Raw genomic sequence first — 125,398 nt, forward strand, 5'->3', positions numbered from 1 at the left:
CTGACTCCACGGAAGTGTTGACAGCATCACCGTGCGTGGGTCACTCAACATGGACAAAAGCAGGGTTATTCTTGTGGCGGTGGTAATTCCACATATTCACACAGCTTCCTCCAGGCTGGAGGGCTGTCAGAACTGTTCTGGGAGCTGGGAGAGGGATTTTGCCAGCCATAGGTGGGTGGCAGACACTTACTCAGCTCTGCACTGCACTGCCCTGCCCTGCCTGCCTTGCTGTTGTCTCCTCCTTTGCCCAGGGTAGGCTTTTCTTCCTGCACTTTTCCAGCGTGGTGAGAGGGGAGAAGCCACGGAAGGAGCCCCTCAGAAGGCTGGCAGTGCTCGGAGCTGTACAGGCACCCCTCCCCTCCCCGCAACGGCTGCCCGCTCGCTCCCGGCTCCCCCACAATGGCTGCCCGCTCTCTCCCTGCTCCCCTCAACGGCTCTCCCCCAACAGCTGCCCGTCCTCTCCGCACCCCCACAATGGCTGCCCGCTCTCTCCCTGCTCCCCTCAACGGCTGACTGCTCTCTCCCTGCTCCTCTCAACGGCTGCCCCCCGTAACGGATGCCGTTCTCTCCCTGCTCCTCTCAACGGCTCTCCCCCAACGGCTGCCCGCTCTCTCCCTGCCCCCCCCAACGGCTGCCCCCCGTAACGGCTGCCCGCTCTCTCCCTGCCCCCCCAACGGCTGCCCCCCGTAACGGCTGCCCGCTCTCCTCCTGTCCTCCTCCCCCAAGAAATGCCCCTCCGACGGCTGCCCGCTCTCTCCCTGCCCCCCCAACAGCTCCCCCTCAACGGCTGCCCCCCAACGGCTGCCCCCTCTCTCTCTGCCCCCCTCCCCCAACAACTGCCCCCCCAACGGCTGCCCGCCCCAATGACTCCCCCCCAATGGCTGCCCCCCCAACGGCTGCCCCCCGTAACGGCTGCCCGCTCTCCCCCTGTCCTCCTCCCCCAAGAAATGCCCCTCCGACGGCTGCCCGCTCTCTCCCTGCCCCCCCAACAGCTCCCCCTCAACGGCTGCCCCCCAACGGCTGCCCCCTCTCTCTCTGCCCCCCTCCCCCAACAACTGCCCCCCCCAACGGCTGCCCGCCCCAATGACTCCCCCCCAATGGCTACCCCCCCAACGGCTGCCGCTCTCTCCCTGCCTGCCCCCCCACGCCTGCCCGCTCTCTCCCTGCCCCCCCAACGGCTCCCCCCCAACGGCTGCCCGCTCTCTCCCTGCCCCCCCCGGCTGCCCGCTCCCTGCCTGGCTCCCGCCCCGCTCCGCCCCGCCCCGCCCGCGCGGCCGTTGCGCTCGCGGAGCGTCAGCGGGAATTTCCAGTCAGGAAGTGCGGCGGGCCCGGGGACAGGGGCGGGCGGGCGGCCGCGGGGGCGGAGGCTTCGCAGGCGGCGGCCGCGCAGGCCGGTGCCGCTCGGCTGCCCTCGCCAGCGGGCCCGCGGAGGGGCGGGCGCGGGGGAAAGTCCGCACGGAGCCAGGGCGCGGGCGGCGCCGGCGGCGTCACGCCGGTTACATGGCGCGGCGCTGAGGGACGCGCGGCCGGGCCCCGCGAGCGGCAGGCGACGACGACGACGACGACGAGGACGAGGCGCCGCCAGCCCTGCCCTGCCCTGCCCTGCGCAGCCCCGGGTGAGCCCCGGCAGCCCCTGGCCCGCCGCCCGCTGCCCCCTTTCTCTTTCCCGCCCTTCCCCGGCGCCCGTTTGCCCCTTCCGCCGGCGCTTCCTCGTTCCTGCGCGGAGCCGCTGCGGGGTGACTCCGGGGCGGCCCGACCGGGCGGCGGGCGTCTATCTCGGCCCGGGCCCTCCGCCGGTCCCCGCCGCCGCCTTAACTCGAGCGAGGGAAGGGGAAGCGCGGGGGAGCGGCAGCGGCGGCCGGTGCCGCGGCCCGGGAAGGGGCGGGGGGGGGGGGGGCTGTGGGCCGCGCCGGGGCGGCCCCGGCGGGCACGATGCGGGCGCGGTGCGGGGCACGGCGGCACGGACGGCCTCTTCCCGCCGGTGCGGGGCTTCTGAGGAGGGCGGCCGCCGCCTTGCTCGCCCTCCTGTTGCGGCTTTGCGAGTTGCCCTCTGTGCCGGCGTGCGCGCCGCGCCGCGGCTCTGCTGCTTGGTGACCCTTCAAGCACGGCTCCCGCGGGCTTTCCTGCCGGCATGTGTTACAAGGGACCTGCTAGCCCGCAAGAGGTGTCTGCCAAGTACTGCCAAATAAGCTCGGAAAGTTGGAAAGCTGCTGCTGACCGTGTGGTGGGCGCTTGTTGTCAAAGGCTGTGCTGCTTGCTGCGTGTTCGGCTTCCAGGGTGGCGTTTGTGCTTAGCCCCAGAAACGGTTTGGAGCATCTGTGGTTGTGCAGTTGTTTGCTTGTACAGTCGTTGTCGAGCCTTCAGGGGAAAAAGGTGATCGCGTAGTTTTGCTAGTGGCGTCCCGATCATGGGTGGGGACTGCAGTAGGTTTGCGAGTGGAGGGAATGTCACAAATAATACAAATAAATGCTGCTTTCGGAAGAGGTAACTGGCGAATTTTGTAAAGGCGATGGTACTAGTCAGTAATGAAACTGAAATATTCTCACAATGATGCAGAAGCATGATCTGATTGTTTTTGTTGTATGAGGTCTTAAAAACAAGAAGATTGAATCGTTCATCATCGCCATTATTTTTACCTATTGGTAAAAATTTTGCTTCGATGCTAACTTCAGTTAAGAAGCTCTATTGACTTATTTTATGTGAACATAAAATAGTGTTATTTCTGAACTTCAGTATGGATGAGCTACATGTTATTTGGCTGCTATTCTAATACAGTATATTGGTATGTACTTCAATTCAAACAAGTGAAAATATGAGTGTCTGTAAGTGTTTGCAGGATTAAGGCTTCATAGGCTAGAGTTCATCACGACTTCTGTGCTGCATTTCGGCTTCCTGTTTAAAATGCTCTAGTCTTTGCTAAAGGGTAACATTTGAAAAGTAATACGTATTTTAAAAAATGTTTTTAAAGTTCATAACATTAGGCATGTTTAGTTCCATGCTTCAAAGTCCTCCTTTCATTTATTCTTCTTAACAGAGAAACTTAAGTCAATATTAAGTGTATGTATTCTCTGCTGTATCATCTTATACCCTACGTCACCTTATACTTTACTGGGTGTAAGGTGCTATACCACCTTAAGCAGCCTTACACCACCGCTGTCAAGCTCACGCAACACGGATGAAAACGTAGGTCTTTGTTTTATTGATGTTCCAGAGCTCTTGAAATAATATGCTAGTCAGAATATATTTCTGGTTTAGAGACACATTTTTATTACTTCAAGAGAGAATGCAGCTGCCCGTTTTATGAAAGCGTTAGAATGACGTCTTAGTTATCTGCAGTGTTTTGTAATCTACACAAGAGAACTGCAGTTTAGCTGAGAAAATGAAAGAGGAAAAGTCGGTCTCTAATTATACAGAGGCAGATTTTCAGCTTCTCTAAACATTCCTGGCTCAGTAATTTAAGTGACATTTATGCTGAAATTTTGTTGTCAGGATCTGCCACAGAGGGTATACCTGGAGGTTTCAAGGAAACTCAGTGCTGAGATACGTGCAAGAATTATTAAATAATTTAAACTGAAATACGAAGTAGCAGATGAAAAAAACAAAGCCTTTTTCTTTCCATCCTTTGTCCCCCTTTTCAATAAAGAACTGTCCAATTAACGGTAGAGTTACACAAAATCAAACTGGTTTCTCTTGTGAGTAGCGAATACATTTTGGACAGAGTTAAGATTATGAAACTGAGAATGGCTTTGTTTCATTTGTGTCAAGTTGTATGTTTTTAAAAAATAATATTGTAGCAGATAAACCTAATACCTGGTAGAGACATGTAGTAAAATCGGCATCTAGATTTTTTTTTTTTAATCAGAAAAGTTTCCTGAAAAAAAAAATTGTGCGGGGGGAGAGAGAAATCCCTTGTTCTCATCTTACTAGGGGGTGAGAGGGTGGAAAGCAGAGAGCAATGTTTCATTTATATGTAAGTTTTAAAATTTCCTACTTTGTTTATTGAAAATCAACAATTATTTTAATTGTTTCTCGATGTTGCTATGAACTTAATTAAAAAAAATTAATTTACTTTTTTTATTTAGGTGTCATTATGTGATTTTGTAATGTTCAGTAACGGATACCTGCAACCAAATATTGACCTGCATTTGATAATTAATATCTGAATTTTCATGAAAAGCGAAGTTCCTGCTTTCCAGCATTGCCTTTTCCCAACACCTCCCCGAGCAACTGTCACATAAATACGTGCAAGGTCCAAAAATAAGCGCAGTTAGGAAATTTGTGTTATCCTGCTCATCACCGCTGATGACCCTAGAAGCACAGGGACCAAGTGCAAAGGCCCTTGAGTCCTCGCTGTGAAGAGTGCTCTGTACTGCCTGCAATATTTAAGATTCTTTGTGTCCAGACTCCTTTTGTAGTTACATGCACACACACTAAATGTAGTGTAAAGTTGCAAAGACGCAGTGAAAAACAATGTATTTTTTACTGACTTACAGTAGCTTTCTGCGGTAGCTGTTGCTCAGAAAAGGCTGCAGTCTTTAGTGATTCTGCTTAATTGTTCTATGTTTTCATAGATCACTTCAAAATTTGCTCACTGGAATGTTCCCACCTTTTGGTGCTCTAAATGTTTGCCAACTCCAGATTCAGAAGTATTTGTCTTAAGACAGAAAATTGTATTTATTTCCCTAAGCAACTAAAGAAAAATCTAGATTTAACTTCTTTGGAATTTTTTTCAACATATTGGTAGTTTTTCTTTGGTTCTCAGTGACAAAAATAACATAGGTATGAAACAAGAAGAGAAAATGTTCTGGGTTAGATAATAGGATGAATTCTGGCCTTGGTCACTGTCAGGTCTGACCCAGGTATCTTAGAAGTAAGTGGAAGTTATAATTTTACATCCATTAAATTAGCTGTGTAGCTTTTTAAGAAGTTCTACATTGATAACATCATAATTACAGTTGTCATTAATTGTGCCCTTAGGTCAGCCAAGCACTTGAGTCTGCATCTTGTTTTGGGCACAGAAATAATTCAGTGGGTCGTCTTCAGTGTTTTAATTTAAACGTATGCTCGTATATCGTGCAGAAGCGATGTTGACAGTTTCAGAGGTAAGGCCTTAAAAAATGTTTCAAGTGATTCTAGTCTCAAAGTAAAATCCTTTGTTTAGGGCTTAGGTGGAGCTGACAGACCATGTGTTGGCAGGAAGTTTCTATTGCTTCTACTTAACATTTTTTTCCTCTTTCAGCTTTCATGTTCTTGTGAAAAGCAGTGCCAATTTTTTTTTTCATTTAAAACACAGAATTAGCTAAGCTAAAATACCTGTGTATTTCATTCAGTCTTCAAAGCAAACCGTACTGGTATCAACAGATCAGGAACAAAGTAGGTCTGAGGCTTTTTTTTGGATCATATTTCTGTCTGCTAGCAGACTTAGGGACGATTTTTAACACACACAAATGAAATGAAAACAAAGCAAGCAGATATTTTCTAGTCTCAGTGTTAGTCTAAATGGTTTATTATATAATAGGTTACTGTAGAAAATTATGACCGAGGGAATTTTGCTATTTCTCTGTAAAACACAATCAAATTAAACCTTAGCAACCTGTGACCTGCTTTGCACCTTTAGATTTAAACCCTAAGTAAAGTAGGATTGAAAACCTTCGAAGTTAGTGCTCTCGGGTATACTGTAATGGTCTTTTGTGCCCTTTTACCTGTACGGGCCTACTAGCTGATGGTACTTATTTGTCTTTTTGTCTCACGTTACATATTCAGTGGCTGTTTGCAAGCAAAAGGCTACTGAGACTTTGTGGTTGCAGTGGTAACAGCGCCGGTGTGCTCTGAGCCCGCTCTGGGAGCTGTCGTCCTTTAAACGGGGGGCTGTCTCTTCGGTAACACGCCAGAACCTGCGCCGTGCAGCAAACCTTACCTGAGCTGCACCGCCCTGAACCAAAATCTTGCGTTTGTTTGTCTGTTAGCTCCTTAGAAACGTCCTTTCTCCAAAAGAAGGAAAAGGTTTGGTGTTTCATGCTCTTGTGTCATTTTATTTACCGCTTATGAAATGGCACGTGTGCGCTTTTTAAGTTAGAATTTGACTTTGGTGACCTACCTTATATAAACTAGAACTATTTCTAAGGAACATCCAGTGACTCTCTTTAATCTGTACAAAGAAGTAAAAGCGTTTTAAAGTGATACTCATTCCAGTTCAAGTAACATTACCACCCCATACGGCTACAATACATTGCAGTTTTTGACTTGTTTTGCTGGGTCGAACCTCAGTATTCTCACACGTGCTTAGCATTTTATGTATATTGGAGTATGTGTTTGTCACACTTGAGTACTGTTTATTCCTTTTGTTTAAGTTGCCTTCAACATGTTTTGACAAAAACATTCTTATATTATTCTAGCAATAACCTGGAAAAACAGTTTATGTGTTTAGGGCAACTTAGAATATCGTCTTGTCATGTTGCGTCACTATTTTGGCACTTAAAGAAGGAATAAAACACTTATACAAAAATTCCCTTCGTAAAGATACTCAACAAAACAACCACTCATGTAATATAGTTACTATTTGCCAAATAAATTTCCTCATGCTAGAGATTTTTAGTTAAATATAGTAGTTATCTGGTATTATAAATCTAGTTCTAGATCTCCTTCAAGAATTCTGCACCCAACAGTTTTGATTGAAAGCATCTAACTCTTGAAATATTTAATATTTCCGGCTAATTTCATTTTCCTATGTAGGTAACTTTTTTTTTTTTTTTTTACCATTTTTATAGAGTCTGCGACTGTTGTCCAATAATGCATGTTTGACTGAAAATATTTTAAAATTTTAACCTCAACTGTTTTTTACCTCTGAAAATACACAGCCATGTAACATTTAAAGGCGAATCTTAAATCTCGGGTCAGTTTCTATAATGAGTTAACATCCATTCAGAAAGACAGCTGAACTGGCTCCTTGTCAACCTATGCGAGTTGGCAATCACTTCTCATAGTTTTTATACTGCTTTTCCTTTGCTGTTTAATAGGAGGTTCATACTAAAAAAGTATACATGATATTTCTTTAATTTTTTGGTTCTGTTTACTCTTTGTTTCAGAAAACCGTATTTGTCTATCAACTCTTATATCATCTCCTGGTTTGAAGAATCCAGGGGATTGCTGTCTGTAGCATATTTATAAAATACACATATATTTAATATATATATAATATATATATTTTTCAAAGAAAAGTATGTATGTGTGTGTGCATGCATACATATAGCTTGCATTTTCCCAGTTTTTACAGGCTGTTCCTCAGGACACTATTCATCCCAACGAGAAATGTTTGGCCCAGTCTTAACCTTTGCTGAGGGACTTCAAAACCTGTATAATTTCTTAGAATTGATCCAAACAAAATGAATAGTTGAGAACAATGTAAGTAAAATGACCGTTGATAAAACCTTCTAAGTATTAAGATTTTGCTTGATTAGTATTTGGCGAGGAGGTGTCTCTTCTCCCGCCCCTCTCCCCCCAGTGCTGTTGTCTTTTCTGTAGCAGATCTGTCGGTGGCAAGGGAGAGGAGTGCGAGGTGCTGGTAGCTAACAGCTATTACAGCTTCGTTGCGGAGACCTGCTTTAAGCAGGTTTGGACAGTAAGTGTTCAAAATACCAGCAACTGTTTGGAGTTCTGCCTGTACGTAGTCCTGCTGTCGCAACACTGCTTTTAACAAGCATGGGATTTATTTTTCTCAAGAAAAAAAATCTTTTATTCAGCCTTAAAATGTAAAGTGATTAGAAGGCCATGCACAGCTTAATTTATAAAAATAAGGCTTATCTGCATAACTGTTGTAGGTTCATGACCCAACTCGTGTGTCCTCTCTGGTGCTTTGAAAGACCTAAGGCTGTGTGTCTATGGGTACCTACGGTAGAAAATGGGTATCTAAGGTAGAAAATAGCAGCTCTCAAACTTTTTTTCCTTTGGCCTCTCTAAGAATATATTTTGCTTCTCAGCCTCTTGCACTGGAGCTATGCTCCTATGGGTTGTATCTTGGGAAAAAGTGCTGCGTTACAGAGGAATTACTGGAAACAAAGCGGTGGATGAAGTTGCGGAGAGGTGACCAGAGCTAAGGCACAGGCCGGGTATTGAAGGGGGTGGGCAGCGGTCCTGACTAAAGGCACTGCAGTGATGAGTTGAGAGTGAGAGTCTTGGGTCAGCATCTCTGTCCTTCTGTCGGAGCAGCCTGCGCTTTCCTCTAATGAAAAATCGTCTCACCGTGCCTCTTGCCCTGCTTCCAGCCCTGACCCAGCAACTTGCAGTGGCTCCTTGCCTGTGCGCTATTGCAGAATACGTTCCCTGCTGCCCCGTTTGGGAAATGCTGGTCTAAAGCAATTGTGCCTACACACACACAGATTACATTTTGCAAAGGAGAAGAAAGTGAGGCTCAAGGATGGTAGTTATCATTAAAAGAAGTAAATAGAGAATGTGGTAAACAAGGAAAAGATACCAGGTAACATATTCTGTAGGGATTATACAGTAAAAGTTACTGTTTCTACCTCAAGATTTCATGGCTGCTAGGGGATTTCAGAGAACTTCATGCCTATCATAAAAACAGCTCTCTGCAAACAGATAGTTTGTCATGTTTCATAGTCGTGATGTAGCATAATTCTGATATAAAATGTAAAACAGATTTATTTACCTTTCTTTCCTATTGCTCTCTATTTTTATTAAGCAAAATAAACTGGCTAAGAGCATAATCACAAAAAATTTCATATTTTCCATTTTTTCAATGTCCAGTAAAAGAAATTTTTTTTTAACAAGTAAATTCCCAGGAAGGCTCAAGGTACAGCAAAAACAAAACAAAACAAAAAAACCCACTACTGTATGCTAGAAAACTTGCAGGAAGTCTGTGCTTTCAAAATATCAAGTCAGTTGAAGTGTAGTAGTTGTGTTTCTCTTGTCTTGAGGCCTCATTTGCTTTCTGAATCCCAGGCTTGAAAGGTGAGAAGAGGTTGATATTTTACATAAAATGTCTTATAAAATCAGAGATGTCCTTCAATACAGAAATTCCTTTAAACCAACAGAGTAATTCCAGTCCAGGAGTATAATAATCTTTATTACTCAGAGGTCATCATCCATTAACATACATGTCTTTGGTCTACCTTTTATAGAGTATGCATTAGTTCTGTACAGTCCTGTTAATCCACTCTTGTGTTATAACCCAAATCTTACTGCATAAAATATTAATCTGTCCTGAACTCAATGCTTATATTGAACTAGTTAAAAAATAATGGACAAGTTTAGGAAGGATGGGTTGATACTTTTATTTTAAAACATAGCAGCAGGTAGATACCCTAATGCTGGTGGTCTCCGTTTATTTTCTGAGGATGTCGTTAGGGTATCATGTTGCATTAGTTTACATGCTTTGATTTTGTGTAGCTGGAGAGAGAGATGAGTGGCTGATAATTTTTGCCAGGCATCGCCCTCTTTATGATGAGGCAGATCTTTGTGTGGTAGAGAAGTTGGTGACACTGTTTGTCCTTCATCTCTGAAAGCGGCATACTACTTTACGCTCATATTCAAAGAACATAGATTAAAAGTAGATACCTGCTTGCCATGTCATTCTTTGAAAGTCTGGGGAAGGAAGAGTATGTCATTTTTTTTTTTTGGTTTGTTTTCTTCTGGTCCTATTTGAAGTGTTAGCTTCATCTCTAAGTGCACTTTAAAACATGAATAGGTAGATCTGGAGGACTGAAGCACAGTTATTTCTGCAACTATTTGAGGTAATATTCAAATTATTTCATTTCCTGGTTGGGGGGATGAGAGGTCCTACTAGTTTGTTAGTATATACTGTTCAGGAAGTTTAGATCTCTTTTTTAAAAGGCATGCAGCTGCTGGGTGAGAAGGTGTCTGTAAACGTTTTCTGAAATAGCTGGAATATTAGTATCTGAGTCAGACCTCAAAGTTTGATTTCTCCCGGATGAAGAAATTTGCATCAGGTTCTGCTAGTCCATAGAAAGGTGATAAGGAAAAGTCCCATTCCTTGTGGTATGTATAGCATTGGATACTGGTATCAAAGTGGAAAATAGCTTGCCACCTTCTGAGAATTCAAGCTGGAAAGCTGAAGAGGACCACTGGAGGGAAGGAACGGGCCTCCGAGAAATCGGGAGCTAACAAAAGTTGTTTAGAGAAGGCTATCTTACTTTGTGTCAAAAGGCAGTTAGATATAGTGGATGTTGGAAAGCAGTAGAGAAGAGGTCTGAAATCAAATTATTGAGGTAGGCAGAAAAGAGAATTCGTGTTCCTGAGTAAGAGCATTCCTACATGAAGTATGACATGGCCATTTTAAACGCCTGATCCATTTGTAGCTTTTACGTCAGAAGACTTAAAAAGCAGTATTCAGGATACAATAAGTGAACCTGTGTACTTGTAGTTGTGGGTAACTTTGCCAGATATTATTCGGTTATTAATGAAGAGCAGTGATGCAAAATAACTGCCATTGTGTGCCCTTGCCCTTGGTTGGTTGGTTAGGTTGGTGCAATCCTGCCATCCTCCGTCTATGTAGAAGTAACTACATGTATCTGTTGATTTGATTAATTGACTTGGACTTCTGTTCTGTCTTGCTTTAGCGTAACTCTGAAATTAACACCAAATTAATTTGCAAAATGTTGTCTTTTTTTTTTTTTTTTTAACCTTTTCCACAAAGGTGACTGACCTGCTGTGGGCACAAAGGAATAGTGTGCACACATGGACGGGCGGAGAGACACACGCACACACACACACAAGTGCACACACAGTCCCTCAGAAGGCATAGCCATACTGTTCTGGACAGATTTAGCTGGATTTTAGGGTTTTCCATAGTGCTAGAAGCTTAATGGTATTACTTTGCTTACCCTTGAATTTTCATAATAAAGAATACTGAGTTGAAAGGTTTAGTTTCCTGTCCTCCAAAATCCGAAGGAGTTCAGGGGATCTCCAGGGTGTAGACTGTCGTGGTTGTTTCTGGTCTGTAGGTGTAGGGGTGTTTTTTTCACTGTAGATGCAAGTTTGCCATAGAGTGTCTGGGGATTGGAGACTATGTGGAAACCAGGCGCATATGGTAGCAGAAACTTCCACAAAACAATTTTAATCTCAATCATCTTCAAATGAGGAATACACGTTTTTGATCTGCCTTCTTTAAGTTGCACACAGCAGCAAAGGGAGCTTGGAGAAAAACTTTCGGTGACCCAAAATACAGCTGTGTAGCTTTCTTCGTAAGGGGAGACTGAACAAAGCTACTCTTAGTAGATGTTAATCTTACCACTTAATGCGTGTACGGAAAATGCTTAGAAATTCAAGCAATAAGGGCAGAGGATGACTAAAGGTGAATATAGTTAGTGTTAGGCTGTCTCTAGTGGTACGCCGTTTTTCTACAAGTATCTTTTTTTTTTTTCCATCATGTTATTGTCACTTTCTGAATTTGCCCCATTTTTTTTTTTAAGAAGCAGCAGCTTAGGGATGTGTTAACTAAATAAATCCTAAGCAAATAAATTCTATTTTGGAGGTAGCGTTCCTGGAACATTTTTGTCATTTGTTTTGCTTTGAAAGAGGAGAAAACATATATTGAAACTGAGAGTGTTTTCAGTCATTTTGAAGGGACATTTCAAACCGCTGGGTTAATTTTTGCCTAGGCCCTGAAAAGGCAGCCAAGTGTCTGTTTACATACGCAAAGCCATATGTTTGCACATTTAAATCATCATGTGCTTCTAATACAGTGGCTTAGCATTCATGTAAGAGAGAGTCTCTCTAGCGTTTCCCCCGACCATTGCTTGGCTGTTGTTGAACGTGAAGGAGATCAAGTAAGAGACACCGTACTTTTGGTGCCAGAGAGAGTGTGTTTAATACCTGGTTACGAACTCATTAGTACACACCTACTGCCACTGCTCAACACGTAGCAAGCTATTTTGCTGCTTCAGTGTAACTCCCTTCTTTAACGACTGCTGCTTTGCTCTTACGATGTTCTCATTCATAGCATCAGCCAAAAAAAGAGAAATGACAATTTTGGTGAGGTGAATTTGAGGGACTGATTCAGATGAGCATAGGTTATATTTTTGTATGGATTTTAATTTTTAATATCAAAGTCCTTTAAATGAACGGTCTTCAGAAATAGTCTCTGCTTTTTTTGAAGTCACATATCACAAAATTGTAAACGTGACCAGGAAACGTAGAAGGTGCGAAAACTGCTTCCCCCTCAGAGTTCTGCTGAAGTAAGAGTAATGCAGTTTGATAAACTACAGTAGGGCAAGGATGATAGAGTATGCTGTTAAATTTATCCTACTGGGCTTACAGAAAAAGTTGCGAGATGCTTGGTTCAAAACTTTTGCAAAGAAATATGGATTTAGCAAACTGGCAAGTGGGCAGATGCTGCTGATCTTACACTGTTCCTCAGAACCTTTCTTCTCCGAACAAGTGCAATTACCATGTTATCTAGGTATTTTAGCTATTTTGAAAAGTAATTTTGCTTGTGACTCATGAAATAGTAAGTGATTAAAGATAAGAGATCACAAAACAAGACCTTTAGGACCAGTTTTTATTCTGTTTGTGCAAAAGAAATCTGGCATCTGCACTCGCAGCTAGCTAATTAGTGTGCGTCAGTAGGATGGGTACGTCCTGACAGTTCCTAAAAAATGTTGAGGTATTCAGATTGTTTTCCATAATATCTGTACCTTTAACTGGGAAGTGTTAAGCACAAAATAAAGTGCTGGTTTTTAGTGATTTCAATGGCTGGATAGTTGGGGGGGCTATATGCTTTTTATGGAACAGAAATGTCAAACAAAAGCATGTCAGTGAACTGTGTTGCATGCTGTAGGTTTTGTTATAAATGCTTTATATGTTGGCTTTTTTCATAAAGATTGATAATAATAGCAAATCATTAATGAAACTAATGCTTTGGAGAATGCGCTTGTGAGGTAATGTGGTTGACTGGTACTTTTTTCATTGCTAAATTCCTGAGGTATTAGGTGATGAAGTACAGCTCAGATGACTGCGCCTACTTGTTATGTCCACTGTTCATTTTTGGCTGAGACCTTACATCCAGTTATTAGATATTTGCTCAAATATTGCAATTAAAAATTTCCTAGTAAATATTTCTCTCTAAAATTGAATTATAAACGGGGGAGTATGTTTATTTTCTAAGTTAAGAAATAATTTTATCTTCATGGGCCGCTTTTCCTGGAAGGCAGATGTGTGTTAAGTGTCTCCTATTTCACTGTTTTAAATTTTCTTTCTTTTTCTACTTGTGTGGGAAGGCTGGCCATATGCCATCTTTGGAATTTGTTAACAAGCTGAGTTGAGCTTCTGTTAGAGTGAAGTACCTGAGTATTGCAATTTTCTTTTTGATATTTGCCTTTCTAATTCCTGTAGAGGGTTTGCAGTGACTCAGTTTTTCTTTACTGGTTTACTGATGGCTTGCCACTGTCTTTTGCATTAGGCAGTAGGTTTTCATAATTCACTTTTCTTTTGCTGGAAAACATGGTTCATGTTCACTGTGGTGGAAAATAAAAGCCAGTGATATGTTTCTACTGTATTAGTTATTACCCTTATTTAGAGTGTCTGCCTGTGTGTAGACACATGAATCTCTTAAAATAGGGACTATGGTTATTTTTAGATATTTCCTTGAAAAACTTTTTTTAATAAGAGCAGCATAAATGAAGTTCTAATCCTTTTAACAATGTCTAAATGAAAAGAAATAACATGCATCTTTTATAACAGACCTAGTAAATTCCTAAGATAATTTTCATGTTCCACTACTGGTTTGTCATTATGACCCTGGGAAAAATAAGCCAGGATAAAATTTCCTAGCACATGAAGACCGGTGATGGAGGGTTATGGATGTTATACATTAATAATAATCATCGTCAACATTAAAGATTTGTGCATGCCAAACACTTGTGGACCTCTGGAAGTAAAGATGTCCAAAGTTATTCAGTGTTTGCCTCCTTTTTATTTAAAGAAAAAAATATTGGATGTTTTTCTTGTTTTTTTTTATCTCACATTCAATAGTACTTCTCAAGACTGCTGCTGGAGTTAATTCTTGGATGCTTTGAAGTCTTTTTACTGTATAAAAATGAACAATCCTACTTTTGCTAAACTAAGGTAGTGGTTTTGCCTAAACTGCAAGGACAGAATATTCAGGGCAAAGACAGAAACAAGTTAATTCCTGATTTTAATAAAGTTGCAATAAATTTTGACTCCAGGACTTTGGCTTGGATTTTGAGTTGCATGGGAGCAGACAATGGAAAATCCTAGGCTTAGCTTATCTTGTCCTATTCCTTGCAAATCCTGAGGAATTTTAGGAGCGTTTCAGAAGTCATTAATATTACAAGTAATGTAAGATGGATCACAGATGGGGTTTTTGGCTCTAATGTTTTGCTGTTTTCTGTATTGCTGGGCATTGAAAAAAATAACAGTTCTGATCATGCTTTTGTGTTTCAGGACTTAAAATGGCAGGAGAAGATTCCTATATTATGGGAGTGTCTGATCCCCAAGTAAGTGGACTTGTATATTTTCAATATCCCTGTGTTCTGTCCTAGCTCTCTGTGTTGGGTTCTTCCCATATGTATTGCCATGTCTTTTCCTAGGTTTAACAACATGAAAATATAAAAGCATGCTAGCACTGCTGTTGATAAACCATTAAAACAGAGATGACTTGGTGCATCAGACCCCTTGAGATCTGGTTCATCCACCTCTAAAATAGATATAAAATGTTTACCTACTGTGCTGGGGTGGTTGGAGTCTCCATATTTGCAGAGAGCTTTGAAATTCCCCACTGAAAGATGCTTTATGAATTGATTTGTATATCTAGTAATAAGAGTTAACTCTCTTTCAATATAGATGTTTGCAATGGATCAGTTCATGGGAATGAATGCAATATTTAATAACACAAGTTACATCACTTCAGACTTACCACTACGAACAGGTAGGAGCTGTTGCTATTTGATTGTGGTACTGTTCCTGCCATTTCTTCCAGTTTGTTTTTTGTGCAGGAATTCTTTTCAGAGGCTTGTTTATTTACACTAGTGTATTTCTTAATACTATATCCCAAAGTTGTCAACCAGACTTAATTTGGATTGACTTTTTATTATACCCTTTGAACACCTCTTCCTTCCCAACAATTTCAGAAGCTTGTTTACACTATTATATTTCATAATACTTATCCCAAAGTTGTCAGCCAGACTTAATTTGGATTGACTTTTTATTACACCCTTTAAACATCTCTTCCTTCCCCTCATAACAGTTTCAACAGTGAGACAAATCCAGTTGTCTTTTGGCTCGTACATAAAATGAAAGTTCCCATCAGTTAAATCATTTGAGTGATCAAGCAGCTTTGAGTGACCTGTTTTTATAATTTATTTTGTGGTTTTTTTCTAAATTTGCATCCTCAGCAACCTCTGGTGTTTGTATTGCTGGTTTGCAGTGTGCAACATGTACTTCTACTTTTCTCTCAAACAGTGTTTCATTTGTTGTAAAAATTCTTAAGGTGCTTGTTTTTCTCTAATAAAATGTAAGGTATATTCAGCTTCCTGTATCATTTGCATCTGTTTTTCCTTCTCAGTGACTTCTCTATTTCCTGTAAGATGGCAGTCTGATATTAGAAGTACCTGTCAATTTTCTGAATAATAACACTTGTTTGAAAGCTCAGAGTTAGATTTTGCCACTAAGCACTGAAAATAAGCAAATAGTATTCTGCAAAGATCTAATACTCGGTTCTTCCCAGTATAGTGCCAGGATGGGAATGTGGAAGAGAAGAGCATTATATCTTAGCCAATATTAGCTGCTTGGTCAACCTTGGACTGGTTTTGCTTATTGAATTTCTTTGTAAGTAGTACTTTTTGTTTGAAATTAGGTGGTCCTGAAGCTTTTCTCTTTTTTTTTTTTTATTACTATCTCCAGTACAGATATTAGTATTTTTCAACATGACAACAGGTCAGGTATCAGGAAGTAGCTGGTGTCTTCTGTATTGCGGATTACTTTCCTTTGTTGAAAATGCAAAATCACTTTTGTTTGAGATACGTGGAACACTTGACAGCAGTGTAAGGTGTGAAGGGTAAAATGGAATAAGCAGTTAGCCTTTTGCTTCACTTCATAGGTAAAATTCCGCCCTAACATAGTAATAAATGCTGGTTTTAAAAAAGAAGGGGGTGGGGGTTGTTTACTGTTCCACTGTTAAACTGTACTTCATTTTTCTTGACTCAGTAGTAATGAGGAAGGATCAGGAAGCACATATGGCACAGATAATTTTGTTTCAAGAGAAGTTTTTATTCTGATGAGCGAAGCTCTTGACAAATACTGACTAGCGTCCAACAAATGAATGTTGCAATCATTTGTTTGCAGTGTGTTTTTATTAATGCAGATCAAATTGCATACCCAGTTTTTTTCACTGTAGCCCCAGAGTTTCTAAATATGGTTGTAGGAACTCTGATATCCCCCATAATGATATCCTTTTTACACATACCATCCTCTTGTCAGACTCATTCCATACAAATTATTCAGATATACAAAGCTTATTTTCAGATATATGTCCTGTCTCAACTAGAAAACAGCTGTTTTTAAAACCATGTGAGGAATCAAGAATTCACTGAGATCTGGAATCGCAGAAGACTACTATAGTACTCTGGGCTAAGTCTAGCTATGCCCTTAACTTGCAAAATTGCATAGAAATTGCCTTTCTTTTTTCTTTTTTTTTTTTCTCCTCATGGCAGTGCTCTTGTCCACTACCGCAGTGTAAGTGCTGAGTTTCCTGTGTACAAAATTGGATTTAATAAAGGAGGGTGGATTTGAGGTTATCACAAACAAAAACTTATGACTAAGTTTCAGAAAAGGTTGATCACTTCAGTGCCATCCAATTTTGCTATAATGATTTTGTTTCTTGAGTAATATCACTGTAATACTCAGTTCCTGCCCTGCTTCAAACGGTGGTGTGTCATTATGGTGGACTAGCTCTTTAGTTATAAGGTAATCTAACAATTTGAAGCAGGAGTTATATTTTGGTTGTTTTCAAGCAGGAAATAATTACTTCTTTTTATACAACAAGACCGCTTATAAATTTCGTATGGGACTTTCCAAAAGCACCCCCAGTGAGGTATGGAAAAGGTGGAATAAGTATTCTTGAAAGGACTTTTCTCTAGTACACTTGGCAGATTTAAACCTGAAGAACCAAAGAGACTGATTGTTGCTCGTGATTTGGTGTCGTGTCTACATCTTTCAGTCTCTACCTTCATAAATGCACGCTGTCTGATTTACTGCATTGGCAGGCAGGTTTAATATATAACGGTGAATTGCAGTATCATGCCAGTGTAGCTGAATCAACAAATAGCTGGGGAATTTGGGGACTTTTCGGTGATAGATGTTCTGCTCTTACGTTAATATTTACAGTAATAGCAGAAAACCTCTGAGGTGACAGGACAAGGACTTTCTCTGTGTGGTTGTCGGTGCTGAAGTGTCTTTGCTCACTTCTTTCTCCGTCTCAATTATGTCAGTTTTGAGTAAAAACTATGGTTAGTGCTTCATTATTTTGGCTCTAAAGCTGTTGCAGTTACTTGGTTCAAGTTCTACATTTACATTTAAATTTAGAAAAAGAAGTAATCTCTGTGTGCCTTTGGTGACAAAAGGATATATTTATAGCAAGTGCCATAACAGTACAAACTGCAGGACTGAGCTACGTGTTTAAAACACCACCCACCGCAAGGGCAGCGTGGCACGAAGTCAGACTGCTCTTTGGCTCATTGGGAAGTACGCTTAGTCAGGTACTAATCCTTGATGAAGATGGAGGGAGCACTATTCATAGCACTTATTTAGGGGATGTAAAAACAGGACCACATCAGTATGTCCGCTGTTTAGTGGAGGGACAAAGTGATGCCTTAATTTGCAGAGGAAAAGGGCAGAGCTCTGAGCGAAGGGTTCTATAATTTTGGATGTTTTTTATTTCCTCCTTACTCTACAAGATCATCGACAACCATACATCATACAGCAGTCTGTGTGCAGGTTAGAGATGGCTTTGGGAACATATCTGTGAAAACTGGTTAATTATTCTGATTTTGAGGGGTTCTGCTCTAACTGTAGCTGTTGGCATGGATTCAGTTTTATTTTATTGGGGTTTTTTTTATGGTAGGCAGACTAAGCCTGTGAAGTTGAAGCAGGGCCATCAGCAGCTGACCAGTATTGCCAGGAGGCTGCTGAAATTACAGTTTTCTGGTGATTCCTAACCTCTGCTGTGTCCTTAACCTCTTCTGCCCAGCTCTCTGCAATGGCTGCTGTTAAGAAATGGGAAAGGCAAGAAGGAGAAGGGGTGGTAAGAAGGCACTTTTTTAAACTTGATCTTACTTTTTAGAGAGAAAGATATTCTTAAGCAAGGAAGTCTGACCATTGCCAGAAATGAGATAGCTGTTTATTTTCCATGGCCCTAATCCTTTGAGGTGTGGGAAGACGTGTGTACGGCTTTTGTTCATTTTTTCTAGATCTGCTGCGCTTGGATTTTGAAGAGTGAGCTGGAGGAGGAGAGGGTTGAGCAAAGCCTGTGCGCTGCTTGCTTTAAAAGTCATGCTTTAAACACCGCAGAGTTGAGATGCAAGAGAGTGTTCCTGCGAGGGTGGAGCCCTGGAGGGGAGGATGTGCAAATGCTACGGTAGGCTTTAGGAAGGGTAGGACTCCGGATCTAGAACCTGAGCTTTTTAGTGGCAAGGTACCACTGCCAGGACGGATGCGAGAGGGTTGCCAGCGGGTCTCGTAATCAAGACCTAGGGGCTGTGAGCGGTTTCATCTGAGTCCACAGAGCAAAACAGCACGTTGAATTTCAGGGGTGAGATGCGATACAGCTGCCTGTATTGGGGACCCACTTACGGAGAGGAGGTGCAGGTGGGGGGCTTGACCACAGTTGGTTGCAGATTAAAATGAATTGCTTCAGGTACTAGGTAAGCTGTTAGATAAGGGACCCCAGCAGTCCTGCAGGGATATCCCACCAACATCACAGACCCTTTTTTTCCTTGACTTTGTTGTGACAGGAAGAACGAACCTAAGACGGGTGCTCCTTTGGGAAGTGTGTGCAGGGTGAGGCCTGCAGAGAGGAAGAAAGAATGTAAGTAGTGGGAGTGTTAAGACACAGGAGGGCCTCTGACTCAGGCAGGAAGGAAAATGAAGAAATGTAGCAGTTGAAGAAGATGTGAGGAAGTGGGACTGTGACTCAGGCTGGAGGGGAGGCAGTGGGACGTGAGTTGGTCTGTGGCGAGTTAGACGAGAAGACAGAAAAGGAAGCTCTGAAAGTAGTTAGGCTCCATACCAAAGTGTGGCAGCCTGCACCAAACCCTCTCTAGGTCGGAGGACTGCAGGGTTTAGTTCCAGTTTGTAGCTCTCCTGACTGTATGGCCGTGCCACGCAAATCATGAGGAGTTCTCGTGTCAAAACTTGGCTCTTGGCAACCTTGCGATTCATCCCTGCGCAGAGGCCAGCTCCATGACTGTGTGCTGCTTCAGCCTCTCTTCAGGGCAAAAGTAGAACTTAAGGTATGCATTAAGTAGTGTTCCTTGTTGTGGTTGTGCAACACTCAAAAGGGGGTTGCTTGTTGAACAAGAACTTGCAGCAAACAACTTTCCTGGGGCTGGTCCCAGCCTGGAGCAGAGGTACAAAAGTTGGTCCCAAATCTCATCACGATTAGTTCTGCTTACAAGGTGTACATCTTCAGCTTGCCTGCTCTCTGCTCGGACCAGGCGTGCCTACTAATAGAAACAAGCAATTAAAAACTTCCCTGTGCAAAACACTTCACCGAATGCTCCCTTCCTTCCCCCTCTTTGGGAAAGGATGAGAGAGAAAATGAACCACACACAGCAGATGTTAGATGAGCTGTCGGATGTACTTCTGGAAAGTATCCAGAGTCTAGTGAAGGCAGCTGTAGGAAATCTTCTACTAAGTAAAATCCTTTTTAGAGTCAAAATAATATGCCATTTATGCTTGAAAGACATGTTGAATGTTGCTGCCTTTTTTTTAAATAGTATTTCTGGTCCAATTAAGTGCCTTGCATTAGAGTGCCTTCTCTGCCCAGTTACTCTGATCTAGTTCACAAAATGCATTTTTCAGCCTGTTTCAAAAGAAAACTGGACAGCTTAACTCTAGTGCTTCATGAGGAAAGATCTATTATGCTATATCAGAGAATTACTTAGTCATAGTAAAAGAGAAAATGTTTAGTCACAAAGAACAAAGGGTAAAACAAGACCTTACAAAACTTTGTTTTAAATGCATTAGTATATGATTCATATAAGCTGGCTGAATGTTAACGGACCATCTATTTTGCTTTTATATGCTTACATAGTACCCTTTCTTTTTTCACTTTCCTTGTATTGGTGTGTAAGATATTCTGATTTCTGTGTATCAGTAAATTTGTGTGCTTTTTATAAGCTTTATCCCAAGGGGGATGTAGGTACTACAGTCCTCAGTTTCTCAGTGCCTGAATCGCAAGTACCATTCAAGGTGAAACCGTTTTGATGGGGTGGAGAATTCCCCTTGAGCTTTCCCCATATGCCATTATAATGCAAATCCCTCTCTGAGGAGTTTGAAATCCCTCGTGCTGAGGAAAGGTTTGAACCTGGATCTACTGTATCCTGGGGGTCTGCCATAACCGCTTGGTTGCTGGGTAAAAGAGCATTTCCTTTTCTGGCTGATGTTTGAGAGAGAGCAGTAGTGTTTTTGTGCTGATTCTAATCCCACATATATGCCGTGAAAATGAATTCCTCTGGCAAAAGCAGCCAAGGAACACCTACTTGGCAGGTCCTGGGGGGTTGGTTGAGAGCAGAGCTATGCGATTATATTTAAGGTGAATTATTTCTGCCGATGCCCAGAAGATACAGGGCCTCTGGATTGTTAAAGCAGAAAATTTTAGCTGACTAAAACATGAAAAGGGTTAGAGGCCTCTGAACAGACATTTTGCACTTAAGTGTCAATAAAGTTGGGCCACTTAAGCCCAGCTTTACTCGTCTTGACACCATGTTATAGACAAAAAACCCCAAAGAAACACAATAAAACTAAATATGGCCCTACATTTATTAAAATTTTCTAAAGTCCAAAATGTTTTGTTGTGCTTTCCAGTGTAAGAAGATACGTATATGATCTTGGGGCAATTGTTTTGCATGGCTATTCCAGATTTTTTGTTTTGGTAGCAGCGTTTACTTTTCACAGGACAAGTGTCGGACTTGGAAAATAAAAGATCTTCCTATGTAAAATTGTTGTGACTGGTATTTGGGATAAAACTTTGGCGTGAAGCTAATTCAGTTGTTGAGTCAGCTGACTTTGACAGCAAAATGATGATTCTGTCCATTAGCGTATTTATTGAAACCTTCCATTTTGAGAGAAGCCTGTTCAGTGAAGACCTGTTCTGCTGAACTGAAGTTGTATTGAAGAGTGGAGAAGGATACAAATAGTCATACTACAGACTATAAATAAATGAATCCTCTGCCATTTTTAACAATCACTGAACATTAGGCGTATTGGCAGATTAAAATTGATATAAATATAAGTATGTAGTCCTATGCTCAAGCCAAGCAGCTGAGTAGTTAAGGTAGCTGGATGGCGTGACACTTGCAGATGTGCAGCGGCAGATCATACCTGCTCCTGGATGTTGGCAGTGCATGACGTGCTTTACATATGCTTGTAGGCTCGGCCAAATAGCTGTGGCTTGTCTGCTCTGGAGGTTTCACGTGTCCCCGTGAGTTTGCTAGATTCCTTAGCGTTAATATCTTTAGTGGGGTGTGAGTGGTGATCCATAATCCCAGCAGGGCTCTAGCTGTCAATATACTGTATAGATATTCACAGCAAAGCTGTCATTTGGTATTTGCTTTGTTAATGACTGAATTTTTAGCACTGAAATCTGAATCCTCCTCTCTGCTTATCAAGAGACACAAAAGAAATTATGCCTCCGAGAACTGTTGTTTTCAGACTCAGGAATGGCTTCCATTTTAAGAGGTATTTCACAAACATACGGGCCTGAGAGCTTTCCTTTCCAAAGTAAATAATCTAAACAAGATCAGAGTTGGAGCTAAGCTTTGATCAGATGATTAATTCTTAGCTCTGGTGGCATGCAGCTCTCATTGAATTTAAGGTCTGCTCGAAGGCTGTTTAAACTGGTAAATTTGGAGAGAGGTTTAAGGTGTGAAGTTAGCCACTGTTCAGGGAACAGTGCAAGACTTAAAGTTGTTTAAGCTAGACCTCCTTTGAAGGACACAAACAGAATTTTAGAAAGAATAGCTATGTGTATTGATATCATATTATAGAGTCTGCACCTGCAAATTAGAGTGTATCTGGTGGTTTTAGAGGGATGGGAGAACAGTAGTTTTAAAGAATATCTGAAATTATGAAAAGAATGTAAATGGATTAGCTCTTCAATTGCAGTTTTTTCTAAAGAGCTCTGACTTAAGGCATGTTGAGACAGCTTGAATTCCTCCTGTATTCCCATAGCTCAGTGCTTCCCATAGGCTGCCTCCAGACTTTCAAAAGCACCTTGTCAGTAGGAAGCCCTGGAGCTAAAGGTTTGGGAGTATAGACTGTAGAGCCCAAGGGTCTGTCTCTGCAGAATACAAAAGCTAACCTTAGCCTCAGGAAGGGCAGGCTGCTGTCGTCAGTGGCAAGGGGAGGATCCTGTTCTTACTCACCCCTGACAGTCTCAAGTGGGTGATCTTAGTTGCCCCTTTAGGCCCTCTGAGCTAACGTTAGCCTTTGTGAGTTGATCCTTTTTTTCTTACCCCACCAGTCTTACTGAAGGTTGGAAATGATGGACTCCCAAGTGATTGTTATTTATTAAAATTTTATTTAAGTTTTGAAGATGCCTAGGTGCTTTCAAAAATTTTATCTTGAGTCATCTGAGGACATCAACTTTACCCTCTAACTTATGTGTCATGGTAATAGAAATATAACTTGCATTATGACTTTTCTTCTTTCTTTTATGTTAGCAGACGGACCATATCTTCAAATCATAGAACAGCCTAAACAGGTAAGAAGAACACTGTGTTTTGAAAATCTTTAAGACAGCTACGTCACTGTATTCAGCTTTGAATAAAACTATGAGTTAAGATGAGCTAGAAGAGTGTGGAAGAGGTTGAACTTAATAACAAATGCAGCACTTAACTATGAGCAGATTTTCCTCTCACTTTTGTAGTTAAGTCGTTTCCTGTTTTGTTCTGTTCTCATCTGTGTCTCTCTGGAAGTGTCATAAGACACCAAAATCCGAGGGTTTTAAAAAACGTTTTGCTAAATACAGAATCCCCATCTAAGAACTGGCTTTTAAAGTACCCCAGTATTTTGAAAGATAAATGAATGCACCAAAAATGGAAGATATGTAGAATTTGTTCCACATTTCTTGAAAGGTGTGAAAGAAAAAGTGAAGACAGTTCTTTCTGTTCCCAAAACTTACAGGAAATTTTGACTCATGCTTTGGCATCGCAGAGAAATTGCTTTGTTGTCCCTGCGGTTCCGTGCTGTCCTTTCAGATTCCTTTTGCCATGGTTAGCTCTTCTGAATAACCCCCAAAAAATGAGGTGAAATACTTGGACGTAGCCTTTGTGTGGCTGTGTAGGAAATGCACTGCTCTGGCACTGTCAGATTCATCCCATTGCGCTGGTTAGTTTTCATGCAGCTCAAGTACGAGATCACTGCTGTAGAGAACATTTGTTTCAGATACCTGGTGGGGACATGGTTAGGCCTGAGCATCCCTACAGGCATTGGGGTTTCTCAGCAACTTGGGGGCCAGCAGCGTGCTCTGAACTCTTGGAAGAGTGTGCCTCTTCCTCGTTTTAGTTCATCCCGAATCAGGCTGTGTCTTTGCACAACTGAGCCTGCAGTGTGCAGTGGCTGAGGAGGAACCGACCTTTCCGTGCGTGACTTCTCCACGAGCGGCTCCTGCAGTGGAGCAGCTGTGTGGCCAGCTGGGCAACGGTTTGTGCTGCTAGTGCTATCGGCAAAAACACCGATAGCGTCAGGAAGGGTGGTCTGCGGGCGGAGTCCTGCGCTTGCGATAACTCTAGGCGCAAAGGGATGGTTGGGGAGAGTGAGGCGGCGTATGTGTGATTACGCAGGGAAGGGCAGGAAGCTGGGTGAGGCCACCCAAATAGCTGCTGCGTCTGCCAGCCCTGGGGCATAAGAGGTGAAGAGAGACAGAGTCGCCTCATGTGTCTTGACTGCAAAGACTGCTTTCTGGACAGCTTGAGTTCAAGCCTATTGTAGCTGGCCATTTCATTTGCAATGCAGTTGATCTCAGTTCACCACAGGAGAGAAGATACATGCTTTAGGATTAGTTTCTTGTCCTGTCAGTGTCTAACAGCCAGATCTTTCCGTTTGCCTGAGAAATAAGTTCTGAAGATGAAAAGACTTCAGCAAGATAGGTATTGAAGCTAGTGATTACAGAGTGATCTTTTTGTTTGTTTGTTTTTGAACCATGGTGTTTTCTGTCAGCTGACAGCCTCTTTGAATTCCTTGAAGCTGAGTAATCACTGATGAAGGATATAACGCTAACAGGTGCAGTGCAGGCAGACCTGGCACCTTAGGGAGCCTGTATAAGACAGGGGCTACACCAGAAATTGTAGGGCTGGGGAGTGGATCTGAAAGTATTCAAAGTCTGGTGGCATATGTAATAGCATCATTAAATGTGTGTTAAAATTTATTTCTCTGATTCCTTCTTAAATGGCTTTCCTTTTCAGTAAGGGCTTTCACCATTCATGCTTAATAGATTTGAGCCTAAATTACATAGAATAATCTCACTAAGCTCTCTTGGACACACAAAATCGCTTTGATCCCTTATGTTTGCTAGCTTCTCTGTGTGTGTGTGTTTTCTCCGAGCTTCATGTTTGGATGTTGCAGTATTGTGCATCCAGGTTTTTTATGAAACCTTTTAACTGTCTTCTCATTTCTTGAATTTAATTTAAAACCAAAATATTTTATGCCATTTTCCCATTCTTCATACTTCTTTCCTTTGTCTTTCTGGAAAGCTCTCCCTTTCCTTTTTTAAAAGATAACTCTATGATGTTTCACTTTTCAAAATGTTTCTCTATTAGGATATTCTGACATGTTGATTCATTAGAGTCACCAAATACCTTCGCTTAAGACTTGCATTTTCCATACTGTTTAGACTACTTGGTAAAAGCAGAGGGGATGTTACTTCCTTTAAATAAAAATGTGATAAATGGACAGCTGTGCTCTAGAGTGGTTGCTTGTATCCTGCAGTTCCCCAAAATATACTCAGATGTTTATTTGTGTAGCTGAGATGAAAACCCACTCATTCAGAATCCACTGAAGCGTTTGTGCTGCTTCTGGACTCTGCTCAGAGATGCAGCTTTCACATGAAGCTGCATCTTCTCCCTCCCAACAAGGAAAAAGCAGTTCTGTTTTTTCTCATACTCTTTTCTCTATGATGCTTTGTACTTCCCTGGTTACTGCTGGCTTCAATTCTCTCTCACTAGCAGCTATGATGACAGAAAGAGAATCTTGTGTTATATTTCCTTTAATTTTTACCTTCCTTTTTTCTGAGAGTATCGATAGATCTCTGCCCCAAAATCTCTGATTACTGCTGTATGTAAGAGTGAGAATAGAACAGCTGGGTGCTACAGTTTATTGGTGTTTTGTCAACCAGTGTTCAGATAGCATTTCAGGGATGAACAGCTGTAACTTTACTTTTTGTGGGCTGTTTGGGCAAGTGTGTGTGTGTGTACTCATGTGCACTGCTTTTTTAGTTTTGTTTCTAAACAGCTTTCAAGTTTGTTTTCCTTTATTTATTTCCACAGAGGGGTTTTCGTTTCCGATACGTCTGTGAAGGGCCTTCACATGGTGGACTTCCTGGTGCTTCTAGTGAAAAGAACAAGAAGTCATACCCGCAGGTCAAAGTAGGTACATACATCATTATTTTTTTTGAAGGGCCACCTGTATGCATATAGGACTTTACTGCATATCAACATAAATTTGTATGAAATTATTCAGACTGCATTTCAATCTCAACTTTCAAAGTGTAATTGAGTTTAAAAAGGAAGTAGGTGTCAGACCTGTGGAGGTGTTTAGGCGCTATATTAATCTGCTAGCTGTTGAACTGTAAGCTCTCCTGCACTTACCGTCTCACTGCCTGTGCACAGACCAATGGACCTCTCCCTTAAGGTGCAGTTTTAGCATAATTCAGGGCCTGACTTTCTGTAGTCTGGTCAGTGATTCCACTTCACTCTAAGAAGACAGTTTACCAGGTTTTCCTTCCTTTTCTTTTCACGTTACTCCTTACCTAATACCTCTAGGATACATATTTGTAAGGGCTTGATGCATCTTCCTTTAAAGTCAATGGAAAACTTCTTGTTTTAACAGGAGCAGCATTACGTTCAGGTGTTTTTTTTTTTCCCCCCAGAGAAGTAAGAGCAAGTTATCAAAGAACACTGTGCTAGCGCAATGTGAAGGCTGTAGCAGCGATGATTAATCATTGTAGAATTAGGGATCAACTTTCTTTACATAGGGTTCTTGCAGCAATTTTTTTTTTTTTTTTTTTGTGAAAGCGGGGAAAAGATACACACTGTCTTATCTGTATCTTTTTGAATTTAATAAAAGTGACAATCTTGGTGTTGCAGTAGACCTCTAAGGAACAATTGCACTAGAGATTGCCTCAAGAGGAGCAGGGGCAAAATCTCCTGCAATTATCTCTTCCTTTCTGTTTTGCTGATGGGCAGGAGGAGAGGGAAGGGCAAGCAGTCGGCCTCCGTGCTAGGCCTTGGTCTGTGCCACTGCTCAGCTTTCTCTGCTGTACGCAAGCAGTTCTTTTGCAGTTCTTGAGAAAGACTAGAGTTTGGAACAGTTACATCTCCAGAGTGAATCAGTATGAATATGACTCAATGGAAAATAATCAGCATTGCCAGAGAGAGCCTAAGGTGTTAGTCTGGCAAATTTAGAAGAGGCTGGGAAAGTTGATTTCATGTAGCCTTGCAAAACTGTGATGAAAAATTACTAGCCCAGGCAAAGAATCTGCTTGCTTTTCCCTTTTCTGTTGTGATGGTGATGATGAACCAATGAATAAAACTTCACTGCTATGTTCAAACATAAAATAATTTACCACAATTGAGCCAGATCTTTGGATTCCCTTCCAATCTATATTGATAATTAATATGAATGAAAGTTTCCAAAGATGTGGTGGGACACACAATAGCACGACAAGGAAATATGCAATGAGAAGTAATACAGGGAATGGGATTTCTCAGGGAATAAACTAGAAAGCAAAGTGTTCTTTGGCTTTCCATCAAACCTTCTGTTTTTATTGATCATCAGATCTTAATTTCATCTAAAGCTTTCCCCCACACGCATGTCCCATCCCCTCCCTCCCATTCTGCTGTATGCATCTGTTTTTTTCTAGTATAAATCTCCACATGGCAACACCTGCTGGGAGAGGCTGGCAAGGGAACACAACAAGTAAATTCCTTGAGGCCATTGCTTGTTAGTGCCTGTTCTCGATTCAAGTGGTGCCAGTAAAGAGAGAAGGGTTTCACACCTTTTCCTGTAAGTCTCTCCTGTGTTTTGTCAAAGGACACTCACCTTGTCGTAACTGAGGTGAGCACAATTGAAAATCCCTGTATTTTTTTACACCTGTGCCAAGGCTTTCACCACAAACGTCCATTTATTGATTACAGTGATGCGAAAGGACAGTAGTGTGAACTTTGGCTGTACTGTAAAAAGGTGACAGATCTTTAAACCTTGACCATGGTGTGATCAGTGCAGCTCACACTGGGCTCGCTCTTATGCTTGGCCACCTTAGCACAGAAAGCAGCTCTAATTTACCAGAAGTCACCATGGGATATTCTGAAAACGAGCATCTCCTGTACACGGGAGAGCATCGCAATCTCACTTCCCCTTTTCATAGGATTATGGATTTAAAGCCAAAGGAAAACATGTCTGTGTGATAGGACCTCTTGCACAATGTGGACTATTCAACCTCACCTGTTTCTTTTCCTGCACCTAGCCCATAACTTCTAGCTGAGCTGGAACACATCAAGATGTAGCTTTCATTTAGAGTGTAGAGATTTCGCCACGTCTCTAAGCAAGATGTTTGGATAGTTTATTTAATCACCTTCTATATAATATATTAAGAGATGGCATAGGGCAGGACCTAGTGTAGCAGTTCTGCACCGCCAGGGAGTGCTTATGCTTCAGACAAGCCTGCACTGGCCAGGCAACTTTCTGAATATTCTTCTGCATGTTGGAGTTGATTTTAAATCTCATGTTTTAACAGCATAGTGATGGCAAATGGAGTCGCAGTAGCAGCAGTATTTTTCTTGTAAGGTAAAGAATGAGCTCCATTCAGCTTTGTATTTTAAGGAACTGTATTTCTGTGTTTACCACTGTCTTTGACAACAGTAATATCATGTTCAAAGCATTTTACATTTTCAGAGGATTGGGTTTTATATAACTTTGCATGTAGTTATGGAGAGCAGAGAAGCTGTAGAGACTGAACGTGTTATAATGAAGGTAGACTTCATGGCAAGTTGCATAATTACAATAGAAAGCTACCTAAAATTCTTCATTTCACTTCCACCTGCTTAGTGCAACTAGCACGACACCAGAAAATTGTACCGTCTGTAATACAGCAGTTGACCTCAAAGCCCTTGAGCTGTTTACTTGTCGTTAGGTGGTTGTCTGGGGAAAGAACAGCTTGAGAATATGTAATATCCAGATAACTACACACAGGCCTATCCAAATCTCTCAAAAGATTCTTAGACAAAAAATGAGAACCACCAAAAGATTAAAATTAGATTGTCTGATATTAGCACCAGCTTATTGAGCTATCTGTTTGGTTTTTTTTTTTTTTCCAGAATTTGCTTGTTTTTATGTATGTGGAAAACTGCTATGAAAATAGGCACGTTCTGGCCTTCTTGCACGTTTACCACGTGCGTCCTGATTCTGCATACTGATGTTAGTGTAGCCGTGTTCATGTTTTACCCTGCAGTGCTTGCTCGAGCTCTGGGTGTGAAAAGAATTTGCTGCAAATAGCAGTGCGAGGGAAATGTCCCGAGTTTTCACCTGCTTGGGGGCAAATCTACCTGGGTGGCTGCGAGCAAACTCGGGCTGCCTATTCTGCGAGCGGGAGGCAGGTCGGCTCCAGTGCAGAGGCCGGCTAACCGCGTGTGCTCAGCGGTGCGCCCGAGCTGGAGCCCCGTCTCCCTGCCTGGGAGTCGGGACCGAGCAGGAGCGCTGCCCAGCCAGGCACGTCCTGGTGCTCGCCTGAATTATACCTTAATTTGCAGATATGCGTTCCTGTTGAAACCAGGGGGATTTCAGCATGTGCTCAAAGTTCAGGAGGGAAATTTATGGACGATTAGGCAAGTTATTTAGCTGACGAGCTTTCTTGGTGAAGAAAGGAGCAAGCATATATGTTCTCCCCCTCTCCCCCACAGGGATTAAATTGAAGAGTGGTAGATAACTGATTACAGGCACCGGTTAAAAATTAATTCACTTAACAGCAAAACTAAGGAATAATTACTAGTCAAGAATGAGCGACGTTTTTATTATAAATCTTTACCGCTCTTAAAAACCTGTACTGAACCAAATTCAGCCAAAGCAAAATTCAGGGAGATCTGCACTTTTTACAGCTATGGTAAATCAGATTGAATGTAGTGCACTGAATCCCTTTCCTTGAGCTGCTAAAGCAGAGCATCTGACTCTCTATTTTTTGCCATAAGAGTCACTTTCAGAAGGTCTGCCTCCCACTGGTTTAAGTTACTTTACGTTGCTTATTCGTGGATCACTGAGTATTCAGTAGCCTAAACTGTAGATACCAAGTCTGAAATGTTTTGTATTGAACACGCAACTAAAAAAAGATCATACTCCTGTCTGAAAACATAACTTTTGTAAGGAGCGAGTGATGCTTCAGTTGTGGAACACTTTTTGTACGTGAGTGGTTAAGACAGAATTGGTTACATGCTAAAGGTCAGGTGGGGTTGGGAATATTGATACTATTAGTAAATCAAATGAACAAGTAGAGAAATAAATAGTTATCATCACCATTGGCTTTGTACGTTTGATGTGGGCTTTTCTGTCGTTTGCTTTGTGTAGCTAACCGGTGGTTTCACTTGTTGCTTGTAAGGCTAACTGGAAAAAACTTATTCCAAGTAAGAAGACCTTTTTATAAAGTTCTTGTAAAGTTGTACGAAGTATAGAAAAATTGGCTGGAGTCTGGATCTCAGGAAGATGTGAAAAAACTGAAAAACCTTTCAACTGTTGTTTTGACATTGACTCAATTTCAAGTTCACAGGGTCCTTTTAATCTCAGGCACATCTCTCAAACAGAAACAGCAGATAAATGTGAGCCTGCAGCATTTTAACTTTATCAGATTAGATCAATTGAATGCTGCTTCAGTACAGGATGTAATCAAATATTACAGCTATGCTTTTCCCAGGAACTCCTTATTTTCTTTTTTCTCCCCTGTCTTTAGTTTGATGTTCAGTAACTAATGCTTTTTTCAAATCACAGGTCTGATTTTGAGCAGTCATCACCCAAATGCTATCCCCTCGTATTGAATATGTTTTTGTCAACACCATAGTCCTTGGGTTCCTGTAGATAATCAGCAATGTAATATGCTGCCTGCCGTTTAACATCGGTGACTGTGTTTTTTGAAGTTCTTAATAGTAAAAGGTGATACGATTATGTTTGGATCTTAGTACCAGATTAATTTTTAAGTTAGTCTGAAGTTGTGGTGTCTATAATTCAAGGACACTAGAAAATTATGTCAAACAACATGTGGTACGTATTCTTAGCAGTGAGGGTGGTTACCTGCTGGGACTGTCTTACTGCAAGCTGAGAAAACCTGGATGTTTTAAAATCAAGTAGAGAAGCTGCTCTAAAAGGAATACAGGCAGGAAACAGTTCAGGGGCATCCTGTAGCCTTTGCAGCACAGGACGTCAGACTGGGTGACGAAGATGGTCCTTTCTTGCCTTATGACCTATATAAGGTATTACTTTTTAGAGAACTCTTGTTTTTCCCCTGAGAGAGACTACAAAGATCATGCTGAGCTGAGTAACTGGGGAAGATCGCAATCTTGTTACCGCTGCAGTGATATGTTCTGCTTTCAGGGGCTGGAAAGTCCTTGACGCGCAGCAGTCCTACCTACAGTTTCACTGTGGTTTCTACAGCTGATGGAGGACTGTCTTGAACTTCTCTGATGTGATACTAGAACATGTGCGTTATTCATAATGAACATGAATACAGATGTGCTGGGAACTTTATAGCAGGGAAAGGTTTATTTAGTGAGGGATAAAAACAAAATAGTTTTTTAAAAGCCCCACTTTGGAAAGTTAATGGTAGTAGTGAAGGTGACCCTTACCACCAAAAATAATCATTTTCATTTTCAGATCGCTTTGTGAAAGTTACACAGGGATCCTTGCATTTTCTCACCGCAGGTAAATGGTGGAAAAGGTGAAGCAGGGATTATTCAGTATCTCTGCTTTGCTCCCTGTTTTGCCTCTCCAGTCCAGGCGGGGTTACAGTTTGGGAAGAGGAGAAAGCATGCGTACCCCATGTTGTGTGTGTTAGAAATCAGCACTTGCAAAATGCACTTTAAGACAGGACAGTCTACAGTGAAGTAGCAGGCACTGAGTGATGAGAAGACTTCTGCACACCTGTTTCTCCTGGAACAGTTTTTTTTATATTTTAGGTTTTTTTGCTTTTAGCCCTGAGTGGGAAGACAGGGGTGTATGTTTGCAGAGTGCTCCAGCTGTGATGGGATGGAGTCAGGAGAAGGGTTAAATGGAGTGAAGGAAGCTAGCAGGATTTAGTGATGTGGTAAAATCATGGCAGGCTCTGGTTATCGGCATCTTATCGACCATATAACCTTAAGTATTCAGTTCATCACCTATTCGTCGCTTTGATGTTTATCGTGATCCTTTAATACCTTGCTTGATTAGATCTATATGCTGCTGTAATACAAAGGACTTTGCCCACGGCAAATTAGAAGAAAAATTAGAGGAGGAGGGGAAAAACCCAATATTGATAACAGGGTTAATTAAGTGAATTGGAAGGGAGAAGGTTATGTTTGCTTGTTTTAAAGTGGGATAATTTTATATTCAGCATAATTTGAAAATGATGCATAACCAGTAACTGAGTCGATGAATATTACTTGTGAGGAAAGCAAATAAGGTTCTGAATAATATACGTAAAGTAAATAACTTATAAAAATGATATGTTATTAGTAATTTTAAATTTTAATGTTTTTAAGACATCAAGATTTAAAAATCTGTTAGAAAAATATATGGCGATGAGAAGCTAGAATGGGAAAAAAGCTTTATAGTCCTCTGGATTTGGTTATACCAAGGCATCCAATTTATCCTGCTTCCAGTCCTGCAAAATTTTATGTGGCAGTTTAGCATATATCCTCATGTACGCTTAAGGGAAATATTTACTGGACTGAGTCATATGTGTGGATGTAGTGTTTTGAAGTAACAAAACACATAAGAATATAGAATTAATTTTATTCCAAATATAAATCTGTCTGTGAGGGGATTATGACACCAAAATGAGACCAAAAACTTTTAAAAACAGTCATAATAGTTAAAAATTGTTTCAAATTGAGCAAAATAATGCAGGTAATTTTGTGCTGAATACATATGTTTTCTATGCACTTCTTAACATGTAGCAATCTTCATTGTGAATTAAATGTGCTAATTGAAATTTGCAGAGGAAAATGTTTAGTAAATAGCCAGAATGTAAAATAGAGATTCATGTATGTGTGTTTTGGGAAATAGAAGATGACTTTCACTTAGCTTTGCTTTGTTTCTTAATTGTTTGTTGTTGTTGTTGTTGTTGTTACTGTTATTTGTCACTGCTCCTACATTTGTGTGTCAAGTTCAATTACAAAAACAGTGCCGGCTTTTCTCTGTGATGATCTGGTACATCTACTTTGTTGTTTGTATTTTATTAAGAAATACACGTCTCTCCTATGTGAGCTTGATTGTACGTAGGTGGCAGAACATACTCAGCTAGAATTATTATTTGATCCATTTAAGGAAAATGTCCTTACGTTTATTTACAGATCTGCAATTATGTTGGACCTGCAAAAGTAATTGTCCAGTTAGTTACTAATGGGAAATATGTCCACTTGCACGCTCACAGCCTGGTGGGTAAATTTTGTGAAGATGGAGTATGCACGGTTAATGCAGGACCTAAGGATATGGTTGTAGGGTAAGTCTGTCAATCCATTTGTGAAGCTGGGCTAAGGGAGACAGAATCCAATATAAGCTGTTAGAAGCAATGCGAAACTACTATAAAGCAGCAGCTAAATGGAGCATTAGGCTTCACTTTCTGATCTGTTTTTTGTTTGTACTTTGAATAAAACAATAAATGGGTTTTCTGTTTAGCTTTGCAAAATTTGGCATATTAGAACCTAAACAGGTTAAATGCAGGTTGAAGTGAATAATTTTCACTGAGAATTTGGAGTTTCATTCTCTTGCTGTGCAATCCAAATTTGTACTGTAAGCTCTTTCTTTAAAATGTAAATAATTGTGATCAGAAAGAAAGGACTGCAAAATTAGTGAAGGTGAGTTTTTGCTACTATTTTAATCAATATTTTACTTTCTCTGAAATCTGTGAATAGGAATAGAGTGAGGCCAAAAGTATTAAGAAAATAGGGTTAGTAAAGTTGAAATTAATGCAAGACAGGTATAAACATGAAAATATTAAATGAGTCAAACTTTTTAAGTTTAAAGCAATATGATTATAGTGAAATCGTAGTTGGTCTGTTCTTGTTTAATTTAAAAGAATAATTGTTTATATCAGTAAATGGAACTTAGGCTCCTGTCTACATTTTCAGGCTTAGATCAGGTTTCATGTTGGCTGTGCGTTTTAATTCTGTGATCTCAAGAATGTCTTTGTTGGTGAAGAAGATGAAGTTTAAAAAGCTGAGAAGGTTGGGAGAGGGAGAGAGACTCTTTTAAACTCTAACTTTTGATGTCCAAGCCCAATGCACCAGCTTTACCAAGCACAGCAATTTAAATAGCTTTATTTGAAATGCTCTTTTTCATCTTGAAAAGTTTGGCTCATTTCCTAACCCGTCTTGCTTTTCATCAGATGTTTAGAAACAGCATTCCTATCCTCAATTGACCTGCATGAAAACTGAGTTATTGTCTTGTTTTCATACTTCCAGATCTAATTGATTTTTAAATGTGCCAGGAGATCTTTACAAAAGCACATCTTGTGTTATGGGCACTTTCATTCAAAGAGATACCTGAAGTGTCTTGCTGAATGTCCAGAGCCTGGCTTAAAACATGTCCTTTGGAAAATGTTGCACTGATTTTCAGCTTTTTAGATTGCTTTCCAAATCATTCTGGACTGATGTAGCTTTTCCTGAGCAGTTGCTTTGCATAACAGTAATACAGAATGGCACAGTAATGTCATTGCCAAGATGGAGCGAACAAAGTGGGAAGGCCACGTTTTCAAATGTTCTGTAAGCTGCTTCCACAGTGCAAGCGTGACCCCTAACAGATTGCCAGTTACGCTTTCGGATAATCCTGTGCACCCCTGTGATGGTAGCCTACCGTATGATGGTACAGGTTTTACATGTTTTTGTAAGCGTGGCTGAAGTTTTCACGCTAGAAAATTTGCCCTCGAGAAGCAGTGGTGCCTATGGGACCCTTCCACTGAGTTCGGTTGTCTAGCCGCCTCTGGCAAGGGAGTCGGCCTGCTGCAGGGTTGGCCTAAGGCGTTAAGAAAATATTTCCCTCCATCAAAATTGGGCAGGTTTGCGAACCTCGGAATACTTCATGTCACAAAGAAGAAAGTGTTTGAAACTCTGGAAGCGCGCATGATAGATGCTTGCAAAAAAGGCTACAACCCTGGACTCCTGGTGCACCCTGAACTTGGCTATTTGCAGGCAGAAGGATGTGGAGACAGACAGCTGACTGGTACGTGGAAATGATTTTAATGGGTCTCTTACTAAAAACAGTTTTAGCTTCGGGAAATACAGATTCTTAGCCATTAAAAGGCAATGGATGGTAAAACTGCTTATGACTATGTGTTTTAAGAGGTCACATGTTGTTGCTGTGTTTTAGGGAGTCCGGAAGAGTCTTTGTTGTCAGAGTGCGTATGAGAACTGAGCAACTTCCTTCCATAGCTGCCTGTGCCCGCCTCCGTGCCTTTATCTCGTTGTTCTTATCCTGTTTAACAAGCTGATAAACAGGGTCATTTTGCATTATTGCTGTGAGACGTCATATCCTTAAGTAATTGTGAGGACCTCTTTGGGAATACCTGTTTCATTCAGCTGCACTTCACGCACATCCTTGTAAAACCTGTGGTCTACCTTGCTTTCAAGAGCTGTGTAGAGGCACCAGCCTGCTCTCTGTCACTCCAAGAGTAGGCATTCAAATACATTAAAAGACAGAAGCTGTTGGATAAAATAGAAAGGAAAATGTTTCTTTGTTATTGGTGCCTTTTGATAGCAATGTTTGGAAAATGCTCTGTTTTCCTGTGTGTCCTCCACCCCTTACGTTAATTTGTCTGTACTATGTATTGGTTTCAGAGCCAGAAAGAGAAATCATTCGTCAGGCAGCCATACAGCAGACTAAAGAAATGGATCTCAGTGTGGTGCGTCTTATGTTTACAGCCTTTCTCCCTGACAGTAATGGTAGTTTCACCCGGAAACTCGATCCTGTTATATCAGATGCAATATATGACAGCAGTAAGTACATTAGACTTAAATTACCTTTTAAATAAGGGGTAAGCGTCTGTACCTAGGATCATGGCACGTAGAAACTGCTATACCTAGACCCATCTAGTCTTGCTGCTTACCTGTTTACTTGGTCAGTAAGAAGTAAGTAGCCGCTGGATAACTGGCCCCATGTCTATCCAAGTATACGTGATTTTATCCTGGTCTGTAATAGTTAGATACCAATATAAGCCCTAAAGCAAGATTTTTTTTTTAATTTGCTGTTAGCATTTTTAATAGTGCTACCATAATTATGAGGATTCTGTGAATTCTTGTGAAGAAGTGATTTTTAAGAAGTGATTGAATTTTTCAGAGTTTTTTTGCTTGTTTTCCATTGCTTTCTATGACAAAGCCTTGTCAACAAGTTGCGAGGAAAAAATTGCTTTGCTTTAACGTTTGCGGAAATTTGGCACCTTCAGGTTTTGTTAACCATCTGCTTGTCCTTGTTTTGTGACATTAGCACAACCAGGGTTCTCAATTTATCTCCTCTAGACCTGTTAGTACTTCTGTTAAATCCTTCTATTTACCGCTTTTCTAAGTGACTCTTTTCACTTTACATAAGTTTTTTCCATTGTGCTTTTGGATCATACTTCCTGGTCTTACTGGCGCCCTTTTTACTGCCCGAATGTTTCTACCTGTTGCTGCAGGTTACCTGTTTCCTGACAGTCCTTCAGTAATGATTCAGAAGTACCTTTTTTTTTTTTTTTTTTCTGCCTTGTGCAACAGTCACGTCTGTATCATAGCTTTTTAAGGGCAAAATCTGGATGAAAAAGATATTAAATGCAGCTGTTCTAAAGCTACTGTAGTCTGTGACTTGCTATTAGTTGGGAAAAGTCACAATGTAGCACAGTCATTTTAGGTATGTTCAGTGAGTGAAGCACCATGTTATCTGCTATTCTTATGGCACATACGGCCTGTATTTTCTGGATAAGAAAACTCAGTTTTTCATCTGGAGGCTGAGGTGATTTACCAAATAGTGTCTTTAAGGAATATTGTTGTGTGTGTAGTTCTTTGGTTTTTTTTCTCCCCCCTTAGTAGCCATTACAGATTTGATTTCCTTTCATTACTGTAACTCGCACCTGCATAATGGTAGAGACTATTGGTAAAGCAAGGAGGAGGACAGTCTCAACAGAGGTAGAGTCTGTATCAAACCATCCTGAAAAAAAGTTGATGTTATCCTCTCCTTTTGTAAATCTGAGTGCCAAAATTTTGCTTCCAGCTAAGGGGAAGAATAGAGGGGAAATTTTCTGTGTGTGTTTTTGCTGATTATGTTGCTACACAGCTGTCAGTTACTAGTTTCTGAGCCCCCAAGATGAATTATTTGTTAATTCCAAAAGTTTTTTCTAATTTTTGAGCTTTTTTTTTTTTTTTTTTTTCTTAAATTCCTTATTGGCACCATCCAGATCTTCCACAGAGTAGATACAACTTGTGGTAACGTGTCTATTATGTGGCTGCTTTTTCTGATCAGATGATAGTTCTGGTTCGAGGACTCATATCCTTGGCCCCTCTGCTAAGAGGGTCGCCTGGAGGTGGGCCTTTGGATCACAGGTTGAGATTGTTGATCGAGGACTATCACATCGCTTTCCAGTAAGCCGCAGAGCGAAGCAATGCACACTGCATCGAACCAGTGAGATGCAGAGGACAGCTCTCATCAGTGTCCCGCTGACAAGACAGCAAAGAAAAAATAACGTAGTTCTCTTGTAATGCTGTCTTGTCATGGAGTTAGTACCGGTGTGGAGCGTTGAATGCAATTCAGTGCTGTTTTGTTTTACGTGCATAGTAATTGCACTTGAATGGCCAAGGCCTTATTTTGTAGTTCACGTTCATGATTCAGTCAGAGCTTAGAGCATATAAGAGTATGCCCTTCAGATGGAAAAACTGTTCGTTCATCTTTTTTTTTTTTTTTTTTTTTTTTTTTTTTTTTTTTAAGACCTAGACAAATTTGGTTAGGTTTTGTTGGGGGGGAGGGGGTTCAGTTATGTTTCTGTGGGATTTTTTTTTTTGTCATCTAAAACTAATGAAGCTAAGCATTTTTTTTCTTATCTTTTCCTTTCAATAGAAGCTCCCAATGCTTCCAACTTAAAAATTGTAAGAATGGACAGAACGGCAGGGTGTGTAACAGGCGGGGAAGAGATTTACCTTCTCTGTGACAAGGTTCAGAAAGGTAAGAGTCCTTATCTGTCTTTTGAAGCTGCCCTGTCTTACTGCCGTTGTGAGGCACAGCAGGGTGTTTGCCTGGAGTACACATGAAGCCTGCTGGGCTGCCCTAGTATTTTCCTGCTCTGGTAGCGCAGCAGGACCTGTGAGCACTCAGCCTTTCTGGAAGCCAGGCTAGCGGTCCAGAGGTTGAATAAAACAAAATAGTCTTCTCCAAAGTAAATTCAGCTTGTATCGCCCCCACAGAGAACACACGATCATCTTGGTCCTTCTAAAATTTCTGCCCTTGCCCATGATCTGCTTCTGGAGGTGGTGGGTCCTGTGTAACTTTTGTCCCTGCTACCTAACACCTGCTCTGAATTATTATAAAGTTTCTGATCTGCTATTAAGTTCCTCTGTTAATCCCTAATTGGAACAGTATGTGTTCAGCACTGCAGCTAGTAACTTCATTTTTATATACATGCTAATGGTAGAGATTATTCAGGGTAACCGTTACTTCCCACAGGCTCACATAGTAATCTCTGCTCATGGCTATGAATGCTGCAGGACTGGGCTCCAAGTGTGGATTTGGATGCTTTGCTTTTGGATGGGAAGAGACTGGTTATTGTGGCTGTTTGTAGTATTTGGGCTGAACTAAAAAGAAAGAACTGGCAGTGAGGCGAATCCTTTGCATTTTTCAAGCTATAGGTGATAGCTGGGACCCTCTGATATAGACTGGGTGATGGAGAGAGCACCTGGTTCTCCCCTGTTTAGAATGAGCCTCTGTACATGTTAAAACTGCGCTGATATTTTCCCTCAATACGGGCTGTCCTTTTCCACCTCTCTTCCTTACCGTGGTCTTCTATCGCAGGGAAGAGAGCAAGCTTTGGCGGCTTTGAAAAAACTGTTTTCCTCTAGCACTGTGTATACCCTCTGCTTTCAAAAGGGCCAAGATGAAACATAACTTCTGTATGTAAAATAAATAAATAAAGGTCTGACTCAGTGGAAGCCCCGAGGTGGGGTTTCCCCTGCGCCGGCGTGGGGTTTCCCCTGACCTCACCGCTCTCGGAAACCTCCTGCCTGAAGGAACTGGCGCGTGCAGGACAGCAGGACTGGAACTGGCGGTTTGCAGTCTTGAGACTTGCAGGTGGTGGGTCAGAGGAAGCAGCCTGCCTGCCTGCTCCCAAAGCCTGTCCTGCTTCGGACACCCTGAGGGAGAATAGGCTCTAGGTAGTTTTTTTCCCTCTGGGAGTGGTGGGGGAGGAATATGCTGGTGGGATCTTTCCCAACCAATATATATAAAAATAAAAAATAGGGAGAGAGAAAGTTTGCTGAGAGGGTCAGAAGCTCGATCTCATGTTTACACTGCAGCCTGTGCTTTGTCTCGGGGGTGAGGGATCGCTGCCGACGTGCCGCTCGCTCAGGCCCTTGCCGTTGCTCTGAGCCGCAGCTCCGAAGTGGCTCTGTGCCAGCAGCAGCAAGCGGAACTTGAACTGTGGCACTTCAGGTTTTGCTACAGTTTTTTGAACTGAAACTGCGGGAGGAGAGAGGGTGGTTTCTACATTTCATGCTTCAAGTTCTCCCCTCCCTACATATATGCTCCAAATAAAGCTCCTCTGGAATGTTTTCTAGCCCTAGAATAGGAAGAGGTAGTGAACCTAATTCTCCTTTTACTGCTCAGTAAATAAGAGAGCAGCTTCACTGAAGTCATTAGCATCAGGCTGATCTAAAATTGATGTCAAAATGGGGTTATTTAAATGTTTCCATGAGATGGATAAATATGATTCATCTATTATTCACGTAACACATTTTCACCCAAATAAAAAGTAACCATGTTGATTTTTATCTGAAATAAACTTACACGAAGGTTATACAAATGCATGCCCAAAGATACCATTTCTTTTGCTCTTTGCAGATGATATTCAAATACGTTTCTATGAAGAGGATGAGAATGGTGGTATGTGGGAAGGCTTCGGAGACTTTTCTCCTACAGATGTACATAGACAGGTTAGTGCCAGAGCACTTGTTAATGATTTTCTGTCTCTGAAAACTAGGATTATAAAGTAGTTAGTAAATTAGGTGAAAGCCTCCATAACCCAAAACTTACCTCTTCAGTCATTGTCTTTTGTTGGTTACTTCCTAATAATACAATCTTGGCTGTTCTTTAAAGACGCATGTTAGGTAGCTAGGAAGGTCTAAAAATCCAGTGCTAGGAAATCAGGAGAGAGGTTCCTTGCCTTAACATTCACCAGTGTAAATTGGGATAAAAGAAACTTTGAGCTCCGGCGAAGATGCTGAGAAAGCCATGGAGTAGATGCTAAATGAGATGGGTGGAAACAGTACTGTATTGATATATATGATGTGCTGATTGTGTGCATGGCAATTCTGCCTTTTCCAAAAGGTTTTAGGACTCTTAACTCAAAAGTACAACTGAAAACCAGGTGGAATTTTACTATTGTAGCAGCCTTTTGCAAATAATTTTTGCGTCATTAGCAATGAACGAGCTCCTGCAAGATATATAAATGTAGATGTAAAGTAATGTCATGTTGCAAAAACCACTTTCTGTGGCAAACGTGCTGATCATTATTTCCTTCACAGTTTGCTATTGTGTTCAAAACACCCAAGTACAGAGATGTCAATATCACAAAGCCAGCGTCTGTATTTGTACAACTACGGCGGAAATCTGATCTCGAAACGAGTGAACCAAAGCCTTTTCTCTACTACCCAGAAATCAAAGGTAATTCACTAAACCTCTTTTATAGATTTGAAGCAAACTGCAGGCTCTCTATGAATATTAAGATAATGAGACAGGACATACGTTAGGAGAGGACTTTTTTGTAGTTGTTATTTTTAGAAAACAGAATATTTGCCTTCTTGTTTTGTGCAGAGATAATATGGAAACTGGTAGCTCTGTAATGTTTTCTCCATGCAAACATGCCTGTCTATACAGTAGATGGCACTCTCTTCCTCTGAGTGTTGGCAAGATAATAGCTGAGGACATTTTGCTGTCGATACTTTCAGATGAAACCTTAAATCAGAGAGTGGTTGGTATCTGGTGGAAAAAGTGCATATTTGGCAGTTCTCTCCTTTTACCATCCCACCTCACTTTTTCATTGACATTTTAGAATTTTCCAATTGCCTGTACTAATTAAATAAGCCCAAGACACTTTTTGTGAGAGTAAAAGACACTTTTTGTGAGAGTAGGGGAAGTGCTTTTTCAATCTCTTCTATGTTAAAGTGCTGGTCGCTCAGCTGAAGTAGAAGTGTTGGCATCAGACCTGCTTCCTGCACTGCTGGTGAAAAGAAGCTTAGCTAATAGATCGGTGCCCTTTAAATTTTTTTGCATTTCAAGTGAGTTTGACTGACATGAATGACAGCAGCTATCTTGTTTTTAAATGTTAATGATATAGAACTGCCTTGAGGCCCAAGTCATTGTATCAAGTACAATAGTCTGTCTGCTTACGGTTTACCTGCTTGCAGCTGACACTACTAAGCCCTAATCTTGCACGTATGTAGTGCCTAACGTTGAGCTGTGTTGAAATCAATACCCTGTCAAACTCTCTAAGATACATGTATGTGAGTGGCAATGCATCAAAGACAACTGAGGAGTGAGGAGGCAGCTGAGGTAGAAGTAAATCCATTTTACACTCGGTATAATAAAATAGCAGAAAGGATGCACTCTCAGGAGCTTCTGGAGTTGCTGGAGGATTTCATATTGGTAATGATTTCAGGAATCTCTTGCCCAAGTTTTATGGAAAGTGAAGTCCACATCTGCAGAAAAAAGCTGCTTAATTTGAAGCTAACTCCTTTTATGCCTCTTAATAGAGTAAAATTAATTCAGTAGTATTGTTATGGTGCATTTTGGGAAGCCCTGCACAACCTAATCATGACATTAACTTTTAGGGACTGTGTATTTCCCCTGTTGCAAGTGTTCATGTGAATTTAGAAATGTGTACGTGGATTTTTTTTGTTTCTCTGACTAGATTGCTCTCTAGAGTTTTCTCTCCTCGTCAGTGTGAGTATGCCTGGCGCGTGCATGCATACGTTCTTACAGATCATGTATGCCTGGAAATAATGCACTCGTACTTCTCGGTGTACTGTTCCACGTGTTCAGCTGTCTGGTTTGGTGCACTGACTGATGTGGCTGTGCATGAAATTTCTTTGTCATACATCTGTTGAAAACCACTGGATTGTTTATTGGAGGGAGGATATTTTGTTCTTTCCTGAACAGTTCTGCTGGATTTTAACTTCTGTAATGTTTGTATCTCTTTTTTGATAGCTCTTCTTGTCATGGTGTTTTCACTTTCCCCGTCCACTTGGATACTACTTTTAAATCTTTGTGTTTTGCTTTTCAGGGGGGCTGTGGATTATTTTTTCCTTACACTGTAAAATATTTAGGCTGTTTTTTTCCTACTGCTGCTCAGCATGGTTTGACAATATTATGTCCTGCTTGAAAATAAGCTGCCTTTATTCTGGTCACCTTTCTGATAATTTAAGTAAATCATTTCAAGCAGAGCCTATTTTCACAGTTTTTCAGCATCTGTGCTGTTGGAGATCAAAGTGCGCAGAGAGTGATTTGCTGACCCTTTGATAAGGGTCCCTTTTTGAAGTAGATTTGCTTAGCAGAGGCACCTGTGCTTATATTCCCCAAAGGCAAGTTTTTGTGAGCAGGTATGCAGTTCAGGACACTGCTGTTTTACGACTTGGCTTAGACATTTTTAAGAGTTTGGGGGCCACTGATTTCCAGGGCTCTGAGTATGAGCGATGCTTCTGAAGGGACCTCTGAGGCCCGTCTCCCTTGCAGCGTGTTGCACCCTGTTGCTGTTATCTGAGCAGAGGGTGCCTGACGTGACGGAGGAGACTGCGTGGGCCCAAGCGGGGCTGGTGGTGTGGTCAAGGGCTTGACGCTAGCTTGTTTCGCTTGGGAATGTTCCGCTGCTCCATTACATACAAAATTGTTTTTGTATTTGGAGCTAAAAGAAAGTTAACTTTGCTACACTCTACATTCTCCCTTTTAAACTAGTAAACTGTAGTAATATAGTCTATTTGCATCCTTTTCTGTGCATAGCCAGTGGTAAAGGTTACTCTGTAATCCACCTATTCCTTCTTGCTCGAAACCTAGATAAAGAAGAAGTGCAAAGGAAACGCCAGAAGCTCATGCCGAACTTCTCTGATGGCTACGGTGGAGGTGGTGGCGCAGGAGGCGGTGGCATGTACGGAGGTGGCGGTGGCGGTGCTAGCTCCGGTAAGACAGTGTTTGGGAGGAAGCGGGGAAGGAGTTCTGCTTTGAGAGCCTGCAAGATGGATGTTTATTCTTTTTATAAAAATGAGATGAGGAATTTGTGTTCATGTCAGTCAAGTTGCTCCTGGTTTTCTAAATATTTCATCAGCTTCTTTGCCTTCCTGCTTCCTACGAGGCGCGCTCTGATTTTTCTTCCTTGAAGCTTTAAGTCATGGATAGCACCTTTCTAGCTGAGGGAGGCTGAGTCAGAAATGCATCATACCTTAGCTTTGTTGCTCCCTAGGGCCTCAAAGACACTGACACTCATGAGACAGCTAAGTACCTAGAATTTTTGAGGGAGTGGCTGAGAATTCACCCTAATTCTGGAAATTTCTTCGTATGGATGGAATAAAACACAAAGAAGTATATAAGAAATTAAATTCAGCTCTTTAGGCTCCCCATTCTTCCAGATAGTGTTTTTGTTGCTTTGGGGTGTAATTCTATTAAGTCTTTATCTTTTTCCTTTCTGTTATGTTTAGGGTTCAGTTATCCTTCCTATGGATACTCTGCGTTTGGAGGGATGCATTTCCACCCTGGCACAACAAAGTCCAATGCTGGAATGAAACATGGTAATGGTAAAAATGCCATTTTTGCAAGGTTGAATTAAATTTGACCATCTTAATTTTCCTCTACGCTATGAGCTGAAGTGTCATGCAGGTTTAGCGAAGTGTGCCGTGGAAGGCTAGCTTTTTTTCCTAGAACCAGTCTCGTATCAGTGATTCATTCGGATTAATTTGCCCTGCTTCTCTTTAATTCTTTCCAAGTCCAGCTTAAAAGCTGCGTGCACGTTCCTTTTTACAGTGACTGCTAACCTCTGAGAAACAGTCACCAAAACCCCTCGCTGCACTTGCAGTTTTAGTGCATGCTTCGATCAACAACCCTTTCACTTGCTTGAGCGTGCTGATTGCAGGGGTGGCCCAAGGACTAGACCAGAGCAAAGTATCTTCATTTGTTCCCACAGTCGGGTACTACACAGTAGCTCAGAGAAGAAACATACGTGGCAATGTAAGAGTAGGTTGATAATAAGGGCCTTCCTGGTTTTCTAAAACAGGAAAATTTTTTCACATCCAGTTGTTGGATGTTCTGTAGTTACTTTTAAAATCTCAGAGATGAATTTGCTGTTAGAAAGACAAATGTAAATCTCAAAAAATTCTGCTAGATTTCCTGGGACTACTTCAGACTTACATTGCTGTACCTTCAAAAGAGGTATACCTGTTGGTCACAGTTAGTATACAAAAGTTTGTCTTTAAAGCAGAGGCTGGTAAAAACATTACATCACTTTAGAGCAAGTTACATTGCTCTGTCTGTCCCTGTGCCTTGGCATCTGGAGTATTATGATTCATGAGTGTTTAATGATAACACCTATGTCAAGGCAAATTTTTGTATTGAGTCCTGTAGGGCTTGGTTATGGCTAGTTGAGCTTTATCGCTTGCATAAAAAAGCAGTGATACTGAAGGCTAACGGTATTCATTTTTGTCTGAAGGACTGTCAAATAGCACCGCTGAACAAGATGAGGAGAGCTCTGATACACGCAGTGACAAGTGGGACATGAAACATGAGGTGAAAGTGGAAACTGTAGAGAAGAGTGACTGCAGAACCTCTGGTGATAATGAGGAGGAAGAGGAGGAGGAGGATGGTACTTCATCCTTTAAAGCTAAAGTAAATGAAGCAGATTACAGGTTGCAGGGTAAGCGAACAAATACATGTATTTAACGTGGATCAAGCTGCTATGGGGGCAAAGCTGGTGTTAAAAGGCTGAAAACTCCATAAATGTCTGCTCACTGTTTTCAAAGTATGATAATTCCTCCTTGTGGAAATAGGTGGGATTCCGTTCCCCCAAATGTAGGGCCCCTTGCCCCCCACCAGGTACATAAACCTGTAGAGAACCCTACACCTCTGTATGGCCGGTGGGGAGCAGAGCTTCTGCTTGTCACACAAGCAGATGAGATGGCTTAGCCCACTGATGGCATTCAGCACTGCTTTACAAGCTGCGTAAGGTACGCTGAAAGCAGTGAAGGTACACAAAGTATGATTCAGCAATTGACTTGACTTTTGACATTTAACAGGCTTTAATATACAAGTAAAAATCTGTTGGTATGATTGTTGTGTAATTTTTCCATGCAATCCTCCTGCTAAACTGCAGGCAGAGCAGTGTTAAAAGTTTGAATTTAAAATGTAAACTGTATCTGTTTCCATGTAACAAATACACAATCAAATCAGCACCTTTGGATAGCAAAGCTTTTATACAATGAACTGGTGAACAGAAGGGGAGGAAGACTGGAGCAGTCAGTAGGAATGTTTTAGCAGTAGAGTTATAAAATACACAAAGGTTACAAATCACCTTTTTCCAGGCAGTAAGACTTCCTGTTCCTGGATGTCTAGAGGCTATTGGTTTATTTTGTTTTGTTTTGTTTGTTTGTTTAAGAGTTGATGATCTATTTTTTTAAGGGTTTGAGTAACCACACTTCCCATAAAATCAAACAAACAAAAAATCAGACCACGCTGACATGGTATCAGACATGGTAGGACCTGAGTGGCCAGGGATTTTTTGCTTATTTGTGTATGTTGGGTGATCTGGATCACTTCCGTGCAGAGTGGTGTTCCTTCCTTGGCCAGGGAGAGGTCATGTTATCTTTTGCAGAAGCCCTGTGTGGCACTTGCTATAACAGTGCTACAGACCGTGGCTTGGGAGAGCGAAGTTGCTTAGTAGAAGGGCTGTAGTTGTGAAACCTTCTGGGTATAACTTCTTCAGACCTGAGAAATAGATGGCACTCTTGAGAAAAGCTGGAGAACTTACTGCTTGCCGTTCTGGTTGTGGTGAATCCTGTCATTGAGTCAGAAGACAGATTCTTTTGCTGATAGGTAAAGAAATGTCCATTTAGCAGTTGCCAAAGAGGGCCTTAAATTGTTGACCTGGTTCCTGAGTAATGAACATTACAGACAGGAAGTTGACTGGTTTGGTTTGGTTTTTTGGTTTTTAATCTATTGCAATGGCATGAGAGGAGACAATCTCAGGCTCTGGTTTATGTGACAACAGAGGTGCAGAAGAACAGGGTCCATGAAATGGCTACTATGTAGACGAAAGGGTGCTGTCTTGTAGTTTTTTTGAAGGATATCTTCTCCACATGCTTGTTCTGGGAAACCAGTGAGATTCAGCCTCCAGTTTTTTGGACTTTTTTATTGTCTGTAATGAGGAAAGGTTGAATTCTTTAAGGCCCCCTTACTCTGGTTATATATCCTGAATATAACACCCATTTAAGCCTCTTGTTTAGTGTTAAGAGTTGAATAGCAAACCTAAATGTATCAGCTTGGACATATCTTCTATTGAACAGACAATAAGCTTCCTCAGCAAGCCAAAGGCTTACAGAAGTAATGTGTTAATGTTCACCGGGGATATGCTTCTAACCCAGTGGAAATGCCTGGTTTTGTGTAGCAGGAAGTGCTGGGTATCCTTTCCTCATATGTGCTTTAAATGACAGTTCTGTTTTCCTTGTTTGCTGTTAGTAATTTCCTACAAGGTTTTAGAGAATCATGAAAGTCTTTAAAATACAGGCTAGTTTCAAGTGATACTACTCTCCAGAATGACGACTGTGGTTTGAAAGTTCATCTGTTTCATTTTCACTAGTTTTTCACCGATACAGAACCGCAAACGTATTGGCAAAACAGCTAGAGTGACTCTGTTCCACATACACGTTATGCAAATCTTTCCTCCCCTTCTGCCTCCCCACCATGATAAATTCCACTTTTTGAAATCCCAATGGTGGTACATTTTATAAACCCCAAAAGGAGATACTAGTGACACTAAACAGTGTAAACATGGAAATGTTTTAAACAGGTGAACGGATTCTCTGTGCTGCTGTTGTAAAGCAGGAGAGACTGCATGGTTTGGGTCGGAGAGAAGCACAAAGCCCTGCACTTGTTCCCTACCTCTTCTGCAAGTGCAGTATTTGACAAGTCACTTAGGCTCCTTGGGCCTCAGTTTCCTCACGTGTAAACTACTCAGAACAACACAGAAGGTTCTTTTTCTGTTTTGTGGACAAGCTTCCTTAGGCATCACTCATATCTAAGCAAATCCAAATTTCTGCTCCTTTTGTTTCCTTACTCGCAATCATTAATGTGACTAATTCAGTGCCACTCAAACTAAATGCAGCTCCCAGAGTTTGACTTTCTCAGGCTTCCCGCTGTCTCAGTGCTCGGCCAACACCTGGTTTTCCTTTTGAGGGACTCATTCCTTCTATCCTTAACCTCTCGAGAGCAATCAGCAACCTACATCATTGAATCAATAAATAAAGCGTAGTGGTCTGCACTGCTTATTTCTATGGAAGCACAAACTCCTGTGAAAAGAAGGTGGTGGTGCAGGGAAAACAAATAGTAAAAAGCATGTCAGCCTAGTGCAGTCACCACGCTTGTGATGTTACTTCTGGATGTTGACTGACAATTCACGGCAAATTGAAGACGACAATTTGTGTTGCAGACGGTCTGTTCCTGGAGAAGGCCATGCAGCTTGCCAAGCGTCATGCCAATGCTCTCTTCGATTACGCTGTAACCGGAGATGTGAAGATGCTGTTGGCTGTTCAGCGCCATCTCACTGCTGTGCAGGACGATAACGGAGACAAGTAAGTTGTTGCTGGCAAGGGCTGAAGAGTCATGTTTTTGATGGCAGCAGAGTGTAGTCAACCTGTTCTGTCTCCTGTGGATGCTGCTTATGGATTACAACACTGCTCTAATCAAATAGGTATCATTCCCTTTTGTACTGCGTGGAGAGGTAGAGTTGCAATTTAGACATCTTTGTGGTATTCTCAGTAAGGTGTCTCATACCACAAAATTTATCGTGGCAGTACCTGTCAGAAAAAAGAGTTTGTCAAGCATGTTGTGAGTTTATTTGCCATTTTATACTTAAAATCTTTGCTGAGTGTGAATTATCGCGCTTGCACCATGATGTGCTGTTGGAGGGGAACCTCAGCTTTGTGCCGAAAGAGGGTGCCCTGCTCTCTACTCCATGCGAGTCCTTAAGTCTTTATAGGGAGCTTTACGTTGTAGATGCACTAGCTGGAGGGTCCATGCTGGCTTTCTCCCACTTGCATCAAGTTCTTCACAGAGGACTGTGTTTGGCTTTTGCTTATGTCTGTGCTGTACTGGTGTCTTCCAAGAGATTGCACGGGTGTTTGTGCTGGCTTGGCTGCAGATATTTGCTTATCGGTCTTTTGATAATGTGAGCTGGGGTAGAAATTCATTTTGCTCCTCTACAGCAATGTCGATTCTGCAGGACTTCAAAGAATGAGATACAGTGAGGAACTGATTAATAATAGTTATGTAAAATGAAGTTCAGTGGGAGTGGCTCTGAACACATGCAAGAATAATCTTTCTTGAATAAGCAAGTGACACTTCCACATTGTCACTTTTTAGCTGACAAGCTTTGAGTAGGCCCTGTACAACCATTTGTTTCCTTAAATCACAGTATTTTACACAGTAGAAGCCATATAAGCCTTCCCGTCTCTAGTTGCATGGAAAATTACAAGCGACTGAAACGTGCTATCCCACTGTTTGATTACTCTGAGAGGCTACTGCTTTTGCTCCAGTTTCTCTGAAAATCGACCTCAGGTTACCGATAAACAGTATATACTAAATAGTACAAAATCCGAGATAGTTACCGAGTTGCATTGCTTCCCCATTGGCAACGTAACGTCTGCTTTGAGGAAAGCAGGAATATGAGTGAGGCAGGAGCTAGCAATAAAATCTGCTAGCGCTTTGGACAATACAACTTCTGCGTTTAAAGAAAAAAAAGTCATTCTTAGTCCCACCAAATAGGAACTGCACCTAAACAGCAATAGGTTGCCCCTCACATTTGGACTTGCAGGGCACTTCAGCAAAGTCAAAGTACTTCTGATCATGGTAAAGAAGTTTTTTCTGGATCAAGAAGTACCTGCAAGCATGTGAGGCTCCAGCTGTTGTTGCCTCTCTCCTGTAAATCTCTGGTATGGATTTTGGTCTTTGAGCAGGTAATCCGTATAAATTGCTCTACAACTATTTAAGGAAACAAAGTCTTGGTGACTGTCTCCCAGCTCTCTTGCAGGAACTCTTTAATAAAAAATAACCCCCCCACACACTAAGAATCTTAAATTGATTCCCCTAATTTTCACTCTAATCACTAAAATTATATGGCAAAAACTGTAAAATTGTTGCTTAAACCATTAAAGCAATGTTATTGTTACCTTTCATTAAAGTAGTATGTAGGGAAAGAAAGTGCCTTTAATGGGACCTCTCGCTGTGTTTTATGGCATTGAGACGAACTGTATCAAACTGTGATCAGTGTATGTTACTGCATTTACAGGGGGTGCCCGGCAGCGCTGCTTGTTAGGGCATTTATAGCAGTAGCACAGCGGTCTGGAAATCGGAGGGTGTTACGGCACTCTGCCGCCAGGGAGGTGCTGAAATGCAGTTTCAGAGTTGTTGATGCAGGACTGTTTGAGAAGTGGAGGCGATTGCCCTTTCATGGTCCAGTCAACAGGTCTTTACGGCATCACGCACAGTGGTAGGGTAAAATTAAAATACTTGCCACAGGAAAGAGAATTAAAGCTAGTAGAAGACAAACTTTATTTTTAAGATGGGATTTGGAAATAAAACATGAGCATGATAGAGCATAGTAAGAAGCATCTTCCAGAAAGCAGAGAAAGAAATCACTTACGGCAGTGGTAGGACCATTTGAACAGTACTGAAGAGCTGAAGGAGGAAAAGCGCCATGCTCCTGCCTATTGCAGTGTCGCAACCAATAAAACGGGCTCATTAAGCATGAGTTTGGTTTAGAAATCTTTTTTCTTTTTTTCTTTTTAATTTTTTTTTAACATATCTTCTAGTTTTAAGTGCTCTCAATCTCAATTTCATGATGACTCTGCCACAAATAGCAAGGAACTTCTTTTTAATTTTTCAGATGAAGGCTGAGACCCGAGTATATTCAGACATTTCTGGAGCAGGATCCTTAATAAATGCATCACATGTCCTGTGCTGAAACTGTGTGTCAGCAGCAGCGTATGCTAAAAAGCCTAGAAGTTAGCCAGCATCAGTTACAAGAGAGTTCAGCAAGATATGCTGCCAAACAAGGGGACAACTTTGAAATGAAGCCTCAAGGGACCATGACAAATTAAGCTGTTCAGGAGAGGGGTGATGAGGTTAACAACCCGCTTTGTTCCTGGTGTCGTTTTGCAAGTACAGGTTTGCTGGTGGTGAAGGAACCAGCCCTGGAGAACAGGGAAAAGGTCATCGCACTGGTCTGAGAGACATGAAGTGTCTTGCTATGTGGAGTGACTCATGTCCGAAAACTGGTTTTTCCTTTGGCATGACATCTCTGGCTCCTGCTGCAAATCCTGTGGCTCTTAGTCACCGGGCCTGAGTCCTTAGTCATTTTTCTGTTTGAAAATGAAGAAAAGAAAACCCCGCAGATCTGGGGAAACCCCCAAGGGAAAATCTGCTTTGGTTGCAGAGAGGCCTGTGGAAATTCTGAAGGAAGGTTTTAACAGTAAGAAATGTTCATGTGCTGCATAATTCAAAAAATGAAAAACCAAAACAACAAAGAATCCAGAGATTTCAAACAAGTTCTGAAACAATTATTTTGTGACCTGAAGTTTTTATTTATTAGAGTAGTAGTTACAGTCATGCTCAGGACCAGCGTAAACCACCCCACTTCTGCTTTTTTGATTGAAGGGTTAAACAAAGCTCTCTCCTTACAAATATTTTTTATGTTAAGATTCATTTTAGGTGCTGATGTTTAGTACTGAAACCACAACCTCTTATGGTCAGGTATTTATATTGGTTAGAATTCAATCGGGTCTACAGCAAAGACTTAAAATTTGTACAATAAACTTGAAAATAAAGTGAATTTATTAATCTGCTCTTCTGTTTGTTTGTTTCAGCGTCCTTCATTTAGCAATCATCCACCTTCATACTGAGCTGGTGAAAAACCTCTTAGAAGTGGTGCCAGATTTGAATTGTAATGACGTTATCAACATGAGGAATGACCTCTATCAGGTATGCTGTTGTGGTGGTACAGGGGATCTTGATCATTCAGCCAGCAAAGAAGAATTTGTGCAACTTACTGTCTGTCTTATATTTCCTTTATTCATCAGAGTAAGCCCAGGTCAGGCTGTAGTGCAAACAAATTTAGACCTTCATAGAGAGAGGGACATAATGACATGATGTTAGGTGCTGGAGAAGCAAGAGCCTGCTTTCATTGTTCTAATCCATAACTCCCTTTGATGCCAACAGAAATGTCTCCATGTGCTTATTGTAGAACAGATTGAAAATACTAAATTATTCAGTGTATTTCTTCATTAGCTGGCTGTCCTACTGTTGAACCAGTGGTGTAGATTACAGTGTGCCAGCTTGGGTCTCTCTTGACCTTTCTAACATAGGATAACTCAGGTTCACGAGTCAGTTGGTGTGTCACCAGTTATCCGTAGGCATGTGGGAGCTGTAACAAATTCTGCCTTTTCTGTAGGCTAGCTGGCATTTGTGCCCGTCCTATGAGCGTCAAGATTTCCCTTTCATTTCTTGGTTCACATTTTAACAAAACAACAAAAAAACACATCACCGTGTCTTTTACCTAGTGGGGAACGAACTGGTAATTGTCAGACACAACTCTCTCTCTCCAACTTTATCTGTGACAGAGCCTAGGATTTTGTATTGTAACTCAGAGGTGCTTTCATAAGAGCTGTGGAAACCTGCCTAAAAAAGAATCTCTTTTCAACTGTGTTGAAAACACATTCAGTTCTCCCAAAGGTGACCAACCACCCGGACATTATAGGGCAGCACTCCGACGTTGGTGCTGTTTCTTCCCGTTCGGCTCAGAGCTGTGAACGGCAAAGGCAGGATTTCATTCTACACTGATAATCCCAGAGGGTTTATTATGACTTCTTGTTCTCTTCCACATTTCATATTTATGTTCTTATAAAGGAATTTCGAAATGTGGAGGCTGATGAAAGCAAGCAGGAAATTATGAATTTAATTCTGTGTCTCCTCTATTTGATGGAAATGGGAAGCAAAGCTGTGCTCCATAAAAGAAAGAAATCTGTAGCTACCAGGGCTTCTGTAGCTATTCCTACCTCCTACTCAAACGTTAAGCCAGTGGTGGGAGGAAATGCATGCTTGGCCTAGGATTTTCCTTCCATACAGCTATTCTGAAAGCTGAATCATACATGTACCCTACAGAGGCAGTAATTAATTGCAAATGTGTTAATGATTCTGTTGACAAATACAAGCCTATTGTACATTATGAGAATTGGAATGAGTCCTTTTCTACAGACCTCTGTTTGTTATTATAACAATATGGAGGTAGATATAATCTTGTGCAATTTTTAGATCTTTTCAGTGTTGGGAATATGATTCCCAGCACATACTGGGACAGTTTCCTGTTTAAACACATGTATTACATTTCTGATAATATTAAACATGATGCTGTTTACTGGCAAGACTGAAGAATGCAGTATACAATCAAGCATTGGAGGTATTTAAAGCTTCTCAGCCGAAAGCACCTCTCAGTGCTGCAGATGTCTTTGTACACAAATAGAGAGCAGCTAGCTAGACAAGACGCTGCATAAATACAGTTCTTTTGCCCTTTGACAAATTGCACAGAACAAGAAGTTTTTCTTATTTTCTGTGCAGTCATTTTGAGAGAGAAGGAAATCCTAAACCCATGGCTGTAAACCAGTCCTTTGGGAGCAGAGTTAGTGCATGGTCAGTGGCAAAGGCAGGATTTGAACAGGCTCTGAAAAGGGCACATGCTTCCTCAACAGCAGGAGCTTGGGTACAGGGCAGCGGAAGCAGGGTTGGAGGGTCTGGGGTGCCAGCGATCATCCTATTTCCCAAGTCCCTGGCACGGCCTCTCTTGGAGGAGCTGCTCAGTCCCCTGGCCTAGAGAATGGGCAACATTTGCCTGCCTCCCACAGTCTGACTCCTGACATTGGCCAAGGTGGCTTTTGTTCCTTCTCAGGAGGACCCTTATTTGCAGCATACACTATAAAGAAATGTATGCGTGCCAGCTTTTCACTTCTGTTAGCTGCAAAGTGGAATAAGATTTTCTCATACTAAGAGCTTTTACTGGTTTAAAAGATTTTTGTAGAAGTGATGTAGCTGTTGCTTATCTTCTCACGACTTCTCTGTCACCTCTAGACCCCCTTGCACTTGGCAGTCATCACAAAGCAGGCCGAGGTGGTAGAAGACTTGCTTACGGCTGGAGCAGATGTCAGCCTTCTGGATCGACATGGTAATTCTGTCTTACATTTAGCTGCTACTGAAGGAGACGACAAGATTTTGAGTCTACTCCTTAAGCATAAGAAGATATCTCCGATGGTCGACCTTTCCAATGGTGAAGGTATGGAAAAATAACGGCTGTATCGTATACTTACTGGACAAGCACAGTCATTTTTGACAACACAGTGTTTATACACAGATGGATACAGACATGGGAAATAGCATCTTTTGCTAAATTTGCCCCTGGTACCCGTTGGCTTTTACATGCCTGCAGTCACATATGAGGGAACATAGCTGTGCAGAATTCCTGGTTATACAGAACACAAGGCTTGCTAATGTCCATGTGATACAGTGTGGATTTGAATTTTAGCTGCTTTTTTTTTTGTCACAATTTCAGGCACTGTGTTCCTCCTCAAATGCCTTATGCAACCACTGTTTCAAAAAAAAAAAAAAAATCCCCTCAGAAGAAAATGTTTCTTCCTCTCTAGTGCATGAAATCCCCTCAAAAATTGTTTCTTGGACCAGTGTCAAGTTTAACATCTGGTACGTTGCCACTATACAGAGTTAGAGCCTATAAGATATCCACGAAGCCCCAATTCTCCTACTTTTCAATCGCACAGGTAATTTGAATTTAGTACTCCTGTGCTAGTAGACTACAATGTCTGAGCTAAAAAATTTCAGTATGTGATTCAAAGCCCCATGCAAAGTTCCTTAGAGAGGATTTTTTTTCCCAAGTGCAAAATTTGCTCTTTTTTTGAGCTGGTGAGGGTAATCTGAGGTGAAAGGGCAGCATGACCTTATAGGAAGATGGCGCTAAAATGTACCCGTTATTCCCCAGAATATTTCTAGAAGAGATTGTTCAGTAGCAGATGGGGCTAGTGCAGGGTACCTCATTATTCAGTACTAAAGTGCTAAGATGCACAACTTTTTTTTAAGGCTGATCTTCCTTTGAGGCAAAGAGATGGTGTAGATGAGCACTTTAGTTTCCCCCACTTCCATTCCACATTGCAATTTGCTGTGATTTTGTATTTCTTTATTTCATGCATGGCTTTGATTCACCATCAGTAACACAACTAGTCCCAATTAATGCACAAAGAGCATTTTTATTAATATCATCTTTTAGTGCACAGCCAAGCAAAATAAATCACTGGTGCTCAGATAACTACAGTAACTCTCAGTTATCTTACACAGACTTATAGATGTGGCTACTCAAAAAACTTGTTATTCTGACATTTCTGAATTTTGCAAATATTAACACACATGATGGGTGGGTTTTGTTTTACCGTAGGTCTCAATGCAGTTCATATGGTGGTGATGGCAAATAGCGTGTCCTGTCTCAGACAGCTGATTGCTGCTGGAGTTAACATCAATGCTCAGGAACAGAAATCTGGACGAACTGCATTGCATTTGGCTGTTGAACAAGAGAACATCCCTTTGGCAGGCTGCCTTTTGCTTGAGGTGAGGGCAGAATTTCTTTTTTCAGGTCATTTCACTTACATACTTAATAAGGCTTTAAAATTCTTAAGTGATTAAGTGTAACAGAAACTAGGGCCTTTTTTCTGTTTACTGACTTGGTTGCTTAAATTAGTACAATGGCAAAATTATTGCTAGTGCTGTTCATTATTACTTGTTCAGCTCTGCTAGTGAACCTTATGCATAAGTTGAGGAATTTACAGTTTATGACCCTGACCGCACGTGCCATGTTTAATTTGCATTGAGTAATCCCAGAGGCCAGTGAAACTACTCACGTACAAGTTAATCGCTTCATCTTTGTGAAGTGCAGCGCGTGTACAGATGTGTGCAGGGTAACAGTTGTGCAGATCTATAAATATTTGTCTCATCTCTTTAACACCTTGATCCTGGTGTGCTTAATTCTACGCAGCTCTCGTGGGTGTCTGCATACAAACGTGTTACTAGCCTCCCTTCTCTCCCAAAGAGCAGCAGGAAGGTAGTTTCAGTGCACACGAGCTCAGGCTCCAACCACTGTGGGTAATTAGATGATAGAAGTATTATACAGGCTGCAAAGTAGCTTTTGTGTTTTATCTACCTAACCCGAATTGGGTTTTTAGGCTATGCTTCCTGCTGTAATATTGGAGCACAAAACGATCATCTGTTGCTGCATGCAGACAGTTGTAGTTACTTTCTAATTCCTTCTTTCCAAGCAATGATTAGAAGTATTGTGCGCACAGGCACAGAATGGTGCATAGTTACACAGTAATAATGTTTATGCAGACATAAGTCTCTACAGCTGCACTGTATACACAAATAGCGCTGCTCTTCTCTTTCAATAAAAACTTAGGGTGATGCAGATGTGGACAGCACTACATATGATGGAACAACTCCTCTTCACATAGCAGCTGGAAGGGGCTCTACAAAACTGGCAGCACTTCTCAAAGCAGCAGGTATGACAATATGTATTTTCTAGGAGTTGTATTTTACACTGCGAATTCAGATTAGAAAGTTGTGCACAGAAACAAATGTGCCAGTGAACTTATTTAACAAGCAGAAGAAATCAGATGTTAAAAGCATGAAGGTTTGTTTGTGGTCGCAAGTCCCACTTCCCAAGGCTGTGCTACTCTTTAGCACCATCTAATGGCTATGAAACAAATTGTATTAGTCGAGAAACAAATCTCTCAAACACTTATTTAGAAGTTTGAGTATTTCTTTTATAAATTCTTGCATCTAAAGAAGCAGAGAATAGACCTCCTTATACAGTGGAGACAAGTGTCGGGCTACTTTAAGAAAGTCGTATTTCAGTAATGTTTTTCTTTCTTTGTTTTTAATGTCTCCTATTTCATTTCACTGTAGCAACAGAATAAGTTTTGAGCGTTTACTGCCACATTCTTTCCCATTCTCTATTTAGATCCATTATACCTGTTTTTTTGCTTCTGAAATAGAAAGCCAAGCCTCCCGTTCCCCGGGTGGTGTGCTCGGTCTTTAAATAATACTCACACTTTCTCTGACTAAAGAAAAGAAGCATCAACCCACTGCTTCATCACACATGCTCTGTCTGAGCCAAGAATGGGACTGAAAACCATTTTATATGTAAGCATAGTTCTTTCTTTGGCCTGGCTTTTGATGTTTTCCATCTATATAATGGAGACAGCAGTGCTATACAGAGACATGACAGCATTTAAATTTTTAGTGGATACAAAAAAAAATTCTATTTGTTAACTTAATGGAAAAGTCAAGCTTAAGTGTTAGTAAGAGATTTGCCATTCAGAATTTAGAATGTGTGTTTTAAATGCTGCTGAAAAGCAAGCCAAAACCTTTTATGGGATTTTTTTCAATGCTCATTTGCCAGGTGCAAATCCTCATATTGAGAATTTTGAGCCATTGTTTGATCTAGAGGATGTAAAAGATGACGATGAAGGAATTGTGCCTGGAACGACACCACTGGATATGGCAGCCAACTGCGAGGTACGTGGTCTGGATCTCTTCTCTTTTTTTGAATGCTAAACAACGCTTCAGCTCTCAGCGAATTTGTTTCGTGGTCCATAGTTATTTCAATGGTGACAAGTTTACCAGGGCTCCTAAAGTGCTGTCAAAAAATAAACTAAGCAAGCTACCAAAAATCATGAAACAGCGTTGGCAGAAAGTTCCACTTAACAGACTGCTTAAACTAAGACAGGAATAACCAGACACTTCCTGAAATAGTTGCGCTAGAGTCTTGAAGAGGGGAAAGTATTTAGCTGATTGGGCGGCATGTATTTTAAGGTACATATTCAGGGTGAGACACTTGTAGCAGGTTTCTTTGCTGCATGTTCTTCAAAATTAGATGCTTTGGCTAGGACACTAAAGCCTGTTTTCCCTATGCATAGATGCTTTAGTATCTGAATGTGTGCAGCTATTTAGATGTGAGCGTAAGGCACAAGCAGTCAGCATCTCTGATCACGTGGAGCTGGGGTGGGAAGTGGTGCCTTAGGTGAAAATCTAAACCATGCTTTGTTTTAAATTACTTGTTGCAGGCAGATAAAATCTAGCTGTCTAAGCAGGCGTTATGTACTGCAAAGACTTCCTCCATACCTTGAAAACACATTATCATGTGCCAGATAACATAGCTAAAGTGCAAGGGAGATTAAGTTCTCAAGGTTTCACCCTCAAGCTTTGCACAGGTCTTCTGCAGTACTTTTAGTCATACTGATCCTGGGACAGAAAAATTGCCTATTTTCATCTGTAAATAGTGTTTTAGACAACACTACTGAGACTTTTAAAGATAATAAACAATAACCAGGTTTCTTCTAAATATTAATTATACTTAATTCTTTTAGGTGTATGACATATTAAATGGCAAGCCCTATGAGTCAGCAGTGGTTTCCGAGGACTTACTGACACAAGGTAACATCTATAAAGAATATCAGACAATAACCCTCTAGTAATTAACAGCTGAGTACTGAAAGTGTACTTGCAAAAGAAAGTGTTGCTCTGCAATAAGCTTGTAAGTGGAATTATGAAAGGGGGAAGGGAAAGAAAGCCCACACAGATTTATAAAAGGAGCATGATTCTGTTTAGAGGTAGGTCACAAAGACACAAAGTAGTACATTTTTACTATTACAGTTACATAATAGTAAATACTGTGATTGATGGACACTAAAATAGGTACCTCCCTAATATGGCTTTGTTTCTGCTTAGAGATGAACTGGTGCATGATTTGTGTAAATAATAAACTAACGTCTTTCTCTGTTCCCTAGGACATATGAGAGCGCTGAATGAACGCTCCAAGATGCAGCTTTACAAACTGTTAGAAGCACCTGATCCAGACAAAAACTGGTCTACCCTAGCACAAAAACTGGGTCTTGGCATACTTAACAACGCCTTCAGGTTGAGCCCTTCCCCATCGAAAACTCTGCTAGATAACTACGAGGTAATGTGGCCTTAACAAGTTTTAAAGGACAGACAGGCGTGTGGAGAACACTGTTCTCTAGCACAGTGAGACAGCGTATCCTTTCAGTTTGAGCAAGCCTACCTGCACGATGACCATCTTATGTTGTCTTCTCGCTTAGGTTTCCGGTGGTACAATTCAAGAGCTGATCGCTGCTTTGAGACAAATGGGTTACACAGAAGCCATTGAAGTCATTCAGAAAGCACTACCCATCTCACAAAGCCAGTCTCGCCAGGAGGACAGTACAGTAGAAGCTCTTCCCTCAGCATCACCACCCTCCTCCACAAAGGGACAGACAGGTAAGACTGACAGCAAGACAACAGCTTAAACACTTTCTGTTCTTTTTGCTTTCTTGCACTGCTGATTGATTTTCCAGTTGCTTACACACACAATGCCTAAGCTACTTACCAGTTCCAGAAGTATTTTACTGCAGCAGGACTTCCTCATTTATACATTTGCCAGGCCTAGAAGAGAGAAATAAGGAGCACTTGAATCAGTAGTCCTGAATTACAGTATTAATTATATTGGCTCCTTTTTCTAAAACCAGCCATCTACCATTTACTGATATTAACTCCTTGAACCTAGGGATAGGAGCTTAGGATAAGTGTCTTTAGATTAATATTGAAGAGAGTAGGAGGGGTTCTGCTGCTTTTAATATGAATGGACTGCATCACATGTTACTTGGAAGTGGCTGTTTACAAAAAAAAAAAAAAAAAAAAACTGAACTCCATAATATCCTGACAAGTGTTTCAGCAGCACTGAGCCTACCCCACACCTTCAAATGAGTTGCAATTCTCTTGCCATCAGGCACTCCTTTGTGGATCTTGCACAGGTGATAGTTGCTACTGAACTCTTTGTATTTCAGGCTTACTTTAACTAGATGAAAATTATTCAGGTATTTATCTCAAAAAAAAATCTCCAAGTGAAATAGCATGGGAGAGTTTTAGGGACCTCATCCTGGAGCTGCATGCTTGCACAGAGTCTGTGTGTCTGAGGTCCAGAGAACCTGCTACTACCACACTCCTACTGCATGTGGTGACAGCATTACCTCCAGCAGAGCACGAGGCTTCTAATCCCATCCAGGTCCGACCAGTCGTGACAGCAGGTGATCGCAGACAGCAGTGCATCAGATCATATCTTCTGGCCAGCTAAAACCAGTCAGCACTTTTCACATTGCAAAAAAAGAGTTACAGTTAGGGTTTTGCTATACAACAGCTCTTCTACTGCCACATAGTCTTCAAGCTGTTCAGGACATGACTGAAACAGAAGAAATTTTAACATTTTTCCTTCTTTTCTCTCTCAGGTGAACTTTATAATAGCAAATATCAAGACAATGAAAGCATGTGCGATAGTGGTGTGGAGACCTCCTTCCGCAAACTGAGCTTTACTTATTCCGAGTCTCTGAACAGCAAGTCATCAATAACACTTAACAAAATGACCCTGGGCTATGGACACGAAAGTTCAGTGCAAAGTAAAATATAGCTAGTTAGCAAAATGCAACTGCAGGAACAAACATGACATTTAGCATGTCTGTCACCCTGTTCAGAGGAAAGTAAATTCACAACCAAAACCGCACTGGAGGAACCACATGCACACCTGAACCAATTGCAACTTCAGCATGTGACTTGTAGCCATTGCTTCCTTCCTCGAGTACATTTAGCTTTGTTCATTTACAAACCAAACCATATACAATAACCAGGGCTATACAGCCACATTAGTACACAGGACTGGACACTGTGAAGGACTGACTGAGCTCTTCTGGTTTGTGAGGATTTTCGTTTTTAGATGAAAGTCACTCCTTGTTAATGCATAATACCAACTCACTTAAAAAGAGGTAAGGCACACAGAGCAATCAAAGGATACAGCTTCTAGCTTATCCGTTCACAACTTCTGCAACACAGTTCTATGAAAAAAGCTCATAAAATAGCTGGCAAAGAAAAATCTTGACTTTAATCACAACAATGACTACTCTGAAACAGAAAAGACAATCTTAAAAAGAGAATCTTGTATATTTCAATTAATGTATTTAAACTTAACTTTGGTGCCTCTTATTCAAATTTTTTTCAAAGTTTAGCATTTTCCTATTTGTAAATAGTTTTTTATATCAGTTTCTTTAAAAAAAAAGTGTGCTTTTTAAATGCTTATTTTTATTTTACTTTTATAATAAAAATCCAAAACAAAATCTCTTGTCTATACTTGCTGCAAATCTTACCTATTTTTCAAGTAGAGCTACTAAAGATTTATCATTTCAGTTTTAGGAGCTGATGCAGAAGTATGTCTATTTCCAAGTACTAAAATAAAGGAAGGGCTGCAAGCAACTTGTGTTAAAGCTTAGATATCTTTTACAGGAGGAAGCCAGGAGCATCAGTTGCTGCTGAGCAGCTGTGCTTTGTCTCCACTTTGGAACTAAAGCCTCTGATTCATGATCTGTTAGTTCTCTCTTCTCATAATTATAGCAGCAAATAATGATTTCCACTGAAATCTACTTATTTAGCCTCTCAGCAGAACCCTGATGAGATGGTTATTGCTTGGGACATCTAAAAGTTCCTCCATAACTGTGCTCCTGAGGAGCATTTCTTTTTTTGTTTCATGCTAATTCTGCAATGGTGGTTGTAACAGTTACAAACACTGGCCTTACCAAGAGCGCAGAACAGGTATTAGATTCCCTGACGAAGCATAACGAGCAAGGTCGTACTATTATCACTCACTTGCAGCCAGCTTTCCTGACACAAAGTTGGAGATTTGATGGAGCGATGCTCTTGGCTCACCTCAATCCTCAGTAACCTAGCTGCAGCTCCGGGGGGGAGGACAGGAAATCAAGACAAAGTTTGGGAAATGTTAGTGTTACAGCAAGTCAGTCTTCTTATTCAAAAATATGCAGTATTTGCTGTAATGAATTAAACCTGCATCAGTGAAAAAAATACTTGTGAAATAATTTTATACCCAGCTGAATTCCTGAATTACTTCCAGCGAAACAGGAGGGACAATGGTACAAATGCCAGTCTTTCAATTATTGTATGTATAAGCTATATATGCAGTATCATAGGTTCATTTTTTTTGTTCAGTGAATTTACTTGTCCAGTGTTCTCTTTGCATTCCAACTCCATTCTTTTTACCCAGAAACAGTCAAAAATTCTCCTGTTCCAGGGTATTGGGGGGGGGGGGGGGGGGGCATTTTCATTCTTGTCAGAGCTGCTGGCTGAGTCAAATGCACCTTCTACTGTCACAGAGTTTTCAGCGCAGCTCAGGGGGTGGCAGAGACTTTTATCCAGGTTTCTACAATCCTTGCAGGTCACCAGGGCGAGCTGGCTGTTGCTTAGCACTTCTAGCCTTACTTCTGCCACAGCTCTGCTTTTAAACCAACAGAAGAGATCTGGGCCTGTATTTCCCTAAGCATTTCGTGACCAAATGCTGCATAATAGCTATTCATCAGGTTACTGATCACGCAACGAACAGCGGGAGATCTGTCCGAGGCCCCTTGTATTCATGTGCTTTAAATGTCAGTCTTTCTTCTTTCCTCGCTACCCGTCTGCAGCAACTCAGTTGCAGCCTATTTAACAAAAGAAGCTTCAGATGCTTTCTTGATTTAGAAACAGAACAATATTAATTTAAAAATATTCTCATAACTCAAACAGGAACACTGAATTTCCTATCATGTGACGGTCAAGTCGCATAATAGGCCACCTCTTCCCATCTCCTTTAACCCTTAGCACCTTATGTATGTGGTGTTGGCATTCTGCACCTGTTGTCAGAAGTAGGTAAGCGCAGGATGTCGCCCCACCCCAGCTGTACTGTAGGCTGCACCACAGGAAACAGCAAGGCACAGAGTGAGTCCTAGTAGGAGACATATTTCTATCTTCTTGTTTTGTACTAATCCGTCAGAGTGAAGCCTACTGGAGAGCCTAGTGTTTCCCTCAAACAGCTCAATGAAAAGAAAAATACTAAAACACACAGTTTGTACTTTCTGCTCTTTTTTCAGATCAGTAGAAGGTCTCCCTGCATGGGTTGCATTTGCTTGTATAGGTGACACCTGGAAGGAGGCCAGGGGGAAGGAGAAGCTGCTGCCTCCTTGTATGTATTGGGAAGAAGGTATACAGAGGAAAGGGGCTCACTGAGAGGAAGCATAAGCAATGCAGACAAGTCTTAACAGAAACATTTAAAGCAGCTGTATTCTCCTTAACAGATAACAATCAAAATGTGTCTCATTACCATAGTATCCGCTCAACTGACAGAGATTTAACCTTACAACTCCCTGTGCAGAAAGGAAGTGTTACTCTTATATCACACATGTGAGAGCATAACCTGGAAAAATACACCTGCAGGAACCCAGGTAACATGGCAGCAGAGCAAGCGCTGAGCTCAGAGTCTAAGCGCTGCTCTCTAGAACTGGCTGGCTACTCAGCCACAAAGCAAAAAAGCTACTCGGGAAAGAGCAACACTGAACTACTTTCCACTCACTGAGCCCATCAAGAAATTTCAAGATCAACTTCCAAGTCCCTGCTTGGGCCTAGCTGAAAGCAGACACCCCCACCCCCCCACACACACACACACGAACAGGTCCTGGCACACAACCAGACTCACTACCTTCCTCCTGATGCGTCCTCGGGCTGTTTGTTTCCGATCCTGCTGCAGCATGTCTCCTTTGCTGTAGTTGCCTTGACTGGAAAAAGACACCTTTACTCTGGCTGCAAGGCGCACAGTCATAATCACAACTGACATTTTTCAGATCCTTACTAACTGACATTACTCCATATAGTAAGATGACCTTTTCTCAATTCTGGCAGAGACAAAACTGAGTAATCTTTAAGATTCTGTATTTTTCACTTAAGAGTTGTTTTTCACCAGCTAATTTCACACTGAATTGCAGTTTTAATTTTGCTACTTTGTAACATCTGATTGGGAAGCTTAGTGATGTAACCATGTTCCTTGACTGGAACATCTCCTTAAGCATTCAAACTGCCATTTACTGGATCACGTAACTTGTGCCACAGAGGGTTAGAAAGGTAACCTGGGATTCTGACAAGGTAAAGGCTGGCTTTTAGCTACAAAGTCTATCTTTTACTGAGAACAAGAAACTCACTAGCCTGTTTCTCTGAACTTGACACTGGTACAAGATGACCAAAACTGTTTCTGCTACCTATCCCCAAAGGCAAAGAGGCACTAACAGAAATAAAAGTACTGCAGACAGACATGCCTCTACGGAAAAAAGAAAAAAACAAAAACCATCCAGGCCCCAAGGTATGCAAAGTGCAGATAACAACAGAAGACTGACAGAGAGCTATGAGCACTTACTGGGCTTAGAGAGGAGTTTTAGTTATAATCACATGCTCCTTCTTTGGAAACTGGATGTGGAAGAGCTGGAACAGCTTCGAAGAAGTGCTTGTGGTAAGTTGCAGCAAGTCTGCCTGGTGTAGCAGGATGTACCATCCAGAGGAGCTGTCCTCAGCTCCAGATGATCTCTGCAGGTCCAGAACGGGTTCAGAGCCCAATCTGTGCCACAGACCGGTTTTAGGACAATGAAGTGGCCCAGGCCATGTAGCTTGCAACCAAAATCTGCTCTCAAATTCTGTTCTGGGAAGGGTTTTAGTAATGGCTCCTGTCAAGGGCAACTGACTGCTGCTTTTGCCATCTGTGAAGAATGGCCTAGAGGGAGCCCAGCAGGCAAACTCAGTCAGTCTCCACCACTGTTAATTAGCAAAAGCCATCAGCACATGCAAACCCAGTACCCTTCGAACAAAGCCTTGCAAGGCTCCACCTTGAAAGAATCCTGATGAGGACATTCCCCTCTACTGTTACCTCCAATAATTCAGCACACCGAGGACAAGCACCGTGACACTTACCAAATGCTTTTCCTAATCCTCCTGCTGCTGAGCCGCGCACCATCGGGCACAACTGACAGCACAGGGGCAGTCGAGCAGCTGCAGCAGCACTCGAACGACTACAGCTGGCTGCATAGACATGAGTGATGAATACTCTGAAGATCTCCTCACAGTTGCATTTCTGTCCTTGCCCGGGTCTGAGACAAAGGCAGAACAATGTAATTGGAAAAATACATCACCGTATATAACAGCACAAATACCAAGGGAAAACAGTTATACAAGGTAGATGTTACAGCCACTGCCGCACTGGTGAGAGAAGAAAATAACATCTTAAATACAACGCTGCTGCAATACCAGTGACTCAAAAGAGGTATTGAAGGCTCGGGGCGATCTTCTGATCTGAACCGTCTAATAACAGAAGAGAACTTCCCCCACAAAATTCTGCATTGAGCCCAACCATTTGGCTTGACCAATTGCCTACCCTTCTTAACAGCAGTGCTGAATTACCTTTCTTAACCTAGTGCTGAATTAAAGCTTTCTAATGAAAGGGAATGGACCCAGTTTTGGGGGGCTTCTGACCTTCACAAAAAAAGTTATTAAAGAGTTTTTCTGTACTTTTTTAACAACAATAATTTGGTAACTGCAGAAAACAGCAAAAAACATAAGAATGCGCTTTTGTAAAACAATGTTGATAGACATTAGTTACAGGACTGCTTCTTTCGTTATTGATAACATATCTCATCGTTTCTCCCATAATTTTGCCTAAAATTTGTGACAAGCTAACAGGGTCACAGTTATCCAAATTCATGATTTATGCCTTTCAGAGATCAGAAAGCTCTTTCCTGCATCTCCAAAACGTCACTCATTCTGGGATACACTAAGAAAAAATAAGTGTTCTTTTAATACTTCTTTGAAGCAAATCTGTTAGTTTTATTAATTTAACATTATTAATTGCCATTTTGAAATTCTAGCTAGATGTTGCTGGAAGAGACATTTCTGCATCAATGTAAGACAAAGACATCAACCTGCCTTTTGCCTAAAACACAACAATAATATTAATCATATTTATTCCATGTTTTCTGCATAGTTATTTTTTTCCATCCTTACCTTATATTGACTCTATTGCTGCTCTGATTCACATTCATTCCAGGACACTGAAAGAACTGAAGGACTGTTCTTATTTTGTCGGCCTAGGATGTCACTCAGATAACTTTTAACTTCCTTTATCAGTATCTGCATTTTCTAACTTATTCACTGCTATCACCTCCATGTGTGTCTTAAAAAAAAACTAAAAATACTGGTACATACGCATACATATTTTGATTACTTTCATGATTTAACTAGGACAACTTTAGAACTGAAAAAGCCCTCTTATGCAACAGTAGTTGGTTGTTTTGGTCACCAAATAAAGCATTTATAAGTAGCCTGCATTTATCATTTCAAGTTTTTCCTCCTGCTCAGGCGTATTTCAGCTTTGAGTTAATGACCCATTCAAAAAGCACTGCAAATCACTAAGCATCAGTCAACATGCCCATCTGTTTGCCCGTTAAAACTGCAGTCACTGCAATTAGGTAACTTTCAGATGAAAGGTCTGCAACTCACCTAATAGGACATGCAGCCGCTCTCCCCACGTCAACTCCAGAAAGGTGAACAGCAGTACAGCTGGTTCAAACACCTCCTGCTGTAAGGTGCTGATTCCTCTAAGTGCTCTGCAGGAAACCGCAACAGATTCCCTGTGGGACCCCAGCAAGATGCCAGGCGTGTTTCAAAACATATCTGAAAACAAGGCTAATCTTTAACAGCCCTGCCTGCAGGTCAGCTCAGTCACCTGGACTTCCAGCCACTGGTTTCTTGATGGCCAGACCCTCAAGACTTGCAGCTCCATAGGCCACTGTAGCCGCCAACTCTGAAGCAAGCTTATTTTCTTGGTATAAAACGCCAAAGTGAGACATTTCCATGTGAAAGCTAAACATTTCAACAACAACTTTTTCAGAAACAATAAAATATGAAGCACAAATACTTCCTATGGGCCAGGGAGCTCAGTGTGCCACCGAATCTATTCACGAGTCAGTGTCTTCTGTGAGACTCTCTCCCTGCTCCAAAAGGCAAAATTAGGAGTCAGGGGTTTTCCTTTGTTCATGTCCACTTCACTTTTTGAAACATAACGTTTAAAAAAAAAAAAAAAGAAAAAAGAAAGGAGACAGGGTTACGGCCCAATTTGTTTCATAAACAGAGCTGAGCTAATCAGAGGCACTCCTGGAAGGAGAGGAGCAGCAGCGTGGGGCACAGGGCCACTCACGAAGAATGCCACAAGGTGACAGAATGGCTGCGCAGCAGTGTCCGAGCGAGAAGAGCAGCTCCTGCACTGTGCATCTACTAGAGAAAGAGGCAGCCTTCACTCATCACTCTGTAGTCCTCTTGCATGGCCATTTCTACTCTGCACTGCCTCCTTTCTCTCTGCTCCCTTGGCCAAACCTCCTCCCGTTCCTTTTCCCACAGCCAGCCACATCCTGTACCACGCCACGTTACGCAGGACCCCATCCAGCACCAAAGGGTTTGGGACTGCACCTGCCGCTCTCTGGGAGCAGACAAAGCTAGGTGCAGACCTCTGAAGGTTTTAGCTTGATGTTGCATGAAAAAAGAGAAGAAAACAAGTCTCATACTCATTTCCCCTTCTGGAAGGTAGAAGGGACCTGCCTGATACCTGACTGAACAGTCCAGGTTTTAGGTCTGTCTGGAGTACCTACCTTGCAGGAGGCAGACAGGACACCTTCATGGAGTAACAGTTGAAGATGTGAGGGGGATAGCACTAGTGGTCTCCAGATTTGGGTGCAGACAGATCAAACCAGTCCAGCTGGGAACAGGGTATGGAAGGGTACCACCCAACCCCTTTGGCAGGCCCACGGAGGTGGCCAGAGCTTTACTCCCTGCCCTTCCCGCCCCAGCATACCTTGCAGTATCCTAACGGATGATTTTTCACTTAGAGTGGAACAGAGAAACAACATGGATTTTTGAGACCGTGGTCTGGGGGTGCACATTTGTGGAGCCTCTTCCTTGGGATAAATCCACAACCCAGCAATCAGCTGCATCTGAAGTGAATTGGAGGCCTCAAGCTAGCTCTTTTAAAGCAACCCACCCCCTCCCAATTTATATCTGGGATATATTTTTCCAGTTACCTGAGAAAGCTTTACTTTCAATGCATCACATATAACATATGTAAGCTTTGTTGTTATCTTTACATTCAAACAGCAGTTAAAATTCACACACGACAGGAATGGATAATATGTTCTCCAGTCAGCTCATCTCTTTCATCACACGAACTTTTAAGAGGAGGAAAAATTCAGACGAATTTGACCACTTCACTCCTTGTCTAGAAGGAATTGAAGTGTCCTCAGACGACGTCCATCAGAGAGGTCAAGCTGAGTGATTTTTCTAGTTCTTCAACAGTGGTAGGCTCCCAAGGGTAGAACACAACCAGTTTCCTCTTTTTGGTCATGAGAAAACCATTTTCATTAAACCTGCCTTTTATACTCCCTACATCCAGAGAAACAAAAGGCGCAATTGCAGTAGTCTGAAGATCAAATATATAAATGCTGTCTTGTTGGGATATGCTGGCCTGGAAGAGAAAGAAAATAAATAAATAAATAAATAAAATATATATATACACACACACACATATATATCTCTCAATATATATCAGTGAAAATATACACATGCAGTAAGAACAAACCAGTTATACCCAAACTGAGCAAGAGATGTATGTCAGTAAAACAGACTGGCAATAACAATGTTGGATCAAAATTATTTTCCTCTTCTAATTCTCTTATGGAAATGTCTTTTAGAACAGAAGGAAAAACCAACAGGATGAACATTTAAGAATTATACAAAACGAGCAAACACTGATTACAGCCTTCCTATAGAATATTACAGATTGTGGAAAAATGCCATCAAGTGTTCTCACTACTTTCTTATGAAAATAACTGAATAAATGATAACATGACCTGTACCTAGTACTAGTATCCTCTACTTACCGTAGTTGCACATATTTGTCCTTTTAGCAACGTATTTCAGTAAATTCACAGGCTAAAGTAGCTGGCCCTTCTGATCATATCAGTAATAGAAATACACAGGAGAAAAAGATGATAAAAATCACAGTAACACAGTAGGTCACGTCATCCTAATGGAATACAGCAGTGAAGTTTTCAAGCTACAGTTAGAAGGCAGCTACATTGAGAACTATCAGGACAAGTTCTAACATTTTAAATTAAGTTCCATCAGTAGTTAATCTCTCCGAGGCTTAAAAGCACAGCCAGGATGCATTTTCATGCAGCACTCTCCATTCATCATCATGAAATACTGTGCTGTATCATTTCCAAATACCAACAAACTATATATAAAAAAAAGCAGACAAATTATGTATTAAAGTGCAGAAAGTATGTCCTGCTTAAAAGAAAAACAACACTTAATTCTCAATTAAAAAAAGCACATGCACTTGTGCTTTCTGAAGAAATGCAGAAGTTTTCATATTTTTTCAGAGCAACGCTATGAAGAATAGTGCTTCGATTAAAAATGTATTTGAAAGTCTAGATTATTAGTAACAACGTATAAAAGTGCCAGCTTCTTGCAAAACAGAATTGATATTTTCTTTAAATCACAGCTCCACACTTTCTTAAAATAACTGCTTTTAATTTTATCCTTCCTAGCTATGCTTGTTAGTTAATCCTGAAGAGACAACATGGCCATGAGAAAAGAAGTGAAATTTCCTAACGATGCTCCAGTTACAGAGCTTTTATTATTGGTGATGTCATCTCCAAAAAAACCCCAGCATAACTCAGACTCCAGATTGTGCCACCAGCTAAAAAAAAAATAAAAACAGGCCGACTTCTCTCCTTTGTATATTCAGGAGGCAGGCCATGCTGCTGTGAAAGAGATAAGAGAGGAAAATCTGTCTCATTTTTTTTTTCTTGTAAAGCAATTAAGCAGGTCCAGATTCAAAGAGATTAAAGACTTCCATTCCCCCCTCGTTTAGTTTAGCTCTAAAGAGCAGAGCTGCAGTCTGGACGCTAAATGTGAGGATGCACAGGTCCCCGTCCTGCTACTGCACTTACAAAGAGCTTTGGAGTAAGATTTACAGGCTAAAATGCGAGGCTTAAACACAAACACACACGCACGCACACACATTGCTTTCTAGGTGTGGGAGAAATCTGGGGAAAAGCACCGAACAGAACAAGTGACAATATTACCCAATGCTTTCATGCTCTTTATGCCTGTTCAGAAGACTGACACACTTTACAGATATCAAGAAATAATCACTATTATGCAAATTGGAGCCCCTTAGGCAGAAGGCACGGGGTTGCAGAAGAGGGAAATAAGCATACAATACTGCATGTTAGCAATGGTACTCTGATCTTTGAGAGCTAGAGCACTTCAAGAGGAAAAACTGTAGACAACAGTTAGTGCACTCCACACTCCACCCAAGTAGCATCACTTTGTGCTGGCATATGCTACTGTCTGCAAGCCAAAACACTTGCCACAATGCTATTTGCTATCTAGGGACAAAAAGAATGAAAGCAGGGATGCTACCACAGACAGGTGAAAGAGAGTCAAACCAAATGAAATGGAGACTTCATTATTAAAGAAAAACAAGAAAAAAGAACAGTGATATGTGGACATGGATGTAGTGACAAGAAAACAAAAAAGCCATTTTGAACTCTATGTGGAGGTTAGAATTGCTACAGCTATGGAGACAAAACATTCAGTGGAATCAGACACTGTGTAGCAGGCAAACAACTCAAAATAGCAAGATTAGCAAAACCAAACACTGTAATATAGCACAACTGATGCTTACACTAAGCTGAGTCTTTTCCAATCCTACAGCATCCTTCAGTGATGACAGGAAGTGATGGTTCGTAGGACTGTGGAGCCCACCTTCCCCCGCAAGGGAAAAAGTAACAACACAGCTTTTCCTGGTACAGTTTCTGCATCTTCTCAACAGGTCGCTTATGGGCTCCTTGTAGATGGGGACAGCGCTTTGTGCCTTCATAGTCACGTTGTCTTTGACAAGGGTGCATACCGGCTCCAGAGAACTCCATGTGTGCACAGTGACCTGTCAAGGACGTTGAAAGAGCACAAAGTTAGCGAAAGAAAAGTTTTATCTGTGAAAGCAACCTGGCATCCTAGTGATGGGTCCAGTTACTCATTGCAAGAGATGTTCTCCTGCCAGTACCAGTTGATTTCCACCTCTAACAGCAAGAAACTCTACAAAGAATGAAACAAACAATACTCAATAGTAATTAGATTGTTATATAAACCTAAAAACAAATCCGTCTCAAACAGTCTGGATCTGTTGCTCCTCCTGACCTGGAAAACCTTTTGTTCTTTCCAGGCCCCAGAATGAGGTTGCCAGTTTCTGTTGTGATGGTTGTGCAGCAAAATGTAATTAGAAAAAGGCATTAGCCTTTTCTGACTCTTCCCTCCCCCAATTAAAGCAGTAAAACACAGGATTTTCTTGAAATTGCTCAGCATTATCTGATATAACCCAACTGGGTGATCTAGAGCTTCTGCACAATCACTGTTAAACAGAAGCAAGATGCATCATCTTAAAAGGGATTATGGAAATCATATTAACACAGTAAAATATACTTTCCCACAGATCTTGCATGCATTATGAATGCTCCCATATATTAAAAGAAAAAAAAAAGCATTAGAATAGGCACCTTAAATAGAGTGACAGGATTCTTTCTCTTCATACTTTAGGTTGTTATTTGACCTTAACAGGGGTCTGCAATCAAAAATCGATCCTAGCTCCTTTTGAAATTTTTAAGTTCTTGTTTCTCATGAACTGCTAAATACAGTATTCACTGGAACTGCCCTACTGCCAAGGCTTCTTTGACATTAACAGAAAATCTGAATTTAAGCCTATAACTCAGACCAGAAATAAACAAAATCATTAAGCACAGTCCTACTCTAAGAACTGGCTGTCCAGAAACGGCAACCATTTTCCATACTGCAGGTTGTCAGTTGCCAAAAAACCCCTCCATAACAGGAACAAGAGTGGATCTTTTAAGAACTGCTAACCTTATAAACCTGAAGATTCATCACAACCTGTCAGACAGAGCAGTCAACTGGGAATCAGAGTACCCAAACGCCTAGTTCTGAACTGACCAGTGAGTCACTCCACCTCTCTAGGCTTATTTTTCCATCCTTCACAGCCTTTTCACATAGTGAGTCCTTTATGTCAGGAACTGTATCTTGTAAATGGAAAACAGCCCCTAAATTCATTTGGGGCATGCTGTCATTTGATTAACAATAACAAAACTTAAGAAACTGAGAAGCAAGACTGGGTAATTCAGCAACCCAAACACTGCTGTAATGGTCACACTGCAAAGCAAAATTCAGTAACCCAAACACTGCCAAAGAAATCCTATCAGCTTCTATAGCACCATTAGAAAACAGTTTAGGTATAAATAGTGGAATGGCAACATTGCATAGGTTACCTTATAATTAAAGTTTACCTAGCTGTTCCGTTGGTATTTCACAAAACAATCTAGTTCTTTTTCCTAAAGCAGTGTAGTTTGAGTGCTGGCAGGAGAAGGTATAATTCTTTTTTTCTCCGCTTTAGTCAATTAATCTAGTTCTAACACCCAGGCCACAGATACATTAAGTAGCGATGTACCATTTTTCAAACTTTGTTTTATTTCATCACAAATCCCTTTAGGACCTGAACAGAATAGCTGACCTCAATTATACCTACAGGCTATAGGCAATGCAATTGATTCCTGGCTCTGTGAAGCAGCATGCGCTATTATAGTACTAAGGGATAGTGCTGCCCCTAAGAAGATTAAGGACAAGAATTGCACCTCATTGTGTTTGGGCATGGACTTACTTTACCATGCCTATACAAAGAGGTGTCATTGCAGTTTCTCATATCAGTCACTGACATCACAGGGGAAGGGACAGCGGGGTGGCGAGAAAGGTGTCACTTACCCTGAGCGTCAGCTGACGGTCTGTGTGAAGATCTGAGACACCATAGATGTACAACACACCTCCATCTTCATAAGCCACAGGCAGCAGTGGTGCAAAGAAGTTCTGGGCAAAATAATGGAGCAGTTTCCACTTACCACCATACTCTGAGAAGGGTTAAAAGGGACAAAGATTCAGAGTGAATCCGAGACTGCCTTGGCAGACAATCCCTTCCTGAGCTCTCAGGTGCTCTGATAAGCAGTACAATGTCTCCTCTACCCTTCTGCACCTCTACCAGGTGCAGAGAACAGCTGGAGATACTCTTGTTTTCTCCCAGGCATGACTCTGCTCTGGAAAGGATTTATTGCTCTTTCAAGCTTACTTAGAGCTTCACCAAAAAGTCACATTTTGTAAAAATGTTGGTCCTATCATTGATATGATGTTTTCCAATTAAAGAAAGCCCTACACAGATGTGATAGCAATAAAACTGACACAGCATACTACCTATAAAGCATGCAGCTATACCACGTATGTTGTTGAAAATCTAGAGAAAGGCACTGCCATTAGAGGCATGACCACACACTCTCGCCACTGAAAAGAAACAGACTCTGTTAGAGTCTGACTAATCTCTCTTCCCCTTCTCTCAGTCCTCTTCTTTCAGTCCTTCCTTAGGAGAACACCTGTAGCAATGAAGCCCAAATCGAGTTCTCAAACCAAGGACAGCTCTGAAGTAGGCAAAATGAATTTGCAAAGGTCTAGAGACCACACTTACTGTATGGGATTTAGTAAATACATGCTGTAGACCTATGCCAAACAGCTCATTTTGTCTATTCAAGGAAAAGCTGTACCTCATTAAATATTTTGATAGTCTGCCATTTACAAACCAGAAAAGCCATGCAATCTTGTCTCCTGTCCGAAGAACGCAATTTTGCCAGATGCAGTACTGCCATACGAGCATTTTGAAAGAGAAACTGTTTCTCCTGCTTTCTCCATTCATTTTCCATCCAGTACCCAAAACCAGCATTTTAACCCTGTCTTTGCTCAGCCCTTATCTAGTCACTGAAACAGCACTGAAGAGAAGTAGCAAGCCAGCTGCATAATCGCTTAAGGAAAGAAAACTTGTACTCCCTGTTTAAGGCTCTTTGTTTTGTACAACAGGTTTAAAGTTCAGGGATGATGAAAAATATTTCCAGTAAGATATTTTTGCTGCAACCAATTACCTCTACTGTGTTTTGGTACTCGGACAAAGCTCTTAGTACTTTTCAAATACCTCATTATTCACAGCTTCACCCAGAGTGATGTAGGTCTGTGGCTTTCACAGGCAGACCTGAACATGCTCTGCCCGCACACTACACAGACAGGAGTGAACTCTGGGGAGAGCAGAGTGCATTAGCACTGGCTCAGCACCCCACACATCACCTTGTTTTCAGCAAGCTCACAACCAGCTAGCTTGGAGAAGAGATAAGAAAAGCTTATATATGCCTGCAAGTGTTCGCACAAACTTCAGCTGTGCTATGAGATCAGACTCAGACTGCTGCCAAAAAACACCACAGGCGTTTGAGTTAATTGCACTGTAGCAAACTGAAGAGATGGAATCTGAAAGAATACTTCAGGAGAGCTTGCTGAGTTTCTTCAAGATACCGATCGTTTGCTAGGCTGAGGAGCATAGCTGGTACATTAGTGCTGTGCAGTACACAAGCAGAACCATGCTCGTGCATCCCAAGGACAACCGCTGGCAGAAAGTGTTGGTGGTCTAAAGGACAACTCCTCCAAAACCAGGAAATGCTAACAAATTACTTTTCAGGGCCCTGAAACTTGAGAAGATGAGAGATTTGGATTGGGCATGGCTTATTTGAAGCAGAGTAAGTTACAGGGCAGCATCTGATCTAGAAAATAAAAGCAATGGGCCTCGTCTGAGAAACGGCACTGTGCCTAACCTCAGGCTTTGGGAGGGGCTGAACTTTCTGAAGCCCTCAGGATTGCCACAGGACTCTCAGGAATTTCAGCTGTCAGTGCAGTAGATGCTCTTCACTGCAGGCCTCAGACAGCCCACCGCGAGCTCAGACTGGATACCCAGCACAGGTTGAGATTTCAGTGCCTGCTGACTAGAATTTTTGCCTCAGCTTAATTTACATGATAAAAATCTAGGCCTAAATATGAAAACAAAAAATGCAATTGCAATAGAGTAGTTTCTGTTACTTAGTTTAATATAAAGTCCCATTTCTCTGCTAATGGGCCCTATCCTGAATTTTCATTATGCCTTGATTTCAGAATGGATTAGGCAGCCACATTGCAGTAATTACTGGAGGGAAAGACAGAAGTTTCTCTCCCTAGGCGGCAAAGAGAGAGCTCCTCAAAGAACTTGGAAGGTGGGGAAAACAGTTCAGAATAAGGCAATAAATTTGACGTTACACTTCTCCAGGGGAAAAAAACAAAACAAAACCAAACAAACCACACACTTGGAACTTAAAAGTTTTTGCCATTTCAAAACTCCTTTTAAGGTTCAACTACTCCAGCTATTGTTTGGGGATGTTTGCAAACACCAGTAGTCTTCTTCCATAAAATCAAGTTTTTTTAAAAGCTTGATATTTCCCTTCCCAAAAAGCCTACAGGCAATTTGAAGAACAAAGCTTAACTGCTGGAGCAGTTTCACAAAGGCAGAGACTTCCAAAGATAATTTTTCCAGCAACGGGGTCTCAGTAATACAGTTGTCAAAGTAGTTTCAGACAGCACAGAGAACTGAAGCCCATTCATTGAAAAGTCACATTTTTCAGCTCAACTGCTGTCTTGATTTCCTTAAAATCAGAATCGCATTTCTTGATTTAAAAATAAGCAAGCTACGTAGGAAACATTTCCCTCCTGCCATGCATGGAAGTAAGAAATCTGGAGATGGAGTAGCTATCGTGAGAAACTTCTGAGTTTAAACTTTGCTGTTACAGGCATGCATGCCCACAGGCAACAGCCAAAAGTTATTTAAAACAACTCTGGGATGGTTTCTTCCTCCTCCTCCTCCAACGTTGAAATGAATTCCTGAAGAAATCCAAAGTTCCCCAAATTCTTCCTGATAATAACATGCAGAGTGGGGTCTGCACTCTTTGTAATACCAGACTTCAGAACAGGAAACTAAAATTGGGGTTGTCATGAGACACCAGTACCCTGGCTGCTGACTGCTCCCCGAAGCCTTCTACACCGATAGCTGGAGTGAGAACAAACAGTTCTCCTCGCTGGAATGGATTTTAAATTAATCACTTCACACCATTAAATGCAACCTGAGAAACATGCTGCTAGTTCTTTCCTCACATCAGTCTCATGAATGCAAATCTATTATTCTCCCTAATAGCCTGTGGTTTCAGCTCACTGGGGGGCTCTAAATATTGAACCTGCAATAAGAGCCAGTTATCTGCTCACGGGAATCTCATGACAACTGAGCTGGGTACCTCAAGGTGACACTTCCCTGGGAGGGTAGCAAATTGCCAAGTGCATTACAGCACTCTTCACCAAAACACACTGACGGCACAACCGGCTCTGCAACCAGGCACTAACAAGCAAAACCCAGTTGTAGTACAACCTGTTTAGTTCTGAATTGAAGGCAGGAGTACAAAAACAGGAGTGCTGTGTTCTGTGGTTTTATTCAATTTCAAGAAAACATTTTAAAGGTAAGTTAAAATGAGATATATCTGCTACCTTCTCCCTCCTCATTTCACGAAGAAACACGTCCGCTTCACATGGGAAATTATGTAAACCCCTCCATGGCCCCATTTATGAAATAATAGATTTAAATAAGAGACGTGTTCATCAGTGATGCTACTATGCCATCTAACGAAATGCAGAAATGTGTTTCTGAAGTGCAAATAAAACTAATTTCTCTGAAGTTTTGCATAAATTTCAGCTATTAGCATTTCAAAAATTCCTCTACCGCACTGCCTAATTAAATGAATATTAAACCTTTCCTCATTCCACTGAGGGAATAAAATGAAACAAAGGGACAGCTGTATCTCTGCTGAGCGTCCTTTCTGTAAACTAACTTCAACAACTTATGAATAATTCAAGTATTTGATATATTTCCTACAATGACGTCAGCTCTGTACTTATAGAGACATTTATGGTCTTCACAATTACTTCACCTATCAATACACATCACTTTACAAAGAGACATTTTTCCAAGTATCTTTTTCTTCTGAGGCACTTAAAGCCTAAGAGCATCAGTCATTACTAGAATCATAAAAATAAACATTGAGATACTGCATTTCCTAATACAACTCCATATAGTCCAGAAACACTAGACTATAGCTGGACTACTGTCTTAAGGCTTAAATAAAACAGCCTTTTATTTTTAGTGGTTTGTTTTGCTTTGTTGGTGGTACTTGCTATGCTTGGATGAATACAAAAAACGGGAGATGAACAAACATCTCCCAAAGAACAAAAAAGGAAAAGGAGGAGGGTGGAGAAGGTTAAGTCTCTAAAACAAAGCCAAATGGCATTTTGTCCCAGGGACAGACCTGGAACTTCAAACTAACAATTAGCTTTTTCTAGTCCCCTCATATTTCTTTATGTGTGAAAACCTTAAATAGTATACTTCAGAAAACAGAATATGTAAAAAAAAAAAAAAAGAAAGAAAAAAAAACCTAACATTGAAATGAAAGAGACTCAAGTCCTAAACGGCTGCCATAGAACGGCTTCTCCATTTCAAAATGACTTCCAGACAAAACGCTGGACACATGAAACATAGCCACTTCCCTCATACCACACATTCCTTCCCTATATCTTATTGCCTAAGCAAGTTTTCCCTTCATATGCCTGATTACTCCATTTTGGTGTTCTAAAATGAATATACACAAATGGAGCTATCACATGTAGTTTAGCTAGATAGCTTATTAGCAGAATAATTTAGTCACAAATAGTGATTCACCTCACCTGAAACTGACTGTTTAATAAGTTATGCAAAAAGCTAAGCTCGTCATCTTGTCTTTTCCTGTAAGGAACTTCTCAGGAGAAACAATTCTATGCTAGGTGAGAGATGTCATATGAAGTTTTATGAAAATTAAATTCAGCATAGGGAAGATAACTCATCCCACTTATTAGACAGCTGTGAACATGATGAATCACACTCTGGAGATAACCAATCTCTCCAGACTGACTACCGAAGAAATCTAGATATCTCGCCTTTAGACACTATCATCCCGCTGAAAACAGCACCGAAGTTGCACAGGATTTTTGCAATGCACTGCTGCTAATTGAGGGGAAAAGTTTTTATCATTTTACCTTGGCAGGGGGGTCTGGAAATTAAAATCGTTGGGATTATGAAAAGTATAACTAAACGTATAAGCTCTTCATGTTACCCTCTCATCCCACTAGCCCTCTTTCTATTTTCATCCAGGGTGACATGGCACACATATGCATCCACACAGCACAGCCAATAAATATAACCGGGCATTTCCAGGACAGGCTCTTTTGGAAACAGAGTAATTCTTAGAAATGTCCAATTTCAGAAGAACTCTTCCAAAAAAATACAAAACTTCTCTGGAAAAGGCTGGATAACACATCAGAGTTTCAGGAAGATCAAGTTCTACATAACAAAGCAATGGCAGTTGGAAGTTCACCTTACAATGAGAATCTACCCTTAACATCACTACTTCCCAGTAGGTGGCTTCATCTGTCTTCAAGGATTATTTCCTTAGGGAAAATGAGAACATTGCTTAAACAAAAAACCACATATTTTAAAAGAAATTACGAGTTATAAGCAATTTTGAATTTCCTAAACTAGACCTTTCTAAAAATGGCTGAGTTGGTGGCACTAAATCTGTTTTAAATCTGTTTAAACATGTGCAAAACTTACAATGTTGCCCCCACAGAATGCAGAACCTTACTTCTTATTCTGATATTTCCAGTGAAGGAAAAGAAAAACAAGCCTGATACGTGGTGTATCTTACCACACGACTGTTGCAAAACTTACCCAAGGAAGCCCATGAAGGCGCCTGCCAGATGTCATTAAGTTGCCAATACAGCGCACCCATTGTATGTCCTTCTCCCTTGATTATCTCACTTTGACTAAAACGATAGAATTCAGTTTCTGTCTTTATACACTGAGCCTGCATCACCTTGGTCAACAAATACATAAAAAAAAATAATAATCTTCAGTGTACTTTACTTTCAAATCACATGTATATATTTACAGAAAACACAGAGTTCACAGTACCAGCATATAACTTCAAACTCAAGCCCTGAAGACTATATGCAAGCAATGCAGCGGGCCTGTGCTCGTGTGAGATTTCTTCCTAGTGACTCCCAACAGCTTTACAAGCTGTATCTTTAGAGAAACCCTGGAGGGGCCATTCCTGCCTTCCATTCTGCAAAGATCACAGTGCAACAGGGACTGTCTTTGAAAGGTAAATGAAAAGGGGGCAGGGGGGAACACACTTGAGAGCTGCAAGATGATACGCTGCACTACTTCCTGCATTCGTTACCATGCAGATAGTATAAAGCCTCCGTCTTTAATCATACCAGGTCCCTATACTCTGAACATACAACACATCCCCAGGACACAGTCAGAATTGTGCACCTGAAGAACAACCCCTTTTCACCTGCACTCCTACTTCTCTCTCTCCCCACAGTTAACTGTAAAAAACACTTTCCAGAATTTTTCACTGGCCAAATTCTCAACAGAAGCCAAGCAAGCAGTGCCCAGGACGAAAAGGGCAATAAAAGAAAAATGAACTTAGTTTCTTCAGAAAACATATTACTAGACTCACCCAAAATGAAGGAAAAAGTTATTCTTTAAGCCAGCCCAAAAGGTAAGGTTAGCATTTCTAGGTAACTACTGGAGCCAAATTTACTCTCCTTATCTTTTCTGCTATCCTTATTTTGGGATCTTTAAACTGTTTAATCTATCACTAAGGCCTTGGCAGACGTAACCCTGCAAAAACCCTCATAGTTTTTTGGGTCAGGACTTCACAGTGCAAGTTTTATCCCTGCCTTCAATTTCACAGCATCATCTGCCCTTGTTCTCTTGTCATCAGAGCTTTAATTCTCCAGTTGTCTTGTTTTTATATAAAACTTGATGACGGTAGCTCTCAAACTTTTAAAATTTGTGTGAAGTTATTCCTGTCAAGGGTGCTTCTGAAATTCTTGGGGCACAAAATAACAGAAGTTTAAACTTAATAGCATTAAAAAGTTACTTAATTTAAAAGCTGAATAGAAGTCATGAAGGAAGAAACAAGCATGAAGCAAGCTAGTACTTCAGATGAAGAGCAAAATATAATCTACTGATTCAAATAAAAAAAAGTATTCTCTAAAACATCAATATTCGAGTCCTTAATAGAAAATAAACCTTCTAATAATCTCCTTCACAGAGAACTTCTTTCTCTAGAAATAGTTTTCTTTAAAAATGTTGGTGTACTCCTTGTGGCAAAAATAGAACAGTAAGCCTAGAAAGGTCACATTAAGAGCAAAACATACCCAGCCCAGAGGAATGATAGCTCTAGGAAGAGCTGTGCATGAGGAAGGTCCAGCCCATCCCCGCCAGCTTCATGAGTGAGCACAGCCGGTGACAGGGACTGAGATAGCACACGCAGCCAGAGAGACCTGCTCCCAGTTTGGCCAGTTTCTCGAAAACGCAGGCATGAAGCTTTCCCTGAGAAGCATTCTAGCCCTTCTGCGAGGAAAGCTGCAGTCTACCTCCAGTAAGTAAGGAATGCAAGCTGGTCCCAAATTAAACTAGATTCTCCAGTTCTTCAAGGCAGAAACTGTTTTGATATGACTGCACATTATTTAACAGAACATACTCTGTTTTAACTGCTGATAGTATCTATTGGAACACCTATTGACAGCTACTTCAGTATTGAAGACCCTGCTGTTACCTGAGTGAGGTAAATCATATCTTTGAACTTTTTAATGGGATCTGTGCTCTGGGGAAGCTTGAAATGACGCTCAATCTGTTGAATCATTTCATCATTGCCATTTTCATGGTGCTGTCGATGGAGGGAAAAATTGCTTGTGTACGACCAGTCTTCTGCAGAAGAAACCTTTTGAAAACATGAAAGAAAGATCAGAATGAAAAGGCAAATTGTCCTCTTAGTGACTGGCAGGATATTCAGGAAAAGATATTCATTACAGTCTTCTGCCATCATCCAAAAATATTAGAGTCAGTAATGCATTTCTATACTGCCTTTTGTGCAAGAGTTTTGAGTCAGTACCACCCTTCTCTTACACTCCTTGTCTGAACAAGTGAAAACAGAGAGTCAGTGCTGTGGTATCAGCAAGAGTAACTTTTGGCTCAGTGGCACTTATTTGTCCTAAGGCTGAGTTTGGCCAAGGGACCTCAAAGGTTTGTCTGGGTTCATTAGAAAAATCAGAAACACCCTAAGTTAAGATAAAAGAATCCCAGTTTCTAGTCAAACTCATTTAGACATAATCTTACATATTCAGTAGCTCAGAAGATAAGAGCCAGCGCTCCCTCCAGGATAAGAAGTTTCAGAGGCTAATAGAGCTAAAGATTTTAGTAATACATATTCAAAATCTGCTGCGACAGTCTGCCTCTGAAAACAAATGATCATGAAATAGCATTTTTTAACTGAGAATAACTATCCAGTATAGCTCTCATAGCCATTACTGTTATGCTTTCATTGTAATTACAATCTCTATAAAAATCTTTTTATTCAAATTTGTTCCTTTTCAGGCTGGATGGACTGAATAATATTCATTGTTGCTAATACGGATAAAAGTACTGATTATGTCTTAGGAAAAGATAATATACTTTGTCCAGCAAATTGAAAGGAACATTCTGAACTCCTTTTAAATAACGATGCATGAATCTCAACACGATATTCATCTCCGACTGAACGGATGGACAGACAAACAGTACAACTCTGCTCCAACTAGATAAATAAGGTAGAGTATACAGCACCTAAATTTAATAGGAAACAAAAATCCTCTTAAATATTTTTTGTTTTAAAGATGAGTTAAGAAGTTGGTAAAAATGATAAAAATCAATACATTTTAGAATTTAGCACAATTCGGCGCATGTCGGGTTTCTTTCATTTCTAAACGTGCACACACACCCTTAGACACAGTCCATGAAAACAGATGTTAGGGAATCATTACCAAGCTATATATTAAACAGAATTAATATTAAAGCTACTTGTCTCATAATACAGCCTCGATTACCTGGCACAACCACCTGTTTTTTTACTGTAATGAGTCACAACATTGCGTATTTTTTAGTATGCATCCAACGGAGGAGGAAGCCATGTGTAAGAGGGATAAAATTTGGAATTATGTTAGTAGTCAGGGTTGAACAGTAAGTGCTTTAACATTTCCATCAATATAAGCTTCTTCATCCAGAGAGCTCAAAAAACTGTCATTTACTGGTTAAGAAGGGAGAAGCAATTTTTAAAACAGGTAATTACAAGAAAATTGCAATGCTGTTCTCCAATGTTCCTATAACAGCAACCATAATAAAACATGACTGATAGTATTAAAATTGGTTCCTCTTGCAACATCAAGGTAAATATACTGAATATTAAGGAGAGAAATAGTTCAGCTTCATCCCCTCCCTACACACCAAAACACACTCCTATCCCACCTACCCCCTACCAAACCTAGTAATGTATCATCCCAACTACAGCTGTGATGCTGTCATCTGTAGGGACGTGATTCACTGCCCTCACTAAATGAGAACAGAAGGGACAGGAAGGTTTGGAAGCCCAGCCTTACCTTTTCCAGTGTACCGAAGGAAGGCCAGGACTGAAATCCATATTCTGAAGCAAAACGAGTTTTAGGATACAATGTCCAGTCCCAGCAGTCATTGCTGTAGTCATAAAAGTGAGTGTCACCATAGTGGGTATCGTAAGGATTTTGGGAGAGCCAACCTTCTTTAACCGACTCCAAGCCATTTGTGGGACTGGATGCAATAAAAGGACGACTCTTATCTTCCTGGGATTAAATAATTAATAATAATAATAATAATCAACAAAATCACAACTCCTCAAAGTGATTCATTTTTATCATCTGAGAGCATCCAGACTACATTTTGAAAGGGGGGGGGGGGGCGGGGAAGAACACGCCTTTGCCAAATTTCTGAGTCACGACCCAGGAAACATTCTCCTTTTGCATCCTGACATTCATCATCTTCACCTGCTTAATTAGTTTCTTATTCCCGTACTTGGAGGATAGCTGGGCATAATATCACTTGCTCTGCTGTTCTAAGGGATTCTCTCCTCACATCAAGAGATTTTCTATCTTTATATGGTTCTAAATTCTTAATGAATGCTATTTAAAGCATGTCTCGTGAAAAATAAACTCAAGATTCATTAATATTTGAGTACTGTGACTTCTTTCCTCTATGGAAAATTATTACTTCTGCAGTATTTTTGCAGCGACAAAGCCATGATTTTTCCCCTTTCTTATCAGGCAGTCACCTGAATTTAGTTCTAATGAAGCCAAGGTGTTCTGCTACTAATGCTTGCGTGGTAGCATTGCAGCTTGTCATTTTGGCTGGCTCTGCATGTTAAGCTAGATGAGACTATTCAAAGGGTTACATTTCAAGTCATTCAGAGTTGCCTGTATTTATAGCCTCATTAGTATACTAAATCTTTTATCAGAATCCTACAAAGTACTGAAGGAATCCTTTTCAGGTATAATTCATTCAGTGCCCTACTTGTAGTCAGATACAGGCCTGAGCTGCCACAGTCACAAGTTACAGCAATTGGCTCCCATACAGCAAAGCACTTAGGCATTTTCTTTTTTCTTTTTTTTTTTAATACATGAGTAACTAACAGCTGAATTAATTTACTACAGGATATTCTGGATTCCCTGAAGTCTTTAGATCAGACTCGGAAGTCTTTTTAAGTGATACAGTCCAGTTCTGCTAGTAGTTACAGGTTTCCTCTACTGGCCTGCGTTACACAGGACCTTAGATTATGTCACTGTATGGTTCCTTCTGGCCCTCAAAAACAGTTAATTTATGGGTTTAAAATAAAGGAGGGTCTCTTCTGAACAGCAACACTGCACAAGTGAATGATAACTAAAAAACAACATCAAACCAGAACACCTCACTTTGCTGCACATACACTGGCAAGCAAACCCATGCAAGTGATCACAGAAATGGCACAGTGTACCTTTACAGATAACTTTGTTCAAAAAACTGAAATACAGACATCTATATTTCAGTTTAATATCTTGACTCTAAAACAGTACTAATATTTAGAATGTGTAACTGTTCTCATACTAGCATTTTTAGAGACAGATTTTATCAATAGTTCAGAATAGTGGCATTTTATATTAAACATTGTTATTAAAAGCTCCAAGCAAATACATCCAAGGGCACAAAATAAAGACTGTCCCACTTTGCAGTATAGATGAACATGTACCCTAACTGTAAAACAAAACAAAAATACACTAACAAGACATGAAGTATAGGAACTTAAAATGCAGATACTAGTCAAGTTATTAGCCCTTTCAGCTTACTAGACTCAAAAGCAGGATCCTTCTTAGCACGTTCTTTCAAAATTGTGCCTCATTTTTATTGCTTCCCCAACCTCTACCTTTCCAATAAGAAATGGGACTACTGAATTCTTAGAGTACAGCTACTCTGACAATGCCAGTAGCCTGCAATTACAAGCAGTAACATCACTATCATCTACACACTGATTGCCTGGCTTAGTGCAGGGAAACTTCTGGTCACAGGCCCCATGACAAAATATATCTCATCCTGAAGAGGACAGAGATTAGACTAGTATTATCATATTCAAAAGTCAATAATCTCATGTTGCACAAGAAATACTGGGTAGAGAAAAGGCCACTGGTGTTTTTAGGTTAACAAAAATGCAAAATGCATACTTTCTTGCTAAAGAGGTAAGTTCTAATTGGACAAAATACAAATTTCACAACATTTCCTCACTTCACAAAGCTCTCAGCTAACAGTGGAGTTCAGAATACTCACCTGTGGTTCAAGCATTATGTTTGTTAATCCCTATCTAGCTATGCAATGTCAAATTGGGATTTTCAAATCAGTTTCACTCTACATATACAAATAAAAGTTAGTTAAAAGTAGATTCCACAAAATAACGAGGAACTGCAATACTTCTAGGAAGAGAAGTAAAACTACAAAACCTGCACAAATGGGTAGCGCCAAATCACAGTGGACTTCATCGTGGATTTCCGATGCTTCTGTCTGCATGCCCGCAGTTTAAGTCTTGTCTCAAATATTTTATTTTGCCTTCCTTCATTGTTAAACACAATTAGCCTGTTTTTCTTCTAAAAACAATACAATAACCAAACAGCACCAGAAGAACTGTGTTTAGCGTAGCTTTTCTTTGACCTGCTTAAGCCAAACACTTAAGTCAAATACTGGAAGAGCACACTGGAGAAATGTTGTCTTTACGAAATTCTTCAGCTGCTATTAGATGGCTTGGGGATTATTAGATCCTTTTTTAGGTATCCTTCAACAAAATCATCGTAAAGGAGATCTGACTGTCTAGGTTAATTAATCAATGAGCAAAAAGTTTTTTGTCCAGTGCAAGCAAAGTCATTTGTGGAAGGAAAAAAAACAGGAGGAAGAAGAAAAGCAAAATTCACTAAATTTTCAGGTCTTCTTTATATATCACAGAACAATAAAGACATTAACTTCTTTTTTGGTTTATTTTACTTTGTGGATTACTCTTCAGTTTTAAAAATTCTTTAAACGCGCTTGGGAAGTGCAATTCCTCAATAATACGCTGTATTTCGTTTCCCAAAAGAATAAAAAACAAAAAAACAAAAAACCAACACCCAAATTGCAAACATTAAAACCTTCTGCCAAACCATATCCCCTGTTAGTTTCTTCAGACCACTTACCGCAAGAACTATTTCTCGGATATTCTTCACATAAAGCATCACATAATCTCTGATATAGACGTCTCTGTCAGCATAAGGTATGGAGAACCAGTTGCTTGCAATTGCTGCTTCATTTTCATTGTTGCCACTCCACAAAATAATTGATGGATGGGATTTCAACCGCCTTATCTGAAATACACATCATAGTTTCAGAAGTCAAGTAAAATTACTTCCCCTGAAACAAACAAACTTTTATTACTACTTGAATTACAAGCCCAAGAGCCTGCAATTCATGTGGTTTTATTCACACTGTTTGCCATTCCTCCAGCTCCAATTCAGGCTCAAACATTTGTAAAGTGCCTTTATAAAGAGCCAAAATTTTCACGTACTGACATACATCCGCCATATATGCTCCGTTAGCTCCACCTCCATGTACTCAGCCCCATGTGAGGGGTGAATTCTGTGCTGTGGCACCTTGCTAGCATTTGAGCTCAGTCTCTCAGTGAGTGCTCCTAATCAAACACCCTGGAGAAGAGGGCAGTGTGGACATGAGAAAGGCCTGCACCTCTGCTTGGCTGACCACTCCTGTGAGTAAGTTACAGAGGATTTAGCAAGGTAGTTTTTGTGCCTGCTACCTAAACGTACACTAAAAAATGCCTTCAAATAAGCATTTTTGCAAACCTAAATCTTATAATCAATCAAAACTAGCTAATGGGAAACAGATCTTAGACACATAGAGACAACATACCTGATGAGTAACTTCTGCTCTTACCGATTCCAAGTAATTCTGATCAGTTGGATATAGTGCACATGCAAACATAAAATCCTGCCAAATCTACAGGGCAAAAAAACCAAAATACAAAGATCTGTTAGCAAATCATCTTCCATACTTGAACACCACATGATTTTCAGGATGCACAACCCTTTGTTCAGGCAGAAATTTTTTGTCTCAAAAAGAACGATGCTGAAATATTTAATTTGTTATACTTGAAAAGTATCACTAAAACAATCGCATTCTCCATGGAGCTCAGCATGTACACACTCCATAATGATTTTCCTAAATATTAGAGTTATAAACTATTTATCCTGAAGAACCAGACCCTGCCAGCCTTCAGTGATCAGAAGAACACTTCGCAATAAGATGGATTTCAATAGGTTTCAACAAAATAGTTAAATACATGCTCTGCTCAAACATGAACGTGGGACAGTCTCTAGCTGAAAAGAACAATTTTGTATTTACTGCTTATTTTACATGTTTAACAACAAATCCCAAGTACTTATTAAAAGGAATAATTCTTCCGATGTGATATTGAGCACACTTAACAGAGCTCCAAGTGTACTTCCTAACAAAATACTTCCACAGCAAATTTGCAAACTGATGTTAAAAGGAACAGATCTTACCCAGTTACAGGGGAAGAAACAAACTAGATCCTCTAACAGTATGGTGATCGTTCTCATCAAAGAAAGATCAATAAGATACAATTACAGAAAAGCAAGGCTTCTGATTCAATAGTAAACTCCTTCATTTTTATCTTCCAGCATTAGAAAAAAGGAGAAACGAAGCAGCCTAATGAGATGGATAAGATTGTTTGTTTTACAGGTTCTACTTTTTTAATTTACATTTTTAGAGAGTCCTGGCTATCTTACAAATATTAATGGAAAGATCTCTTTGAGGAGCACATGAACCTGAAGGGGTGAGTCCTCCCCAGCAGATTACACTTTTCTGAACACTATACCACATAAAAAAGGAAGAGAGCCAACCCAGATCCTCGTGCAGTTGTGTGCTTGCAGTAAGAAAGTGCTTCTCCATGACTCACTCAGTGTTCCATTCACTAAGAAAACTGAAGATAGGGAATAGGTCAGCGGGAGGGAATGGATCCATTAATAGCTATAAAGGTCTAACAGGAAAAAGCAAAGCTATCACTAAAGAACTATTCAGAATCCTTCAGCAATTGTGTGCAGTCAAAACTCTCTGTATGAAAAGAAACTCTATTTCCCTCAGTGAATCATCGCTGTTTTCCCTTAAGCACAGTTTGACTCGGAAGCATTTTTATGCCCTTGCAAGACCATCAGAAGAAACATAACCAAAAGCCTCTAACATCTACGGTTCCCATCCTTCAGGATAAGGACCGATTTTCAGCATCTTCTTGCTATTTTGGCTGCTAAATAAGATCTAAATCTTGCATTGATCACTGCACAAGCACTGATCTAAGTGGCCTACTTAGATGCCAAGTGTCAAAAACGAAAGAACGACAAGTACCCAGAAGCCCTGAAAATCAGGGCACTCATTCTGATGACTAAAATAGATGTTACATCCTTTTTTTTTTCTTTCCACCCACCAAGCACAGATGGCAGAAGGATATCAACCTTACAATTCCCTAGTTAAAATCACAACATACTTTTTTCCTGTTTTTATGCTATAGAGTAAGACCTAACCCGCTTCTTGGGATTTTAATAGCAGATGCAGCTTGGCCTTCACTCATCTAGCCATTATTTCATCAAAACTTATTAACATGTGCCTCCAAGCTCATATATTGAAAGGTACTCATCTAGGATCATCAGTGTTTTCAGCAGGTGTTCTCCTTGCAGCTAGATTTATACTCAATTACGGCTTGTTTGAAATGTCCCTTTGGGTGAGACCTTCCACGCTTGGCCTCAGGCCAAGTTAAATGTTTTTTCTAGAAAGTTGGAGCAAAAAAATTTTTTCAGCTATAGCTGTACAGGAGAAAATACTTTTCAAAAGAAATAAAATCCATTTCCACAGCAGGGAAAGCATGACCTCCTTCCTCAGCACTTTGATTACTCAGAGCTGGCTGAAAGCACAAAATTCAAATACAGCACACCTTAAATCCTCATTGAGGTCAGACTGCAAGGCCTTTGCTCGATCTGGGGCATACACTCAAGCACTCAAAGGTTTCAGCAGGGCTGTTCTCACATGAGTAAGTACCAAACACAGCTACAGGGCCCCATGGCCTGGCTGTGGGGGGAAGGGAGGAGGGGGGCAAGTATTGGTTGAGCTTGAGAATAACACCCCCCATGCACTACTACAGACAATTACTGGACCGAGTGCTGCAAGTCCCTGTTGATGCCTACTTCAGGCCTATAATCTACAAAAGTTCTTATATTGTGCTCATCATTACAGTGTAAACATCTTCCTGCATCAAGTGACATCACTAGTATCAGTCCCTCAGCCATCTATTTTTTCTTTCATTCTCTCCCTAGAGAGGAGGAAATGTAGAACTGGGGGAGAGGTACAGTATATAAAGATAAGAGTTTTGGTCTGACAAGGGATAGGAGACACTGAGTTAACGGCACAAGTCTAATTCTGATTTTGGGAAACGTAAGAGATAGGGGGGAAGACAGCAGGGAAGAAAGGAAGGGGATGAAGCTGAGATTCTGGATTGGGAAGGGTGGTGGGGAGAAGTAAGGAGCATAGAGTTGCAGCCTTAGTTATAAGGGTAAAATACAAGCTGGGGTTCTAACATAAAGACTCCAAAACATCACTGCTCATTTCAACAGACAGACTCAGTAATGAGCAACTGCTCAAAAAACAAACAAACAAAAACACACACACAAAACCAGGTTGATCTGACTTTTCAGGTTTCTACTCTATTACGTCCGTTTGAAAGATAGTCAGAATTTATATATTAATTCTCCTACTTTGTTCATCCAGGGAGTTTTTATTTACAATTTCTTGACAGTTTTTTAAATATGTGATCTCTATTTTTTTTTTTTTTTACCATTATTCCTAGCTCATCACAAATTTCATAAAATTCATCTTGCTCATATACTCCTCCTCCCCAGACCCGGAGTGCATTCATGTTAGCATCTGCTGCAGACTTCAAGAGTAGCCATAATCTGTCAAATACAAAAAGATGTTAATACATGTTTTGTGAAACTACATCATTTAGGAGTTTCTTAGGTTATGCCAAAAAGAAACCCCAAATATTCATCATTAGCACAATCCAAGACTTTACTCCAATAGAAACCGGCCTTTTTTGATACCTTCTAAATCTGTACATGTCTGCACAGAGCTCTGAAAAAGCAATTTATGTGCAGAAGTAGTTACTTGGTCCTGTTATCACTTACAAAATAGATGGGGTGGCACATGCAAGTAAGTGCTTTTACAGAAGTATTTAGAGGACCAGATTTAGAAATATTGTATTTTATTAATCAGGTAGCTCTTCCGTCCTCAGATACTACTTGCTTTAAGTATCAATCGCAAGTTCAAATTCTCTCCAACTTTTTCTAAACACATTCAGAAATCTGTACCTTCTACCCAAGTTCCACAATGCACAGTGAGAAAGGGGGAACAGGAGAAAGACTCTGGGGCTCTGAATCCCACCTTATGGGATTCGGGCCCCATCAATTCTTCTTTATTCATTCTGCCTGCCTCTAAACTGCATGTGGATGCATACCATGGCACGACCTGGTGTTCAGGTTCCCCAACCACCCAGAACAAGGAGACAGTCCAAGTACAACGTGGCTTCCATCCCACCTGCACCTGTGGGGCACTGTCAGTGAAATGCAAGGAGGCTGGAGCAAGACAGGAAAAGAGGCTGGTATGCAGTTACATCTCCCTGCACTAGATGAGTTGGGGCATTGCTGAAATGCACTTCCAGGTCCCCAGCCTCTGAGTACCAATGAGCACATCTCAGGCACTAACGTGAGACAGCCTGAGGATCATCTCTAAAACAGCCTGAAATGCCAGTAGTGCTGCAGACAAGAAACACTTGAATGCTGCCTTGAACATCACTCAAATCTATTAATATGAATTAAGCCCCAACTCTGAGGCCCCTGGACCACAACAATTAGTGTCTGACTTTGAAAGAAGTCCCAGCCCCCAACACCATCCTTCAGTAGAGAATCAGGAGAAGATAAAGATGATCCTTTCTCCTTAGAGAATATCAAATGTGGCTTACGTGTCATAGGTCACTCTGTCCTGGAAAGAATCTGCTGGTATCCAGTTTGAGCCCTTGATGAAAATGGGTCGGCCATTGATTCTGAAGTAGAAACTGAGACCTGGTGACCCAGAAATAGGCTCCTGAACAAGTTCTACTGTCCGAAAATAGGCCTGTGAAGACATGAAACTTCAGTTTAAAGCAGACAAAAAGAGAAAGTATCAGAAAAAACACAATGAAAGTAATTTAACTGAATGCTGAAAACTTAGAATACGTCAAGAAATCAAGACATGGTTTCATCTCTAAATTCCTGCTTGGTTAAAATGCACTGTAACAGGGCAAAAAAATCCTACTGATAAACTTCTCCACTTTTGAAAGTTAGTAACACGTTAGGAGAAGATACAGACAGAAAGAAAAAGGGAGAGAGAGAAAATGCACGAGCACAAAAGCACACGCATGAGTATATGTGTGTGCACGTGTATGAGTGCACACAGTGCATGTCTGTTTGCTGCAGAATTCAATCATATGTTCAGCTGGGGACCAGTGAGAGACATGCAGAGGTTGCATTAGATTAAACACGGCATTCAGTTTGCAATTCTCTCCTTATGGAATGAGACCGCAGGAACTTTGAGGTAAGTCTTTTCTCTGAATGCTTAGCTTGCAGTTCATCCAGTAAAAGCAAAGTGTGCTTCTTTCCTATTCCCTGAAATGACACCTTTTTAATAGGCAGAGCAATTAAAGGGAAAGAGATACCTATGCAAATACAAATGCTGGACAGGAAGCGAAGGCCCCTCTGGCCATCGCAGCTGTATTTGAACAGCATGCTCAGGAATAAGGTTTCACAGAGACCAGTTCAGCTAAATAACAACTAACTCTGTGTAAGGTGTTAAAGGTCACTCCAGATAAAGGCACAGTCACAACAGAACAGTTAGTTGACTGCAATAATACTTTGTACTGCACCCGTATTTGTAGAGGTCTCTCCTCTACTTGTCCCAGGACAGATGGAGAGCAGCTGCTATTTTATGCACCTGTGCAGCTGCAAAATATTATGGAATGTGTCTCATCAAGGGAGATCCTGGGCTTCTTTTTCTCCTGTATCCTTGTTCCACTTCAACTTGTCTAGACTGGAAAGAAAACTCTTTTTCCTTGTGGTACTCATTGCTCCCTACCACAGGGAGAAAGCTGGGAAATTAAAGAAAGAGAAGGAAAGCAAATGGAGAATTTCAGCCAACACGCTCCAAACAACAAGTTTGGGTCTGGAGGGCAGGAACCTGGGTTGTTCTAGGCTACCATTAAATTAGCAACTGCTTCTCCCTCAAATGACTATTTGCTACACCTTTTTCAAAAGGTCAGGTTGCAGAGTACAGACAGCTCTCTCTCTAGCGCAGCTACAGTTGGAACAAGTAAACCAAGCTAAAATTAACCTAGCTGAGCACAAATGATATACCTGCCTTTAAGATGAAAATGTAATTCTATGTAACTCTAAATGTAATTATCTATTTCACACACCAAACAAGACTGAAGTTTAAAAGGGAACTGAACAATCCCACAGCATGACTGTGTTTTTATATTTTTCATCTTATCAAAAATCACGCAGACAGAATATTATTTCCAGTGGTAGGAAAAGACAAAGAAAATCTCTGCTCTGCTTGCTTCCTCTTTGGTGTTTCTTAGTCAACTGGACAATGATTAATTAAACCCCCCGACAGAGGCAACGCACATGACCAACTAGATGCCCAAGTGGAGACTAGAGATCACTGACCTCAGACTAACCCCCCTCTGCATCATGTCAATGACCAAAACACAGACACAAAAGGAAATATCTCTGGATCTTGCCCCAAGTGCTACAGTGTTTTACAGTGCTGCCCCAGGAGCAACAGCAGATTACTGGCAAGTGGGGCTCAGCCTCTGTACTACTACTGAAGAAATTCCCAGTTAAAGGAAAGCTACAAAATCAGACCACTGAGAGGGCATTTCTGACTCCCTGTCCAGTATCTCTGTGCACACAGAGGTGTTCTGAGGACAGAGTTTGCCATTCCTTTTTTCCTGCCATGATCCTGCTGTACACTGGGTCAGCTGAGCACAGGACAGCAGGACAAATTTAGCTTTAGGACAGGAATCTTGCATCTATTCCTACAATTTGCTATTTTGCATATTTATTTTAACATGAAAACTTGAATAAAATGCCCAACATTTCATTGACATTTTCACAGTTCCCCTCAATACTGAAGGCTACTAAAGAAAAACTACATCATGAGTACCATATTCTACACTAGCTAAAAACTTCTGACCTTCCTCCAGTCAATTCAATTACCTGGAGAAAAACTCCTCAATCTCTAGCATGACTCCTTTGTGCCACAAAAAAAAAAAAAAAAAGGAATGGGATTTATAGTCAGGGTTCCCAAAGTATTTGGGAGGTCCTCTTAATGGACGCCATCAAGCAGGTTGGGACTGTCTCAAAGTGCATTTGTAACAGAGCACTTAGGTTACCAACAGAAGTAATGTGATATTGCTTTATTCATGCTCAAGTGGATCTCGTGCAACTGGCCAAATCTGAGAGACTGAAACGCCCAGCCAGGACCACCCATAAAGCACGAGCGCAGGGAACAGCTTCTCAGCAGCATCTCACGTTCCCAGGCCTCTAGGGTTCAGTGCGTTTGTGTTCCCACTCCATCACTCCCCAAGGGCCAACCTGATAACACAGCACTTCTTCCCGTTCCTACGGCAGCTCCCTTCTGCCACAGAGGAGCGAAAGAGGAGCGAAAGAAGGCCTGTGGGAGGCAGCTGGGATCTGGCACACTTAGTTATGCATCCTTCTGACTCTGATGACTTTGAAACCTGGCTGGCTGACTGACAGATGTTGCTCCCCAAGTACCTGAACACTTCTCCCAGTCTTGGAGCACACAGAGGAAACCGTGTAGCCACCACAGCCTCAACAGTCAGCTGGTTCTGCACACAATTAAGAAGTCACACGGGTCACATTCAAAGGCTTCGTACCCAGTAAGGGCCTGCTGAACACATCTGGGATTCCCAGGTTTTACATGAAAGAGAAAAGCAACAGGGATGAAGATGCCCAGAGCTGAAACAAGATCACAGAACACCCTGGTGACTTAACAAATTAGCACACAGCATGAAAGCAGTGTGAAAACTAAGAAGTCAAAAGGAAAGATTTCTGGAAGTCATGCTAAAAGACTTGGGGGAAAAGAGAGCATAGAGGAAAGCAGAGGAACACAGCTGTAGGTTACAATCTTCCAAGTACTAAAATAGCATCACAAAATTAAAAAAAAAAAATCTGATTATAACAAAGAAGAAATAAACATAAACAAAGACAGGAAAACGGAATCCAGAAACAAACAAATCTCTCAAGAGGTAATGAAAGAGGCAATAAGATCCTTGATGTTGGGATAGCAACTCGTCAGTAACAGACAGAGTAGGATATGCCTTCTCCCAAGAAAACCAGTTTCATTCTATGATAACTTCTGGCTATGACTCTGTTTCACGTTATCCTGAGAAACAAACTTCAAACCAAACAATTCAGATAGGGAAAACAAAGCACAACAAAAAAGCCTGTACAGGATGTTGGCCATACTCCGTTTTGTTTTTTCCTGCTGCTCTCAAAAGGAGTAGGTACTTCCTCAGCCAAGGGTTCCCAGCACAGCTGGCTAGAGCCTGTAGCGCTCTCCACAACTACAAACCAGGAGGCTACCCAGACGTTTTCCCAAAGGATTAGTTAACATCTTGGAGACTACTCTAACATAGCAGAAACCAAACCAGTCCAAGCTAAGGACAGTGGGATCTGATAAAAGACTTCAAGGGTGGGGGGAAGCATCTGAGTATCTTTTGTAGACTATGAAGTCCCTACAATCAAAAGCTACAGTGCTCTGTGAAGTATCCTGATGCAACTGCCCAGGTGGAATCAATTAACTCCCCTATCACCGTATAGGTTTCACATAGTAACAATGAAATTTTCCTTTTTTCCTGCTTTATAGCCGTATTTCCTACAACTTGTTTTTCCAAGTGTAATATGCTATGTTTGTTTTGTTTTGTTTTTTAATTCCTTATTTCAAAATTGTACCACTAATAATACAAGGAATTATTATTTGGACTTTAAAAATCAAACTAAAGGCCTAACCTTATAAAGACTAGGACTCCGGAAGCCCCTGGTTTTCCTACGATTTTTCACAAGAATAAATGTTACAAAGAATAGCAGTTTCAGAAGCCTGGTGACCAGAGTAGCTTTTAGTGAAGCAATTCACATGAGAACTACCTAATAAATGCATACATTTACTTGGCTGTTTCCATGTGCTGATAGCATGAGAGGCCCAGTCTAATTTGTATGTTTTTTTTCAATGGATGATTGAAGATCGCCTCTTCTAGGCTTCTAAATAAACAATGCACAGAGAGTTACACAGCCAGCATGTTCCAGGAATCTTTACACAAATATCCCTAAATACTACTTTGGTGGTCACGTTACACTCCTCTAAAAAATGAAGCACATCTATCATATTCTAATAAATGAAGCTATGTTAGCTTTTTAAGAAATATACCCTATTCCACAATTTTTTAAAACATTGAATTAATAAGAAAAATCTCAGTGATAAACCTCTCTCTCCACACTAATCTACATAAATCTAAAAGGACTTTTTAGTACATGACACAAAACCATCAATATCATATTTCAAGTCAAAGAGTGCTTTTATTTCTTAAGGCAGAAAATTTAAGAAAAAGCAAACATCTTTTCTGAGGTTTCCAAATAATTGTAAGCCATCTTCCAGTCTGAATGCAAGTGAAAGTGCTTACACAGGTCAAGGCTGCCAGAAAACAGTTTAATAAATATGTATTGTGACATTAGAAAACTCTTATTTCTCATTAATGTCCTGACATGCAAATCACAAACCACGAAAACGTCCAAAAGCTCTAGATACCTGCCATGCAGAGCAGGTGTCCTAACATTAGTGCACTGCTGGCCATAATCAAGTTGAAGGGCTCACCTTGGAAAATTTCTCAATCTTGTATCCTGCCTCCATGATGAAAATTGTCGTCATGTTGTATCCAGTTTGTTTTCCATGTCCATTTGGCCACCAAGTCTCTACTGTAGCACTCTTGAACGTACAACAAAGAGGGTCAGAGCAGTGTGTATGAAACAAGGCATAACATGCAGCAAGGGGGTTTAGACACCTTTGAGTGAAATACTACAAGCCTAACGAGTTTATGTTCCTCAGCTGAGCTATGGTAACTGGGATGTCTCAATCAACTGCGCCTGCAGGGTGAAAAGTATTCATACCTTAGAGAAAAGTATGATTTCTTCCTATGAGGTACAAGCTGTCACTTCATCTTGTGTCCACAACAGGCCACGAGCATGCATACACATGCACACACACACACACACACACATCCAGCAGTTATCCCTCAGCTGAGGTACACTGACCTAACATTCCTCCAAAATTTAAAATATCTGAGTTTTAGGGTAGACTTTGTTCACTAGCCTTTGTACCACACCACTCCTCCTTGTTTCACCAAGTCCATTTACACTGCAGGCTTCCAAGGGAGAAGCAGGTCCCAGCTCTGACCACTGCAATGGGGATTCCTTCTTGTTTAGCCTCTAGGCACTATGGAGGAATTGGCACCAAATAACAGTCACGTAAGACATGACCAGATCTCTTCCAGGCACCATAAAGCATTAGTAATAAAAACAGCAATTCCCTCTGATCATCAGGAGTTTAGCACCTTCTTCCTATATCTGCCTTTCCTAGTTGCTCCTTTTATCTATCATATGCAATATTCAGTATACAGAGGTGACACTTTTCAAAAGTGATCTTAGTAATATGTGACCACATTGATTGTTTCAGTTATGTCTAGCTTTTAAGTCAAAGCCAAAGTTTCATTCTCTCTTTTCAGTGCTTTCTGCTTTGTTTCTATGTTTTTTAATCATCTCATTACTACTCTATCAAGTTTTTTATATTTTTACAAATATAAAAAACCTACCTCTAGAATGATAGTACAACTTGGTCACAGAGTAATATTACGTAATGAATTTCCTATAGTTACATCTTCATACCAACAGTGTGCTTCTGCTGCTCAATCCTATTGCCAAAATTTGTCAGTTAAGCGCACAACACAAAAATCATGGAAAGAAAGCAATAATTCATGCAATCAAACAATGGATGGATCCCAGCTGAATAAGAGTCACCTAAGGAGCACCTCAATCTTTTCAAACAAAATGAGGCCAGAGAGCAGCTCAACAATATGTTTTGCTGTAGCCATACTTCAACATAATCACTGATACACCTACTAACATTTCAGCTTCCGTGATCTGGAATTATCGTAACTGCTTGTACGGGAGTGCTAATGCTTACGTTGCAGGGATACAAATGGAAGCACAAAAATCAGTGCGTGCCCCAACAATGAGGGAGCGTTTGCAGCCGCCGAGCGCGGATGGAGTGTCTCATTGGCCACTAATGATGTCATCCCCATGCTCACCATTAGCTGATAAGCAAAATGCTGTCATGTTAGCAATACAGCACTTTGTGTGGCGATCGCAGGAAGACTGCTGCACATCTCGGGTGGCACACACCACCCAAACATCCACCAGCTTCACAACAGAACCTGTAATGAGCTCTCAGCTAGGAATAAATTTCTGGCGAGGTCTCTCTATTTAACATGCGCCATGCAAGTCTGTTGTACAGAGTAAGAGCTCCGTCATGCTCACTGACACATGAGAACACATTGTAGGGCTTCTTGTAAAATCAGCTGCTGTGAATTCATGCAGCAAAGCCCTTTGTGTACAAAGAATAACAAAACATTGTTGCCTCTGCTCTGAAGGAGTGTTTCCTCACAAACTTGCAGCCATACACCACTAATAAATTTCTTCTGAGTTTGGGGGTGGGGTGACAAAATGAACCAAAAACCATCTTAAAAGTTTCACATCACAGTGCCTGTTTAATGTAATCCCTGAAAAGGCTAAACAGAGATTAACAAGTGTTTGTAAATGAAACTGTGTATTTGTAATTGCTCATGCAACTTGCATGCCAAATGACAACAGTAACAAAAATTTTATGTTTGTACATTTTTATGCTTTCGTTTCAAAATAAAACAAAGCACACGAGCATGCGAGCAGCTGAGTGTGCATATTAAAACCTGAATACCCTGCTTGCCTTTAACAGACGCTTTTTCTCTACTCAAACTGACAAAAGAACTCAGGAATACATGCCTAATACATTCAACCTGGGGAAACAAATGCAGAGTTACACAGCAAAAGAGAAAACTAGCAGAGGCCACTAAAATACACAAAGGTCACTGCAGACCCTCAGATGTTATGAACTGCCAGACTTGTCGAAGCCCCAAATTACTGCTCACACCACGACGCTCACCCATCAATCCAACTATGCTCTGTGGCAGTGAAGCGGACAGCAGCTCCCATTACGCCGCTGGCTCCAGTGGAAAGCACCATCAGCTAGTTTTCCAACCAGATGGTTTTCCAACACCCTTGGAAGGTGAGCAGACAGCTTCTTTCCTCTTTCAGCACTGTGTACAGTGGTGTACACCAAATTCATCCTCTTTTCAATTGAGTTATCCCCTCACCAGAGCACCCTTTACTTTTCTGCAATTACTCCTGTCCTTAAGCCAGCACAATGTAAGCAAGCACAACTCCACAAATTTTCCACCAACTTCTATGCCAGTCAAGGTTTGCAGAATGCTTCCTCTCTCTCGGGAAAGCCAAGACAGAGCCAAGCACATTCTAGTACGTTCTAGTCCCAACCAACCCAATAAACAACAGCATGGGAGACAAGATACCTACTGGCAGTAAATAGGAAGTAACATACAGGATCCAAGGGTTATTTACCTAGGTAGCTCATTTGACAGTGGTCAGTGATGATGAGATTTTTCTGTTTTGTGATAAGGGAAAGACTTCATCAACTTCTGCACACTGAGCTATGTAGCCTCACAGAAATTATTTTTTAGAGAGGAAAAGATCTATCCTGAAAGTGGTGCAGCACAGTTGTTAAAGGGAGAAACAAAAAAGGCAGAGAAAGGAGGATCAAAACTGGTATGGAGGCAGACAGCCACATCAGAAACCAGGGAAACATTTTGTATTTGGCTAGGATCCCGCACACATCTTACCTTGTTGATGTTTACAAGCAGCACAATGCTGCCTTCTCCAGGTTGAAGCTTCACACTGTATGTTTGCTGCGTTTGCAACTTGGGAATACTCACAGTCACAAGACCTGAAACTGGCTTGCAGTTGACTACATCAAAAACAGACTCAATTTCAAGACTCCACTGCTGAGCACTCTTTACTAGGTGAAGGGGGAGAAAAAAGAGAATTTAGGAATTATGTTTACATACCTATAAATTAACACGATCACTCACCAAAGAAACAATTCAAAACCCTCAGCTTAAATTTAACAGTTTTCAGACTGTATTTGAATCAGACCTATGAAGTTAATCTTCATTGTTTAGCGCGCTTGATATCTGTGTCCACATCTGCTGACTCAGGAAAGAACTACACAGTGTGATGGATATTTTATAACTCACTCTTTTTTTTATTCCAAAGCTATCCAGGGCTTTTCGGAGTTCTGTGCAAAAGTCAGAGAACATGAAACCAATTACTCTTTATCGTTAGGAAGGGTTTTTTTCCCCACCAACTCCCACAGACATTATATTTTCTTTTAGTCAGCATTCATGTGAACATGGTCCTCTTTGGGAAAGATCGTAATCACAAGGCAGTACAATCACTTTTGTCTATGAAACAAAAACAGTATTAACAGAAAACGAGCCCAATTCATCCCGGAGTCACTAGACAAAATGAATGGAGTTATGCTGGGGATGAATTGGGCCCATTGTGTCTAGACTTGACAGACTGTATCTTTGTGTCCCTTCTACCTCCGAAGTGTAGTGGAGGAAACACGTTAATGACTTGCCCAAGATCTCTCCACACTTACCTCAGAGAGTCCTCTCCTTTATAGAACAACTTACTGAATAAAGCAAGCCAGGGTCAAGGATATTCACAATTTACGTTCAAATTTCCCATTAACTTTAGCAACTACATCATCTATCTACAAGCATAGCCTGGCTAATCCTGTACTTTAAATATTACAGACGGACATCTGTCCAAGCAAAAGCAAATCAAACAGAAAACAAAGAAAACATGGAAAACTAGAACCAAGACACATTTTGTTTATATCAACTATTAATTACTTGCTTTCTCTTTTCATATATATATTTTAGTTCTCCTTCCTCCCAGAAGGGAGAGAGAGCTCCTTTCAAAAGCAAAGAATTACATTCAGCCTTGGCGTGGTTTTGCTGCCTTTGCAGAGCATTGAACGTGTTCCCAAGGTTATATCACACCCAGCATTACCCAGAGAGGACTGATTTTCAGAAATGTCGAAAGGGTTAACCCCCCACACACCCAGGGTCAGACATTACAGCCCATTTTACCTCCCCTCCAAGAAATTCCAGCCCACTCCTGAACTGCTTGAACTGTGGGGCCTAGGCACAGAAATCAAGAACAATGAATCCTTTACAGATTCAGTAGTCAAAAGGCTATGACACCAAATCTGATGAGCAACGTAAGTGCAGCTTAAATCCAAGTTGTTCACTTACTCTTTATTTTTCCAATGTTTTATGTTTGAACATTAATAAGCTCTGGCTCTGGTTCCAAAGCACTGTCTGCTGAATCAAAGAGATTTGCTCTCTGCTTATCCAGAGAGCAAGACTTCACCTACCAGAAGGTGGAGTTGTGGGAATGTGGGAGGGACCGGAAAACATTTTTACTGTAACTAAATTTTAGGCAGCACACAGAGTCTCTGCTGGGGCTTTCCATGGAAATTCCAGTCACGTTAATTCTAGCTAAGACCTGCGGCTATTTCAGGAAGCTTTAAAAGCATCCAGGGAGTGACGTCTTCCTCTTTTATTCACACACAACAACTCTATTCCCAAGGGGTGAAATTCAACCCAGTGCAGAGGACACACGTGCTAGCCTTTACTCCACTGAAGACTGGGCTCAACATGTGGCAAAAGAAAGCATGCAGGTGCTCTAAGAGTGGGGCGCATTACCTTTTACAGAAAGCTTTAACAGAAAATTAACTATTTTTGCTTGGCTGCAAGACCTGGAGGACAAAGCAGAAGAAAACCAAAGACCTGTCAGGCAGGAAACCGGTTAGGTGGGTTAGGTAGCAGGAATGCAAGAGGCTATCCTCTCATATTGCAGACTTAACAAATTATCCTTGCATAGCACGGCTGATCTTCTGTCTCAAACTTCATGTTGAGTCCTGAAAACTCAGTGCTCTTGAAACTCTGCTCTCAGTGTATTTGTCTTCCCAATACGGAACTAAATTCCCATAACAGCTTTGCCTTTGTTTTAAATGAAGATGAGACAAAAGAGACACATATTTATTGGGGGTCTTAGTGAAACCATGCCAGTAAAAAAAAAAAAAAAAAAAAAAAAAGAAAAACAAAACAAACAACAATGACAACAACAACAAACTCCAAAACAGAAGAACAAGGGCAAACCTAAGTTATACCACCAGGTCTGAAGTTGTTCTGGGATCTTCAAGAAAAGAAATCTGAATTTTAACAGTTTTTATCACTATTGTCTATCCTGAAGCACTGTCTCAAGACCTAAATGGGTGTGCTGTGGTAAGCACTATATACACAGTCATAATAAAACAATAGCATCTTTCCTAAATGATCAGTTAATTGAGCCTAACAACAAAGTGATCTGTATTCCAAGGGTGAAACAACAATAAAAAGTATATAGCTTACCAAAGAAGGGAGTCAAAGTGAAGTAAATCAGGTGATAATGGTTATAGGCCTCAATCCTAACATCTTTCCAGATTCCTTGAGTGGGAAAAGAAGGGCCCCAGTCCCAACTAAAGGAACACTGCTCCTGGAATACAAAATGATTATGTTACAGTGGCCTAATTTTCAAACAGAAATCTATGCTGTTCCAGAAATAAAAATGATATGCTATCTAGAAATAAAACATTGCCATGGACTGACAGTAAGTTTTTGTCCAATTTCCACCAACTCAGGATAACACACTATATTTTTCTCTTACTCCTTCACTAAAACTCTGCTGGTACTTATATTAAAAATACAATTTTATATGAAATATTCATACATATCACAATTTAATATTAGTGAGAAAGCAAAACACTAGCCTACCTCACCACATTAAAAAAAAGTAAAGATCGAAAAAAACAAGCCAGCAGGTTACTCTCAAATCAGCTCTGAATTATTTTAGTTTTAAGGCCAGCAAATTGACTGTTACAAATACTAAACAAAATTTTTTTTTAAATATCAATTTAAAAATCAAAGGTACCTCTGAAATTTTTTACCCTTTCAATTTTGCAGTAACATCACAGATTAGTACAAGGAAAAAGATGCATATGTTTGCTTGGTGCATTTATGTAGTTCAGTCATGTTCACTGTTTCTTCCTTTTTATGTTTCTCTCATACAAAAACAAAGGGAACAAACACATGGTTGAGAAATAGCTTAGTTCTGGGTCTAACACCAGAATAACCAGCAGAATTAGATAATTCTGATCAGAGTAGCACCTACGTTGTGTTCCATTTAGTTGTTTTTTTAAACCTGGTCAGATTTCTAGTTAACAAAATCCCTTGAAGACATCCATGCAGCTGCCCTCCAAGCTTCGCACAGCCCCAGCCCCCAAAGCAAATACAATAGATCTCCTTAAAGTCTTGTACAGTGACCTACAGTTCTAAATTTAGAGACTAATAACTTACAGCCAAGGCATACTAATTTTGGCAAACCACATTGCACAAGCCTGGCCTATCCCCTGCCTCGCTGGAGTCGGCCTGCCTGCCTATCAAGTTGCAAAAGAGCCTTCCAGGAAGCAAGCACTGTACCTATTTCAAGTGTAAAAACAGGAACAATACGTTCTTAGAAAACAATCCAGATTGGAAATAATTTTCCCTTTATAAAAAATAAACAAATTTATCACCGACACACTGTCAGGTTTCACTAATAATATTGCAGAGACTATCAGAAGTAATACATCATGAGAAAAATACACTCGTATCATTAAGGTACATTACCAGTGAAAGGCTTGTGTTTTACCACCAATTCTTATTAAGACATACATATTTACTGCATTTAATACTGAACTTCAGATGTGTGAACAGCTCTCCATTACTGTAAGATTGTAAGCTGCCAGCTTACTTTAGAAATGTCCTGGTGCATTTGTTTACTTTCAAATGCACCGTCTCTGCTGTTGTCACCTTATACTTGGAATGAAAAATGTTTTTGGAAATGTCTGAAGGAGCTTCCTAGCACAGTCAATCAATTCCTTTCTGTAAGAGCACTGAGGCACTTTCTTACAAGTTTAAAGGTATAGCTCAGTAAAGCACAAAAATCATTCCTGGCCATTTTTGCTCTATAAATAAGACTACAGCTGTTCAAGTGCCTTCTTCCTTTCAAGCTCCTCCCTGCACTGATTTCTAAGAAATACGGTGGAGACGGCACACAGACTCAGAAGAAGAAATGAACAACTTTCTAAAATGCAGTAAAAATAAAAGCATCATGTAGTAATAAAGACAGCATCTTAATTCTGAAGAATGTTCCCAGGAGAACATGAAATCTACCTCTTCATTAACAAAATTTAAAAGAAATTAGATCCAGTTAAAAGGATTAAAAGGATTCTAGTCATTTTCGACGAGGCTCTAAAGGACTTTCTTAAAAAGACCAAAAGTCACTTAACGAAAAAAGGCATTTAAGTGGTGACAAACATACAAAAAAACATGCAAAACACACATGCAAAAAAAGTGGCAATTCTAAAATAAGGTCACCAACTACTGCCTCCAACTGCTGCAAAGCTGTCAGAAATATGTGAGATGCTACACAAATGATAGTCTACCAAGACTCAGCTTTAACAGCAGTGAAGCAATGTCTTAATTCAGAGTTTCTGAGCTTCACTCATTGTATATAACGCTGTTGTTTTTACTGAATACATATTTAAAGTCACACTTAACACAACACCGTAATAAGATGAGAACAGGTCCTCTGTTAGGTAACACTTCTCAGGACACGCCAGAGCTGCCCAGTATAAATAGCACAGCACACGAGCAATGGCAAAAACTCACAAAGCTTCTTGGCTGAGATTTTTACAGCCTTGGCAATATCCTCTGGTATTTCTAACAGCAAACTCTATTGTCAGTATACACTGCTAAACTCACCCAGTGGATCAAAATGTAATGATTACATATTTCCCACCGCTCTCCTGCTTTCTTAGCAGCAAGTCTCCTTGCTGACCCCTTGAAAAAAAACAGCCTCTTAAACATTCTTATCACCTAGATATGGCTGGCCTGACCTTGTCATGCCTCTTACATTAGCAACATGCTGGATTATAGGCTTCTTCGAGGGGCATCAGAAGACAGTTGCAAGGAAAAATATGCTCTACTAATACAGTGACACTGCAGGTTTCAGAATACATCTGTAAGGAAAGCACATGGTGACTTCCTCTTTTCAAGCCTCAAGCAAGAGACAGACAAATCTGCCCCTACCTTTCTGATGAAATTAGCATGGCACTCTCCTTTCTGCACAGGTGGAGGGCACGCCGGGGGGATGCTGTATGCTTTGTGGAATCTGCTCTGCTCTGCTGCGTATGAAATGGCTGATAAAAAACGGACTTCAACAAAATTGACCTCCTTAATAACGCTGGTAATATCAAAGCTCTAGGTCAAGAAAAAAGAACAAAGTCATTACAGCTCTGACATTTATTTATGAAATTTATAATCACTGTCACACTGGGATTTTAGTACCATACAGATGTTATTCAAAGGCATTTGAACTACAGCCTCAACAGGCTCAGGTTTTGGAGGAAAAGAAAAGCTACCTCTTAAGCTGAAAAAAGAAAATGTACATTAAGACTGTGGATACGAGGAGATCTTTCTAGGCAAAGCACTTTGCCCACTCTGAGCCTCCACTGCAGGCTGCAGCACTCTGCTTGCACAAAGAATTGCTTGAAAGATGAGGATGGCAGAAGATCCTTTACCTTCCTTCCTCACCCAGAACTCATCTGAATCTTTAGAAAGACATTTTGTTCCCATTCAGAAAGCTGATCTAGATCAGAGTCCTTCCAACTCACACTGTGCTACCAGCTTATCTACCACAGAGCACTGAGTTGCCTTTTGCACAAATGCTGCAAAGGCATATTTCATACTCTCTCCACCCCCATCCCTAAAATGCACAGATACACATTCCATGTCAGCACCAAACAAAGCATTTGGGAGCCTCCTCATCAACTCACAAGATCCCCTTCAGTGTAACTGCACAGAAGGACAGATGTTTGGTTTCACAGTTATCCTGTGCTATCAAGACAATATGGTTCCAATGGCTAATACTCATTTCTTCTCCACAGTGTTCATTAGCGACAGTCCAAGTCTTGGCACTTCTTCCCAACTTGCGAACACCCTTCTAGCATCACTTGCCTTACTTCTATAGCAGACAGCAGAAAACTACAAAGTAAATAGCGGCCTCCACAGGCGCCTTCACAGAGACTTTCTTGCAGAGGTACTTCTTGTGTGAACAAGTGAACAACAGAGAAGTCTGGGTCACAGCAAGCCTAGACTCAATCTAATACATTTCATTCTGGTTTTACACTAAAGGCCATTTCACGAACTGTTACAATCTGTGACACAATGAAGTTGCAGAAATAAGGGTAAAATAAACCACTTCTCCATTCTACAGAGCCTGCTACTGGTAATCTTTAAACACCTTCCAAATATTAAATAATTATAATTTCATAAAAGCTGTATGAAATTTCTTATTTCACAAATAGCAAAACTAAGTCACAGAGAACCCAAGTGACTTGTCCCAGGTCACATAGACCCAGGTGTCAGAATCCAGGTCTCTCGTCTCTGTCCAGCACCTCTGCAATGAAACCTGCCAGAATGGTAATTGCTGAGACATGAAGAAACCTGATTTCCTTTGTGACTCGATTACTCAACTGACAGATAGAGGACATTCCTCCTTTAACTCTTCCTTTATTGACTCTAAGAGAAAAGCAGGCATTTTCCCTTCTACCAGTACCCAGAATCATGTTAAACATTAAAGCTATAAAATTGGTCTGAATGTTTCTGCCACTCTCAAGGCCATTCTATGATGAGTACTCTCATGCTGACATAGGCTAAGCCCAAAGATAAAGGACAATGTTATTAAAATCCCAACATTAAAAATTAAAATCCTATATAAGAAAAAAGAATGGAAACATTTATGAAGGCTTTGCTCCACATACATTTTCATTTCAATATTCACATGTAAACCATTCTAATACCTATTAGTAAGCAGATTTACAGCTAATATAACAGATTTAAGCTTATATTTTCTTGGAGCTGTGACAGATCCCAAGAAGCAAGACGTATATTATTTGCTGAATTGATTCTTTTGCACTGGTGTTCTCTTTTAGAACAAGACACGTTCCCATCTAGATCTGACCCTGCTGCTCCTGGAAAGCTAAGTATACTCCTCTTTCCAACAGTTATCTGACTACACATACATTCCTCAGGTCAACATTTCCTGAGTGCTAGCACTTATTTTCATGTCTACCTGAACAGACTGAAAGTGTTTGACACAAAAGGGCTTTGAAGGAAAAACAGGAGCACCTTCAGAAATAAACGTATTACTTACGTATCTGTTGAACATGTTGTCTGTTCTCCCAACAGTGATATTGTTGATCAGGATTTGTGCTACTGTATCCACTCCCTCAAAAACCAAATTCACTTTTTGCCACTTTCTACAGAAGATGACATACGGATGTAAAACTGTTAGAATATCTGGAGTTAACAACACACAGAAAATGGATAATACATGTCCCCATTATCTTCAGCAGTAGTTGTCTCAACTATCTCCAAAATGTTTTAATAGTCAAATGTTTAAATAGTCAAATTAAGATAACAGCTGAAGTGGCTCAAGTCTGCAACACAGCATGTTCACATACCGACCAGATATCAGATGGGCTAGCTTCCAGTTAAGCTAATTATTATCCTTCCTCAGTCTGCAATTCATTAGTAATTTTTAACAATGAAAAAAAATGGGGAAAAAACAACTACTGAAGTGTCCTTTAGCAAAAGCTCTACAGCTGCATATTATTGCATAATTTATTACACACAAAAGTATTAAGTAGATTTTGAGCTGATGGATTAACAAGCAATTCGGCATGAAAGATGGCACAGAACTAATTTAGACACATCCTTATTGCTTACCTGACGTCAAAAGGAGTTCTGAATGTCCTGCTATAAGTCCAGTTATCCAGCGAGATCCATCTGTACATCACATCATTAAATCTATAGTATGGATCCTAATAACAAACCAACAAAAAAATTACAACACTTATTTAGTAACAGTGTTACTAAACAAAATGCATCATAATATCCATTAGACAAGCACTTGTTCTTTCAGACAGTCTGCAAATGCAAAACCCATCTGTCTTATTTTAGTTAATTTTGGTACTCCTTTTCACCTTTGAAGTAATATGTGAAAGCAAAGTCTTAGTAATATTCGGCTTTAACTATTTAGGTCAAATCCTGTTTGATATAATCATTCATATTTACAATGAGGGAGCAGGATTTGTTTCTACATAAGAAATGACTGGGCTGGAAATTGAAAGTCAAGACAGCTTGTGACTTAATGGGAGGGGCAGAAACATGATCACCCACATAATGATGGAGAAAGTAAGACTAACAGGACTGTAAGTGGCACAGAAACAGATTTTTAGACCTCTAGAGACAGCAGTGAACAAATCCCTACAGTTTAAAATAATAGCACACACTCCTATTGTTTCTTGTCAACTGGTGTTGATATGGTAAGATCAAATGAAATTGCCACGGAGGCAATGGAGGGAGGCAGAAAGAGGAGAAAGAGAAGGAACACAATTTGGTTTGCCATGTAAAATTAAATGACTGCTTTCGAGAATAATGCAGCATTTATACCAAATGTGTTCTCTTCTCTTTAGTCACATTGCTCAGTGAGAACAGAGGCACAGGTGCTCTAAGCTGTGTCCTCGACCCCTTTGGCTTCAAGCTGTATTTATCACCTTATGCTGGGTCACAGTGTTCCTCACCTAGGCTGGAGGAATCAGGTATGTGGACCTGACAACCCTCGGCCTTGCACCTCACACAAAGGCAGCCAAGAGGTACTGTGTTACATCCGCCTGTCCGACAGTTCAGAGGTATCTGGGTTAGTGACTGACGGCTCAGCTCACAGCTGAACTGCTTTCCCAAAACAAAGACCAACCTCTTCCGGACTACATGACTCAAACCCAGCTAAGAAGAGAGAGTACAGCTGCATTAAGATTCCTGTTGATAAGAGTCTTGTACAGTACTAGCCCAGCTAACTATCTGCTCTGAATATCCAGATTAAACTCTGAAGAAAATTTGCTCAGCTGTTTCATTTGCCTTGCTCAAGCTCAATTTTTCTCCTCACTCCAGAAGTCAGTATAGATACTAGTGACAGTTCTGGATTTGAATTCTTCTGAAAGACACTGTTGTATATCTCGTATTTGTTTTACAACTAATAGGGTCAGGCTCTGTAATCTACACACAAATCTATTTACAGAGCAGAGCAAAATCATAACACTTAAAAGACTGTCCTCAGCAGCATAATCTCTTCTGGAGTCCCAGAACAATATAAACATTATTCCCCGGGCCTCGATAGAGAGAAAATTGTAGCCTTGCCTCTATGCTGTCTTCTTTCAATCAAATTTCTTACCATAAGGGAATAAGAATCAAGAAGGAAAGCTCTTGTCACTTCAGTAAAACTGAGCTGGCAGATACAGGCCCTCCATACTGGCAACACAGTGTATTCTCTAGAAGTTAAACCATCATGAGCTTACCAGAACAACTACTGAATTTAAAGACTTTCAAACTTTTTCATACTACTTTTACATGCAAAATGTCTGAGGAATACATCTTAAAAAGCACATTTATAACATCTGTCTTGCCTTAATATTCTATTTATTTTAGGCTATGTTCTGGAAAACATGCATGTTAAATTTCAATCACTGCCACTTGTGAGGAACATTTAACGAAAGCATGAGATACAACTTGTAAATGCACTACCAACAGCAGACTGTAAAGTCAAAAACCATTTGGTTAGCAGTCAAGCAACCAACACCAGTGTTTAGTCAAAGATCAAGACCCTTTGTAAAAATACTGTATTGTTTCTCCCATGAAAGCCTGGAAACTAAGATGTGTGTGAAAAAAAGATCTGATATTTGGAGAATGCAACACTTTGTCTAGCAGCTGAGAAACGTAGGGATGCTTCATCAGAGGCAGAAATTACATCATCAGATGGGCTCTCACAGCCTTGTACAAAGGGAGCTGCTTGTTTAAATCTACTCAGAGAGTACTGCAGATCCTTCTTCCTGAAGGAGCTTTCATCTGTAACAGTCTGATGTCTTCAACTTTTACGAAATGTATTGACTGCTAAAATACGTGTCACAGAAGGTGCTAAAAACTCCCTTGGAACTCATATTTTTGTACAACTCTACGAGTACTGTTTTTTCCTCACAGGTCTCAAACATCAAACTTTTGAGAATGGAAACTCACAGGTTTGTGTACCTTTATACAAAATTCACAGCTTACTGATACCGTTGCTACTTAAAACAGCTTATATATCACACAGAAAAGCCATTTAATGCTAACACTGGTTAGTCATTTTAAGCATGACAAATGTTACTAGCAGTAAGATTAGTCATGTGTCAATGTTCAAGCAATGCCTTTAAGACAGTTAAGGTTAAGGAAAAAAGCATGCCCACAACAAAGTCCTGTAAGAAAGGAAAATGACTTCTCCAATAACCTTGTAAGATTACAGATTTTTTCATTGCTAACTGTAACTGTTTTGAGCGTTGGAAGACCTATCTATAGAAGTCAAACTGTTTGGACTTATCTGAAATAGAATTTCATCCCACATTAAATCAGCTCACATTAAAATTAAAGGTTTGTTTCAGAAAACTGGATAAAAAAAAAAGACAAACTTAAAACTCTTAGAGGCACTGTGAGACTCTGAAAGACAATAAGAAATACACTGCACACGTATTAAACATACTTCACATTCATCAGCTCACTGTGTTTATTGGAACCAAGTCACAAAGGGGTGGAGTCACCTACGGCTATTTTTAGATGCAACCAAACACGACAGCCTTGTATTTTCCTGCTCCCCTGAAATTCCTGGAAAAATTCTGACCTACTCAACCTCCCTGCTTGTTTGTTCTCTGCTCCGAGCTGCAGTGCTGTAAGCAGCAGCAAACAGCTTGCTAAGATGAAGTAAAAAACCCCTGCTACAGAGGATCAAAAGGCAACAATTTCCAGTTCAGGTAACAGGACATTAGCAGGACTTCAAAAGCGCACTGGCAGTACTAAACTGAAGGCAGCACCAAGCAGCTAGATATAAACTCCTCCTTGAAATGATTTTAAGGGGATATTGAAATGCTATGGTCATCTAAGCTGAGAGTCTCTCTTAAGCAGGAAATGGATGAGACAGGAACACAGCAGAAGGGAGGCCCAAAGCCCTGGTGAGGCGGTTTGGCCAGGCACATACTGCCCAATGCAGGGCCAGCCTCAGGCCCCCGCACCAAGCTACTACAAGCAGAGTGCGGAGAAGCATGGCGTGAACACCTGAATGATGCTAGACAGAGTCAGCTGGATCCAGGCAGAAGAGCCACTTGTAATAAAATTAAATGTAATACAGGGAACGAAAACCAGAACAAGATTCTTTTATGTTATCCTAGCTTTGTTATGATCTAATTTGAACCTGCTTGCATGTTCCTCTCATAAATCAGTTCTGCTGATATTTTATAATATACACAGTAAGAAAGTCCCACTGATGTAACAGATTATCAAAATAAAACTTGCAAGTGATGTTTCACTATTTAGTTGCATGACTCCACTATTGCCAACTTCAGACTGGAAGCTAAATAGTTAAAATACTTACCTATACCCACGCGCTCCTTGTCATCTCAGAGGCTATAGCAGTGAGGACATTTATACAACCTTCAGCAAGCCCAGTTTCACATATTTACAGCTTGAAGTGAAGCTGAACTAACAGTAGTGATGAATGGATCGTATTCTTGGAACGTTAGTTTTGGAATTGCATCCTAAAATGATTCATTTTCAGCACTTATTCCAACAAGGCAGTTAACTGAATGTCACCTTATGCTCAAGATGAGTTACAGCTGAACACTGAGCCAAATACTACAGAAGAGTAAAGCTGGAAGACTAATATTAGGATAACTAACAAAATATTAATACACTTTTCTTAATATTCTTTTAATACTCTGTTCTATGTAAAAGGCTACCGTAATTTTATGTATTTTAACATCACAAGCATTCAAAAGAGAACACCTGTTTAAACTTGAGTATTCTTTAATATTAGCCGTAAGTTTCACTCAGGCTTTTAAATGTTTCCATGTGTTTTCACACAGCTCAGCAAAGTACATATAGGTAACAGAAAACTATATAAATATATCAATCAACTATTTTCATCAATGAACGCTACCTAACCTGTTAGAACCAACGCCAATCAATGCAATTCCTTCTTGGCTTGCTCTGAAAAATCTCAACTACGACAAACTATCAGAAAATACACAATGACATATTTTATACAAATGCACAATAAGCTACTAAAAATAAGCACTACTTTTCAGAACTGCAGAAATACCACTTGAGATATGTAAGCCTCTGTCTCCTCTAATGTATTTTGACAGAGTAATACAGAAGTAGGACTATGACCATTGTAACCTTCTGTGTCAAGTGCATGCCCTTGTTGTATACTGGGGCAGAAAACTGCATTATCCAGCCCCTGCATTAGCACGCTCCCCATCATAGCTCTTTATAAATCAAAGTGACAGCTAATAATACAAAACACCCTTTCTGTATGAACGCAAACGGCTGGCAGAGGAGAAAGTTCAGTTACAATAGCCATATTCATCTGATCTGAAATTTTATGGGAGTCACCTGCCAGCAGAAATGGCATCATGCAGTACTTGGACAGTGCATGCTAGAGGACTACTATTTCTAGCACAGAAATATAATGCCTAAGTTACCTGCTGATGCATCTTGCTTATCAGAAGAGTGTCTCAAAGAAAATACTAGGCTGACAGTTTACTTAAAAATAACCTTAGACAGAACTGTCTCTGCAAAGCTTCTTCCAGAGATTTAGTTTTAGCAATAGATTTGCTGCAAGTTTGTAAAATGCATGCACTTTTGCCCAAACTTTGCGCTAACTCTATTCAAGTAACTATTAACCTTGTTAATGTGCATTTCTGGTGGCTTTTTTTTTTTAATTTTATATGTAAATAATAATAAGAGCCCTAGTGAAATGCTATTAAAGTAACCCAGCTGAACACATATTCTGATGCTATCTCCTACCCTTAGAGCTTTTATTATATTTAATCCAGCATTTGAATTGCTGTCCTTGAACACAAGAAGAAAATAATACTTCAGTAGGAAACTCAGAAGTACCTTCCCCAACAGCATTTTTGAAGATACGAATATTTGGTGCATGCAAAAAGATGTGTTCATCCAATGTATATTTTATAAGCCAAAGGGTAAAGACATCTCTGGAAAGAATGCTAAGAGGATATAGAGAGATGAGTAACAAACTCTCGGGGTCAGAGAGATTCCTTTCAGTTGAAACATATAGTCTGCACAGCAGATTAAGTAAGGCTACCGACACGCAATCAAGAGCATCCCTGGGCAAAATCAGCTTGTGCATCGACCTAAATTTGAAATAAATCACACTCACAAGTAGCTTGCAGCCTACTCTGCAATCTAAACCATATCTTGCAGCCTTAATATCCAGCAACTTACTCTTGCTGCACTGGAGCTAGCCAAACACCAGCCAGGTCCAGTAGCCAAGCAACTACACCAGCGAAGTATTTCAGCCAACTCAGCTCCTTGGCAGAGCATACTAGTTCTGGCAGAGCACTGCACCAACCCAGCAACAGTTTCCAGACCACAGCAGGTTCATACCCAGCTGTATCAGAATGTATGTGGGGCAAGTTCATACCTGCATTCACATAAACATGTTCCAAGTGTCCACAAACAACCGTCATCAATTTAACTAGCCTAGCACCCCTGCGCCTATCAGCAAGACCTGTGCTGCTGGCCAGCAGGCTGAGTAAGCTTTCCGAACTACGTGCAGCTTTGGGATTCTGCCCGGGCACATGTTCATGATCACAGCCTCAACTCCAAATACCATACTGCTGTTTAAAATGACTAAAATTACAGGTCAGCTTATAGCAATGTAGTTAAATCAGCAAACATAGTTTCTCACTTCACAAGAGCACTTAATGTGTGAGTACTTAAATATGAGTCTTTCATTACGTCATTATCTTGCATGTGTGAGTCAGTGCATTGGTCACAGTTTCTCCTGAATAGTTAATCACAGTTATTATAGCAATGCCTCATAGCATGGGCAAAAATTAGAGATGTTCAGCTTATCTTACGCACTTTTGCATGGGGGAAACAGGCACAATTCTAATCACTGATTCACCATATACACTCTACCTGCCCACTGCCTCTTCTAACTTGTTCAGAAAAGTTCTTTTAACATCCCCGCTGTACACATTCAAAACGTCCTGTAAATTAGCACACAGATGTTGAAACAACAGATCACAATGGCTCAACTTATCCCCTTTTGATGTATTTACTTCTAAAATGTTGACTATTTCTTTAATCTGGCAATGACTCTCCTTAGAATCTACTATTATTAGTACTGGGTTTCCCAACATATGCCAGCACAGAATAAGGCTAAAATAATCCTGCTCAGAGTGGGGTCACTTTCTCCATATACCTCCCTGACTTTAGTCAGCGCAGAGCAGGACAATAATCAGAAAAAATAAAAAGCAAAAAAAAAGAAAATGCATCTATCCAAAACGTATCCGTTTAAATACTGTACAAGAAATGCAAGATTGGGCCCATGGTTAATCTGGTAATACACGTATGTCTGATATACTCGGACAATACATGATGCTTTCACACAAAGATAGCAGTGTATTTATCACTTTTATAGATGATTTTGATAACTTCATTATGTTCTATTTCTTTTTTTCCAGGTACACATTTAACTTTCACCTCCCATGTACTTCATTTTTAAAAGATAATCTTATTTAACGATGACCCGGTCAGTGCCATGCACTTCGAGTGACAAAGGGCTTATCCTGACGTCATGGACTAGAGCGAGGGCTTTGATACCAACCTACAAATGCGATTTTGGACTTGTCACAGGAAGCTGTCACTATGTTTTCCTAAGTCAAAAAAATAAAAGAGGTAGTAAGCATAAAAATAAAGGTTTTGAGAAGCGTTATGGGGGAAACAATTCTTTTAAACGTGGCAGATTTCCTCATGGTTCGGACAAGGGAGTACACTCTTAACTGTTCCAATGTACTCTGCGAGATTTTTGGTTGGACTGAAATGCCTGAAACCCCTCGATTTCTCGCAGCCAAGCGTCGAGAGGGTGGGTTCAGCGCTTCACGCCTTCGCACGCTGCAGGCGCCAAACGCTGCGCCAGCCGAGGCGCGAAGGACACCACGCCTGGCCGAGGTACCCAGCAGCGCTCGCATAAGCGCCGCGCTCCGGCCCGGGACAGGCCTCAAGCGGCGCAGTTTTCACCGGGGGCCCCTCTGACCGGGCTGCGCACCGTACCTGGATGAGGCCCCCGCAGCGCAGGGCAGTGTGCACGCAGCCCGGCACCTCCCCGCGCAGCGCCACCGAGCCGTTCCCGTTGCGCAGCCGCCAGCTCCCGCGCAGGCTGCGCACCTCCGGGCCGCCCGCGGCCACGAGCAGCGCCGGCAGCGGCAGCAGCAGCAGCAGCAGCGCGAGGCGGCCCGTGGCGCCGCCCGCCCCCCGCCAAGGCGGCCGGGAGGAGCGAGCAACGGCCCCGCGCCGCGGCCGCGCCGCCGCCATCGCGCCGCCGCAGCAGGGCCCAGCCCGGCCACGTCCGCAGGGGGCCGGCACCCGCCGCCCCTCGGCGCGGCCCATTGGCCGTTAACGGCCGCGGGGCGGGCCGCGCCCCTCCCCCCCGCGCCGGCCGTTAACGGCTGCTCCGCGGGCACGAGGCCGCCTCACGACCCCGGCGCGGGGGGAGGGGCATACCTCGCGGCGGCCCCTCCCAAACTGCCCCCCCTGCCCGGCACGCCGCAGCGAGGCGTAAGCAGTAGCAGGGGAAGGAGAGAGGCTGCTTCTCCCCCAGGAGGCAAACAGTGAAATCTAGGCATTAGGACAACGCGGCAGATTTAGGGCCCTGAGAAGCTGTAAGGGAGTTGTGAGGACTGAAAAAAAAAAAAATCAAGAGCTGTGAGACATCAGTGCAGTTTTCAGTATTAGCCCCCCCCCCAAACACACACACGCCATGTGATTTTATACAGCCTCAGACTTCCACCATTTTGACCCATAAAATTAAAACCAGGAGGAACATCATGAACATCTCACCAAAAGAGCGCTCACGTTTCTGAACAAGGAGTATTAGCAATTTGTTTATAAAAGCTGAATAGATGAATCAGCAAAGGAGCAGAAGGACGCGCTCTAAAGAACGGCCTGAGCTACGCTTTTAGGGACCGGCTCTGCTTAGCTTGCACTGAGCTCTGGTGCAGAGGGGCCTGGATCAGCTCTGGGAATTGGAGACGTTCACACCATTTACATTGCAGTCCGTCTAACAGCATTTTGGCAACCGCTCCAAGATCTTAGATGAGGGGTTGTAGCATTTCTGGATTTTTTTTTTTTTTTTTTTTAAGTTTAGTTGATTAAAATAAATGTTCCAAAATATACCTTGATATGAATAAGCCCAACATAGCCCAGGCATTTTGACTTGTATAATTTTTACTCCTTTTATCATCTAGGTTAGAATCCTTGTCAGGCAGGTAATTTGCTGTCTCAGGGCTGCCTCAGAATACACTTGAAGTGAGAAGGTAAAATATGCTTAAAAACAGAAAAATGAGTAAATTCTAAAATTAGTGTCATTTTTGTCTTCCTGTTGCTATATAATTTCTTACAGAAGTGTTTGGAAGTGTATGCAAAGGGCCAATATGCATACAAAGGAAGCAACAGAGTTAAAAGTGCATGTAGGTGCATATATGTGATTCTGCATAGAAATGTAACCAAAATTATTCGAAGAAACCCCAACTAACTGCAGGATGTTACCTCTATTTTCTCTTTTTCCATTTCTGTCCGTATGTTTCCTTATTGTCTGTAATTATAGAAATCAGAGCAAGGAATGTGTAAAACACTTCAGGATGCTCAAGAGTTAATTACCTACACACACACATTTCATACACCAAATCATGTAAGAATAAAGCATGACTGATGCATGAAACCATGCTGCGGCTCCTGGTATGCAGATTAGAGTGTAAGAGTGAACAGCAGACAAAAATAGGGATAAGTAGAGGGTTTTTTTTTTATAGCCTCTGGCTTTCACACAACCAATTTAGCACACCATAGGAATCTACACTAGACATGCTGTTAAAACATTATCGAATATCGTCAACATTTTACATTTTTGGTCCTGATTCTTTGGGCTGACAACACTTCATTTTAATTTAAGAGGAAATGCCAACCCTTCCATATATTTATTAAAACAAGTATACAATGTATAACCACAACAAGTATACAATGTATATAACCACAGGTGATTTTTCACATCACCCTAGGACACATTTCTAAGAAATACTGGTACAGGAAGAGAAATGGTAGCTGAATCTCTTTTTGTGCAGAAATCCAACCATTAAAACACAGCAGCTGTGTACTTTTAAGAACAGTTATAGATTGAGTAACCTATGTTCAGTATATTGGCCAAATTAAATCTAGGTCCCATTTCAGTTCAATTCCCAGCAATCTTCCAGTGAGATTGGCAAGAAAAAAAAAAGCCACTATAATCCTAGAAGACTGAGTTACCCTAATTAGCTTTACTCTTTCCAGAATTTAGTCTAAATTAATATCTATCTTCTCATCTTTAAGAGTTCAGATTTCAAAACCGGGTACATCAACAGCATAAAGTCTTGTTCTGTTTCTGCCATCATCTGTCAATGAATAATGCAAATCAGCTTTCAGCTTTCGGGACTATCACACAATTCAGTGCTTTTTTCTTAAATACTTAATTCAGCTGTACAATACTAAAAACACTTAAACACTGTGGTGATGCTTTACACACCTTGTAGGATATTATTTCTCAAGAAGCAGATTTACGGAAAATTGAGTTTTAACGCTACTAAAGAACAACTGCAAGCTGTTCCCCCCCCCCCCCCCAAGCTTTTTCAGCAAGTCATGTGGTAGCTTCCCAGTAAGGAGGAAACTGCATTTCAAGATGTTTACTGTACTTCCGTGTTCTCTTTGCCTTTTATTTTTCTTCTGAAGACTGACTGGAGCAACACACACACACACACACACACACAAAAAAACCCTAAAAACAATGCTGTAATTAAGTATTCTGAGAACATGCTGTTTCCTTGTTCAAGGCTTATAATTAAGTTAAATCATGTCTCATTTTCACATCTCAGTTTCAGGGTTTGTTTTTTGTTTGTTTGAGGGTATTTTTAAACAAATGACTTTTTTACTGTTTAAAGATACAACTAGAGTCTTAAAGGCTCTAGTTTTTTCTTCTAAACTTTTAAGACGCACAGCAAGATCTTTTGTGCGGTTTTCTTTTGTTGTGTACCATATTCCATCCCTTTCTGAAATGCCACAAATTTAAGAGGTTACTACAATTCTTACTTTATGAGACTGCAAGTTGATACTCTTTATCAACTAAGACAAAAAGCTGAACGCAAAACCATGCCTTCCGTTATACTAGAATAAATTCAGAGCAGTTCTATTGAAGCTGCCCCAGTTCTGCAGTGTTAATCCAGAAGTCTTTTGTTTCCAATTACTATGCAATCTCTATCATCATGACAGGCCATTGATGTTTTTCTCTTTCAAATTCAAGTTCAGTGAGTTCATGCAAAGGTTTTAAACAAACAGGTTCTCACAGATTTGGCTGCAGTAGTTTAAGATATTACTGCCCCCACCTGTCCACCCTGCACTATTCTTCTCTGAAAGTTACCCACCTCCAAAGCAAAACAGGCCCTGTGTCCACACCAGTCCCCTCTTGTGGCGTGCCACCTTTTGTGATAACCTTACACCACTGCAGATAATACCACCATAGACAATTCGTCAAAAATGCAAAGCAACCAAAGGATCATCTACTTCGGCGAGTTTTGCATAGATGCAGCAACGTGGATGTAGACATGCTGGACAAACCGGTGTAAAACAGGACTGTTGTTTGGGTCACTGTATACACCTTTGGACACCACAGCACATCTGTACGAGAGCTTTAGCCCCTACATACAGCTCCTCAAAAGAATCCATGTCCTCTGGTTCCTGACTGACTCTACAAAGCATTTAGCTGTTACGCAAATGGTTACTCTCTGGGCTGGCATGAAGGCTGTAAGTAAATGCTGCAGGGAGGCCTTCCAGCTCTGGATTTGTAAAGGATGGCTAGAAAGAACAGATTTCAGGCATTATTTTATATTTATCTTGAATTCCATCCAAAAAGGATGTTACAAATAAAATAAGGAAATGAATTAACATTGCTTTTAGATGAGGACACTATTAATGCATCACTAGAACGGGACTTTGTACTGGGCTATCGAGCAAAATACAAAATCAGAATCATAAATGGTAGGACTAAAGTTTAGCTTGTAATTATTTGCAAACTGTAGGTCATTGCAAGGGTATTTCCTCAGCAAACAAAATTATCCAGCACTAATAATCACGAGCAATTCAAAATAAGTATGTGGAAGGGATGATACTGCTCTAGGCAAATATTATATGGAAAGAGAAAAAAAAAAAAAGAGATAGTAATTTTAAAATTGCAAATGCAGAAAGGCAGCTGGTACCTTCAGTATACACTATACCCTTAAACTTCGTCAGCTATCCAGAGGCAAACACCTATATTTGTACCTCTACATGACACCTTGTTTTGAGATGGGCTCAAACCACAGGATTCAGGTTTCAGATCACCATCTTCTGAGGTACAGACACAAAAGGCATAAGGATCTTAATAGCCAGCATGACTAAATTTCTAAAGAAAGATTCTTTAGACGATGGAGTTCCCATAGCCTTTATACTTTTTTCACTTTACAAACAATTTTGAAACAATCTTGCTCTATTTAAAAGCTTCTATAACACTGACCATTGTCATTTAACCTTACCCTCTGTCTCGTGAGCAGAAAGCCTGCATTGTCCAGGCTTCTCGTGAACTCTAACTTACTTAAAACTTATCTAGCATCAGAACTGATTCTCCGGCACTTACAGGAAAACATGCATGGGGACAACACTAAGAAACAGCTTGCTTATCCCTTCTTAAAAGCCTAAAACTAGCCAGTCATCTGTGACCCCAAAGAATGCATGACTTGTCCCTAAACGCCTGAAACTAAATCCCTCAAAACATGGGTATCAGAGGCAACGAACTGTTTCTCCTATGATGGAAGTCTGAGAGGCCTCACTGCGTCTTCCTAACGCTGCGAAGCTCTCCTGGCCTTTTGCCAGCCGAGCGCAGGACATACCAAACCGATTAGCATGAAATGTATATCCATCCTACTGTTGTAATGAATGCTTTCCATGCAGGTACGTATTATGAGGATGTCATTAAAAATTTATAGCTGGTAAACTGGATGAGTAAACTAAAATGGATTTGGAGTAGCCAAAGCACTTGGGAGCTGTATTTCTGTTCCTAGCTCAGTCATTCCAGCAAACCATTTGGGCAGTTCAAGACCTCAGTTTCTCAGAGCGTAAGTGGGGGCAGCTCTGTCAAACTCACCAGCACATATTCTGCTCATTTATTTCTGTAAAAGCAGCCCAGATGCAAGCACCAGGGAAAACGCAAAATAACTACCGAAAACTGTTGGTTCTCGAGAGCCACTCCCCCCCCCCGAGAGATGAATGATTATTCTAGCACCGACAAGAATGGCCGGAAGTCTTAATCAGTGAGGTTCCCCTGAATCAGCTGAAGTCCCCCTGACACAACAGCATAAACTAAGAGTCTGCCTACATACAAGCAGCGTTCACATGTCAAAACGATTCCAGTGCAACCCCCTTAAATAATCACACTACATCCTCTTGCCATCCAGGATGCTACTTACTACACCGCTCATTACACTGGCACAAATGTCTCCAGCATTAGAGTTACAGGAATTGACTCATGTTAATTAAATAGACGTACTTCAATATGGGCTATTTTTTACTTAACAACTTAGTATACAAGCAGTATTAAAAATACATTTTTTTTTTTTACTATCAAAGAGAATAAGGAGCAATTTTTCTTTGATTACAACTTTCTTGGTTTAGTACTGGTCAAAAGCTGAGAGAGTATTTTGATACGTGCACTGGAGGTGGGGAAGGCAGGCGGAGAGCTGTATGGCCAACTATAAACACTGTAAAGAGCCTCAGGAATGTGAAAAGCCCCTTGTCTCCTCAGTTCAGTCCTCACTGAAAGAAGTGCTTCAACTCTGAAGAGTGGAGACTCTAAAATATTACTTACAGACATACTGTCATTTTGTTCACAGCCAAATTCTCAGCGCGGTGGATCCGAATGATCTAGCGCTCAAATTATTACCTGTAGCTTTAACAGCTGCTACCAGCGTCACGGTTGCATGGGAGAGCTACATTTTCTCACTGCCAGGACTGCAGTTGGTTGGAAAGGCCTTTAAGAAACAACCTAAAAAGAGCCTGCCTAGAATCCTCTTCTTACTGAACCACTAGGATTATTTCAGCAAGTGCAAAGATCCTCAGCTAGCACAAACTGGTATCGCTTTACTCATTTCAGTAGATCTATGTTACAGCTTCAGTTAACCATTTGTATCTAAATATTCAGCATGCATTTTGATTTCTAGAACATTTCACAAAAGTGCCAAGATATAATGACAGCAGTTCAATTTGTAATTAGTAGTAAGTTAAAGAACTAGCAGACATTTAAGTTTTTTGGCATCTTCTAAGTAATAACAAAATAAACAGCATCCAGCAAATACTCCTGTCTCTCTCTCAAAAGGCTGCTTCATCACAGAAAAAAAAAAATCATGATCCAAAAAGGATATTAAGTACTTACAAAATCTGCTTATTGTTGAAGTTTTAAGATGCAAAAGCATCTTGAAAACCTAACCATCAATAAAAGTGAAGTGGCCCCAAGCTCCTGGTTATGTCAACTCCCTCACCATTTTTTGAATAAAGGGGGTGGTCAGGGTGGGGGTTCATTAGGAGCGATCATATTGAGAAATAAAATTTTAAATGCCTGAAGCTCCTTGAAGAATTCCAATCACACCCAAAAGGCACCTAAAATATTAACAATGAAAAGAACAAAAACCCAAATACTATTTGATGTGTGGCATTCCTTAGGCATTCCTTTAGTCTACTGAAGTAGTTCAATATGCCTAGCAAGGTTATGGATGATAAGGGTTTTCCTCAGTAATCCTTTCTGAGTCCTCCATATTTGGTCTTGGCCATGAAGCTTTACTTGGAGATCAGTGGGATACAACTAAGCTTCCTTCTGAAGCCATCTTCTGTTTTGGAAGTCGTTAACAGTGGACAGCTTAATATCGACATGAGAAGGCCACCAGATTATTGCAAGGAGTCACCGAGTGGTCAGCAAGCATCTTGGTGGCCATTTGAACTTCGAGATTTTTCAAGACCTCTTCTGTTTTGTTGTGTTTTCTTAATACCAAGGATGCTGATCCACTGTTTGTTCTTCACTGACTTCCCAGCAACGATCCGTGATCTCGTAACCACAAGCTATGATTACCGCCACTTCCTCCTAGCAGAACTCCCCTAGAAGAGCTTATCTGTAAGCTGCAGCTGGCTCGGAAGGTACAGCCTGGCTGCCCTCCGTACTGTCCACACCCTAAATTATTCATGATACATTTGTCAGCTTATGCTACATGATAACTTTTCTTTAAAAATTCAGTGAGACTGACAATATTGAGATCTTCCCCTTCATTCCCTGTCCCAGCATATCTGCACTCCAGCCTAGTACATGGCCCTTGTTCCACCTTTATTCGTCTCACCTAAAAACTTGAGCAAGCTTACTCAACCCATCTTTTTCAGTATTTTTGAAAGCTCCTCTCCCAGTTAGAACCGCTGCAAACTCACATCAGAAGATTCCTAGTAATACTATCTCAGTGCATTTAACCCTTTCCCCTGGCTTCATGTTTTTGTATCTCCTGAAACATTACTTGCCCTAGTAACTGCATAAATTCCCGGCTCAGACATCAGAAGCATTTAGTGCCCCCAAACACAGCCCAACTTCCGCACTGGGTCGGTAAAGGTGGCAAAAAGCAGCCCTATCTAACAGAGCGGGTCAAAGGAAGAAGAGAGAGACACAAAGAAGTGCGCACTTCTAAAAGGTGGAGACAGACAGCACAGCAAGGCTGTGGGAGGAAAAATGAGGTTAGGACTGACTGGTCAACTACAAGGCATTTCTGTATCAGGCCTCTGGCCCTATGAACTTGAGATGTTCTAGCTTAAGTTAAGCAGCAAATGGCAACTTCTCTTTTCATCTTCCTGTTTTCTTTGTAGCATAGCTTTATGTGTGTCTGGTAAGTTGACACATCAACCATGTCCAAAAAAAAAAAAAAAAAAGTTTCAAGGAAATGGCTTGACATCCAAAAGTTTGAAGGTAACTGGTCCATGCCTCCCACAAGCTTGTCTTCCCATCTGTATTTTTGTTTGGAAAACTTGGAGTGTTTATCAGCTGTATTAGCATCCCAAAGAATACTGCATACAAAAGCATGTTTCAAGCTTATCTGCAATCAAGCTTACTAGAGTTTTCTTGGGTCATCTATAGCTAATCCAAACAATGCACTTTTACTTCCTTCCCAACTTATAAACAAAAAGTTATAGCAATGAAAATTAATTTCTTTTGCACAAAAAGCAGTAATTCTGAGTGTAAAGTGCAGCACATATGAACTAGGAGTGGAAAAAGCACAAACAAACTAGGGGTGGAAAAAGGATATATGAATTAGGAGTGGAAAAAGCTGGCTAAATTAAACAACACCCACCTAGCCCTCTAATTCAATTGCCTATGATTGCGTGACCATACCTTGAAGCACAGCTTTCAGTAAGTCTGGAGCGGATTCTCAGGAAACATGAATCATTATGCATATAAGACATAAGGATATCCTCATGAAATACAACTCAAACTGTAAAAACATTAATAATAAAAGCAGTTAATGTAATTAATACAGTCAACAGTATAAACAGGAGGTCACAATTAATTTACATGGGAAAGTTTTGCCCCTTATACTGATTCTTGATCTGCATTTGTCCTATAAAAACTCTTTGTTCAGCTAAGGCTGATTTCCAAGCAAACCATAAACCCCAAACCCAAAAGTATTTTTATATTACAAGAAATGGGGCCAAAGAAGGCTTATACTAGGATAGATTACATGCACCTAAGTTTGCACTTTGGCTTACACATTTCAGTTAGCCTTCCACTGTAGACACATCATGAGAAACTTTGTCCTGCCTTTTACAGCAGTACTACTTATCAATGTAAAACCTCAGTTATCTAATTGTGTAATAAACTCCCTTCATTATTTATGCAAAGCTAACTGCATTAAGCGCCCCAACTGTATAGGGTTATATGCATAGGGATTGTATTTCTGAAATTGTATAATCCTTAAAACAAATATAAAAAGAGTTGAATGAAAGAGCCACTACCATATTACAAAAAATTACCATATAATAGTTGTGCAAAGTAAGCATCTGCAAGGCCAAGTTCATTCTATATTTTTGGGGGCTTGTTTTTATTTCTACTATACATAACAGAATAAGAGATTTACAGAACCAAGCAGTGGCTTAATATACACTAATGGCAGACTGCCTTTATAAGCTCTTGCGGTAAGATTTTCTGCTCACAGATTATAGTATCACTGAAGCAAGAAAGCCTTGTCCAAACATCATGCATTTCACTTGCATCTATTTTAATTGAATTGGCTAATGCATTTGTATACAGTTTGTCCTCTTCGGCCTTTCAAAAAAAACCCAGAACCTCTCAGAAGCAAGCACTTTGTGTTCTAATAGATGTCTCCTGAACCACTAAGCAGTGAAATCATCACTGGGCTTCATAGTACGGAGAAAAACAAAAGAGCAGCATCTTAATTCTTAGCATAGAAGAGCAGAGGTACACAAAAACTGAGCAAAAACACCCCTAAAAATAACAAAACAATAAGTAACTTGTACTTTTAAATTTATAATGGTAAATTTTTTTTTAAGGACATGTACATCAACTACACAGACCAGACACAGATGCTTAAAAGGCTTAAGATTTTTTTTAAGAGGCTTCCCTCACAGACACAGAAATTGGAACAACCTTCAGTCCCAAGTATTGAATTCAATTTTCCAGCCAGAACTCATCCATTCTAAAAAGGACAAATCAGTGCCACATTCCAGAAGTGTCCTTGTTTCTCCAAGTTTGTCAACTGAGAACTCCTACAGGAGCTAACAGTGATATGTTCACCAAAGCTCTTTCGAGTATGAAGAGATCTGGGCCTCTTACTCCAGTAAGAGCATCACAAACCTCGCAACAGGAAAAAAGAATAAAATAATGGTTAAATATTACAGAACTTTCAATTTCTGAAAGTATCTATGAATTAGTTACTTAACTCAGCTGCATTCAAATATCAGAGCAGGATTAATGGCACAGAGAAAAATCTGTAAGCTTTTTTGACTGCAAGAATTCAGCATCTTCTTCAAACAGGGATGTTTGCCAGACATCCTTAAAAAAAAAAAACTTAAGTTTTACCTTATGCAGAGATGTCCTATCAAATTCACTGTTGCATTTTAACTTCTGGCAGCTATCACTGTAAAGATTATGCTTATCACCTCTGCTAACTTAACTCAGACAGACAGTTGCTCTAGAAATAGTTACAGCAGCGTAAGATGTTATTGCTGCTCACCTGGAAGCTACTAAGCCCCTTTGCCCACAGCCGATTCACACTGAACAGACCACATGAGCGCACTCACCTCACTGCAGTATAAAAAGCTGATTAGTTTGAACTATCCCTGAAGAAGGCCGAGTGCTTGCTTCTACAGGACCTAGGAGACCCAAGTTACTGCAGCATTAACTACGGAAAAAAGCAAGTCACAGTTTATGGGTATTGGCAAAAAAAAAAACCCCACAGAGAGCAATTTAAATACCTTATCTATATACACCTACAAAAGCTCTACATTCTCCATTACTATTCCTAAGGCTAAGCCTTAACTGCTATTCAACAAGCTACTTTAGACACTTAAAATTACAATTTATCAGCCATGTTACTCTGCATTATTTTGAAGCCAGTTAGTCTTACGCTAGACTGCATGAGTTATCGCGACAGCAACACATTTTCACTTTACAGTAAGATAGGCTGAGCCTAGCAGCCCATCTTCCCCTCCTGTACCATCTCTTTATATTGCGCATTTACCCACAATTTTATTTCCTGCTTTACCACACACTTTTTTTTCCTCTGCATTGCTCTGGCATCGTTGCCAACATACAAACCCTCAGACTCACTGAAAACATTTCAGCCATAATTCCAAACACCTTTTAAACGTGCAAAATTGCCCATCACGGTCAGCATCCAACAATTCTCCAATTATGGTGAAGGCTCTGGGGTAAAAGAGCATCCATTGAATGACACTGAGAACTGAACAGCTTAAAGCAGACAAATTATTCCCAACAACAGCAGCTTTTTGTTTTTAAAGCTTTAGAGGATTACAGTGTAGTCTGTATTCTAATGAAGTGACCTCAAAACCTTAGGAGCCTTTATTGATCACAGATTATTGGTCTCATTCCATTGTTCTAGTACCAATTTGTTTCACAAAACTCACTAAAAGAGACACTTGTCTTGGCCTAATTTTCAGATATGAAACTACAGACAAACCAAGAGAAGAAATTAAAGGTAGTTTTTTTTTTTTGACACCTATAAACATAGGAAGAAATCTTCCGCCAAACTCTGATTTCTACCATGTTTTAAGTTTCATTAGGGACTTGTAGATTGAAGATTTCTTCTGAATCCTTTGCCACATTCAATGGATCTATGAAATCCGCTTCAGATGATGATGCTTACAAGAGACTATTTTTATAATAATGAAGAATTTGAAATAAAATGACCAGAGACAACAATTGAGGGGAGGCAAAACAAAAAAGAATACATAAAAACAAAGTTACTTAAAACATTTCTGGTTTGAATGTTTAAACCATTAGGGTACCCTTTGTAATTAATGCTAGTTCCTTTCTGCATAAGCAGTTATCAAACCTAATAGACCTGGTAGAGTATGGCTACACACCTATGTATTAACTAGCTGCCTTTTAATCACTGCCAAACTGTAGTTCCATCCCTCCGTAATCATCAGAGCTTATTGTGATCTGCTTAAAGCCAGACTTTTGTTTCAGGAAGTTAGCATCTATAATCTCTATATATAAAGAAAAATTACATGAAGTGCGACTGAGTAGAATTTTTTTTTTTAAACAAACGTGGGAAAAAAAATGCGTTTGCACTCATTTTTCAACAAAGAGAGACGTGTGCATCAGCAGACAGGGAAAGGAAAAAAAATCCCTAACCAACGCTACAGATCATGTTTTTCCACACCCTGAGAAGAATGAAAATCACCAAGTTATTCAAGTGAAATTTGAATAAGCTGGCTGATATTTTGTGTCAGAT

General features: G+C 40.7%; 2 protein-coding genes and 1 long non-coding RNA gene across 12 annotated transcripts; 1 reads left to right on the top strand and 2 right to left on the bottom strand.

The window, feature by feature from the left end:
- Window positions 1–1,276: 1,276 nt before the first annotated feature.
- On the top strand, window positions 1,277–60,404 carry NFKB1 (nuclear factor kappa B subunit 1). 5 transcript variants are annotated; one of them, XM_064510540.1, is made up of 24 exons: window positions 1,277–1,616; window positions 14,437–14,489; window positions 14,836–14,920; window positions 22,932–22,972; window positions 25,755–25,853; window positions 33,015–33,163; window positions 34,718–34,881; window positions 35,496–35,654; window positions 37,741–37,845; window positions 39,733–39,824; window positions 40,416–40,554; window positions 42,940–43,062; window positions 43,578–43,667; window positions 44,582–44,785; window positions 47,573–47,714; window positions 51,006–51,120; window positions 53,260–53,461; window positions 54,629–54,798; window positions 55,640–55,742; window positions 56,645–56,760; window positions 57,612–57,678; window positions 58,032–58,204; window positions 58,344–58,521; window positions 59,526–60,404. In XM_064510540.1, exons 2-24 carry the CDS (start codon window positions 14,445–14,447, stop codon window positions 59,702–59,704), a joined length of 2,940 nt encoding a protein of 979 aa, XP_064366610.1. In that variant the 5' UTR covers window positions 1,277–1,616; window positions 14,437–14,444; the 3' UTR covers window positions 59,705–60,404. The 5 variants fall into 5 exon arrangements, with proteins under 5 accessions (XP_064366610.1, XP_064366605.1, XP_064366608.1 ...); XM_064510535.1 differs by having other exon boundaries at window positions 1,483–1,616; window positions 43,578–43,673; XM_064510538.1 differs by having other exon boundaries at window positions 1,483–1,616; window positions 22,935–22,972; window positions 43,578–43,673.
- On the bottom strand, window positions 49,669–62,753 carry LOC135328161 (uncharacterized). Of its 6 annotated transcripts, none has more exons than XR_010388900.1 (4): window positions 59,271–59,526; window positions 58,631–58,686; window positions 58,307–58,374; window positions 49,669–56,881 (listed from the first exon to the last, which is right to left on the bottom strand). It is a non-coding gene; the product is annotated as an uncharacterized LOC135328161 (long non-coding RNA). The 6 variants fall into 6 exon arrangements; XR_010388902.1 differs by having other exon boundaries at window positions 49,669–55,323; window positions 58,307–58,377; XR_010388899.1 differs by having other exon boundaries at window positions 58,307–58,377.
- Window positions 62,754–67,213: 4,460 nt separating this feature from the next.
- On the bottom strand, window positions 67,214–113,701 carry MANBA (mannosidase beta). The gene is made up of 17 exons (XM_064510541.1): window positions 113,379–113,701; window positions 105,939–106,033; window positions 105,364–105,469; window positions 103,239–103,409; window positions 100,479–100,602; window positions 97,836–98,011; window positions 94,706–94,816; window positions 89,736–89,887; window positions 88,554–88,671; window positions 85,562–85,648; window positions 84,835–85,002; window positions 81,715–81,933; window positions 79,860–80,024; window positions 77,957–78,101; window positions 72,028–72,170; window positions 69,890–70,147; window positions 67,214–67,657 (listed from the first exon to the last, which is right to left on the bottom strand). The coding sequence occupies exons 1-17, from the start codon at window positions 113,637–113,639 to the stop codon at window positions 67,433–67,435; spliced, it is 2,724 nt and encodes a 907-aa protein (XP_064366611.1). The 5' UTR covers window positions 113,640–113,701; the 3' UTR covers window positions 67,214–67,432.
- Window positions 113,702–125,398: the final 11,697 nt, after the last annotated feature.

The sequence above is a fragment of the Dromaius novaehollandiae genome, chromosome 4, assembly GCF_036370855.1.
Source record: "Dromaius novaehollandiae isolate bDroNov1 chromosome 4, bDroNov1.hap1, whole genome shotgun sequence".
Classification (NCBI taxonomy): domain Eukaryota; kingdom Metazoa; phylum Chordata; class Aves; order Casuariiformes; family Dromaiidae; genus Dromaius; species Dromaius novaehollandiae.

What these genes read in the sequence shown, in the direction of transcription:
- NFKB1 (XM_064510535.1), top strand. Translation starts at nt 14,445, where the DNA reads ATGGCAGGAGAAGATTCCTATATTATGGGAGTGTCTGATCCCCAA. An exon ending in CTGTGACAAGGTTCAGAAAG is followed by an intron (nt 37,846 to 39,732) that starts GTAAGAGTCCTT and finishes TGCTCTTTGCAG; the next exon opens with ATGATATTCAAATACGTTTC. An exon ending in TGGAATGAAACATGGTAATG is followed by an intron (nt 43,674 to 44,581) that starts GTAAAAATGCCA and finishes TTTTGTCTGAAG; the next exon opens with GACTGTCAAATAGCACCGCT.
- MANBA (XM_064510541.1), bottom strand. Translation starts at nt 113,639, where the DNA reads ATGGCGGCGGCGCGGCCGCGGCGCGGGGCCGTTGCTCGCTCCTCCCGG. An exon ending in GTGATGAGCTAGGAATAATG is followed by an intron (nt 85,649 to 88,553) that starts GTAAAAAAAAAA and finishes TTTGCCCTGTAG; the next exon opens with ATTTGGCAGGATTTTATGTT. An exon ending in CCTTCGGTACACTGGAAAAG is followed by an intron (nt 80,025 to 81,714) that starts GTAAGGCTGGGC and finishes TGTTTTCAAAAG; the next exon opens with GTTTCTTCTGCAGAAGACTG.